Below are 144179 nucleotides of genomic sequence, written 5' to 3'. Positions count from 1 at the left end.
TTAGGGTACATATGATTTTTGGTTGCTCTATATTACACTTTTTGTGCGGCAAGGTAACAAGAAATAGCTTTTTTGGCACCGTTTTTTTTTTTTTGTTATTTACAACATTCATCTGACCGGTTAGATCATGTGGTAATTTTATAGAGCAGGTTGTCACGGACGCGGCGATACCTAATATGTATACAATTTTTTTATTTATGTAAGTTTTACACAATGAATTAATTTTTAAAACAAAAAAAAGTTTTAGTGTCTCCATAGTCTAAGAGCCATAGTTTTTTCAGTTTTTGGGCGATTATCTCAAGTAGGGTCTCATTTTTTGCGGGATGAGATTACGGTTTTATTGGCACTATTTTGGGGTGCATATGACTTTTTTATCGCTTGCTGTTACACTTTTTGTGGTCATCTGAGGGGTTAGGTCATGTAATATTTTTATAGAGCCGGTCGATACGGACGCGGCGATACCTAATATGTATACTTTTTCTTATTTATGTAAGTTTTACACAATGATTTCATTTTTGAAACAAAAAAAATCATGTTTTAGTGTTTCCATAGTCTAAGAGCCATAGTTTTTTCAGTTTTGGGGCGATTATCTTGGGTAGGGTATGATTTTTGCGGGATGAGATGACGGTTTGATTGTTACAATTTTGGAGTACATACAACTTTTTTGATCACTTTTATTAACTTTTTTGGGAAGAAAGGTGGGCAAAATTTCAATTTCATCATAGTTTTTAATTTTTTATTTTTATGGCGTTCACCGTTTGGGTAAAGTAACATGACCGTTTTATAGATCAGGTTGTTACGGACGCGGCGATACCAAACATGTGTAGGGAATTTCATTTTTTTTATTTTTAATCAGTGATAAATGTGTTTTTTGATTTTTACTTTATTTTCACTTTTTTTCACTTTCTTTTTGACCCAGATCCACTTGGTTCTTGAAGATCCAGTGGGTCTGATGTCTGTATAATACAGTACAGTACAATATATAGTACTGTACTGTATTTTACACTTTGTCTGAACAGATCTATGCCTTTCAGCACAGATCTGTTCAGCACCATGGACAGCAGGACGCCTGAGAAGGCGTCCTGTTGCCATGGGAACCGTCCCCGTCTGCTCAGTAGTGGCCAGAACTGCGCAGACGGGGAAGGGTAAGGACGGGGCTTGGGGGGCTGCCTGGGAGCTCTCTCCCTCTCCATTCGGGGGGCTGCAAAGGCACAGCAGCCCCCCGATGGGAGAGGGAGGGAGCTCCCTGAGCTGTTAACCTTTTCCATACCGCGGTCCATACGGACCGCGGTATGGAAAGGGTTAAACGGCTGACATCGCAGCACAGATGTCAGCCGTTTATACCAGGGTGCCAGCAATGTGCTGGCACCCTGGTATACCCACTAGAAACCAACGATTATTCAAGGGGAGGTGGGCGGGGGATCGCGATCCCGCCTGCCGCACCGCCCGCCGCCCGCACCGCCCACAACCCTCCCCCTGCACCTCCCACCGTGCTCAAATAACTCAGGGGTGCACGGGGGAGGGATGCAGGAACATTTTTGGAATCCTAAAGTTTCTGATCCCCGCGGTCAGGGACCGCGGGGATCAGAAACTGCAGAAATCGCAGCAAACCGCAGGTCTGAATTGACCTGCGGTTTGCCGCGATCGCCGACATGGGGGGGTCACGGGACCCCCCCCGCGCATTTAGCCTAGGTGCCTGCTCAATGATTTGAGCAGGCACCGGGTTCCGATCACTGCCAGCTGCACGGCAGTGATCAGAAATACACAGGGCGTACATGTACGCCCTGTGTCCTTAAGTACCAGGGCACAAGGGCGTACCTGTACGCCCTATGTCCTTAAGAGGTTAAGAGAGATATTGGCCTATATGATCCGGGGTCTAGTTGTTCTTTACCCTTTTTTGGAATTAGTGTGATGATTGCCTCTTTCATGGAATCCGGTAGCTCCCCTATTTTTTTTTTAGCCTCGTTCAGTGTTGTTTTAAGTTCTGGTACTAACACCTGAGAAAAGGCCATCACATCCTGGGGCTTTGTCCGATTTTACCTTCCCCAAAACCTCATTTATTTCTACCATTGATATTTCATTTTCTAAATATTCTTTTTGGGCCTGGGATATCTCTCTGAAAGGAACCTGGTCTAAGTATAGGTCCAAATCTTGTTTTGAGTATTGCACCCTGGACATATATAATTCCTGAAAATATTCCAAAAAAACTTCTTTAATTCCTTCCCGTGTACTAATTATTTCACCCTTCTTGTCTTTAATCGCCCCTATCCAGGATTTCCCTCTTTGATTCCTTACTATACTTGCCAGAATTTCACCAACCTTTTCTCCCTCTGAGGCTAACTGGATCCCCTGAAATAACAATTCTTTCCTACTTGTATCCATTTGGTATACCTTTTTCGCTTTTCCTGTTCTTCCTCCCATACTTTCCTATTGTACTCAGTAGGGTACATTATACATGTTGTTCTTGCTTCTTGTACTTTTTTTTCCAATGCATTACCTTTTTCTCTAGTACTTTTTTTTTCCAATAATTCACTTTTATAAACAGCAATCCTCTTATATATGCCTTGGCAGTATCCCAAACAATCAACAACATTTTTTAGAAGGTGTTAAAAGGATTAGAGGGTTTAGTCCTGTAAAAGAGTTTCTTCAGAGGGTTAATCAGAGGATTACTCAAGGTCAAGCAGGGAGTATCAGTAGAAATGTTAGTAAAGCTGCTGCAGTACACTATGGTAGGCCACCAGCCGAATATCTTCACTCCCTCCTGCTTCTCTTTTTTTTAACCTTTCCGCTTCCCTCACTTATTACTTGTTCCAACTATAACAGGACACTCAACCCCTCAATTTTGCGCCACCACCCCCATCCAGGTTACTCCGGACTCTACTTGCCAGCCCCACAATGGTCACTCCTGTTTTCTTTCTTTCCATTCTTCACCCCTCTTAAGGTATCCCTGGCATTTTTTTGTTGACCAGCAGGGGGCAACCTTAACAACCGAGACAACAGGAGCGCTGGACCCGATCCACAGGGAGAGAGGGCAAACCACCTCCACACGGCTTATGCAAAACCTGGGGTCTCCGTCTTACCTCCCCTAGTCCACATGCGCAACTTCATACACTCCAAGTCCTCCAACTTTCAGCGCCCCGGCACCTCTGCTGACGGTCCTCTCCACTCCTCAATACAGCCACAGCATTGACTCACCACCCGACGACTCTCAGCGGCGGCAGACAGACAGGAATCAAGATCCGGGCATCAGTGTCTGGAGTGGGCTCAAGCGGTCCCAGACGCCATCGCACAGCAAGGCAGCTCACGGCAGGCTCAGCGAGCCGGTGTTCCGGGCGGTAATTCGGACGGCCAGAGTGCAGGGGGGGCGGGGGTCGGAGCCTTAGCGTCACACGTCAGACGCTCTCATGCTCCTCACCCCAATCTTTAAAAGAAAACAAATTGAAAGAATTAGTTAGAGGTGCACACCTGCATCCGGAATAACACACAGAGCACTAGCCAATGATACTGCTAGATTATTTATTGCATATAACCCAAAAAATCTAATTGACGGTACCTCTATAAAATAACAATAAAAATGACATAAAATATCACTGTATACATAAATTATTAACTACTAAAATTGATATAACCAAACTAAGAAGCTAAATATGTGCAAAATAGTAATTGCCAACAGTCTTGTAAGTTGCTACTGGACTGTGGCCAATATGTTATTTTGTTAGATCTCCGGTTTTAGTACACTTATGGAGTGCGTGGTTCCCCTAATATCGGTGTTTTTTTGCAGCGACTTTTTTAGTGTAAAAAGTTCCAGTGTAACCAATGCTTTACAAATGAGGATATTTTCCTCTCAATTTGTTAGATGTATATTCGCAGCTATAGCGTATTCATCTGTTACTGTACCATAGTTTGTTCAAGTTATATTACTCACTGTTTGAGGTGATAAGGTTTCCAAATTTTTGTGCCTAGCGTGGCGTCCCACGTGTTGCGGCACGGGAGGTGTTACCTCCGATCTGCTCTTAAGGTGAGTGAGAAAAGCTTTCAAGGTTAGGAACAGTCCGCTAGACGCCGGGGTCTGTAGGTGGTTCGACCCTCTTTCATGATCAGCGTTACCTCGTGTCTATTCGTTTCTAGACACGGCGGGACTCTTGCTCATTCCTATAGAACATTCGGGAGCGCTCCAGAAATTCGCAGATGATCCGCAGGTTGTATGCTGCGTTTTTTTCTTCCTTTGAGACTTGTATACACCAGACGCGTTTCGGAGTTAACACAGACTCCTTCCCCTGTTGTTTGAGATAAATCAACAGTCCAACACCAAACTCCTTCAACGGGGACATTTCATGAGATATGACAGATAGGTCAGTGTTCCAGACAAAAAAAAATACCTAGTAGCCATTGGCTCCTGAACTGAAAAATTTAGGAGCCAAATTAAATTTTTAGTTGTCGTGACAACGCTACACCGAATTTTGATTCGCTTTCGTCACCATAAAAAAAGTATTGCGATACTCAATACCACGCAAAGAAACACCAAAAAAATCCATGTGTATTTCGCATTTTATGAAACGTTCGGCCCATAATAGAACAGTCCTATCCTATTTTTTGGGGTAACAAGGTGACTAAAAATGGCGAATCGCATGGTTTTTATTTATTTATTTCTGTTATGGCACTCACCGCATAGGAGATATTTTTAATTAATTTAATAGTTTGGACTTTTCGGACACAGCGCTATGTAATATGTTTATTTATTTATTGTTTATATATTTTATATGTAAAATTGGGAAAGGGGGGATTTAAACTTAATATTTTAGGGTACTTTCACACTAGCGTGTTTCATTTCAGGCATAGAGTTCCGTCACAGGGGCTCTATACCGGAAAAGAACTGATCAGGCATATCCCCATGCATTCTGAATGGAGAGTAATCCGTTCAGGATGTCTTCAGTTCAGTCAGTTTGACTGATCAGGCAAAAGATAAAACCTTAGCATGCTACGGTTTTATCTCCGGCGAAAAAAACTGAAGACATGCCTGAATGCCGGATCCCCAAGGAATGTATTAGTGCCAGATCCATCCTTCCGGTCTGCACATGCCGTACCATGCGCAGACCGGTAAAAATGTGTAAAAAGATACAAGACGGATCCGTCTGTCCGCATGACAAGTGGAGAGATGGATTCGTTCTTGCAATGCATTTGTGAGATGGATCCGCATCCGGATGCCTTAGTGTTTTGTTTTTTTTACTTACTATTAGCCCCCTTAGGGGCTGGAACCCTTGTCCTATTCACCCTTAGGCCCCTTTCACACGGGCGAGATTTCTGCGTGGACCCATTCACTTCTATCGGGCTGTGCACATGATCGGTGATTTTCACGTGAAAATCGCAGCAGGCTCTATGTTGTGCGTTTTTCACGCAACGCAGGCCCCATAGGAGTTAATAGGGCTTTGTGAAAATCGCAAGCATCCGCAAGCGACAAAATACAATGAGCATTGTCTGTGACGCAATTAACTAACACACTGGCATTGTCTGAGACGCAATCAACAAAATACGATTACCAAACGTAATGGTCTAACTTAATCACTCACAGACAGAACACACATGTTTTTCCCAAAACGCAGAAAACACCTCAAAACCCCACATATCCCCATAATGTATACATCCATGGATAGCTCTGATCTGGGTGAACAACATATCCAAAAATCACCCAGATCTGAGCAGGGGTTCCCGAATGCCATGGAAGTCACATTTGACCGGCCACAAGCATGGCTTTCCTGCCCAAAACAGTTCCACAGATTTAAGCTGTGCGGCCGGCCTGTCTTCTCCTTCAAAGTTAGTATGGGCCATAATCCTGGGGCAAGAGGCTGGCAAACAGGCCCCTCCAAAACCCAGTGGCAAGGTTGGTTTCGCCACAACATGGTTATAAGGGAAAATAATAATAATTCTTTAATACAGAATGCTTAGTAGAAGGTCAATTGAGGGTTAAAAAAAAATAATAATGAACTCGCCTCCTCCAATTGATCGCGTAGCTGCCGATCTCCTGTTCCTTCTCCTCTGCGCTGCTGAGAAGAACATCGGCGGCGGGGCAGAGAACTATCATCTACTGTGCCCCACCGCTGTATTCAACGGCAGAGCTGCGGCGGCAGGTCTAGTCGCAAATGGCGACAAGACTAAAAAGTCTTGTCGCTATTTGTCAATTCTAAGTCGCATTGGCAACCATTTTGGTCGCCATCTGGATCCCTATAGGTCCTCCCATTCATTGGCTGTTTCACAGGTAGGTATGCGATCTCTATCTAGAGATATATCGTCTTTTGTATAAGCTGGAGGTAGATCTAATGTGAAGTTTGAATAAAGTCCTTTAACCCTTTGACTGTTCACTAATGTGTCTCTTCCCGTCATTGTGGTGAGTTTCAGCTTCACTGATTCTGTCGTCACTTGTTATTTCTTGCAGGTTCCTTGATCAATGAAGGTGACGTCACTCTGGGCATCCAGTAGCGCATAGGCGTTTACCTTCTTGTTCCTCCTTTTAGGATTTGAAATGCAAACTGATACAACCATTGATGTGCCGTTGCTTTCTCCTTCCCTCACTCTGCAAGAGAATGCCGATACTTTCTTTTCTTCCTAAGTATCTTTAGGTATTGAGGATTTATCTTTGGAAGTTCTTTATGTAGTGGTGTAGGATAGCATCCTTTGCAAAAGCTGCATATGGCCTTTTTCCTACACTAGTAACATGGCCTTTTCTTAGACATCCAAAACAGTTGGTTATCAAGTACAATTTTTTTTCTTTTCATCTGGGGACTTCTTCTTCAATTGTTGGCACTTGTGTATGGAGTGCTTCTCTCCACAGAACATACACTTCAAGGTAGCCTGAAGATTTGTCGGTTCTGTCTCTCTACTGATCCCAGTATTTTTTTTTTTTTTTTTTTTTATTTTTTTTTCTTGTTTTTTTTTAGCAGCAGTCTCCAATGCATTCTCTGCATGGCTCTGCATAGCAAATGTTTATAAAAATTTAAGGAATTGTCCATCTTATACCAAGTGGTGGTCTATCCTCAAAAGAGGCCACCACTAGCTGATCAGCGGCGAACTGACACCCCGCAGCCACTCCGATCACCTATTCAAGTGTATAGCTTGTGGAAACTTGTCACTGCAGAGTTGTTCCCATTGACTTCAATGGGAACTACGCTGCAGTAACGAGCGCTCTTCATTACAGAGTTGACAGTGCTGAACAGTAGTGGAATTGACCTACACCTGAACAGCTGGGAGGAAGGTGGGTTGTGGGGTCGGTGTCAGTCTAGTGATGGGCCAATAATGAGGCCAGACCAGAATTAGTAAAAGCTGGAAACACCTTTAAGGATGCAGGAGAAATCCATAGATGATTGGGAAAATCTACAGGTTTTGAAAAGCGCATACACATGTAATTTATTAAGACCAGCATTTTAGATGCCGGTCTTTTTTTTTTTTTTTTTTTTATTTATTATTAAATTTTATTTATTGTGATGCAAAAACGTAAATACATATTACATAATTAACATTATAAAATCCATAAGTCCGCCAATTCTAATCTGTGGACGTGGTTAACAATAATTTCATACGAATATACATAATAGTGTCGACATTTGAACCTTCACATTCTACAACTATGGAATAAATGCTGAAAAGCCGGACAGATAGCATTTTCCCCATCTCTTCCCACCAACCCGCCACCCCCCCCCCCCCCACCCTGCAGGGAGAAAAAAAAAAGAAGGGGATCCTAATCCCAGGCGGGATGACGTGAGGGAGCGCGTCTCGATCCTCCCCAGTGCTGGTCTCTCCCCTCCAGGCTAATGCTGACCAGCTGAAGCCAAACAGCTGATGCCAAGACTCGTGCTCTGAGATGCTGAATCTTACCTGGTCTGGCCGCTGATCGCTTCTCCTGTTGCTGCCGTGTGCTGCTGCTGCTTCTCTCGTCCTGCTCTGGGTGTTCTGTCCCTCGGCCGTGCTTCCTTGCCTCCTCGCCTGCCCCGCTCCTCTGCCTGCTGTCTGCCGTTCGGCGCTTCTTGTCTGCCGTCCTCGCTGTGGCTGCTCTGCTTGGGCCCTTGACTGGCTCTGATTGATGGGCTCTGCTGGTGCAGGTGTCGTAAACGACCGCAGGTCTTCTACTGTCTCTACCATATCACTCAAGTTCCCTTTTATACTTTCTTGCTTTAGCTTTTTACAAATGTTTTAATGTATAATTTCCACTTATCATACATTCGGGCAAATTTTTTTCTCTTTTAATACTGCTTCTTGCTTCATATTTTCCAGCATCTGGCATGTGATGAACAACGTCTTAGTTCATTTGTTTGGACTAGATTTGTTTGAGGCAAAACTAATGCTGCATCAGACTCTTCTACAGTGGGATGCGAAAGTTTGGGCAACCTTGTTAATCGTCATGATTTTCCTGTATAAATTGTTGGTTGTTACGATAAAAAATATCAGTTAAATATATCATATAGGAGACACACACAGTGATATTTGAGAAGTGAAATTAAGTTTATTGGATTTACAGAAAGTGTGCTATAATTGTTTAAACAAAATTAGGCAGGTGCATAAATTTGGGCACCACAAAAAAGAAATTAAATCAATATTTAGTAGATCCTCCTTTTGCAGAAATTACAGCATTTAAACGCTTCCTGTAGGTTCCAATGAGAGTCTGGATTCTGGTTGAAGGTATTTTGGACCATTCCTCTTTACAAAACATCTTTAGTTCATTCAGGTTTGATGGCTTCCGAGCATGGACAGCTCTCTTTAAGTCACACCACAGATTTTCAATTATATTCAGGTCTGGGGACTGAGATGGCCATTTCTGAACGTTGTACTTGTTCCTCTGCATAAATGCCTTAGTGGATTTTGAGCAGTGTTTAGGGTCGTTGTATTGTTGAAAGATCCAGCCTCGGTGCAGCTTCAGCTTTGTCATTAGTAACTCAAACATGTTCTCATGCTCTTCACCTTCTATCCTATGTACCTTTTTAACCTCTAACAATGGCATGGTAATACTAGGCTCAGACATTTTTACTTTAAATGCTATAGCAATCAATACGAATATTAAAGTCCTTTCATTTTAAGTGCTATATTGACAAATGCAGAAATAAATTACTTTCAATTTAAATGTAACAGTGATAAATGCAGGCAATAAATGACTTTGACTTTAAATACTTTAGAGTCCGTGTAATACAAACTGTCCTTTGTCTTACTTTAAAGTCTCTTATTTCTGAACACGAAAATGTCTCTTTATGCCAAAACCTATATGCAATGATAAGTAATAAAAGTAAAGCTCTGACCTCAATCTGAAGAGCAGGAACAAATGTCAATCTTATAGGTGACGTGTCTTTTCTTGCTGTGATGCGATGATCTGTGCAGACTTGCGATGCGCTGGCTTGGATATGCTGCTGCAGGCTTTGGGCCTAGTGGCGGGAAACTAGCTGGCTGCAGTACATGGTCTCTCCGTGGATAGCTGTGCAGGCACTCTAGCACTGGACTTTGGCCTCCCACCATGCGTCTCTCTCTCTCTCTAGGGATCGCAGGAGGGTTGGCGCTCTTTATCTGACTATTTTGCCTTTGCCGTTCTGCCACTTTAAGAGTTGGCTGCAATTTGACTAATGCACACGTTCTATAGCCCCTATGGTAGCTCCGCTGAGGTGTCTTTGCTTGCTCACTCAAGGAACAGTTGCTGCGCGGCGGTATATACTGGTGCTCCGCTGCTCTAGTGCGCTCTTTTCTGTGCAAGTTGAGGATCGCTATCGCTTCGCCCTGCCAATAGTTCCACTGTGGCAGGCGCAGCACTGTGAAGTGCCTTTTGCGCTGTGGCATTAGAAAAATGTTGATATCTCTGACTTTTTAGTCTAACCAGACTGTCTATTACTCTGTAATTCCTCTAGCACCGTTCTATGGAAGCAGTAGGTTTAAAGAGCACACCAAATGCTTGAAATAACTTATTTATTAACGTCAACTTTCCTTCATCTATAACACTGCCACCTTCGCAGCAGATAGTTCATGTACAAAACACATGTTGAATAAAGTATCATAAAATGGTGGTATGCATAAGATGGTGGTTCAACTGTTCAGTCTTGTCATTCAACATAAAATGGTGGATATATTTCTCTCTTGAGTATCTGTACTCTCACTTTTAGTTATTTAAGCACTTTATGATCTCTCTGAGAGGTATATCTGAGGTTAACCAATAGTTAACTTGCTCTACTTGGTTTGAAGTTTGCTCTATACAATTGCTTATGATCTGGTATAAGCAGTTTGCATTTGTATGCAATTTGTTTGGATTGTATGGCTTAGCAGTTCGTTTGTATGGTGGAACTGTAAGTAAACATACATATAACCAGTTCAGTATACAGTTCTAATCACTATATCAACAGTAGGAACATTATATAACTGTTTTAAATACCTATTTTGGCCTCTCTGCTTCCATAAAACACAGCTCTTAGTGGAACGAATGTCTGTTCAGCTTCTCTCCTCTGGTTCTCCTCTGATTCTAGCAGCTCCTGCTAGGGGAATTTCCCACACAGGCTGTGTGTGGGGCTGACTGCAATTGGTCAAAACTCCTGCCCAGCAACAACAGTTTAACTCTATGCTTTCTGTTGTTTCTGCTGTGTCATTGAGCTTACCTTACATTATATAATGAATCCTAAAGGCATATTATCTTTTCTGCTTCTGTGAACACAATATATAACAGTTTTATGACATACAAACATGAATTCACTGTAAATGACTCTGCTTTTGTCTTTAACACACAAACATAGGAACTGTATTAAGGTTATTGTTAGGTTTAGCGTATAAACTATATTAGCAACCTAGGACAGGTCTTAGCTGGCCAGCTACACTCCACTCCTCTTCCTCTCTTGTGGGCACCCACGTGACGTCCATCGATACGTCATCATCGTCATCTTCACCATCACTGACATTTGAGATCTCAGAGTAGGCAGAAACAGAGGGGACCACCCTCCTTGAGCTGATCTGGGTACTATCGTCAGACCGCTGGGTGGTGGCCATTGCTACCTCTTCTTCCTCATCCGATGCCAAGAATGGCTGTGCATCGGTAAGGTTTGGGAATTTATGGGAAAATAATTCCTCTGACTCAAGTGGAGGGGCTATAATGGTGGTGGTGGTGGTGTCTTTGGGGGTGCACACAGCAGAGTGAGGAGGATTCAGATACAGAGGATGAGGATGCTGCAGAAGCGGAAGGCTGAGTGAGCCACTCAACCAACTCTGGTGCGTCCTTTGACGTAATTACACGCGCCTTCTCCAACTTTCCACTAAGGCTCCGGCCCGGTGCACCTACCTGACCCCTACCACCCCTGCGGAACGGCCTTCCTCTTCCTCTGCCTGTCATTTTCAAAATAACCCTGTGCCAAAGTCCCTAGAGAAGAGCAATATTTGTGGAAGCAGGTATATCGCAGGCTTCAATCAGTATTTGGTGGAAGCGGGTATATCGCACCCCTCAATCAGTATTTTGAGAAAGCAGGTATATCGCATCCCTCAATCAGTATTTTGTAGAAGCAGGTATCTCGCAGGCTTTAATCAGTATTTGGTGGAAGCAGGTATATAGAACACCTTAAACAGTATTTTGTGAAAGCAGGTGTATCGCAGGCCTCAATCAATATTTGGTGGAAGCAGATATATCGCATCCCTCAATCAGTATTTTGTGGAAGCAGGTATATCAAACCCCTTAATCAGTATTTTGTGGAAGCAGGTATATCAAACCCCTTAATCAATATTTGGTGGAAGCAGGTATATCAAACCCGTTAATAAGTATTTTGTGGAAGCAGGTATATTGCACCCCTCAATCAGATTTTTGGGGGCAATGGGCATATCACACCCGTTGCAAATAGTTGTTCCAATAGCGCTTGTACCTCTATATACCTATGGTATCGCAGCAGAACTGTACACAACTGCTGCACGATAGAAAGTATATAGCGCATTTGTATGTTAGAAAGTATATTATAGGTATATCACACCTCTAAATTAGTTTTTTTTGGGGGGGGGGGGCAACGGGTATATCACACAGTTGCAATTAGTTACTCCAATAGCATTTGTCCCTCTATATACAGTGAGGAACAGAAGTATTTGAACACCCTGAGATTTTGCAAGTTCTCCCACTTAGAAATCATGAAGGGGTCTGAAATTCACATTGTAGGTGCATTCCCACTCTGAGAGCCAGAATTTATTTGTCTTGCACTGCTGAACATAAGTATTTGAACACCTGAGAAACAGCAAGAATTCTGGCTCTCAAAGACCTGTTACTGTGCCTTTTAAAAAGTCCACCTCTACTCCACTCATTAATCTAACTTAGTAGCAACTGTCTGAGTTCTTTAAAGACCCCTGTCCACCCCACAGTCAGTCAGACGCCAGCTACTACCATGGGCAAGACCAAAGAGCTGTCAAAAGACACCATAGACAAAATTGTGGACATCCACAAGGCTGGAAAGGGCTACGGGGCAATTGCAAAACAGCTTGGTGAAAATAAATCAACTGTTGGAGCAATTGTTAGAAAATGGAAGAGGCTAAAGTCAGGTAAAGATAAACAGATATATAAACAATGAGTGGGGGACCGTTGGAGCCACATAGAAGTGGCAAAAATAGCTGAAAATGTATGGAGGCCTTAACTTAAATGTACATTGTGAGTAAACGTGTTTTTTTTTTTTTAAAACATTTGGTCCCGGACAACCCCTTTAAGGAGAGGATGAATGGGGCCATTTATTGTGAGATTTTGAGCAACAACCTCCTTCTTTCAGTCAGAGCATTGAAGATGGGTCCAATATGACAACCACCCGAAGCACACAGCCAGGATAACCAAGGAGTGACTCCGTAAGAAGCATATCAAGGTTATGGAGTTGCCTAGCCAGTCTCCAGACCTAAATCCAATAGAACATCTTTGGAGGGAGCTGAAACTCAGTGTTGCTCAGCGACAGCCCCGAAACCTGACAGATCTAGAGGAGAGCTGTGTGGAAGAGTGGGTCAAAATCCCTGTTGTAGTGTGTGCAAACCTGGTCAATAACTACAGGAAACGTTTGACCTCTGTAACTGCAAACAATGGCTTCTGTACCAAATATTAACACTGATTTTCTCAGGTGTTCAAATGCTTATGTTCAGCAGTGCAAGACAAATACATTCTTAAAAAAATCATACAATGTGATTTCCTGTAGGGAATGCACCTACAATGTGAATTTCAGACCCTTCATGATTTCTAAGTGGGAGAACTTGGTAAATCGCAGGGTGTTCAAATACTTCTGTTCCTCACTGTAGCTGCGGTATCGCAGCAGAACCGCACACAACTGCTGCACAATACAAATGCACTATAATATACTTTCTATGTTAGAAAGTATATTGGAAGTATATCACACCCCTCAGTATATCACACCTATCAATAGCACACCTATGTCAGTCCTTAAAAGGACTTTTGTGGCCCTATTAGCTAGCATTTGGTGTCAGATCAGGTTCTGGTGGGGGTGTGTCCATGTGCTGAAACATCTCAATTGGCTGTCCTGTCCCACCTGATGTGTGTGTCATAGGTCAAAGTTGGGCGTAATGCAAAACAATATGGTGCCGGCTGACATCTCTATATGTTTGCATGTTTGGCGAATCGCAAACGCGCAAAGTTCACAGTGAAACGACCGCTGGGCGAACCGCAAGGCCATCACTAGAAACAGCATTAAAAATGACGTTTTTTTTTTTTAAACGAATTGACTTCGTATATACGATCTGAAGGTCGATTTTCTCATGCCCCTGTTGCAGCTGCAGTTTTTTCTGAGTGATCCTTAGATACTTGTTCAGACTAGAACTGTATTTGACGCTGTTTGCGCGAGGTGCACCTTGTATGCTTGTAGCTGAAAAACACTGAGATCAGTGACCGCCATAACCCACGAAGGTGCAGAGCGGTTCCTTATCAGTGCCTAGTGCAACGCAGTGGTGGTGGAGGGTAGTCATAAATACTTACTGTACTTTCACACAATGGTGTAAATAACAAAATCCGTCCCTAGTAACAGACTCACAAGAGCTAACTGAGATCCTGATCCTGAGAACCTGCTTCTATTCTTTTGAAGATTGTAGGAGACCCCTACCTTTCTTTCATTGTGATTTTTCTCCTCCTTATCTTTTTCTGTGAGCTCCGAAACTGAAAACAAACATAGTGTGGAGTAAGGAAAAGTACAGTGATGGCAGGTTTTACAGATTTAAAACGCCCCCTGCTTCTGAGTGAATTGCATCTAGGTGTGCAGCTGAAAAATGTCTGAAAAAAACATTTGGGAAGCCCCAAAAAGACCTGTTCCTTCACAGTTATGATTGTACAAAGAAGCACAGCGATTATACAAACTTTTCTATGATAACTCAGGTAAATTTTTCAGGTGTTGTCCCATTAAAAATATTCTACATTTTTCAAAGCCGAACCTGGATCTGAATACTTTCATATTGGCATATAATGAAAAATATACAGTATCTGTCTAAGCGCCACCTGCTGTTTGTTTAAGATTGTTGGGACGGCCAGCATCCTTAACTTACTGGGCCTGCACCAAATTCTTAACGGGACAGCGCAGGCGCGAGATTTGTACAGGAGACAGGGCCAGCAAACGGAGACTAACGCTGCCTGGCCCTGTCAAGTGTAGCAGGGCGCGCCCAGAAGTGGGAGAACGGAGCCTCTAGAAGCCCCCTGCTCCTAGAGGCTCCTTTGCATATTATAAAAGTTTATTTTTTCTCAATAACAGCGGCACGCAGTGAGATGGCAATAATATAGTTATGTTCAGCTGACATTAGTACATCACTAATGTCAGCCAGGTTACTAACCATTTTCCTGCTGACAGAAACCCTTTAAAGATAATAAAACTGCAACATCTGTGTGGTCGTGAGGAGCTCTAAAAAAAACTAATTTGCCAACCCAACGTCTGTCTAGATAGTAGTAATAATAATATTAATGTATCGCCGCTATATTCCACAGCGTTTTACAATTACCTGGATAACATAGAACCTGTAGAATCCTCCACTGCTCAAGCTCCTGTGGTCTCCTTCAGTCTGTTTACATCACTGCAACGACAATATTGGTCAGAGCTCCTATGGCAGTATGTATATCACCTGACCATTGAGGTCTATGAAGGTCTATAGTGGTGTCATGCTGTTCATACTGGCATCACTAATGACATCTTCTATTGGCTGTAGGGTCATGTGAAGATGTGACATACCATGAAACTGCCTTGACCTTACACATGTTTCAATCTATATAAAAAGAGAGAACACAACATCTACACTTCATTATCTCCTCCCATGTCTCCTCTTACCTCCAGTAATTGTATTTTACTTGGGATTTTGTAGGATTTTCCATTGTCTAATCATCTTTTCATTCAGGTTCCTACAATATAGGACCCGCTCAGTGGAGATCTTCTATATAGGATCCTTCTCCTGATTGACCCAACAAGAATGGACAGGGACAAGATTGCAGAGAGGATAATTAATCTCACCCTAGAGATCCTCTTCCGGCTTACTGGAGAGGTAAGCGATTCTGATGTCACATTACTTCATCTTATCTATGTTACTAACAGATGAACATGACTGGAGAAGTGAGGGGCCTGGGACATGTATGGAGGTATATGTATTTACTGTGTCTCTCCATAACCAGGACTACACAGTAGTGAAGAAGACCTCTAGTGAGCGCTGTCAGGCTCCTGTGTCTGAAGGATGGGGAAGAACCTTGAGCCCAATCACGGGGCCTCCAGCTCACTCCCTGATACATGAAGAAATCAATAGCGAGAAGATCCTAGAACTCACCAACAAGATGATTGAGCTGCTGACTGGAGAGGTGACACTGCTGGGAATGCTGGAACATTATATAAGAACGCTATGCAGGAATCTAGGTGATGACTGTATCATTGTGTTGTCAGGTTCCTGTAAGGTGTCAGGATGTCACCATCTATTTCTCCATGGAAGAATGGGAGTATTTAGAAGGACACAAAGATCTGTACAAGGACGTCATGATGGGGGAAAACCGGCCTCTCATATCACCAGGTAATAGACATGACTAAATAAACATGTCCTCTCATTATCTGTATGTGAGCAATTCATTGAGTCACTGGATGTCTTTCCTACTTTTGGAAATTGGCAACATAAATCTTTTGAAGCAACTTCTTCCTCAGAAGATTCTTTCGTTTAAGCCTCATTCACATGTCAGTGATTTCCATCAGTGATTGTGAGCCAAAACCAGGATTTGAGCCTCCACACACATAAGGTATGTAACAGCGGCTGCTATCAGCCAATGTTCCCCTGCTTATCGCCGCAAGCTCCGTGTTCAGCGCTGATCTGCTTCCGATGTTTCCACATTCACCGCTGCAGTCCTGGGCTCTGTCCTTACAGGCATCGTCTGTCCTGGGATCCGCTCCGCAGTTTCCTTCCACCCCTGAGCACAGCATGGTTACAGCTTGACGTCTTTAGCACTTCCTTTAGTGCACGTCACTTCCTGTGATTTATGGGTTAGCTCTTTTGACCTTGCTGACAAAACCTAGCCCTCCTGCACATATATAAGTGGCTTAGCCCCCTTCCCAGGTGCCTGAGCGTCAAGGTCCTTGTGTCCTGCAAAGGTTGCTGATATCTCTGCTCCTCTTCCTGTGTATCTGACCCGTGCTTGTATTTCTGGACTCCACCAACTGTTTGATCCCTGCCAGCTTGCCTTGATTCTCCTGTTGCCAATCCGGATTGCCTGACCTATACCTGTGCCACCTGCCCAGACCTATTGCTTGCTTGTTTATACAAAAAGAAGACAAGGGCGGCACTCACCGGTATTTGCAGAAGTGGTTTATTTATTCCATTTTCGATATAAGGTAGGAAGCAGACTACATATGTGCGTGCATCAGACGTTTCGTACCTCGGTGCTTCGTCTGGCCTATAATCAGGTGATAGATTTCACCTGCTCTTAAAAGCCCTGCTGTGACGCTCTTCTCTCTGCGCCGCCTAGGCACGGCGCTCACCTGTGCGTCACAGAGAGAGGATTGCGTCACTGTATGAAAGATACATTACAGTAAAAAAAATACAGATCAGTCTTGCAAACAATACAATATGAGCACAGGCACTTACAAAAAGATATCGATCTTATCGTTGAAGCCTTACGGACCCATTGCGCCTGCGCGTGAAATCCACTTGCTCTCTCTCCTGACTAATTCCTTATGCCTGTCTCCCCCTTGTGGCAGACTGCGTATGAACTCTATTCCTGCAAAGCTAAGTGTCTGATGGCTTCCTTCATGTTCCTGTCTCATGTGTTCCCAGCAAATGCTGCATATATCTCCGCCAAGTACTCCGGTGATGTATTTTCCAAGACAAAGAGACTTACATCGTTAGCACAGTGCCGCTCCATCTATTCTACAGTTCCCATTTATTATTTGAACTTTGCTCACATCTTGTTTGTTTGCGGAGTAGAGCATGCACTCTTTTCTTCCCGTTTTAAATGGAAGTCACCACAGAAGAGGAACGAGCGGGTTTATCCACAGGAAGAGAAGGAGAAGACACATATTTTACTGAGTCCAATCAGAAAGACATCATTGCAACAATGAGCACTAAGGCACTAGAAACCAAAGTGTCACAATTGGCTGAAAAAGAAGTACGCTTGTACTGGACTGTCAGCTCTCTCAAGTCCTACCAAGAAAGTAAACGACTCAGACTGTAAAAAGAAATATCACAATTCCAGGATGATGCGGACCTCACCCAAGAATGGCAGCAAATGCATTTGAATTTCTCCTTAAAGATACTGGAGACGGAAGAAAACGAAAAAGAATACTTAAACATAAGAATAGAACTGGAAAAAGCAAAAACGGAATTACGAACACGTCTAACAATAAAACAGTATTCCACCTTTAACAAACGTCTCGAGTCAAGACTAATCACCATCCAAGGAGACCTAAAAGAAAAAAAGAGGGATACATTTATCTGGGACAAACAGGACTTCGATGGAGACAGAATCTTTCATTGGAACCCATGAAAATGCACGAAGAAACGCAGACAACAATGCAAAAAAAGTGACTACTGGACTACCGATTCGGACCCCAGCGTCTCTGAGGCTATGGCTCAGGGCAGTGTAGAAACTGGTAGTAACCAGTATAGCCCGTCCCCTTTAGGAAACACACTAGAAGGGGGAGGAGCAAATGGAAAACCAAATACAAAACAGGGATACAAAAGGAAACAAGTGTCTTGGAGACGATAGCAGATCAAGCCCATTTAAGCCCCTCACACAATTTGGTCATTAACCTGACAGGCTCCGTGCTACCACCAGACTGTGTGAGTGTCCTCAATAGGGGGCTCAACTACAGTTTGGTGGAGCAGTTTGACCCAGTCGGGTTTGAAATAGATCTGTACAAAGCCATCAGGAAATTGACACTGAATAAGTTATTCAGTAGAGTCCAACCCACAACAGAAGGCGAAATACCCGCACTTATAGGTCCTCTATGGTTTAGTGCAACAGCCAATTTTGATCCTATGGAGATAGCCTGCCTCCAATGGATGACTGAGTCGTCACTTGGTGACTGAGGGATACCGTAAACCCACGGCCACCAACTCACTGCTGCATTATTCTAGCTATCATGCCCCCAGTGTTAAAAGAGCCGTACACTACGGTCGGTTTGTTAGACTCAAACGCATTAATAAACTTGAGGAAGATTATGACAGACAAGCTTTGGACCTAAAAAATAGGCTCTTAGCAAGGGGTTATCCTCTAAAATTACTTAATAAAGCCATGAGAAAAGCTGCACTTATAAGACTCCTAAAAAATCCCAAAGTGACCTTGACTGGTCAGGAAGAAGAAAAAAAGGGGTAAACTAAATCCTAACCCATTTGTTTTCTCTTTCAAGTTTGGACCAATGGCCTCCCATATAAAAAAAAGGTCATTAAAAATAATTGGAACATACTTGAAAGAGATGAATCCCTGACAGGGATAAAAAAAACATTGCACCAATTGTTGCTTTCAGAAAATGCCACACCTTGAAGGACAAATTGGTCCGAAGTAGATTCCAGGAGAATAAACCCGAAACATGGCTCCAAAACTGGGGCCCCAAGGGCAACCGCAGATGCGGTCATTGCTCATGCTGTAAATTAAATCCGCATTGGGATACCCTGGTTTTTGGAGGGATCCAGCATAGGGTTAACACTTTCATTACTTGCAAAAGCAAATATATTGTGTACTTGCTGAAATGTAAATGTGGCAGGTTTTACATAGGGAAAACAATTAGACGCCTCCAAGAAAGGATTAGGCTGGGTTCACACCTGAGCGTTTCTCAAACGCGCGTTTTAGTCGCGCGTTTTTATGCGCGTTTTTTGTAATAGTAAACGCGCGTTTGACGCGCGTTTGTGTGATTGACTGCAGTGTCCTATGGCCACAAACGCCCCAAAGAAGCTCAAGTACTTGATTATGCGTCGGGCGTTTTACAGCGCGATCGTACGCGCTGTAAAACGCCCAGGTGAGAACCATTCCCATAGGGAAGCATTGGTTTTCATGTGTTGAGCGTTTTACAGCGCGTTTGAACGCGCTGTAAAACGCTCAGGTGTGAACCCAGCCTTAGAGAACACATCAACTCACTCACCACTGGCAAGGGCTGCACACCACGCCTGATCGAACACATGAGACAGGAACATGAAGGAAGCCATCAGACATTTAGCTTTGCAGGAATAGAGGTCATACGCAGTCTGCCACAAAGGGGAGACAGGCATAAGGAATTACTCAGGAGAGAGAGCAAGTGGATTTTGAGCACAGGCGCAATGGGTCCGTTAGGCCTTATCGATAAGATCGATATGGGGATCTTTTTGTAAGTGCCTGTGCTCATATTGTATTGTTTGCATGACTGATCCTTTTTTTTTTTTTTTTATGTAATGTATCTTTCATACAGTGACGCGATCCTCTCTCTGTGACGCACAGGTGAGCGCCAGGTGAGCGCCGTGCCTGAGAGGCACAGAGAGAAGAGCGTCACAGCAGGGCTTTTAAGAGCAGGTGAAATCTATCACCCGATTATAGGCCAGACGAAGCACTGAGGTGCGAAACGGCTGTCGCCTTATCCTGCTGATGCACGCACATATGTAGTCTGCTCCCTACCTTATATCGAAAATGGAATAAAGAAACCACTTCTGCAAATACCGGTGAGTGCCACCCTTGTCTTCTTTTTGTACAAACATATCGCAGTAGTAACAACTTAGTTAAATGTTGGGCTGAGCACCACTGTTAGCAGCAAATGCCGCATATATCTCGGCCAAGTACTCCGGTGACGTATTTTCCAAGACAAAGGGACTTACATCAATAGCGCAGTGCCACTCCATCTATTTTACAGTTCCTATTGCTTGTTTGACTTTGCCTCTGCCTCATCCTTTGGTCCTGCACTGTTGCTTATGGTTACGGCTTGGCCTGCCGACTACATCTGTACCTCTGGTACCTTGATCAGGTACCTCTTGGTCCGTCTGGACCAGCTGCCTCGTGTGTCAATCCTTCTCAAGAAGTCGCGACTTGGTGTTCCTCTCGGCAAAGTCACCTAGTTTTGGCTCAAAATCTCGTCTGGAAATCACTGACCGAACACTGACGTGTGAGTGAGGCCTTATTCAGAGACAAGAGCAGCAAGACAGCATTGAAGTCAATGTAAAATTTAGACAGATGATGGCATAAGACGTAAATGGAAGTGAATTACAGCCGTGCTAAAAGGCAGCGCTTTGTTATAAGTCCTGGACACCGTCCTTTATACCTCAGAGAACAAAGGAATAATTAATATTTTAATTAAAGTTTTCCGCAGTGTGTCGCTGTACGTAGACTTCAATTTTTTACACACAAATTACCTCATTCCATCATTATCATACGTAACCATAGATCTACACAAGTTACACCGACAACTTCTAATAGGATATAATTTCCTTATCACAATCTCTTCTTGCATAAATAATTTGTTCCTGGGGCCTTCCATTAGTCCTCTCCAATTCAAGTACCAATCTCCATTTTTCTTTCCAAAGAGCCCCATGGTCCATAAAACCAAGATCGGCTCTTTGATTTATCACCGGTCCAACACCAAGGATCGATCATGATCATAAACATGCAAATGGTTAGTTTTAATAGACAAATACATTTATCTTGGCCAAGGCTTCCACTTCTAGTGCAAATATTATCTGCTTTCTAAGGGTCCATTCACACGTCCGTTTTTTCTTTCCTGATCTGTTCCGTTTTTTGCGGAACAGATCAGGACCAGATCTGGACCCATTCATTTTCAATGGGTCCTGGAAAAAATCGGACAGCACAATGTGTGCTGTCCGTTTCCGTTGTTCCGTTCCGCATGTCCGTTTAAATATAAAACATGTCCTATTCTTGTCCGCAAAATTCGGATCCTGGTACAATACAAAGTCAATGGATCCGCAAAAAACGGAAGACATTCGGATGTCATTCCGTATGTCATCCGTTTTATGCGGAATCCGTTCCTGGAAACACATAACAAATGTTTGTTTGTTTTTTTTGTTGGTTTTTTTTTTCAATTTTTTTTCAAAGAAATCCAAACAACTTTATTTGATTATTGAAATTTATACATGTTTCCGTTTTTTGCGGATCCGCAAAAAACAGATGACATACGGATGACATACGGAAACATTTTCAGGAACAACGGATCCGCAAAAAACGGACCGAAAATCGGGATATAGGAAAATACTGACGTGTGAATGTAGCCTAAAGGTAACCATTCTATCATAACATTTTTGATTACTTAAAGGCCTCTTTTTTTCTCAGCAGAAGTAGTTAGTATTAAAAGTGCTCAGTATTCACTTCAAAATGGTGATTAACTCTTTATCTAAGCTCCTTTTTGAGGTGTAAACACAAGGGTTTTTTACTATTCTGAAATGAGCCTAAATTAAGCGTATTTCAAGGGGCAGATGTCGGTGCAACAGTTAGTAGCGCCGCTATGTACAATTTCGCCCTCATGCCAGGTCTACAATTGTGGGTGTGTCATGGACGGCGAAGGGGACGGGCCTGCTCCTCTTCATAACTTCGGCGGAACCCCCGCCAACTTAAGGCTTTAAGACCAGCATTTAAAACACTGGTCTTAATAAATGTGCCCCAAGATGTATACCTAAGACAAGATGGCTGACCATCCAATCTAATCCTGATTCTGATAAACCTACAGTTAAGGAAGAGAGAACAACACCGGAGAGATGTCCCAGTCCTCTTCTTCCACAGGATAATTCAGAAGAACATCACTATGTCCCACAGGATGATCAGGTAGATGGATATAAGGATATCATGATGGAGGATCACCGGCCCCTCATATCACCAGGTAATAGACATGACTAAATGCACAGGTCCTCTCATTATCTGTATGTAAGGAATAAATTCAGTCACTGGATGTGTTTCCTACAGTTAAGGAAGAGATAAGAACACCAGAGAGATGTCCCAGTCCTCTTCTTCTACAGGATGGTTCAGAAGAACATCACAATGTCCCAAAGGATGATCAGGTAGATAGAGATAAGGTCTCATGAAATGTCCCCTCTGATCTGTAGAAGACTGACCAGAGGGGAAGATCTTGTGTTCAGTCTTGTTTTATCCTTCAGTATTACATGATTTATCCTTGTATTAATGAGAAAGATGGAGATGGCAGGATTGCAGCTGAGTTATGGATGGGGGAAAAAAATGTAGAGGGTTAGTCTAAGTCACCCCACAATAAAATTCAGGTGGAGTCGAAGAGTAACTGGCAGGGCGCCAAAGGATGGAACTAAAGTTAATTGTAATGGGGATTATAGAAACAATGGAAAAGGATAGCTAGAATTGGGCATAGGGTCAAGAGAGGCTGCCGGGGGTGGTCACCTATGTGCGGTAAACCTCTACATCAGGAGTGAATAAACAAAAGGGGTAAGGTGTGTGTGTGTGTGTGTATATATATATATATATATATATATATATATACAGTACAGACCAAAAGTTTGGACACACCTTCTCATTCAAAGAGTTTTCTTTATTTTCATGATTATAAAAATTGTAGATTCACACTGAAGGCATCAAAACTATGAATTAACACATGTGGAATTATATACATAACAAAAAAGTTTGAAACAACTGAAAATATGTCATATTCTAGGTTCTTCAAAGTAGCCACCTTTTGCTTTGATTACTACTTTGCACACTCTTGGCATTCTCTTGATGAGCTTCAAGAGGTAGTCACCTGAAATGGTTTTCACTTCACAGGTGTGCCCTGTCAGGTTTAATAAGTGGGATTTCTTGCCTTATAAATGGGGTTGGGACCATCAGTTGCCTTGTGGAGAAGTCAGGTGGATACACAGCTGATAGTCCTACTGAATAGACTGTTAGAATTTGTATTATGGCAAGAAAAAAGCAGCTAAGTCAAGAAAAACGAGTGGCCATCATTACTTTAAAGGGACACTGACAGGCCCAATTAGCATATTTATGTATATATATATATGTCAGTACAGGTCTTATAAAGTCTATTAAAATCATCTAAGTATCCCCCCTGTCCACCTTATAAATACCGAAATATAAAGTTTTATAACCTGCTTGTCCGGTCACCAATCTGCCCAAGGGGCGGCGTTTCATCTCAAAATGCGCCCAGCCAGCCGCTCCCAACTGCCGTTCTGAAGCCCCGCCCAGCTCATCAATATTCACTTCGCTGGGCGGCAGCTACAACTCTCCCGACTCAAGATCCTGCGCACGGCCCATTCAATCCTCTGGGCACGTCCTCCGTCCAATCTTCAGCGCATGCGCCCGGCCGGGGTCACATCGCGCCTGCGTACAGAGCGCTGCAGCCCCTGCTTTATGCGCATGCGCCGGGCACTTGAGTCGGGAGAGTTGTAGCCGCCGCCCAGCGAAGTGAATATTGATGAGCTGGGCTGGGCTTCAGAACGGCAGTTGGGAGCAGCTGGCTAGGCGCATTTTGAGATGAAACGCCGCCCCTTGGGCAGATTGGTGACCGGACAAGCAGGTTATAAAACTTTATATTTTGGTATTTATAAGGTGGACAGGGGGGATACTTAGATGATTTTAATAGACTGTATAAGACCTGTACTGACATATATATACATAAATATGCTAAGGCCTGTCAGTGTCCCTTTAAGAAATGAAGGTCAGTCAGTCCGAAAAATTGGGAAAACTTTGAAAGTGTCCCCAAGTGCAGTCACAAAAACCATCAAGCGCTACAGAGAAACTGGCTCGCATGCAAACCGCCCCAGGAAAGGAAGACCAAGAGTCACCTCTGCTGCGGAGGATAAGTTCATCCGAGTCACTAGCCTCAGAAATCGCAGGTTAACAGCAGCTCAGATTAGAGACCAGGTCAATGCCACACAGAGTTCTAGCAGCAGACACATCTCTAGAACAACTGTTAAGAGGAGACTGTGTAAATCAGGCCTTCATGGTAGAATATCTGCTAGGAAACCACTGCTAAGGACAGGCAACAAGCAGAAGAGACTTGTTTGGGCTAAAGAACACAAGGAATGGACATTAGACCAGTGGAAATCTGTGCTTTGGTCTGATGAGTCCAAATTTGAGATCTTTGGTTCCAACCACCGCGTCTTTGTGCGACGCAGAAAAGGTGAACGGATGGACTCTACATGCCTGGTTCCCACCGTGAAGCATGGAGGAGGTGTGATGGTGTGGGGGTGCTTTGCTGGTGACACGGTTGGGGATTTATTCAAAATTGAAGGCATACTAAACCAGCATGGCTACCACAGCATCTTGCAGCAGCATGCTATTCCATCCGGTTTGCGTTTAGTTGGACCATTATTTATTTTTCAACAGGACAATGACCCTAAAAACACCTCCAGGCTGTGTAAGGGCTATTTGACCATGGAGGAGAGTGATGGGGTGCTGCGCCAGATAACCTGGCCTCCACAGTCACCGGACCTGAACCCAATCAAGATGGTTTGGGGTGAGCTGGACCGCAGAGTGAAGGCAAAAGGGCCAACAAGTGCTAAGCATCTCTGGGAACTCCTTCAAGACTGTTGGAAGACCATTTCAGGTGACTACCTCTTGAAGCTCATCAAGAGAATGCCAAGAGTGTGCAAAGCAGTAATCAAAGCAAAAGGTGGCTACTTTGAAGAACCTAGAATATTACATATTTTCAGTTGTTTCACACTTTTTTGTTATGTATATAATTCCACATGTGTTAATTCATAGTTTTGATGCCTTCATTGTGAATCTACAATCTTCATAGTCATGAAAATAAAGAAAACTCTTTAAATGAGAAGGTGTGTCCAAACTTTTGGTATGTACTGTATATATATATATATATATATATATATATATGCCTTAGATGGTGACCCCCAACAAAGGCACCAATCGGATATATAGTATTATATTCCAACTATAAACTAGTCGGGGGTGTTTGATGAATCCGAGACAGGGATGAGTTCATGAGTAAGTATCCTATCGTGGTGTCATCAGTACCCTTCAGAGTATCAACACGACAATAGCAGACCGTCGGTCCACAATATTCAACATAGTCTGAATAAAACCATTAAAAACAATGGAAGGTGAAAACGAGGTAGAAATACGTATCTACTCACTTCACTAGGGAGGGGTCCTGTAGGATAAAGCTCAAGACACCCACAGAACTACCTACCTTGCCTGAATCACTTGTAGAATCTCAGGAAGAAACAGCAGCCTTGTAGCAGGTACTTCTTGTTAAATATTTTATTGTAATAAACAGCAGGTGAATCTCAACGCGTTTCGGGTTCATATAGCACCCCCTTCCTTAGGAGCAGTAATAGGCAGTCATACAACAACAGTGAAATATCAGGGTTTTCATACTAGAATCCTAATCAGGGGCCGAGATTTTCAAATGGGCGCCAAAAACAAAGGTAGGTGGCATCACTTCCGGTACCGGAAGTGATGCGTTTCACGGTGGAACGCATACTCTTTTCTTAACCACTTAAGGACCACAGGTTTATACCCCCCTAGTGACCAGGCCCTTTTTTACAAATCGGCACTTCACAACTTTAACAGTTTATTGCTCGGTCATGCAACTTGCCACCCAAATGAATTTTACCTCCTTTTCTTCTCAGAAATACAGGTTTCTTTTGGTGGTATTTGATTGCTGCTGCCATTTTTCGTTTTTCTGATATTAATCAAAATAGACTGCAATTTTCTAAAAAAAAAAAAAGTGTATTTTTAACTTTTTATGGTAAAATTGTTCAAATATAATTACATTTCTATACAATTTTGTGTCAGAATTTATTGTGCTACATGTCTTTGATAAAAAAAGAATCCAATAAGTGTATATTTATTGGTTTGCACAAAAGTTATAGCGTTTACAAACTGTGGTACAAAAATTTGAATTTCCGCATTTTGAAGCAGCTCTGACTTTCTGAGCACCTGTCATGTTTCTTGAGGTGCTAGAATGCCAGGATAGTATAAATACCCCCCAAATGACCCCATTTTAGAAAGAAGACACCCCAAAGTATTCGCGGAGGGGCATGGTGAGTTCATGTATGATTTAATTTTTTTCACAAGTTAGCGGAAAATTACACTTTCTAAGGAAAAATAATAATAATAAAGTTTCCATTTCTGCAAAAAATCTCCCACGGATTCACTATGCCCCTCAGTGAATACCTTGGGGTGTCTACTTTCCGAAATGGGGTCATTTTGTGGGGTGTGTTTACTGTTCTGGCATTTTGGGTTGGGCTAAATTGTGAGCAACCCTGTAAAGCCTAAAGGTACTCGTTGGACTTTCGGCCCCTTTAGGCTACTTTCACACTAGCGTTCGGGCGGATCCGTTCTGAACGGATCCGCTCATAATAATGCCGACGGAGGCTCCGTTCAGAACGGATCCGTCTGCATTATTTTTAGCATAGAACAGCTAAGTGTGAAAATAGCCTAGTACGGATCCGTCCAGACTTTCAATGTAAAGTCAATGGGGGACGGATCCGCTTGAAGATTGAGCCACATTGTGGCATCTTCAAACGGATCCGTCCCCATTGACTTACATTGAAAGTCTGGACGGATCCGCACGGATCCGCACGCCTCCGCACGGCCAGGCGGACACCCGAACGCTGCAAGCAGCGTTCAGCTGTCCGCCTGTCCGTGCGGAGGCGAGCGGAGCGGAGGCTGAACGCCGCCAGACTGATGCAGTCTGAGCGGATCCGCCTCCATTCAGACTGCATCAGGGCTGGACGGCTGCGTTCGGGTCCGCTCGTGAGCTCCTTCAAACGGAGCTCACGAGCGGAAACCCGAACGCTAGTGTGAAAGTAGCCTTACACACCTAGGCTGCAGAAAAGTGTCACACATGTGGTATCGCTGTACTCAGAAGAAGTAGGGGAATGTGTTTTGGGGTATATTTTTACATATACCCATGCTAAGTGAGAGAAATATCTCTGTAAATTGACAACTTTGTATAAAAAAAAAAAAAAAGTTGTCATTTGCAGAGATATTTTTCACACACAGTATGGGTATATGTACAAATACACCCCAAAACACATTGCCCTACTTCTGAGTCCGGCGATACCACATGTGTGACACTTTTTGCAGCCTAGATGCGCAAAGGGGCCCAAATTCCAATGATTACCTTTAGGATTTCACAGGGCATTTTTACGCATTTGGATTTCAAACTACTTCTCACGCTTTAGGGCCCCTAAAATGCCAGGGCAGTATAAATACCCCACAAGTAACCACATTTTGGAAAGAAGACACCCCAAGGTATTCCGTGAGGGGCATGGTGAGTTCATAGAATTTTTTTGGTTTTTTTTTTTGGCACAAGTTAGCGGAAAATATTATTATTATTTTTTTTTTCCTTACAAAGTCTCATATTCCACTAACTTGGACAAAAAATAAAATTTTACATGAACTCGCCATGCCCCTCACAGAATACCTTGGGGTGTCTTCTTTCCAAAATGGGGTCTTTTGTGGGGTATTTATACTGCCCTGGCATTTTAGGGGCCCTAAAGCGTGAGAAGAAGTCTGGAATCCAAATGTCTAAAAATGCCCTCCTAAAAGGTACTCATTGGAATTTGGGCCCCTTTGTGCACCTAGGCTGCAAAAAAGTGTCACACATGTGGTATCGCCGTACTCAGGAGAAGTAGGGCAATGTGTTTTGGGGTGTATTTTTACACATACCCATGCTGGGTGAGAGAAATATCTCTGTAAATGACAACTTTTTCCTTTTTTTTTATACAAAGTTGTCAATTTACAGAGATATTTCTCTCACCCAGCATGGGTATATGTAAAAATACACCCCAAAACACATTGCCCTACTTCTCCTGAGTACGGCGATACCACATGTGTGACACTTTTTTGCAGCCAAGATGCGCAAAGGGGCCCAAATTCCAATGAGTACCTTTAGGATTTCACAGGGCATTTTTACGCATTTGGATACATACCGTGAGGGGTATGGTGAGTTCATGTAAGATTTTCTCTTTTGGCACAAGTTAGTGGAATATGAGACTTTGTAAGAAAAAAAAAATAATAATAATTTCCGCTGACTTGTGGCAAAAAAAAAAAATCTTCGATGAACTCGCCATGCCCCTGAAAAGTGATCTTTATAGCTCCGCAGCGATTTTACAGTGTTTTTGCAGAACGGAATTGCGGACCCATTCATTTCTATGAGGACAGACTTTGTCCCGCTCGGATCCGGAATTGCGGATCTGCACTTCCGGGTCTGCACTTCAGTTCCGCATAAATATAGAACATGTCCTATTCATGTTTGCAATTGCAGACAAGAAAAGGCATTTTCTATAAAGTTCTGGCAATGTGCGGATCCGCAAAATGCGGAAAGCACATTGCCGGTGTCCGTGTTTTGTGGATCCGCGGATCCGCAAAACACATACGGACGTCTGAATGGAGCCTTACAGGGGGGTGATCAATGACAGGGGGGTGATCAGGGAGTCTATATGGGGTGATCAGGGGTTAATAAGGTCTTAATAAGTGACAGGGGGGGGGGTGTAGTGTAGTGTGGTGATTGGTACTACTTACAGAGCTGCCTGTGTCCTCTAGTGGTCGATCCAAGCAAAAGGGACCACCAGAGGACCAGGTAGCAGGTATATTAGACGCTGTTAACAAAACAGCGTCTAATATACCTTTCTAGGGTTAAAAAAATTGCATCTACAGCCTGCCAGCTCAACTTCTTAGCTGCATGTCGCTGTGAACGCCCGCGCGCGCCCGCTTTCACGCTAAATCTCGGCTTTCACGAGATGACGCCAGTAGGTGTCATTGAACCAGAGACTGCCGCCGCCTGGACACTTTTTGGCGTTACGTGTGCGGCTAGTGGTTAAATATCAAATCCCGGCAGATTTCTTTAAATGTGCACACAAGTACACCTCTTATCACTATAGGTCATCAGTCGCCAGTGGTAAAGACTGGGGAGACAAAGAGGGGGCGCTTTTAAGTGAAATATGTAGGCTCCAGGACGGAAGTAAACCTACTTCCAGTCTCTGGAACGCACCGGAATTGGTGCGCATGCGCTTTAGGTCTTAACAGGATCGAGGCTTGATATGCAAATCTGGACCGCTGACCGGCGATCTTATAGGTGTCTCGTCCTAGCTGTTTTAACCCTTTTGCTTGTGGAGTGGGGGCAGTAACTTGAGGGTATTTTAGGATGAACCCCAGGCAAAAGAAAAAGTTCATTGATCATGGGGGCCATATTATTAATCTATGGGGTGGTGGATCGGTTAGATACATTAGATAAACTAAACAAATGGATACATGGAAAATACAAGGTAATTAAGGCTATACCAACCCATGATATGTAATCCGTACACAGATACAAAGTAATACAGAGTGTATAAAAATATATATATGAGTATGTCTTATCATGAGTGGTAAATAATGGGAAACAAAGGATGCATATATATATATGGCACACAGAACATAGGGTATACGTCCATGCGTAACCACATGCCTATATATATATATATATATATATATAAATAAACCTGTATCGACCCACGGTGCACACACCCCACACGTAAAAATTTAAATATGGGGCACGTACACCACCGGTGAGGACATCAAAACTTTGTTGCGGGGAAGGAAAATACTTTATATCCGTAGCCCATATATCTATTAGTAACGCAGCAAAAATTCTAGGGTAGAAGGTCCCCTGTGGGTTTCCCGATAGGACAGTATACATAGCTTGTGTAAAAATAAGAATATCAATTAAAATAAAATGGACATAGAGCTACTGTACTGTAAAATAAAAATAGGTATAAAAATGAAAAGAATATCAACGGTTTCTAAAATGATTATAAACAGTAAATGTCATGGAATCTTAATATATACATAAATATAAATATATAGATATATAAATATATGTATAAAAGGATCGTACTACATCTATAAAAATTGTGTTGTAAATAAAAAAAGTCATGACATATACTGTGTATATATAGAAAACTATTTTTCAGTTGTGAGCTAGGGCCAACCCCAGCTAATAATTAGTATATTCAAGGGTCTCGTTCAGGCTAAAAGGGGACAGCGTGTTTAGACGATATATCCAGTACATCTCCTTCCTGGATAGTTGTTGATAGGAATATGGGACCCATTGAAGTGGAATGACTTTCAGAAGGGTGGAATTGCTCTTGTGATAGTCATGAAAATGTCTTGGAACACTATGTGTCATAATCTTATGGTTAATGTTTGAGGTGCTCATTCATTCGTTCTCTTAATGTTTGTGTGGTTCTCCCCACATATTGCAGTTTACACGGGCATTCCAATAAACATATAACATTTTTAGAAGCACAATTCATTTTATGTCTGAAAGTGAAATTTTCATCGGGTCTCTCTAGCTAAACTTCTTTCCTGTAATGGACTATCATGTCGCAACATTTCCTTGTAGTGAAGAGGTCAGAGGTATCCTGGGAGTTTGTAGATCTTGTTTCAAATTGGGACAAAAAGGGGCAATCAAATTTTTGAGGGTTCGACCTCTCCTGAAGGTGAGGGATGAGGCAAGGGGCAGGTTGCTTTTCAGAATCGGTTCTTTCTGTAAAATATTTCAGTGTTTCATCAGGATTTTTCCTGATTAGGGAATGTTTCACATTATATCTGGTAATTAAGCCAGGAAAGCAATCTTTTTTTGGAGTCTATTTCTTCTGATTTAGCATTTTGAGTGCTCCTATTTGGTCTAACCTAAGGGTTCTTTTCAAAGATTCTTTTATTAGTGTTTTGGGGTAACCCTTTTCTTTGAAGCATCTTTGGAGGACGGCTAGTTGGGTTTTTAAGGTATGGTCACTTTTATCAGTTCCCCCATATTTTTTTCATCTGGCTGAATAGTTTTTTCCAGTTCGCATGATGACCGCTTTTAAAATCCAAATAGCTATTGGCGTCTACTTTTTTTAAAATGTGTTTTTTGTTGATATTTCCTCAAACTTTGAGTTTATATGTACATCTAAAAAGATGGCCTCCTGGGGGTGATGATCAAGGCTAAATGTTAGGCCCCACTCGTGTTGGTTAAGTTTTTGAATGAAATCTAAGAGGTCTTCTGTACTGCTATCCCAGATAAAGATAATGTCGTCTATGTAGCGACGATAGAATTTAATATTTTTGTGGTGGAGGATGCCAGACTGTTCCTCGAATCAGCCCATAAACAGGTTAGCGTTTCAGGGATTCTAGGGTATTTTCAGCCCAGGCACGAGGACACATTATTCCCACCTTTAGGGTCTGAATGTGAGCTTAGAAGTATAGGGAGAGCTGTTAGGGATTTGCTAGGAGGTGACCTTATCCCCAGCTTCTCGCCTAGAAACTTGTTTGTTGGTTTATCTGTGTGTCTGAGTTCCTGTCTGCCGTGACAGTTACATCAAGAGTCACCCAGCAGTAACAATTATTCCATTGGAGGGATTTTAGAAGGTTGATTAGGGAAACCCCCGCCTTTGTCTGCATTTTTGATGACTAGACTTTTAGTATTCTTTAGGTTTTTTAGGGCCCTTTTCTCCATGGGGGTAAAATTTTGGCTTCTACAGGGTTTGGGTTTCCGATTGTTTGCGAACATAGTCTTAAGGTCATCAAGAACCATGTTGTAATAACTTTCTATATGTGGGCCTCAACTCTCCAGTGGATAGAATGTAGATTTATTGCGGAGTTTGAAGGGTATAGAAGTGGGAGTCGGTGTATCAATAACTGTACCGCCCGTTTTCGCTTTGGGGTCGGATGGAGTGGAGTTTGTTACACGGTCTATTGATGGTGACATTGTTAGTCCCGGCATAGGTGGAGTGACGTCCTTGATTCTGAAATGGCGTTTAAGCGTGAGATTACGGATACATTTATTTAGATCTACAAATAGTTCAAAGGGATCGGGTTCACTAGAGGGACAAAAAGATAAACCTTTACTCAGTAATTTGATCTTGTCAGGTTTCAGGGTGTATTTAGAAAGGTTGAAAACTCCCATATCCTTGTCAAGGGAAGTGGGATTGATAGAGTTAGTGTTGTCTGCGTTATTTTCTAATCCACTACCTCTTTGATGGTCTTTGTTTTTTTTCTTTTCTGGGATGTTTGGATACACCTCCTCTGCATCCTCTGACCCATTTTTGGGCCGTTTTCGTAAGGAGGGGAGGGGGGAGAAAAAATGTGTGATCTTGAGGTTTTGCTGGCTGGAGGGGGGGTTTACAGGAGTTCCGCCTGTCGGAGTTAGGAAAGGGCTCAATGGTTGGATACTGGATATAATCTTCCTCATCAGTGGTGTTTGGTAAGGTGGAGAGATGTTTGGGGTGATTCTCCCTAAAAAAGGGACCATAGACGTTGCATGTTGTCAGGATTGTCTGACTATTTTCTCCCTGTAGAGACTTTTTAGATGGCCTACTCTGTCAACTGCTGCAGATCTTTTGTGGTTGCTCAAGGCCGGGACCATGCTCTACTACAAATGGTCAACCAAAGTTGTGCTCGGATTGTCAGCTTGAACATGAACATCAGGAGATAAATGCATCATTATCTTTAAAGGTTTTGTAGTCTAGGGTGCAGTCTCCTGGTGTCTCCTTGATATAAGAATGGCAGTACCAAGATCATACCACGGATTCTATTCTAGCACATGTAGATACAAGTCATCCTTCTTACTTGCATGGAGTATAATATAATATTCAGGGGCGTAGCTAAAGGTTCATGTGCCTTGGTGCAAGAGTTCAGCTTGGGACCCTTCCCTCAGTGCTTTGTGGCCAGGGACAGGGAAGCACATAGCCTTCGTGCTGTCTGAGGCGAACATTGAAACTGTATTCCCTGCTCCATGCCAAATTCTTGACCTTACCCCTTCCCTCCAGCCAGAGATGTAACTTGACCTGCATGACCTTTGTATAGTACCGGTGTTTTCTTATGTGGCACAAGGGTCTTTGGGTCCCCTCAGACTCCTAGGCCCAGTAGTGACTGCAGCCCTTAGAGCAGGGGTGGGGAACCTTTTTGCTGCCGAGGGTTATTTGGATATTTGTAACATCGTTCGGGGGCCAAACAAAATTCTCAATGTAAAAATGTTTTTCCGGCTATATTTGGTCAAAGATATAAGTGACTTAGGGGTAAGTTACAGAAATTGCTCTTCAATTAAAAAAATCTAGAGCGTTATATTTTTGCAGCACAAAATGTACAAATAATACAGGAGCCATTTTGACCACATAAAACAGTCAAATTTTTAAGTTGAGAATGTTATATATTTAGTTCTTATTTGACATTAATGGCAGCCAAACTAAACCCAGAGGGGTCCAAAGAGGGGTTCACCAAGCTTTCCCTCTCCCTGCCACTGTCCCTGCCTCTTTCTTCGCAAATATCCCTGCCTTTGTCCCTTTCTCAGCCTCAGATATGCCCCCCACCTCCATCAGCCTCAAATCACCCTCCTATCAGACCCCCAAGCATACATCAGCCTTAGATCAGACCTCCCAACCTCAGATCAGACCCCCATCAGACTCTCCCGAGCCTCTGATCAGAACCCCAATAGGCCCCCCAGCCTCAGTGCACAGCGTCAGGTCATAGTGCGCATCTACATGTACTACGTCCCGACAGTGTACGTGTCAGAACGCAGCGTGTGGCCGGAAGAAGATCAGGGAAGGTGAGTTCAGCTAGCAATGTGCTGTTCTCACCTTCCTATGCCTCCCACATGCTAATGACCGCTTCTATGATGGAAGCGGTCATTAGCATTTTCACAATATGTTCTGGCAGGGGCCCGGGGACTGCATATGACCCGCGTGCCAGAGGTTCCCCACCCCTGTCTTACAGCTACGCCCCTGATAATATTGGAAGTTGATTATTGGAATAGCTATATAGGATTATTTTCATCAGCACAATTTTCTAGCTGCTCAGATGCATCCATCCATTTTGAACCTTTGATTATGGACACCTGGTCATGTGATCTCTAGTCTGACCTCCAGTCTGAGGCTTGCTGTCTCTCTCCTGTGTGGCCGACATCCTGTGATCTACAAGATTACAGCATCATTGCGTGGTCTGGCTGCCGAGGCGCGCGGATGTAGTGAGCTGCAGCTCCGGAGCTAGCACTGTACTAAGCGACCAAAAAAGCGACGATACCCATGGTGAACACACCTAAACTGAACAAACAGAGCACCGAACCTTCCCTGAGCATGACCGGGAGGAAAAGAAAGGTGCAGAAACATCCGCAATTGACAACGTTCTACTTCACTCGAGAGGCGGGAAGATTCCAAGATGGCGCCGGTGAGGAGAACACAGCGAACAGCGACAAGGAGGAGGAAGCTCAGTCAGCGAACCGCCCAGACTCAGAGGAGGAACTGACTATTTCGAAGTCCCCGAAGCCTGCGCCAGGAACCAGAGACTTACATACCGGGCAAGAAGGAGCCAGCGGCACAGCAGCGGTCGGCCGGTCACATGGGGGAGAAGCGACAACGGAGACAGCGGAATCCCCGCACTCCACTCCTCTGAAAGGCTCTCCTGAGGCAGGAACTGCCAGCGCAGGTACTCTGGGATTTTCGGGAGAAGCAGAATTCTTAGCACTGCCAGTCGCTAATGTAGCCCTAACAGATACTGCCATGAGAGACATGCCTCTGATACAGAGACGCTCTCTTCTGCAGGATATGCGTCTGATAGTGGCTCCCATGCGGAGAGAGATGGAGGAGCTTGGGGCTAGAACTGACCATCTGGAACGCAAATTTGGGGAGTTTGCTGGCTCCCATAACGACCTTATAGATGCTCACTATGCCTTGGAGGCGGAGGTGGAGGCTTTGAAAAGCAAAGTGGCGGATCTGGAAGATCGTAGTAGACGCAACAATATAAAGCTGAGGGGCATTCCAGAGAGTGTGGTGGCTAAAGATATTCCTCTATATGTTAAAGAATTGATCAAATGTGTTCTACCTCACTGCAAAGATGGGGACTTAGAGATTGATCGGGCACATAGAGTCCCGCGTCCTAGGCATATGGATGATTCTGTGCCAAGAGATGTCCTGGCCAGGGTTCACTTTTACACTATAAAGGAGCAGTTGATGTCTTCCGCCAGAAAAAATGGTGGTCTACCTGCACCGTACCACAAAATCTCTCTATATGCTGATCTATCGGCCACCACGCTTAGGCAAAGAAGGGCCCTGATACCCATCACGTCTGCCTTACAAAAAGCCAAAATCCAATATAGGTGGGGGTTTCCAGTACGCCTTCTAATTTCTCATATGGGAGAACTGTGTGCTATCAAAACAGTAGAGGAGGGGAAGAAAGTTCTGCAGAGCTGGGACATCCCTATTGAACCGGTGATGGAGCAGCACCGGTGGTATCCCGAAAAAATCCAGAAAGACTGGGACACTGTCAGTTGAGAAGATTCACCAAAGGGTGGTTTAACCTTCAGTGCTACTGACCGGAGCGGTGATTCGCCGAACAAGCTATTACCGAGGCTTCAGACGGGACTTTGATACCCCAAGTTATTTAGGTTCACGGGGAGCCTGTTGGCTCTCACGGATACACCTACAGGTTATGTTCCTGGTTACATGTTATTATTACTGTTCCCTTTTAGCAGTGATGCGGGAAGATATGTCCATGATTGATGTCAAACCTAGGCCTGTACTAGGCTCCACTTTCTCTGTGTTATGGCTGCAGGCGTGCTGGCTGGGAGGCGCCTTGCACCTTCTTTATAGTTTATTGTGCGACTTTCATGCCTTACGTTTCAGATTGCTTTATTATGGTAATATCCTTTGCAAGTATTAATGCTAATGGTCTGAATAGCCCAATGCGCAGATCGCATCTGTGGAGGGAAGTCAGATCCCTTAATTGTGATGTATTAGGAATACAAGAAACCCATCTATTAGAGAAGGATGCCCATAGATTACAAAATGTTCAGTTCCCCCACATCTTTCAAGCACACTCTAACTCCAAAACGAGGGGAGTGCTGATAGCTATAAAAAATACCTTGGCATTTACGGTGTTAGAACACATAAGTGACTCAGCAGGAAGATATGTAATACTGGTGTGTACTTTGAACAACTCCCCCTTCACTCTGGTATCCTTATACTAGATTTGTGAAGAAGGTTTTAAAATAAGCCAACAAGAAAAAGAAAGGACAACTACTGATATTTGGTGATTTTAATTTGACCATAGATCCTGAAACGGATTCGACATCTTCCTCTTGTAGATCAGTTCAGTCCTTAAGCGATGCTATTTGGAAGGCGGAGTTGTTTGACGTATGGCGTATTAAACATCCTACAGATAGAGAGTTTACGTTCCATTCAGGGGTACATAACGTATATTCTCGTATAGATATGTTCTGGGGGATAGGACGACATTATCTAAAGTGATAGAGGCGGAGATAGGGCAGATTTAATGGTCTGACCATGCTGCTATCACATTGAAAATATCAGAGGACAACAATTACTCACCAAAATATCTTTGGAGGAGCAACCCTATATTGTTGTCTTGTCCACAACATGGTCAGCGCATTGAATCGGACCTGAAAGAATTCTTCCTTCTTAACAAGCTGGACACTACTAACCCTGTGATGCTGTGGAACGCCCACAAGGCGTGTATTAGAGGGTCATTCATACAACAGGGGGCGGTGAGAAAAAGGAAATTAGAGGAGACTATGTCACAGTTGCTCAAAAAATTAAAAATACTGGAAGATAGGAACAAAAATAACCCCTCACCCCCCAATGCAGAAGCACTAAAACAAATCAGGCTAGATTTGAGAAACCATATGCTTGATTCTTATGAAAAGGGTCTTAGGAAAACCAAAGCAAGATATTATTCCCAAGGAAATAAGGCGGGGAAACTTCTAGCAGCTAGCCTGAAGGCAAAAAGTACTAAAAGCAGGATACATTATCTTCTACATCCCAAAACGCTAACCAAATTGTACTCCCCACAGGACATAGCAGAAGGCTTCCAGTCGTACTACCATGACTTATACAACCTGAGGAACTCCGTACCTACTTCTCCAAACTTGAAAGATATAGTGAGTAGATATCTTAGCTCCCTAAATTTACCTAATTTAACTGATACTCAACTCCAAGTCCTTAACACCCCAATAACGGAGGAGGAGATAGTGAGAGTGATTAAATCCTTGCCCCAGGATAAGGCCCCCGGCCCGGATGGCTTTGCAAGCCATTACTATAAACACTTTGCGCATATACTAAGCCCCTTCCTAAAAGATTTTTGTCAACACGCCTTACTCTCTGAGAATTTCCCTAAGGAAAATTTACAAGCAATCATTATTACTTTACCCAAGCCAGGTAAAACTGCAGACAGACCGCAAAATTTCAGGCCCATTTCACTATTAAACCAGGACATAAAAATGTATGCCAAACTCCTGGCTCTTAGGATAGCTACAATACTCCCTTCCATAATCCATAAGGATCAGACAGGTTTTGTTCCGACTCGCCAGTCCTACTTTAACACTAGAAGAATGCTGGGTATATTCCATCAAGTGCTGGCTCTGGACGCCGAGAAGGCATTTGACCGAATTAGGTGGTCGTTTGCCTTCTTGGTGCTTTCAGCTATAGGTTTTAGTGGCCCTATCTTGTCCGCAATTAAGGCCCTATACAGTGACCCTACGGCAAGTGTTTATGTCAATGGAGCCCTGTCACAGACGTTCGAGCTGACCAACGGTACCAGACAGGGCTGCCCATTGTCTCCCCTGATCTTCATTATAGCAATGGAACCACTGGCTCAGGCAATTAGATTAGACCCATTGATTTCGGGGGTTACAATTGGAGGGCAAGAGCATGTAATTTAGCTCTATGCTGATGATGTACTGCTGACATTATCCAGCCCAGAGAAATCGCTAACAGCGGTTATGAATCAAATAGAACTATATGGCAATCTTTCGTATTACCACCTTAATTCTTCTAAGACACAAGCATTGCCGTTACACATCCCGGACACTCTAACTCAGTCCTTTAAGGAAAAATGGGACTTTGATTGGTGCACAGATAGTATACAATATCTAGGTACTAGCATGTCTGCATCAATGTCAAAACTATACGACCTTAACTATGAATCCCTATTGGCAAAAGTAGGTAAAGACAAGGAAGAGTTTCATAAACATGAGACTTCATGGCTAGGAAGGATTGCAGCCTTTAAAATGTTCATACTCCCCCGCTTCTTATATCTATACCGCACGGTCCCAATTTTGCTGCCAAAAAGGTTCTTTAGAAAGGTGCAACAAGTACTCTCTAAATATATCTGGCGACATAAAAGGCCGAGGATATAATTCAGAGACCCCGAGCAATGGGAGGTCTGGCGGTCCCAGACATGGAAAGATATTATATTGCCACGTTAGTATCCATGCTTAGGAGTTGGCACAAAGGAAGAGTTGAGATCCCCTGGGTACAAGTGGAGCAAGCGCAAGCAGCGCCTTTTACCTTGCCAGATTTAGTGTATCTACCTTTCTGGGATATCCAGACCCCAAAAAACTTAAATCCAGTAATATTGGCTTCTGTGATGGCATGGAAACATTTCCACGACATAAACAAAGAGGGACACAAGCCAAAAATATCCTCAATTCCATTCTCTCTTATCAGAGCATTACTTCCACATGCAGATCTTTCAGAATGGGAAACAGAGACCAAAAGCAATATAGAATGGTTATTTGAAAACGGGGTGATGAAATCTTTCCAGGCCCTGCAGGACCAATTGTTAATACCCAAGTCAGACTTTTTTAAATACTTACAAATCCGACACCTGATACAATCACTAACCCCATCGAATGTGCGATGCACTCGGGTGGGGATGTTATACCTTTCGGGGGACTCCAAAGGAATCAGAATGTTGTATGAATCACTACTCCAGCCAACACAATTCAAGAAGTCTCACCCTATGCGTAAATGGGAGAGTTCACTGAACATCACTGTAGCGGAAAAGGACTGGCAAAAAACAATAAAAATGATCCACTCCCACTTACACTGTTCTAGCCATGTGGAATCGGCTTTAAAAACGATACTACATTGGTATTACACCCCTGAAAGATTGCAGCATATGTATGTTGGGGTGTCGGGGGAGTGCTGGAGGGGATGTGGAGAGAGGGGTACACTTCTTCACATTCTTTGGCAGTGCCCTTTGATTTCTAAATACTGGAAAGAATGTGAGGAACTACTGAACAGGCTGCTCAAGGGGAAGCTTGGGTGGTCACCACAACTGGCCCTGCTTTTAATTGGAGTGGCTAATCTCCCGAGGGAGTTCAGGAAATTGGTAGGCGTTTACATGTGTTCTAGCAAAACTAATGATACTGCAAAGGTGGAAGTCCCAGGAATCTCCTAGGTTGATGGATTTGATATCAACTATTAATACCACCTTTGCATATGAAAAAAATCATAGCCTTAGGAAATGGTTCCTTCCCCAAAATTTTGAAACAATGGCAACTATGGATAACCTCTGGTTATTGTACCAAGGACTGAAGTAGATAGTTTATACTTGTTGGGCGATGCCTTCTCAACGATTGGTAGCTGTATAGGTGCGCATTGGGTCACCAATAAACTTATTATACCAGTAAGGAAATATTACCATTAGTTAAATAAGCAAGAAGAATTTGCAAACGCTAATTGGAGAGGTGGATACTTAGTTAATAAAGTTATGAACACAATTGTACAAGGCTTTATTGATGAAATATCATTTAATGGCAGATATTGACACTAGACATGGATGATATCTTTGTTACTTATTGCTTTACTCTGTGATAACTGTTATGCTTTATACAGTTAGTTGTTTTAATGACTCGACTGATGGAGAAGCAGATTGTACTGCGACTTTATTGTAATGTGTATTATTTTAAAAAATTGTCAATAAAAACGATTGATACAAAAAAAAAAAAAAAAGATTACAGCATCATTTATCAGATCCCTCTGGAGAGCTCCCTCCCCACCAGCTGCTCCTCCTTGTCTTCTGTATGTCCCTAAACATCTCATGCTGCTGAAGATCTCATCTCTACATTATCCATTACACTAGAAGAGCAAAGGTTTAGACTCTAAGGCCCCGTTCACACGGGTGAGAATTCCGTGCGGGTGCATTGCGTGAGGTGAACGCATTGCTCCCGCACTGAATCCGGACCCATTCACTTCAATGGGGCTGTTCAGATGAGCGGTGATTTTAACGCATTACTTGTGTGTTACGTGAAAATTGCAGCATGTTCTATATTCTGCGTTTTTCACGCAATGCAGGCCCCCATAGAAATGAATGGGTCTGCGTGAAAATCGCAAGCATCCGCAAACAAGTGCGGAAATCTTCTATCTTCATTCAGCAGGACCTGCGCTGACGTCACCACGCTCACCACGTAGTGAGCGCGATTACGTCATCATAAGTCTTTTGGCAGGTCTTGAAAGAAGAAGATGCCGGCTGCGCTAACAACAGGATAAGGTGAGTTAATTTTTTCTATTTATTTTTTAACCCCCTAAAGCCACATTTTAGTAATCATTCTGTATTAAGAATGCTATTATTTTCCCTTATAACCATGTTATAAGGGAAAATAATAAAATATACAGAACACCTAACCCAAACCCGAACTTCAGTAAAGAAGTCCGGGATCGGGTCTGGGTACCACAGTCAGTTTTTTATCACGCGCAGGCAAAACACATTGCACCCGCATAATAAAAACTGAACATCGGAACACAATCGCAGTCGAAACTGACTGCAATTGCGTACCTACTCGCACGATTTACCCTGATCGCAGACGCAACGCATCCGGACCTAATCCGGACACTCTTGTCTGCAAGGGGCCAAAGAGATGATATCTTCAGCAGCATGATATGTTTAGGGACATACAGAAAGCAAGGAGGAGTAGCTGGTGGGGAGGGAGCTTTGTTTTTGTATGGCAGACCAATTTTTGCAACATTCTTACTGAATCCGATTAGTTTAGAATCAATTTGCTCATCTTTACACTGAAGGTATTCATTTCAGGGACTCATTGACTAAACTTTAGACGAGTCCCTGAAACTACAAACCGGATTCCAAAAAAGTTGGGACACTAAACAAATTGTGAATAAAAACTGAATGCAATGATGTGGAGATGGCAAATGTCAATATTTTATTTGTAATAGAACGTAGATGACAGATCAAACGTTTAATCCGAGTAAATGTATCATTTTAAATGAAAAATACGTTGATTCAAATTTTCACGGTATCAACAAATCCCAAAAAAGTTGGGACAAGTAGCAATAAGAGGCTGGAAAAAGTAAATTTGAGCATAACGAAGAGCTGGAAGACCAATTAACACTAATTAGGTCAATTGGCAACATGATTGGGTATAAAAAGAGCTTCTCAGAGTGGCAGTGTCTCTCAGAAGCCAAGATGGGTAGAGGATCACCAATTCCCACAATGTTGCGCAGAAAGATAGTGGAGCAATATCAGAAAGGTGTTACCCAGCGAAAAATTGCAAAGACTTTGCATCTATCATCATCAACTGTGCATAACATCATCCGAAGATTCAGAGAATCTGGAACAATCTCTGTGCGTAAGGGTCAAGGCCGTAAAACCATACTGGATGCCCGTGATCTCCGGGCCCTTAAACGACACTGCACCACAAACAGGAATGCTGCTGTAAAGGAAATCACAGAATGGGCTCAGGAATACTTCCAGAAACCATTGTCAGTGAACACAATCCACCGTGCCATCCGCCATTGCCAGCTGAAACTCTACAGTGCAAAGAAGAAGCCATTTCTAAGCAAGATCCACAAGCTCAGGCGTTTTCACTGGGCCAGGGATCATTTAAAATGGAGTGTGGCAAAATGGAAGACTGTTCTGTGGTCAGACAAGTCACGATTCGAAGTTCTTTTTGGAAATCTGGGACGCCATGTCATCCGGACCAAAGAGGACAAGGACAACCCAAGTTGTTATCAACGCTCAGTTCAGAAGCCTGCATCTCTGATGGTATGGGGTTGCATGAGAGCGTGTGGCATGGGCAGCTTGCATGTCTGGAAAGGCACCATCAATGCAGAAAAATATATTCAGGTTCTAGAACAACATCTGCTCCCATCCAGACGTCATCTCTTTCAGGGAAGACCCTGCATTTTTCAACAAGATAATGCCAGACCACATTCTGTATCAATCACAACATCATGGCTGCGTAGGAGAAGGATCCGGGTACTGAAATGGCCAGTCTGCAGTCCAGATCTTTCACCTACAGAGAACATTTGGCGCATCATAAAGAGGAAGGTGCAACAAAGAAGGCCCAAGACGATTGAACAGTTAGAGGCCTGTATTAGACAAGAATGGGAGAGCATTCCTATTTCTAAACTTGAGAAACTGGTCTCCTCGTCCCCAGACGTCTGTTGTGTTGTAAGAAGAAGGGGAGATGCCACACAGTGGTGAAAATGGCCTTGTCCCAACTTTTTGGGGATTTGTTGACACCATGAAATTCTGATTCAACATATTTTTCCCTTAAAATGGCACATTTTCTCAGTTTAAACTTTTGTTCCGTGATTTATGTTCTATTCTGAATAAAATATTAGAAGTTGGCACCTCCACATCATTGTATTCAGTTTTTATTCACGATTTGTATAGTGTCCCAACTTTTGGGGAATCCGGTTTGTAATACGTAATTGGTCTGCCATACAAAAACAAAGCTTATGCAATTTCATTTCAGATAAAATCACTTGAAAGCAGTGCCCAGTGTGTTTAATGTTAGTATTAGCAGGGAAAACCATGAAGAAGGTAGAGGACTGTGGATAACATGACGCTGGGAGGAAGTGGGGAGGGGGCAGAGTCTGACAAAGAACGATTATAGACACAAGTCTCTAACATAGTGTGATAGGAACACTACAGAGAGGGAATTCGACTAGGGATAGTATTAAGGGAGTGAGGGGATGCTCAAACTGTGCTTAAAGTGGTTGTCCCACCTCACTTGTACAGCCTGTCTGGCAGCCTGCTCTGCGCTTCATTTTCTGATTTCATGCCTGAAAGGCTGGACCCCCACCCCAGCTTTTCGTGACATCACATCTGCTCTTCATCCATGTATGCTCACTTCTGATGATTGTCTGATTAGGGGGGCGAGGCGGGCTATCATTCAGACAGCCTGAGCCTACCTAGCCTTAAGAGTTGGTAAACCAGTTTTTTTTTGTCTCCTTGATAAGAAGGTGTGGTGGCTCAGTAGGTAGAGCGCATGGGTTTATCTATTCGATTCTACAGTGCAGGCAAGCGTTTTTATTTTTTGAATTTCGGCCCATTTGGGATTTTTTTCCAGCTCCCCACAACATTGTGTGCCATTTTAAATGGTGGAATTGGAAAGCGCAACTTTTCCTACAAAAACAAGCCCTCTTAAGGCTATATGAACAGAAAAATAAAAAAGTTATGGCTCTAGGAAGGCAGGGAATGAAAAATGAAAGCAGAAAGACAAGGTCCTCAAAGGGTTAAACACGTTACATTATAGCATAAACATGTTACAGCAACAACACCAATTTTATATCCATATTACTAAACACATAGTTCAAAGACAATTTACAACAAACGCTGCATTGTTATATTGTGTTAGTGGACATATGAGTACATCAGACTGTGCGTTTCAAAGACATTTTAGTACACAGTTTTCATTGTTTTACCACTGATATTAAAAGCATAGTTTTAAGACATTTCACTGCATTTTTCCCAAAGTAAATTATCAATACCAGTGTGGAGTGTGTTTGTAAAAGTGGAGAGACATTTAATTGTACCACTGTCTTTAAATTACAAAAAACACACTTTCCATTTTGCTTGTACTGTTAAATAATGTGTCTGTACCAAACCCCTGACTTTTCATTTATAGGCCTCATAATAAAATGAGGTCTGAGAAATGGAAAAGTGCAAAGCGAAAGACCCATGTATCTTCCTCCCGGAGTCAGAATGTATGTAGTACCAGCAGTATCAGTACCTGCCAGGAGTCGTAGTAGTTGGCCACAATTCTCCCTGGCTCCTAATATTATTGAGGACACAGAGGATGGAATTGTTGACGGGATGGCTCAGCGTTTAGACTACCATGAGGAGGAGATTCGGGGGAGGAGGGGCACCCCATGCATAGCTGTGTTTGTGGTGGTAGGAGTAGTGGCACCTGTAGCTGCACTGGTGGTGGTAGGGGCAGTGGTAGTGTCACACCCTGCGCCATGACACATTCCCTTGCATGCTGTTTGCCACGGACAACTTCTTGTTGTCGCAGCGTGTATGTGCTTTGCTCCCCTTCTCCTAGTTCCTCCCCTGTCTGTTGCTGGAGGGGTTAACTTCCTGGGTGGGTGTGGCCACTTATTTTTTATCATCTGTGGCTTCCAGGCTGGAGTTTTACTCCAGCCTTTGTTGGTGCTGGAGCTTGCTCCTGTCCTGGGTGTTTTATCTGCCCAGTCCTTGAGGGCCACCTAGTTGGATATTGATGTCTCCCCAATGTTTTTTCTGATGTCATCCCATTGTCTTCCTTCCTCTCACTACCATTGCATATGTTTGGTGATGTTTATGTATGGGTGTTTGTTGTCTTGTCTAGTTGTTCTTGTTATATGTCTGGTCTGTTGGTGTCTGTAGCCCAGCATGTTTTCTAGACATATCCCCTGTGTTGTGTACCTCCAGAAGGGGGTCTCAGGGTTCCCCGGAGGGGGAGCCACAAGTCAGCTCTGCCGGGGGCCGCCATGCATCCTTTTTACATGGGGGTCTGGTTGCCGCTGTTGTCGCGGCAGGTAAGTGAGTGTTGTCTGTTGGCTTTTGCCTGCTGATTTAGTAGCGGTGCACTGGCAGCTAGGCCAGTGAGACTCCTGTTCATCCGTGTCTGGGATGAACAGGTTGTCTCAGCGCCTTTCTCTATTTGAGGGATTATCAGGGCGACTCCAGGTACTAGGCAGGGCTCCAGACTAAAAAAAATATCGAGGAGACATTGGCTCCTAACCTGAAAAATTTAGGAGCCAAATTTAAATTTTTAGTTGCCAAATTTAAAATACATATAATTACGGTATAATAAAAAAAAACACACATGTCTTACCTAGGGTTGTCACGATACCAAAATTTGAACTTAATTTCGATACAATAAAAAAGTATTGCGATACTCAATACCACGTGTCACGATACCAAAATTTGAACTTGATTTCGATACCATAAAAAAGTATTGCGATACTCAATACCACGTGAAAAAAAATAAAACACCAAAAAAGCCGCATGCATTCCACATTTTATGGAACGTCTGGACCATAATAGAACAGTTCGATCCTAATTTTTGTCGGGACAAGGTGACAAAAAAAATGGCAAATTGCATATTTTTTTTCTGTTACGGCATTCACCGCATAGGAGATATTTTTAAATATTTTAATAGTTTGCACTTTTTCGGGCGTGGCGATATGTAATTTTTTTTTGTTTATATATTTTATATGTAAAATTGGGCAAGGGGGTGATTAAACTTAATATTTTGGTGTTTGTTTAACCTTTTTTTTTTTTATACTTTTTATTTAATACCTATTTACCCCCTTAGGGGCTAGAACCTGGGATTTTTCATCCCTTGTCCTATTCACCCTGATAGAGCTCTATCAGGGTGAATAGGACCTCACACTGTCCCTGCTGCTCTGTGCTTTGTGCACACAGCAGCAGGGAGCCAGCCGACTATGGCAGCCAGGGCTTCAATAGCATCCTGGCTGCCATGGTAACCGATCAGAGCCCCAGGCTTACACTGCTGGGGCTCCGATCGGAACTGCCACCAATTATAATACTTGGGGGATGGGGGTTGGGGGGCGCACTGCACCACCAATGATTATAATACTTTGGGGGGGGTTGGGGGCGCACTGCGCCACAAATGATTCAAATTTATAAACTGGGGTTGGGGGGGTGCGGTGCACTGCACCACCAATGAATATAGTTTATGCTTAATACAAACACAGGCTGCGGGTGCCAGCCATATACCATACCCTGCACCCAGCCTCTATGACTGCGCACTGTGATCTGCCGCTATTACCCCTCAGGTGCCGCACCTGAGGGGTTAATAGCGGCGGATCGCAGCGTGCAGACATATAGAGGCTGGGTTCCCGGGTATGGAATATGTCCGGCACCCGCAGCCTGCGTTTGTATTAAGCATAAACAATATTCATTGGTGGTGCAGTGGCCATAGCCCCTCCCCTCCTCCTCCCTGCTATCAGCCCATTGGTGGCAGTGGCAGCAGCGGTGCAGGGTGGAGGGACTGCCTCCTTCTCACAAAGTCTTGTCGCCATTTAGCAATTCTAGGTCGCATTTGCAACCATTTTGGTCACCATCTGGAGCCCTGGTCCTAGGTTTCCTGGGTATGAGCCGTCCTACCATCCAGATCCGCTCATACGGTTAGGAGTTAGGGGCGAGGATTAGGGATGCTATAGGAGGTGACCTGCTCCCTGATCCTGGCATCCAGGCCTAGTTGCTATCCTGTCTGCTCCCCATTGTACGGTGGGCAGTTTCCCTCACTCCCCATCATGACAGGTAGCAGCAGTGGAACTCAAGGCAAGTATAAAGCAGGTAATCTGAAGGGGGCTAGGAAGCCTATGATGACATATCACATTTTTTATGGCAGGGAGGTTGAGAACTATTAGGCCCCTTGCACACAACCATATGGCTTTTTCAGTATTTGACGTCTGTGTGCATTCTGTTTTTTGTGGAACGGAACAGCTGGCACCTGATAGAACAGTACTATCCTTGTCTGTTATGTGGACAATACTAGGACATGTTCTATCTTTGAACGGAACGGAAACGGAAGGCATACGGAGTACCTTCCCTATTTTTTTTTTTTTTGCGGATCCATTGAAATGAATGGTTCCGTAAACGGTTTGGTAAAAAACGGAACGTAAACAGAAAAAAAAAATGTTTGTGTGCAAGAGGCCTTACAATGATTGTGTGTTGGACAGGATCAGGGTGCTGAGAAGAAGATAACATCAGAGGAAGAGGATGGTGGCAGTGGCAGCAATACAGAGTGAAGGCAACATACAGTTAGAACCTCCCAAAACCTGCCAGGGCCAGATCTGCTTCTAGTATTGACAGCTTGGGAACTGGTGATGCTGATGATACTGTAGTCGCAGATTGAAAATGTGCCAGACCTAAAACAAGCTTGAAAAACAAAAAACAAAGTATTAGTGGCTCACCAGTCCTCCTGATGGACGCCCTGTGCTAGAGTGAAACTTAAGATATATATTTAAACAAGCCCGGCTGCAGCTAGCTCTGTGTGGAGTGTGCAAGTATCTCCTGTCTGGCAGTTTTTCTCCACTGTGCTGGGAAACAAAAGCAATGCCCTGTGCAAGATCTGCCAGATTACAATAAGCCATGGGAGTGACAGAGGTGTCTGCCAGCTACCACAACAAGAGATTCCTCCTTCTCCCGGTCTCCTTTGTGGCAGCCAGGCAGCATCCATGTGCAGTACTGTGTCCAAGTCATCATCAGTTACTGCTTCTCCTGCTCAGACTGTCTCATCCTATTCTGTCCCACCATCAGCCATCGATAATGGAATGTGTGGCCAAAAAACAACTCTGCTTGCACAAGTTACTGGTGGTGCAGTGTCTGTGGTACCACTTTGTGGATTCTGTTGCCATTAGGGGGCTAATGGCATGTGCTCAGCCTCAACTAGAAGTTATCTAGCTAGCATTTAAAAAAAAAGCCATCCCTGCTTTGTACTCTGAAGTGGCGGCGAATGTAGGCCACTCCTTGCAATTCTAGCTGTGCAGCAAGGTGCACACAATGAACACCTGGAGCAACGGTTACGGACTGGAACAGTTCATGCCTTTCACAGCCCATTAGATCAATGTTTTTTGCATCGAGGCAGCTCTGTAACAAGAAGGCCAGGTCCTATTGACACCTCCACGTTTGTTCCGACACAAGGCACTTATCAGCCTCCTCCATGGATATCCTCCTGTCCCAAACAGAACAGGGCAGAACATCGCTCCCACTCCCCCTTCTTCCTATCTTGTGAAGCGTTGCCATGCCATTTTAGAGCTGATCTCCCTGGGTGATAGTAGCCACATAGCCAAATACTTTCTAAAGTGCATCAAGCTGCAAACAACCGCGCTGGCTGTGTCCTCACCTAACTCCAACTGAGCAAGGTGGTCAGAGACAATTGCAGGAACATTGTGGCTGCTTTGTGTTTGGGAAAATAACACATGCTCCCTGAATGATGCATGCGATAAGTCTAGTCGTGCAGCGTTTGTTACAAAAAAGTACAGATGGTTTTGGAAGGCACTAATAATAGTAATAAAATACAATCGTAATCAGTTCTCACCTCTCCTGTCCTTATACTATAAACAGTGATAAGCAGGGTGTTCTAGTGGTGATAGATAATCAGTTCTCACTTCTCCTGTCCTTATACTATAGAGAAGGATAATCAGGATGATCTAGTGATGATAATCAGTTCTCACCTCTCCTGTGTTCTCTCCTGTCCTTATACTATATACAGTGATAAGCTGGGTGTTCTAGTGGTGATAGATAATCAGTTCTCACTTCTCCTGTCCTTATACTATAGAGAAGGATAATCAGGATGATCTAGTGATGATAATCAGTTCTCACCTCTCCTGTGTTCTCTCCTGTCCTTATACTATATACAGTGATAAGCTGGGTGTTCTAGTGGTGATAGATAATCAGTTCTCACCTCTCCTGTCCTTATACTATAATTAGTGATAAGCAGGGTGTTCTAGTGGTAATAGATAATCAGTCCTCACCTCTCCTCTGTTCTTCCGTCCCTTATACTAGGTACAGTATCTTCATGCCTGCAATCATCCCAAAACTTCTAGATAGAACAGGGAGACAGCACTAAAGGGTTTGTTCAGGAATAAGTAACTTTTTACATGTGCCTGCAGCCTCTACTATGGAAAGAGTCATATGTACCTGCTACTCTTAGCTCTGGTTATGTGTGCCAGCTCCTGTGTGTCCATCTTCCAGTAAATGTTGTTTTCTCCCTCGCCGGCACAGGCATGGTCACCTGCTTTACTGCTGCCAATGACTGGCTTTAGTGGTGATGTTTTTCTTGTGGACATGTTACCTCTGAATCCAGTCATTGGCTGCAGCAGAGCAGATGATTATGCCCATTCCAAGGAGGTAAATAAGCCACGGACCGAAAGAACTTTGGCTTACCGGCTTCACAGTCCTGGGGCGGCCAGCAAGGGCAACAGGTGCACAAACAATGTAATGTTATATACACACAATGTAATGTTATATACACAATGTAATGTTATATGCACACAATGTAATGTTAGGGATGGAATATAAGGACTACTCTCCCTGCATTGCAAACTGGTTGGAATAATGAAGCGATCAGATTGGATTTATACAGGAGACCTTCAGATATTTGGGTCAGATAACTCCTGATGTCCGGTCATTTTTGGTCATCATTCTAATTACTGATCTTTTCAGGTCATATAAAACCTTCCACACGACTTCTCCATCCGTCTGATGACTTCTACAATATCTCTTTCACAGCTTGTGAATCCGGGTGAAGATCTGAACAATATTAATCCTACAGAGACATATGTGAGGGGCGATGAGCAGAGGACAGAGGACATTCCTACAGATAACCGCCCAGGTGAGTAGTGACCACTAAGTAAAGCAGAGAGGTCTCTAAGATTCTGCTTCTACAAATAAAAAAAAATAGATATATTGTGCAATGTGGAAATAATGATATTGTTATTGATGAGTATATATGAAAGTATAAAGGAACAACAATAAATATCACATACGGAGAGACTTGTACACAATAACAATTACTACTAATTACTAATAATAATAAAGTTACTCCCAAGACCATTTGGTAACTAAACCACAAATTCCTATCCCTCTACAGTACAGTGTAGTTACTATACACAGGTCTTCTCATGTCTCTCCAGTCCCGGTCTTTGCTCTGGCCCCTCCAGGTTTCCTCTTCTGTAGCGCTTTTCTTTTCTCTTCTCCTTCTCTCTTCTGCCTCTTCGCTTCTTCCTTCCTTCCTTCCTAACAGCCAGTCCTAGCATTGTCTAGAATATGGCTTGGACACATCTTTTTGGTTCTTCCTTATGGTTTTCTAGCAATTTCCAGTGAACTCTTGAAGACTGATAGAAGCAGCTGGAATGTTGGGATTTTCCAGCATTTTCCTGCCTCCCCGTAGCCATGTACCCCCTACTGGACAATTGTCAGCCATTCTTTAGATAATTGACAACTACAGTACCTTTGATGCTAATGGCCCGTTGTCCAGATAGACAGTACTCGCTCACACTGGCTTTGAGAGGACAAGTATAGGCACTAATTACTAGGAAGTTGCTGAGAACAGGATACCAATACAACATATGGCTTACGTTATATTCTTAAAAATCTGTATTAATCTGTATTTCTTACACGTGCATAAATAAATTCACCTACACGCCTTGACATGCTATCAATGGGGTAGTGACCAGCCATACGTCTTTTTACAGCGGTCACTAAGGGGCCTTAGGCTAAGCCTCCATTTTTTTACGGCTGCCCAGTCTAATTGCTGCACAGGTCCCCCGTTCAGAGGAGAGCGGGATCCCCGCTCTCACAAGAGAGCCCCGGCCCTGCTCTAACAGCTCGGACTGGCAGTAGTGCCAATCCAGGCTGTTTACCACTTTACATGCCGTGGGCAATGGAGGCTGCCGCATGTAAAGTGCTGACAGAGGGAGCGGACTCCCTCTGTCTCCCATCGGCACCCCGTAAATACCGATGTGTGTGAAGGCTAGCTGGAGTCTCGTGTAGGCCCGAGACTAGGCTTGAGTAATTTCCAGCAGGCTTCGCCTCTCTGGCGCAGCTTGCTAGTCACTGTCAGAATAGCACTGACATTAAAATGCAATGCACTATAGGGATAATGCATTGCATTTTTAAAATCAATCAAAAAGCTGTCTGTTATAGTCCCCTTGTGGGACTATTAAATGGTAAAAAAAATATAAACCATAAATATAAACCATCCCCTACGGTGAACGCTGTAAAAAAAACATTCCCTAATTGACTCTTCTGATTGATTCATCAGAATTACACCGGAAATTTATTTCAAGAAATAGTTCATCTGTAGTGATAGAATTTTCATTATCATTGGATGGTGTTTAAATATGAATCACAGGCACTTAATATTAATCCACGAAGAAAAGGAAGATTTTATGGAGCGCGCCTTCCAGTTTGTTTACTTGAGAGTGACAGAACACTGCTTCCTACTGTCCATTCTACTCTCCTCCCTCCGAGTCCAGCTGCTGTATCTGTCATCCATTATAGCCCAGATCTCATTCCCCAGCCTGCACTCTCCCCAACAGCAGGTGTGATACAGTGATGTCATTGTGATCTTTTTGGCCACCACTGTTTTAGTCAGTTAATTCTTGTATTTTGTGCCATACCTTTATGTGGATTTTTTATACTGAAATGTAATAAAAATGTTTTGTTTTGGGCAGATGACTTTACCAGGAACTTAGAGAAACATCTGGTATCTTTGGATTTTGGAGTAGATGATTGTGGTATCACACGAGATACATTTGAAGAGCATGCCAATATCAAAGATATATCTTCATCCAATCACAGCAACAATGCATCATTTGATTCTTTTAAACAGGTCCAATCTTTTGATTCATCACAGACTGTAACACAGAATACACAGAATACAAGTCACAGAAGAGGTGCTAAACATCCAACAGCACACGCAAATGAGAAGCTATTTTCATGTTCAGAATGTGGTAAAAGTTTTGACCATAAAGTACCTCTTGTTATACATAAGAGAACTCACACAGGGGAGAAGCCATTTTTTTGTTCAGAATGTGGGAAATGTTTTACCAATAATTTGGCTCTTGTTAAGCATCAGAGAATTCACAGAGGAGAGAAGCCATTTTCATGCTCAGAATGTAGTAAGCGTTTTACTCAGAAATCATATCTTGTTGTACATCAGAGAGTTCACACTGGGGAGAAGCCATTTTCATGTTCAGAATGTGGGAAATGTTTCAACCAGAAATCAGCTCTTGTTAGACATCAAGAAACTCACAGAGAAGAGAGGCCATTTTCATGTTCAGAATGTGGAAAATGTTTTAAGCAGAAATCAATTCTTAATAAACATCAAGAAACTCACAGAGAAGAGAGGCCATATTCATGTTCAGAATGTGGAAAATGTTTTAAGCAGAAATCAATTCTTGATAAACATCAAAAAACTCACAGAGAAGAGAGGCCATTTTCATGTTCACAATGTGGAAAATGTTTTAAGCAGAAATCGGCTCTTGTTGTACATCAGAGAAATCACATCGGGGAGAAGCCATTTTCATGTTCAGAATGTGGGAAATGTTTTAACGATAATTCACATCTTGTTGTACATCAGAGAATTCACACAGGAGAGAAGCCATTTTCATGTTCAGAATGTGGGAAATGTTTTAACAATAATTCACATCTTGTTTTACATCAGAGAAATCACACAGGAGAGAAGCCATTTTCATGTTCAGAATGTGGGAAATGTTTTAAGCAGAAATCGGCTCTTGTTGTACATCAGAGAACTCACACAGGTGAGAAGCCATTTTCATGCTCAGAATGTGGGAAATGTTTTAAATGTAAACAAGCTCTTGTTACGCATCTGAGAATTCACACAGGAGAGAAGCCATATCCATGTTCAGACTGCAGTGAATGTTTTAAGCAGCAATCAGCTCTTGTTTTCCATCAGAGAGTTCACACAGGGGAGAAGCCATTTTCATGCTCAGAATGTGGAAAATGTTTTAAGCAGAAATCAGCTCTTGTTACACATCAAAAAACTCACAAAGAAGAGAGACCATTTTCATGTTCAGAATGTGGAAAATGTTTTAAGCAGAAATCAATTCTTGATAAACATCAAGACACTCACAGAGAAGAGAGGCCATTTTCATGTTCAGAATGTGGAAAATGTTTTAAGCAGAAATCAATTCTTGATAAACATAAAAAAACTCACAGAGAAGAGAGGCCATTTTCATGTTCAGAATGTGGAAAATACTTTAAGCAGAAATCAGCTCTTGTTACACATAAAAAAACTCACAGAGAGAAGCCATCTCCATGCTTAGCCCTTTAGTGACCTCCCTTATGAAATGAAAAAACGGGAGGAAAATATACCAAGATTTCTGGAATTATACATTGTTTGAAATAGTCCATCTATATCATGAAGCAACTGATAAAAATGGGTGTCCAGCAATCGGCATATAATAAAATATAATAATAGTATGATAAAGAAAAAACATAAAAAAGGGAGGGAAAGGGAAGGTTAAGTTAGAAGAGCGCCCGAAGTATCTTTTAAAGAGGAGATAATGTACCAGGAGGTATACTGGAATGGTTTGACTATCTCTGAGATTTCAGAGGGGATGAAATGTGTGGTCAGAAAAGTCTTCCTTTTTCGGAAGAATTTAGTAGCAGAGCTCTCTTTGTGCCTTTTTGCCTCGATCTGATCATACCTGAACAGTATATTCAGTTGTGAAATCACTGTTGATACGCCTGGCATTAAGCTGGAGAGCCAGTGATGTAATACTACTCTTTTGGCCACCAGCAATATCGAGTGGAGGAAAAGAGGAACATTTTGAGGGTGAGTAGGTTGGTGTGTTGGAAGGCGAATATAGTGAAACAACAATGTTTGAGGTTTGAGGGGGAGGCTGATCGACCAGTATTTCCTGACATATAATATCAGACTTTCCCAAAATTTTGAGACCTGAGGGCATGACTATATGCCATGCCAAAAATCTGAGGCCGGCTTTTTACATTTGGAGAAAGAGTAAAGAGCGAGGGTAAATCAGATTCTAGAGAATGATTTAGCCGAAAGAAAAGAACTTGAGGTGCTAGTGGAGTAGAAGTGTTAGTGATAGGTATACCACTTGGTACATAGTTACATAGTATATAAGGCCGAAAAAATACATTTGTCCATCCAGTTCGGCCTGTTATCCTGCAAGTTGATCCAGAGGAAGGCAAAATAAAAAAAAACACCTGTGAGGTAGAAGCCAATTTTCCCCACTTAAGAGGAAAATAAAATTCCTTCCCGACTCCAATCAGAATAACTCCCGATCAACGACCCCTCTCTAGTAGCTATAACCTGTAATATTATTACACTCCAAAATACATCCAGGCCCCTCTTTAAATCTTTTAGTAAACTCACCATTACCACCTCCTCAGGCAGAGAGTTCCATAGTCTCACTGCTCTTACCATAAAGAATCCTATTCTATGTTTGTGTACAAACCTTCTTTCCTCCAGACGCAGAGGATGTCCCCTCATCACAGTCACAGTCCTGGGGATAAATAGATGATGGGAGAGATCTCTGTACTGAACCCTGATATATTTATACATCGTTATTAGATCTCCCCTCAGTCGTCTTTTTTCTAAAGTAAATAACCCTAATTTTGATAATCTTTCAGGGTACTGTAGTTGCCCCATTCCAGTTACTACTTTAGATGCCCTCCTCTGACCCCTCTCCAGCTCTGCTATGTCTGCCTTGTTTACAGGAGCCCAGAACTGTACACAGTACTCCATATGTGGTCTGATTTGTAAAGTGGTAGAACTATGCTCTCATCACGGGCATCTATGCCCCTTTTGATGTAACCCATTATCTTATTGGCCTTGGCAGCAGCTGCCTGACACTAGTTTTTACAGCTTAATTTGCTGTTCACTAAAATTCCTAGGTCCTTTTAGCCAAAATAATAGGTGAAATTTGGGACAATGAATGATACGATCTGGGAACCTGGAAGAGGCTGGAAAGTTAAAGCCATATATGGCATTATGCATCATTTCGAAGAAAGATTCCCGCCATCTCTCATTTATGACACAGGAGCGAACTTTTGCGCACCCTTTCAGGATTTTGTCACTGATCTCAGCATCCATCGTTATTTGTTCCCATCTAAAGAAAAGCTTGGATGGTAAAACTTTCGCGAAGTTGCCGGACATGGCTCTGTAAAGGTCCAAATGTGATACTATTTGCAGAGAGCTTCCCACAATATTATCAAAGATGTTTGTGAGTGCTTCTTTGGATAAGTCCCTAACTTTGTGCCTCCAAAATCGTAGCACTTGCATTAGAAAGCAAGAGTCTGGTAGTTGGTATTTTTCCTTCAGTTCCCATGGAGACAACCTTTGTGTCTCCTCCACATGCATCAGATGTACTGCCCTAACTATCCCTCTGGATTTCCAGTCCTCAGATAATCTTACATGTTTCCCTTGAGGAAACTCAGGATGATTCCAAAGCGGCATTTTTTTTAGACTGAGTGGGGAAGTCTGAATGCTTTCCTGATGACTTTCCATGCTACCACTGTATCTCTTATCAGTACTGAGTTCTTGACCTCTGGGGGGAGAGCAGCCAAGTTGGAATGTGGGCAATACACCAGGCCCCAAGGAGCCACTAGGTTTTGTTCCAGATCTTTGTTGGAGATGTGATCTGTCATGAAACCAGTCCATTATCTGTCTGATTAGGCAAGTGATGTATCCCTGTACGTTTGGAAACTTCACTCCTCCCTCAGGCTTCCATAGCATACGTTTTTGTAGCGATATCCGTGGACGCTTCCCCGACCATATGAATTTAGTGACGGCTTTATTAAGGGTGTTTACATCTGTATGTTTTACCAGTATTGGGAGAGTTTGCAGAGGATATAGCAATTTGGAGAAACTCATCATTTTGATCAAATTGCATCTTCCTAGAAATGACGAAGTGTGTACGATTTCTTTAGTTCCGCCACTATTTTCCCTATGAGTGGCGGATAGTTTAAATTGTACAATGAGCTAGAAAGTTTGCCTATTTTTAGTCCCAGGTTATATGATGTTTGACTGATATGGGGGTAATCCCGTTTATCTGCCACAGATGGAGGGGGGTTTTGGATTGTAGTTCAAGAATTTCGCTTTTGGCGGAGTTGATGTTCTAACCCGAGATAGAGCCAAAATGTTGGAGCAAATCCATCAAGGGGCACAGATGTTGTTGAGAATTGGACATAAATATTAATAGGTCATTAGCGTATAATGCCAATTTGACCTCTTTCTTGCCAACCCTGATGCCTGAATACAGATCTGAGTCCTCCAGAAGTCTGGCTGAAGACTTGATATAAAAATTTTATTGGATTTATTAAATTTTTGATAATTTTGTTTCTTATGACTATTTTCATTCCTATCATTGTATGGTGATACAGAGATGATATGTTTTACTTTGAGGATCTCTAATATTCATACTGTTCCATGAGCTCCATGGGCGCAGTTACAGTTCTACATATACTTCTACAAGTAATGACGATACCTCGGATGGAGAGAGGGGGTAGTGATCCTTTACTGTTTCTATGGATAGTTTTGGATGCTGCCCCTTAATATATTCTGTCAGTGATTGCTTGTTTTGTGCACCTAGTGGTTACTACCTTGCCAGGCAGGGCTGTTATGGTGCAGAAGCATGACTTGTCACATTTGGATGCCCCAGTTACAGTGATGTGTAACTGTCCCACCTGCCAAAATATATTTTTAAAATATCAAAATATATAATAAAATACAAGTGAGAATAAAATAGAAAAAAAATGTCTGCATAGTTTCTCTTTTCGCATGAAACCCCCCAAAATTTTTTTTTAGCCATTTACTGTATTTTGCTGTCAATCTGCATATTTAAAGAATAAGGAGCTTGAGTTTGAATTAAAAAGAAAATAAATCTCTGAACAACATAATAAAAAGCCCCATGCGTCATGTAAAAAAAAAGTTGCAAAAATTAGGTAGGCAGCACAATAAGTAAAAATTAAAGGGGTTGTCTGGGGTCAGGGCTGAATCACCCAGGCAGCCCCTCTGAGATGAGCATCAGAGAATTTCTTGTCTTTTGTTTACATTTTTACACTGCTAGGCGGAGGCTTCTCAGTTGTTTTACAGGCTAGGACAGCGCTAAAGCCTGCCCATTAGTGCCGATGACGTCACCTGCAAAGCTGCTAGGCAGAAGCCTCCGCCTAGCAGAAACCCCGTAACAATAATATTGACCAGGCTTTGTGGCCACCTGCCTCCTTAGATGCTGTGGATAGGGTCCCCACCCGTAATAATAGTTATGCAAAAATCACAGCAAAATAATAGTTTTTCTTTGTTCCATGAACAATTTTATTTCTTAGGAAAGAGCAGCAACATGCATGCGCAAACGTTTTCGGCCTTATTAGGCCTTCGTCAGGCACTACAAAAGTAATATTGGCATAAATCAATATGTGTAAACATAATTGTCAACTTATTTGTTTATCATTTCAAACAAGGTACAACAATGGCAAAAAATAGCCGTCTCTTAATATAGATAGTGTCCGCTGGTGGATGTGCTATGACAGTCATATCTGTTAAACAAGTTATAAGGAAAAAATCCACCTTAAATCTTCTTTTTCCGTGTTGCCTACAAACAGCTTAATACATCGAGAAAATGCATCACATGATCACTTAGTATTCTATTCTCATCTTAGGCATTCCTACTATGCATTGTATTTCAATCTTAAGTGAGCCAGAAGGAATAATTAGTATCAATGATAGCAGTTATAATTTCTGTCTTACCTATGTCGCGAGAGGTGAAGAGTGTGAGGACTGGTGAGAGAATGGAGCGCTCCGGCCGCCATACAGTACATCTGTTGCAGTTCCATGCAGGCGAAAGAGAGCGGTGGAACACATAATGCGTTTCAACTGACAGGAAGTAAACATGTGTGCGCTCCATAGACCGGAAATGACGCCCTAGAAGCGCACTGGACAGAGACTAACATAGTAATGGTATTTTCTATAGAAGAAAAGAGAAATTGTGAAAAAGGATACCTCCTGCGGCATGGTCCTAAGGGATCTATCTAGGATACCTGTGGGAATAGTTAAAAGTATAAAATATTAGTATGTGAGGAGATTACTTGGGATATGAACAAACTATAGCAATATGTAGATTCTGACAATATAGGAGTCAACACTTTGCAATATCATTTTTGTTAGAAACACCAGAACATAGTTTTGTCATCCACAATATGCAATAAATGTATACCCATGATATATCTTTGGACGTCACAAACAGGTAGGAAGTCACATAAACGCATATAGTTCGTATTCTCTATTCAATCCTTTAGGAGACAGGGTTTGTAGAGTATGAATCCAGAATGCCTCCCTATGTTTCAGCATCCTGGATCTATCTCCCCCTCTTCTCGGTGGTAGCACATGTTCAATAATTAGAAATTTCAGTTGTGAAATGTTATGATGGGCTTGATCAAAATGATATGGGAGTGGTAATAACAGATTCTGACGACGTATTGTGGACTTGTCTTGACATATTCTGTCTCTGATTGTTTGTGTAGTTTCGCCTACATACATTAGGCCGCAAGGACGTTTAATGGTGTACACTACGTAGTCTATATCACAAGTGAAATAGCCTTGAATTTTGAATGGTTTGCCTGTGTGAGGATGAGAAATAATTGGTCCTTTTTGTACATTACTAAATTGTGCACAGTGCAAACATGGAATAGTGACGGTTTTCTGAGTCTGGAAAAGTAGTTGTCTTGGATGTGTCTTGGAAGGGCCTATGTCTGCTCTAATGAGGAAATCCTTGATGTTTTTTGGTCTGCGATTGCAAGGCAGAATGGGATTCCTAAATTCCTCAATCTCCGGAAAGGCCTTTCGTAAGAGAAGCCAGTGGGACTTGATTATATTAATCTCTTTTCAAGCACTGGGATGGAATTTATGGACAAAGGCAAGACGTTTGTCATCTGTAATACCTTTTGTTTTCCCTTTTGTCGAGATCTGTAAAGTTTGTGAGGGATAACCCCTTTATATACGTTGATACAACACCCTAAAGGCATTTCTGCAGTGCACAAACTACTCCAGGACAACCAGATATACAAAGACATCATCTCACTCAGCATAGACCTTCTGACTCTTGTTCTACATAATAATTTCTTCCTTTTCCAAGATACCTATTACATGCAGATACAAGGTACAGCAATGGGGTCTAATGTGGCCCCCCCCCATATGCAAATAGCTACATGACAGATGTAGAGGAGTCACACATCTATCAAAATCCACTTTTTCAACAATATAGCCGATTATGGAAACGATATATAGATGATGTCTTTTGCATCTGGCTAGGACCCAAGGATACACTCATACAATTTCACCTGTTCCTCAACAACATTTATCCGGAATTACAATTCACTTTACACTACGACAGAACATCCATCAGTTTCCTTGATACAATAGTACACAAGGATTCATCAGGGAAATTATCCACTGATCTTTTTCGCAAACCAACAGATAGAAATAATCTGTTACATTTCACCAGTTTTCACCCTCCCACAACAAAAAAAGCATTACCAGGTTCACAACTCAAAAGAGTACAGGCAATAGTCACCGACCCCTCACTTAGGAAGGAACGAGAAACGTAAATGAAGGACCGGTTTAGAGAAAGGGGTTATCCTTCACAAACTTTACAGATCTCGACAAAAGGGAAAACGGAACATATTACAGATGACAAACGTCTTGCCTTTGTCCATAAATTCCATCCCAGTGCTCGAAAAGTGATTAATATAATCAAGTCCCACTGGCTTCTCTTACGAAAGGCCTTTTCAGAGATTGAGGAATTTAGGAATCCCATTCTGCCTTGCAATCGCAGACCAAAAAACATCAAGGATTTCCTCATTAGAGCAGACATAGGCCCTTCCAAGACACATCCAAGTCAATTACTTTTCCAGACTCAGAAAACCGTCACTATTCCATGTTTGCACTGTGCACAATTTAGTAATGTACAAAAAGGACCAATTATTTCTCATCCTCAGGCAAACCATTCCAATTTCAAGGCTATTTCACTTGTGATATAGACTACGTAGCGTACACCATTAAATGTCCTTGCGGCCTAATGTATGTAGGCGAAACTACACAAACAATCGGAGACAGAATATGTCAAGACAAGTCCACAATACGTCGTCAGAATCTGTTATTACCACTCCCATATCATTTTGATCAAGCCCATCATAACATTTCACAACTGAAATTTCTAATTATTGAACATGTGCTACCACCGAGAAGAGGGGGAGATAGATCCAGGATGCTGAAACATAGGGAGGCATTCTGGATTCATACTCTACAAACCCTGTCTCCTAAAGGATTGAATAGAGAATACGAACTACATGCGTTTATGTGACTTCCTACCTGTTTGTGACGTCCAAAGATATATCATGGGTATACATTTATTGCATATTGTGGATGACAAAACTATGTTCTGGTGTTTCTAACAAAAATTATATTGCAAAGTGTTGACTCCTATATTGTCAGAATCTGCATATTGCCATAGTTTGTTCATATCCCAAGTAATCTCCTCACATACTAATATTTTATACTTTTAACTATTCCCACAGGTATCCTAGATAGACCCCTTAGGACCTTGCCGCAGGAGGTATCCTTTTTCACAATTTCTCTTTTCTTCTATAGAAAATACCATTACTATGTTAGTCTCTGTCCAATGCGCTTCTACGGCGTAATTTCCGGTCTATGGAGCGCACACATGCTTTACTTCCTGACAGTTGGAACGCATTATGCGTTCCACCTCTCTGTTCCGCCTGTATGGAACGCACGCCGGCCGCACTTCCTTCTTTTGATACAGCCGTCCCCACCGGTCCCACGCTCATAATAAAAAGCTGGATTGGATCTGTATATTCACTGCGACAGATGTACTGTATGGCGGCCGGAGCGCTCCATTCTCTCACCAGTCTTCACACTCTTCACCTCTCGCGACATAGGTAAGATAATACAACAGAAATTATAACTGCTATCATTGATACTAATTATTCCTTCTGGCTGACTTAAGATTGAAATACAATGCATAGTAGGAATGCCTAAGATGAGAATAGAATGCTAAGTGATCATGTGATGCATTTTCTCGATGTATTAAGCTGTTTGTAGGCAACAAGGAAAAAGAAGATTTAAGGTGGATTTTTTCCTTATAACTTGTTTAACAGATATGACTGTCATAGCACATCCACCAGCGGACACTATCTATATTAAGAGACGGCTATTTTTTTGTTAATTTTTGCCATTGTTGTACCTTGTTTGAAATGATAAACAAATAAGCTGACAATTATGTTTACACATATTGATTTATGCCAATATTACTTTTGTAGTGCCTGACGAAGACCTAATAAGGCCGAAAACGTTTGCGCATGTATGTTGGCGCTCTTTCCTAAGAAATAAAATACTTCATGGAACAAAGGAAAACAATTATTTTGCTGTGATTTTTGCCTAACTAGAAACCCCGTAACGTCACCGGATTTGCAGAAAAAGCCCTTGTCCTGTGCGATAAATGTCAGATGCTCTCCTCAGAGGGGCCGCCTGGATGAAGAAGGGGATATGTCTGTTTAGCTCTGAACCCAGACAACCCCTTTAAGATTGGTCCATTAAATCACCATATGCTCTAAATAAATGCGTATGTCATTGAAGGGATTTTCTTGATGGCCTATTATCAGGATAGGCCATAACTATCAGATTGGATGATATTGAGGGGTCTGATACCTGGCACTGCAGTAGCGCTGCAACTCTGTGTCCCCCAGACTCCGTTGAAGTGTCTCCATGTGTTGCTGCTCTCCAGAAGGGATGGTAAGATGCACCCCAATGGGAATTTAGTCCATAGAGTCAGGGTCTGCAGTAAACCAGAGTGTTTCTTTACTGGTAGGTGCAAAAAATTACAGGCAAGGCATAGGGCTGTCTTCTCCAGTCTCCTCCCTGACAGAAGGGTTTGAGGGTTTCCTAAGGAAAGACCCGAGCTAGCTGTCCATCTCTCTCAGAAGGCTGGTACCCTGACTAAAGGCTGGAGTCCCAGGGTCTGTGGCCGAGTATCCCGTCTCAGCGTCTTTTTCTGGTCACTCATGCAGTCTGGCAGAGTATCCCGTCTCAGCGTCTTCCCTAACTTCAGAATACTAGGGGCTCTGATTGCTGTCCTCAATACCCACATAATTGATCCGTTTAGGAGTATCGCTTTGCACAGAACTGCTATTTTTTTACATAGTCAGGTGAACATGTAAGGCTACTTTCACACTTGCAGCAGGACGAATCCGACAGGCTGTTCACCCTGTCGGATCCGGCCTTCCGCTATTTCGCTGGACCGCCGCTCCGTCCCCATTGACTATAATGGGGATGGGGCGGAGCTCCGGCGCAGCATGGCGAAAGGCCGCTGGACTAAAAGTCCTGCATGTCCGACTTTTTAGTCCGGCGGCCTCTCACCGCGAACTGCCGTACTGTGTCTGAGCTCCACCCTGTCCCCATTATAGTCAATAGGGACGGAGCGGCGGCACGGCGAAATAGCGGAGGGACGGATCCAACAGGGTGAACAGCCTGTCGGATCTGTCCTGCCGCAAGTGTAAAAGTAGCCTAAATGAAGAGAATGTTTTGATCGTTGTTTTATTTATGAGTGTTTTACATACAGTATATGCATATGTCACAGCTGAGGATGGGGGAAACCCTTAGCCGTGCAATGCCAGAAGATGTTTGGTCGCTGCTCGGCCAGGATGACAGAATTAGGGAGCAGGTCACCTCCTATCGCGTCCCTAATACTGACCCTGACTCCTAACCGTATGAGCCAACCCTGATGGTAGGAGGGCTCATACACCGTAACCTAGGGTCCTTACTAGCCCTCGGGATTGCCCTGGACTAGGAGCAGGGTAAGATGACCTGTTCCTCCTCAGCACGGACGAACAGGAGTCTCACTGGCCAAGCTGCAAGGAGAAGGGGAACATAAACAGACATATGGATATGACAGGTGAACCAAGCAGTTCCACACTAACCTGCAACTGCCTTGCTGACTGGAACCCGTGCTCAGATACGCTGTCTACACAAACACTAACGAGACAACACACACATCTAAACACACAGGTAACCAGGACATCCATAGCTGCAATAAACATAGAAAGGAAAACAACATCAACTTAACATCACATATAAACTTATGACCACAAGGGTGGCCCTCACTGGCAGATGGTATAAGAGACCAGGAGGATGACTCCAGCTTACAAACAAGGCTGGAGTACCCCTCAGCTTCAGGTCTCAGCAGAAGCTATATAGGCCCAAGTAGCCACACAGACACACCCAGTGTACACACACTAAGAAGGGAGTTAACCCTTCCTACACCAGGCAAGGGAAGACAGCCACTTAAAGGGGAAGTGCACAAACAACTATCACACTGCAGCTGTTACTGCCGGCAACGACATGCGTGGCAACCATGTCCTGGGAGCCAGCCAGAAGGTCGAGACACTGCCACCACATGTACACAAACAACACGTTGCCGCAGCCATCCGCAAGTGACGGGAAAATGTCACAGTGCACACACACATATAAACCCTGTGCACACCAAACAGATAAAAGGCACACCTACAAAGACAGGTTGCCAGGTGCAACCACATGCACTTGACAGCAAGCTGCCTACCAACAGCTCAGGCTGCTTTACTGCCAATACAACATGTTGCCAGCGGCAACCACACGTGAGGCAACATACTTTAGCCCTCACCTGTGATTGACAAACAGACCAGACCGCAGGCAACTGCATGCGGTTCCAGAAGTTACGGCCATGACCATGGTCGTGACAGCATATGAGTATTTAAATGATTAAGCAATACTGAAAACAGGCCCATAATAACGAGGAAATGTTATAAGGGCATTTGAGAGGATGTGACATGGTGATAAATATTGCCCATACCCGAAAGTGAAAGTGAAACGCCCCAGACGAAGCAGGAGCGAAACCCAGGTCGGGCCTTATCATATGTTCCATGTGATGTTCAAGATTATGATTTTGCGTGAGAAGCATACCCACTAGCGCTCGTTGGTTCAGAGACTACGAAGCTGTGAAGGAGGAAGGATAAGGAGGAGATTGGGGAAAGCAGCATAAAAATAAACTGATTTTTATTGTGTAAGGCTACTTTCACACCAGCGTTTTTGCTGGATTCGGCAGGGTTTAGCAAAAACTCTTCCGTTACTGATAATACAACCTTCTGCATCTGTTATGAACGGATCCGGTTGCGTTATCTTTAACATTGCCAAGACGTATTCGTCATGAACGCTATTGAAAGTCAATGGAGGGGGGTCATGCCGGATTCCAGGACGGAAAGCACACCGCAGCATGCGGTTTTCTCTCTGGTATGAGAACTTAACGGAATGCATTTTGGAGCGTTCTGTTCAGTTCAGTTTTGTCCCTATTGACAATGGGGCCAAAACTGAAGCGCTTTTTTCCGGTATTGAGCCCCTATGATGGATCTCAATACCGTGAGAACTTAAGCGCTAGTGTGAAAGTACCCTTACCCCTAAGCTTTCCTTTATTGCAGCGCGGACCCTAACCACTTTTTATACGCTTTGGACTGAAAGAAGTGGGGACCTACTTCTACAAAGGGACTGCAGCTAATATCAGCACGCAATCTAATACACAAAACTTTTATATATTCGTGAAAAACTTACTTCGGCTCCTCGAAGCCCATACAGGTGAAACTCCAAAAATTTGAATATCGTGCAAAAGTTAATTTATTTCAGTAATGCTGAACCAGACTGAGAGACAATTTAAAGGCTCAGGAACCCTTTGCAGGGGGTATGGATTAATTAGCTGACTAGAGTGTGACACTTTCAGCCTAGAATATTGAACCTTTTCACAATATTCTAATTGTCTGAGATTGTGAACTTGGGGTTTTCATAAGCTGTAAGCCACAATCATCCAAATTATAACAAATAAAGGCTTGAAGTATCTCGCTTTGCATGTAATGAGTCTGTCTCATATATTAGTTTCACCTTTTAAGTTGCATTACTGAAATAAATTAACTGTTGCACGATATTAAAATTTTTCAATTTTCACCTGTACATTAATTTTTATATATATAATTGTATTTTTATTGAAATACATCTCAAGTAAATTGCAACTAAATGCACCATTGTACAAATCGAAGTGAGCAATGCCCTCTCATTACCGCCTTATGGGCCTCCCACAAGGAACACACATCCCCACCGACCCTTCATTAAGTTCAAAGTAAGATTTAAGATGGTCACGCAGCTCTTCTCGTAGCAGTGGACTCTTAAGGAGGGTTTCATTAAGACGCCAATGACATTGGCAGGTATATACCAAACCAGGATCAATTCCAACCATTACTGGGGCCTGGCCAGACCAGGTTATTTGACCCATACTGTCTCCTTTCACCACACGTAAGGTGGAGATGGTTCTAAAAAAGAAATCAATGTGGGTGTAGGTACCATGTGGAGCAGAGTAGATGGATAATGACCTATCAGTGGGATGGTTAAGTCGCCAAAGGTCGTATAAGGAATATCGCCTAATCATTTTGCGGAAGTCCCTAGTTTATCGCTGCTGTGATGAGTTTAAGGGTCTGCCTGGTAGGGCCAACCTGTCCATACAGTCCGAAAAAATAATGTTAAATCTCCTCCCAACAGGATTAATGGGTCAGGATGTCCAAAAGCCTTTATGGAACACTTTGCTAAGGAAGTGGATTTGAGATGTGTTCGGGGCATATAGATTACAAAGTGTGATTGACTGACCTGTGAGTTTACCTCTCAGAATAATGTAGCTCCCCTGTGGATCTACTATGGTAGAATCTATTCTAATAGGACAATGGGCTGAAATGAAAATTACGACTCCCGCCTTCCTACGAGAGTGGGTGGCCGAGTATGCAGTGGGATATAAGTGAGTGGCGAAATGAGGAATTTTCATCAAAATGGGTTCCTGGAGAAACACTATGTCCGCCTTAAGGGATTTCAACTCCAAAATCAAAAGGCTTCTCTCTGCGTTGGAGTTAAGACCCTTGACATTTAAGGTTACAGACTGCACCATGGTGTTGTATGAGGGAGTGTAGTGCAGGAAAGATACAGCTCACCAATATTCACATGTTGTAGGTCTGCATATTCCTCGATCAAAGGCTGGATAATCTGAGACCTAGTGAACTCTCGTCCAGTATTGGGTTCAGGGTTCGGAATGATGTTGGCCCAAGCATGTGAGGCATCTAAGAAGGAAGATGGAAACAAGAGGGAGGGGTAGACAACACAAGACAAAACTCAAAAACATATACTGTAGATAGAAATGAGTGGCGATTCCCAGGGATGTAAATCCCTGCTAGAGGCAGCAACCAGAGCCTCTTCTGGGGTTGTGGTGTCAGTGGTCAACCAACAGATGCTCTTTACAGAGCACGTACAGACTAATAAGACCTTGGAGGTCACCCAGTGCTCAGGTGGGCCTGCACCGTAAAAGTAAAACCTTAATAACAGTAGATTAGTAGCTGGCTAAATAACTTATATGAATGGCAAAGAAGAACATAGATATACTGGATATCCACACCACAATAGAAAAACTGCTACTCATATGGGTAGTGCAGCTATTGAAGCAGGGTCGTCTCTCTCTTCTGAGGATTGTGGGATCAGTCTGTTGGTCCATGTTCTGATGGAGATAAGGATGGGCCTCCATTTGGTTCTGCTCTTATCTTCCTTGCCACCTGCAACCAGACCCGAGGTGGTGGAGGAACAGCGGGGTTCAATCTCCCATTCCGTCATTTCTGGTACAGGAAGTCCCAACATCTTACAGAAAGGCTGCAGGTCTGGGAAGGAGCGAAGGGTTGCTGTCTTTCCCTGTTGGTGCGCTGACAAGGCAAATGGAAATCCTCAGCAGTATGGTATCTGACGGTCTCGGAGCAGTGTGAGGAGAGGATGTAGTTGTCTCCTTTTTTGCAGGGTAAGCCAGGAGAGGTCAGGAAAAAGCTGCATGAGGGCACAATCAAATTCAAAATTGCGTAGGGTCCGGCCCATCGCCATGATGGACTCTTTAAGGGTGTAGTCATGGACACATCAAATTACATCACAGGGGCAAGCAGCGGTACCCTTGGGTTTGAGTGCTCTTTGGGCTCTGTCCAATTTAATCTTGTGTGAGGGCGGCTCTCCAAGAATCATATTAAAAATAGCCTCCAAGGTGACAGAGGTCTTCTCCAGTTGCCTCCGGTAGAGCCCGGACCCTGATATTATTTCTACGACCCCTATTATCAAGGTCCTCCAGGTGCCGACCCATCTCACTGAGAGACGCCGTTTTGGCTGTAACAGACTTGTGTAGGGTGGAGATATATTGTCTGGTGTCATGTGCATTTTCACGGTCGACAATATGCTTAATATCGGTGCAGACAGCGGACATTTCTGCCCTACAGGCTCCTTTAACTTCAGATATGAGCAGCCTAAAATCCTTCTTTGTAGGGAATTGGCTGAGGTATGTTTACCATGGGTGTGGTGGGTCAGGAGCCGCAGAGGAGGATAATGCAGCCAGCGGGGAGGGCTGGGTGAGCTAGCCCATGTATCTGTATAGAGCGTGGGCCTGCTGCACTTAGTGACAAGTACAGGTGGGGCAGGCCTGGGATCTCCAGAAGGGTCCACATGTGGTCTTCCAGGGGAGCATAAAAAGGCTGGGGTCTGTGGTATGGGTGAGGGCACAGTACCTTCCCTTGCTGCAGGGGAGAGCTCTAAGCCGGTTCTCTGGTATACAGGGTCCCTGAGCGGCTGGGCCACCTCAGTGATGGTGGGTGGTTGATTTCTTCCCTCCCCTGTGATCTCCCGCACGAGCGCTTCCCTATGTTGGGATGGAGGGAGCAATGGTGGGAGGCTCCCTGTTGCGCAGCGCATCTTGCAGGGAAGGCTGGGAGCCTTTGTCAAGCACTCTTCCAGTGTCCTGGGCGGTGAGGAGGATCGAGTTGGAGGAGAAGACCTGCGAGGTGCGGTTTTATTCCCCATATGTCCATTCGTGCGGTTGTCGCTAGCCAAGTAGCGGAGGTGCAGGCAGGAGCCGAGCGCTTAGGCAGCCATTTCAGTTGGCGTCCGGACATGCCCCTCCACCTATACATTCTAATACTGTATGGAGATTAATCTATGTACAGTATTATTCCGAAGTTTTGAACAAAGCGGCTTTGGTTGAAGCATCTGAAACACGCTTCGCTCAATAGTAACTTCTTCATTTAGAAGCCAATGGCCCCTAGGTAATTTTTTTTTATCTGGAGCACTTTTTGTACAAAGTAAACACTGTTTTCAAAATGAATAATATGTGAAATAAATTAATTTTTCACCTGTTGTGAGAAACTTACTTGTCCAGGCTCCAGCGGTGTGACAGCCTCTTTAGTAAAAGGATGCAATGCTCTGTTTCTCCCGCAGCAGGCGTGTGCTGGGGGAGATTAGCAGTGGGCTGATTGCTCAGCTGCTCTATTACTGAGTACTAATGGAGCGCTGAGTCAATGGACCTATTAGGTTCTGATCCTGGGACTCGGTGCTCTATTTAAATCCCTTCCTGGCCATATATCAGTGCCAGTGATAGTCTTTGACTCACTAGCTGTGTTCCTGGTTCTTGTTCCTGTGCTTATTTGGATTGTTCATGCTTCTCGCCCCTTCTTGTCTTCCGACCTCTCTCCTTTACTTGTTTGGTTCTGATCTCGGGTTATCTTCTGATTACTCTTTGCTTCTCGTTTGATACTGCATAGACTGACTAGTACTGACCCATTTACGTACTACCCTGTATTGTGTTTGTCTGTCTTTATTTGTCAGTCTGTCTCTGCACTTATATAGCGTAGGAACTGTCAACCAGTTGCCCTCTAGCTGTCTAGGGCTTGTACTGCAAGTAGGTAGGGAAAGCAGGCTGTGTACTAGACTTATCATGGTGATAGGCAATCAATATCAAAATCCCAGAGAATCAGTTTAATTCCTGCAAAAAACATTGGATCAAAATACTCATGACATGTTTGTACATAGTACCCCTTTACATCGCAATAGAGTTGTAAGCCATTGGAATGCCTATGGAAACGCTTCATTTCGGGCTATTTGAGTTTATCCACATGCATGAGTTCTGGTGCTGGTGAAGAAGGAGCAATCTGAGGTTTCTGAAAAGAAGGTGCCAAATGAAGAAGTCTTCTCTCATGGGCTTCTTCCTTCGCACGTTCCTGGAACTCAAGATCAATACAGGTAACAAGAGAAAGTGAACCCTCTGTCACTGCAATTTAGGAAATGTCCCAAACTAGGGTTGTAAACCTGTCTTGTCTGTGCCATTCAAATTGGTTAATTGTCCTCCCCTGTGACAACGAAAGTTGGCCAGTCTAAGAATCAAAGACTGGATTCTCCGCCAGGCATAGCCTGTGGAACTCTTTTATTAACTGTATCATGGGGGCTCTACTCCCCATCCCCCCTACACACTAATTGCAATAGGTGCCCTAACAGAAAGCCATTCTGTGCTGGGCTGTGGATAAGGTACTTAAGCTGTACTGTGTCTGCCAGTAATATCTTAGGGAGTCAGGGAGAATCAGAAATCAATCAAGATTGTATTCTATTGCCAGGGAGAGTGAAGGGAAAGGCTAAAATCACAAAGAAATAAATGTGTGTGTTGTGTAGAATAGAGAGAAGCAGGGAAGCTGGCAGACAGGGAGAGAGAAGGCCTGTGGGTGACTGTGACCTCAAAAGCCGCTACCTGCAAGCAAATACTTTCATTTTGTTCCATCCCACCCTATTTTGACAAGAGCTCTTTTTTTGGTGGGGTTCAATTTAATTTAGCAGCATATATACTGTACGTGATTACTGCAGCAATACCCAAGGTATAGCAGCATTCTACCTGTGTGCATTACAGTGACATTTAGTGGTAACCACAATCGTCTGTTTACATAGATAACTCACAAAAACTTAGGGATATTTGGCTTGTGGGTGAAATTTCAGGATGAACCTAAAATGCCCCCTATCCTTTATAGGTAATGTGACCTTCTCTAAACTTTTGAATGCATATGTCCAACTGTTCATTGTTTCAGTATTTTTGCACAACTTGCTGTTCTGTAACAGACAGAAGTGGCCACAGAGCTTAGAGTGTCACAGAGTGTCATCAGCAGGTTGTAGCAGAGATAGAAAGAGACTGGAAGGGTCACAGAAAGGCAGAGAAGTGGACGTCCTTTGGCCAAATCCCACACTAATGACCACTTCATTGTGAGCAATTCCCTGCAGAACCAGATGATGAATGACACACAACTCCAGGCACATTTAAGGGAGGTGAGAGGCACTCATGTGTCACGTCAGACCATTCAAAACCATTTACATCAGTGTATAAATGAAGAAGGGTGGTCTGCGTGCTAAACGACCTGCAAGGGTACCTGACCACAGGTGTGATCATCTTGCTTGGGCCAGGGAGCATCTATGCTGGATGAGGGACCAGTGCTGTTCACTGATGAAAGTCGATGCACGCTGAGCAGAAATTATGGCCGCCAACTATGTTGGAGAGCACTATGAATCAGCCAATCTTTGCATTTGGTGGTGGTGGTGTTACAGTGAGGTCAGGTGTGTTTAACCAATACAGAACTGCCCTACACTTTGTGAATAGTACAGTTACAAGCCCATACTACTTGAATAACATCATTAATCCAGTCATCGTGCCTCTGCATGAACAGCACAGGCCTTTCAAGAAGAGTGGGATGCCATGCCTCAGCAATAGTGTTGATTGAGCACCAAAGTGCTTGGGTGCTCTGGCCGAACACATCGGTATGCTCTAGCGAGCATCCGAGCACAATGGAAGTCAATAGGAGAACGCCAAGCACCCCCTGCTCTGAAGAGAAGAGGGTGACAGGTTCACAAAAAAAGGTTAGAAATTGATGGAAACCCCATCAAAATGGTTTGGAAACAACATTAAGAGGATAGCTAGATGCGTCTTGGACTCAATGTTCCACAATGGAAGCGCTCATCTTACTGTGCCCCGCTGCTGCCGCCCCCACTTCTGAGCAGCTCGGGGGGGGGGGGGGCAATTGCCCCGTTGCCCCCCCTCCCCCTGGATCCACCAGTGCTTGGACTCCTATTATCTACGACATACAATAGACAACCACACAAAGGCTATATGCCATGTCGTTGCTAATTTCCCCCCTCATCTACAACATGCAGATCAGCGTCCAGATAGTATATTATGACAAGATATCCACAAATATGATCAATTCAATCAATTTTGGGTCTTGAAATACATTTATCAGAAATACCACAACATAATCCCCATCTAGAGGGAGTAATATTGAAATGTATCTTATTTAGCCCTTTATACGTAAAACCGCATCAATACCGCACGGGTCCCGATGCGTTTTTTATAATAATTGAAAGAATAGTCAAGATTGTTAAACTGTATGTCATGGTTTTGATCTACAGTATAAGCTTTGTCTCTCTTTTATTGTTTTTTACAATTTTCATCATAAAGGCTAACAAGATGTGAATGTATATATTCATTTATTAACATCCAAGGTATCATTTATAGATAATAGATTTGTCATATTGACCTAAATGACTATAAAAGACTGATACTAAAACTACTACCCAGTACCTACAAAAAGATCCAGACCAGAATTTGTATGACACCGTAACCCCTATATAAGAGGGGTGTTCTGGGGGGACTGATAACCACTGAGGAAGGGGTCACTTATTGCCCTGAAACGCGTCTGGTTAAATCCCCCCAAAGGACCACTTTTAATTGTGATGGAGCCATAAGTTTGCATTGAAGTGCCTATCTAAGTACCGTCTGCCGCGCGATAGGTGGCATGAATAAAGTTGCAATAAAGACCGCGTGCATACAAGCCACTGGCGTGGGAATTCAGACGGGAAGAGCTTGCAAGACCCCGGTCTGTTTCACTACAAGACCAGCGTCTAGAGCGACATTTGGGCACAGATTACAATATATGGTAAGATTGTTTAAAAATATATGCCGGCAAGAGAAAATACATTTTGAAAGTACGTAGTGAACTGCGCTTCAGCGGGACGCCGCTGATACTTCACCATAGCGGGACGCCGCTACTATTGGTATTTACGGTGGAGAAGCGATAAGCACAAGTATTCCAACGTACATCTGTTGGAGCGAGTGTATCTATCAACTAGCCCATATTTGAATGAGCGTTTATTTGAATGACTGCACTTTGAAGGACTATGTATTGGAGCAAGTTATTAATCTATTTATTGGAGAAAGAGACATTGTGGTTTTATCAATTTACCCCATACACGGGGCAGGAATAGGTTTTATTTATTGGTTCTAATAAATTCATTGTTGGTTTCATTATCTGAGAGTGCCCAGTTCCTTCTGTTTTAATTGCATTCCTTTTGAGTAGACAGGGTGAGCCTACTCTACTGAGAGGACCTTGCATGGTCTCTTGTTGCTCCAGTGCGCCGCATTACTACTATTCCTATTTTTTTATCACCATTGTGACTGCACGGATCAACCAGGAACATGGATATTTGGGACCAAATTGAATCCAAAAGACAAAAAGTAGAAAATTTATATTTTGAGACTGTTGATACTGATGTTATTGAAGATGAACTCTGTGTAGTTAATGTTTTTAAAGAATTGGAAACACTACTAATTTGTCAATTAAGACTAAGATTAAGACCCTTAAAAGATGTATAGAGATAAATCAGATCCCAAAAGGCTTAAAATTGACCAAAATCCCAGCCCAAGATCTCTGCAATCCCGACTTTAATAAAGAATGGGATGGTTTACTACACGAACAGTCTGTCGCACTAACGAACCTAGTAATTAGAAGACGTTCAGAATTACTTGAGGAAATCACTAAGAAAATTGCTGAAATGAAAACAATAGTTAATAGATTTCCCAAAAATGATGAATTGAATACTCTACAATCTAGATTATGTATCAATTTGGATAAAGCAGAGCCGGAAATAATAGATAAGAAGGTTAAGAAATTTAAATATAATAAGAAGGGGACCAAAGAAAGAAAGGAAGATGGGGAAAATAGAGAGGGATCAAAATGCATCACACCAAATCATGGGGTAGCAAAACTAAGGGCAAATAGCACTAAGGATACAGGCACATATGAGCACACTAATTTCAATATACTTATTCAGAACAGATTTGAAGTTTTAGAAGAGAGGGAGCATTTTTTAGACTGAACTCCACCCCATCACAGGACACGCACAAAACAGAGATCTCCACCAATGAGACCACAGACACTGCACTTGAACACGTCCACAGACCATCACTACAATCTGAGAAACAGATCACAGATTTCAAAACAAGATTTCAGGAAACAAACAATAGGGAGATTGCACAACCAACACAACGACTATCACAATCAGAATTATCGGCCCAGGGCGAGACAACACGAGAAAGAAATGGGGAGACAACACGAGAAAGAAAGGGGATGAAGGAAGAAGGCGGCACTACCACAGATAAATGAATCCCATATAAATAATGACGCTATCATTAATTTAAGTTCTGTCATATTATCAGATACCCAAAGTCAATTACTAAATAAAGGCTTGAAATTTGCTCCCACAGTGCGACTAAATAAATTTGAACCCATGAACCAACTCAGCATGGGTAGCGCCACCCTGGGTTTCTTTGCACACGGTTATTTCAGGTAAGCTCTAGAGTTGAGCGAACACCTGGATGTTCGGGTTCGAGAAGTTCGGCCGAACATCCCGGAAATGTTCGGGTTCGGGATCCGAACCCGATCCGAACTTCGTCCCGAACCCGAACCCCATTGAAGTCAATGGGGACCCGAACTTTTCGGCACTAAAACGGCTGTAAAACAGCCCAGGAAAGGGCTAGAGGGCTGCAAAAGGCAGCAACATGTAGGTAAATCCCCTGCAAACAAATGTGGATAGGGAAATTAATTAAAATAAAAATTAAATAAATAAAAATTAACCAAAATCAATTGGAGAGAGGTTCCATAGCAGAGAATCTGGCTTCCCGTCACCCACCACTGGAACAGTCCATTCTCAGATATTTAGGCCCCGGCACCCAGGCAGAGGAGAGAGGTCCCGTAACAGACAATCTGGCTTCATGTCAGCAGAGAATCAGTCTTCATGTCATAGCAGAGAATCAGGCTTCACGTCACCCACCACTGTAAGAGTCCATTTTCATAAATTTAGGCCCAGCACCCAGGCAGAGGAGAGAGGTCCCGTAACAGACAATCTGGCTTCATGTCAGCAGAGAATCAGTCTTCATATCATAGCAGAGAATCTGGCTTCCCGTTACCCACCACTGGAACAGTCCATTCTCAGATATTTAGGCCCCGGCACCCAGGCAGAGGAGAGAGGTCCCGTAACAGACAATCTGGCTTCATGTCAGCAGAGAATCAGTCTTCATATCATAGCAGAGAATCAGGCTTCACGTCAGCCACCACTGCAACAGTCCATTGTCATAAATTCAGGCCCAGCACCCAGGCAGAGGAGAGAGGTCCCGTAACAGACAATCTGGCTTCATGTCAGCAGAGAATCAGTCTGCATGTCATAGCAGAGAATGAGGCTTCACGTCACCCACCACTGCAACAGTCCATTTTCATAAATTTAGGCCCAGCACCCAGGCAGAGGAGAGAGGTCCCGTAACAGAGGATCTGGCTTCATGTCACCAGAGAATCAGTCTGCATGTCATAGCAGAGAATCAGGCTTCACGTCACCCACCACTGCAACAGTCCATTTTCATAAATTTAGGCCCAGCACCCAGGCAGAGGAGAGAGGTCCCGTAACAGAGGATCTGGCTTCATGTCACCAGAGAATCAGTCTGCATGTCATAGCAGAGAATCAGGCTTCACGTCAGCCACCACTGCAACAATCCATTGGCATATATTTAGGCCTAGCACACAGGCAGAGGAGAGAGGTCCCGTAACAGACAATCTGGCTTCATGTCAGCAGAGAATCAGTCTTCATATCATAGCAGAGAATCAGGCTTCACGTCAGCCACCAATGCAACAGTCCATTGTCAGATATTTAGGCCCAGCACCCAGGCAGAGGAGAGAGGTCCCGTAACAGAGGATCTGGCTTCATGTCAGCAGAGAATCAGTCTTCATGTCATAGCAGAGAATCAGGCTTCACGTCACCCACCACTGTAAGAGTCCATTTTCATAAATTTAGGCCCAGCACCCAGGCAGAGGAGAGAGGTCCCGTAACAGACGATCTGGCTTCATGTCAGCAGAGAATCAGTCTGCATGTCATAGCAGAGAATGAGGCTTCACGTCACCCACCACTGCAACAGTCCATTTTCATAAATTTAGGCCCAGCACCCAGGCAGAGGAGAGAGGTCCCGTAACAGAGGATCTGGCTTCATGTCACCAGAGAATCAGTCTGCATGTCATAGCAGAGAATCAGGCTTCACGTCACCCACCACTGCAACAGTCCATTTTCATAAATTTAGGCCCAGCACCCAGGCAGAGGAGAGAGGTCCCGTAACAGAGGATCTGGCTTCATGTCACCAGAGAATCAGTCTGCATGTCATAGCAGAGAATCAGGCTTCACGTCAGCCACCACTGCAACAATCCATTGGCATATATTTAGGCCTAGCACACAGGCAGAGGAGAGAGGTCCCGTAACAGACAATCTGGCTTCATGTCAGCAGAGAATCAGTCTTCATATCATAGCAGAGAATCAGGCTTCACGTCAGCCACCAATGCAACAGTCCATTGTCAGATATTTAGGCCCAGCACCCAGGCAGAGGAGAGAGGTCCCGTAACAGACAATCTGGCTTCATGTCAGCAGAGAATCAGTCTGCATGTCATAGCAGAGAATGAGGCTTCACGTCACCCACCACTGCAACAGTCCATTTTCATAAATTTAGGCCCAGCACCCAGGCAGAGGAGAGAGGTCCCGTAACAGAGGATCTGGCTTCATGTCACCAGAGAATCAGTCTGCATGTCATAGCAGAGAATCTGGCTTCCCGTCACCCACCACTGGAACAGTCCATTCTCAGATATTTAGGCCCAGCACCCAGGCAGAGGAGAGAGGTCCCGTAACAGAGAATCTGGCTTCATGTCAGCAGAGAATCAGTCTGCATGTCATAGCAGAGAATCAGGCTTCACGTCAGCCACCACTGCAACAGTCCATTGTCATAAATTCAGGCCCAGCACCCAGGCAGAGGAGAGAGGTCCCGTAACAGACAATCTGGCTTCATGTCACCAGAGAATCAGTCTGCATGTCATAGCAGAGAATGAGGCTTCACGTCAGCCACCACTGCAACAATCCATTGGCATATATTTAGGCCTAGCACACAGGCAGAGGAGAGGTTCATTCAACTTTGGGTAGCCTTGCAATATAATGGTAAAATGAAAATAAAAATAGGATTGAATGAGGAAGTGCCCTGGAGTCCAATAATATATGGTTATGGGGAGGTAGTTAATGTCTAATCTGGACAAGGGACGGACAGGTCCTGTGGGATCCATGCCTGGTTCATTTTTATGAACGTCAGCTTGTCCACATTGGCTGTAGACAGGCGGCTGCGTTTGTCTGTAATGACGCCCCCTGCCGTGCTGAATACACGTTCAGACAAAACGCTGGCTGCCGGGCAGGCCAGCACCTCCAAGGCATAAAAGGCTAGCTCTGGCCACGTGGACAATTTAGAGACCCAGAAGTTGAATGGGGCCGAACCATCAGTCAGTACGTGGAGGGGTGTGCACACGTACTGTTCCACCATGTTAGTGAAATGTTGCCTCCTGCTAACACGTTGCGTATCAGGTGGTGGTGCAGTTAGCTGTGGCGTGTTGACAAAAGTTTTCCACATCTCTGCCATGCTAACCCTGCCCTCAGAGGAGCTGGCCGTGACACAGCTGCCTTGGCGACCTCTTGCTCCTCCTCTGCCTTGGCCTTGGGCTTCCACTTGTTCCCCTGTGACATTTGGGAATGCTCTCAGTAGCGCGTCTACCAACGTGCGCTTGGACTCGCGCATCTTCCTATCACGCTCCAGTGCAGGAAGTAAGGTGGGCACATTGTCTTTGTAGCGTGGATCCAGCAGGGTGGCAACCCAGTAGTCCGCACAGGTTAAAATGTGGGCAACTCTGCTGTCGTTGCGCAGGCACTGCAGCATGTAGTCGCTCATGTGTGCCAGGCTGCCCAGGGGTAAGGACAAGCTGTCCTCTGTGGGAGGCGTATCGTCATCGTCCTGCCTTTCCCCCCAGCCACGCACCAGTGATGGACCCGAGCTGCGTTGGGTGCCACCCCGCTGTGACCATGCTTCATCCTCATCCTCCTCCACCTCCTCCTCATCCTCGTCCTCCTCGTCCTCCAGTAGTGGGCCCTGGCTGGCCACATTTGTACCTGGCCTCTGCTGTTGCCAAAAACCTCCCTCTGAGTCACTTCGAAGAGACTGGCCTGAAAGTGCTAAAAATGACCCCTCTTCCTCCTCCTCCTCCTCCTCCTGGGCCACCTCCTCTTCCATCATCGCCCTAAGTGTTTTCTCAAGGAGACATAGAAGTGGTATTGTAACGCTGATAACGGTGTCATCGCCACTGGCCATGTTGGTGGAGTACTCGAAACAGCGCAACAGGGCACACAGGTCTCGCATGGAGGCCCAGTCATTGGTGGTGAAGTGGTGCTGTTCTGTAGTGCGACTGACCCGTGCGTGCTGCAGCTGAAACTCCACTATGGCCTGCTGCTGCTCGCACAGTCTGTCCAGCATGTGCAAGGTGGAGTTCCACCTGGTGGGCACGTCGCATATGAGGCGGTGAGCGGGAAGGCCGAAGTTACGCTGTAGCGCAGACAGGCGAGCAGCAGCAGGATGTGAACGCCGGAAGCGCGAACAGACGGCCCGCACTTTATGCAGCAGCTCTGACATGTCGGGGTAGTTGTGAATGAACTTCTGCACCACCAAATTCAGCACATGCGCCAAGCAAGGGATGTGCGTCAAATTGGCTAGTCCCAGAGCTGCAACGAGATTTCGCCCATTATCACACACCACCAGGCCGGGCTTGAGGCTCACCGGCAGCAACCACTCGTCGGTCTGTTGTTCAATACCCCGCCACAACTCCTGTGCGGTGTGGGGCCTGTCCCCCAAACATATGAGTTTCAGAATGGCCTGCTGACGTTTACCCCGGGCTGTGCTGAAGTTGGTGGTGAAGGTGTGTGGCTGACTGGATGAGCAGGTGGAAGAAGAGGAGGAGGAAGCCGAGAAGGAGGAGGTGGCAACAGGAGGCAAAGAATGTTGCCCTGCGATCCTTGGCGGCGGAAGGACGTGCGCCAAACAGCTCTCCGCCTGGGGCCCAGCTGCCACTACATTTACCCAGTGTGCAGTTAGGGAGATATAGCGTCCCTGGCCGTGCTTACTGGTCCACGTATCTGTGGTTAGGTGGACCTTGCTACAGATGGCGTTGCGCAGTGCACACTTGATTTTATCGGATACTTGGTTGTGCAGGGAAGGCACGGCTCTCTTGGAGAAGTAGTGCCGGCTGGGAACAACATACTGTGGGACAGCAAGCGACATGAGCTGTTTGAAGCTGTCTGTGTCCACCAGCCTAAATGACAGCATTTCATAGGCCAGTAGTTTAGAAATGCTGGCATTCAGGGCCAGGGATCGAGGGTGGCTAGGTGGGAATTTACGCTTTCTATCAAATGTTTGTGAGATGGAGAGCTGAACGCTGGCGTGTGACATGGTTGAGACGCTTGGTGACGGAGGTGGTGGTGGTGGTGTTGGTGGTACATCCCCTGTTTGCTGGGCGGCAGGTGCCAACGTTCCTCCAGAGGCGGAGGAAGAGGCCGAGGCGGCAGCAGCAGAATAGGCCGAGGCGGCAGCAGCAGAAGAGGTAGCAGGGGGAGCCTGAGTGACTTCCTTGGTTTTAAGGTGTTTACTCCACTGCAGTTCATGCTTTGCATGCAGGTGCCTGGTCATGCAGGTTGTGCTCAGGTTCAGAACGTTAATGCCTCGCTTCAGGCTCTGATGGCACAGCGTGCAAACCACTCGGGTCTTGTCGTCAGCACATTGTTTGAAGAAGTGCCATGCCAGGGAACTCCTTGAAGCTGCCTTTGGGGTGCTCGGTCCCAGATGGCGGCGGTCAGTAGCAGGCGGAGTCTCTTGGCGGCGGGTGTTCTGCTTTTGCCCACTGCTCCCTCTTTTGCTACGCTGTTGGCTCGGTCTCACCACTGCCTCTTCCTCCGAACTGTGAAAGTCAGTGGCACGACCTTCATTCCATGTGGGGTCTAGGACCTCATCGTCCCCTGCATCGTCTTCCACCCAGTCTTGATCCCTGACCTCCTGTTCAGTCTGCACACTGCAGAAAGACGCAGCAGTTGGCACCTGTGTTTCGTCATCATCAGAGACATGCTGAGGTGGTATTCCCATGTCCTCATCATCAGGAAACATAAGTGGTTGTGCGTCAGTGCATTCTATGTCTTTCACCGCTGGGGAAGGGCTAGGTGGATGCCCTTGGGAAACCCTGCCAGCGGAGTCTTCAAACAGCATAAGAGACTGCTGCATAACTTGAGGCTGAGACAGTTTCCCTGGTATGCATGGGGGTGATGTGACAGACTGATGGGGTTGGTTTTCAGGCGCCATCTGTGCGCTTTCTGCAGAAGACTGGGTGGGAGATAATGTGAACGTGCTGGATCCACTGTCGGCCACCCAATTGACTAATGCCTGTACCTGCTCAGGCCTTACCATCCTTAGAACGGCATTGGGCCCCACCATATATCGCTGTAAATTCTGGCGGCTACTGGGACCTGAGGTAGTTGGTACACTAGGACGTGTGGATGTGGCAGAACGGCCACGTCCTCTCCCAGCACCAGAGGGTCCACTAACACCACCACGACCATGTCCACGTCCGCGTCCCTTACTAGATGTTTTTCTCATTGTTATGGTTCACCACAACAACAAATATATTATTTGGCCCAATGTATTGTATTCAAATTCAGCGGGATATAAATTTGAGGCCTAGTATTTAGGCGCTGGGTGACCGGTATGGATTTAGTGACAGAATTAGACTTGGAAATGCACAGAAGCGTGTGTGTGAAGTTATTCTGAATGACCCTATGTGCACCTTGAATATTATATACCCTTTTTGGGATAGATTTCAAATAGCTCTGATATAGCAGAAACCACTAAATTATGAAATTGCTAAATTGGGAATTGTATTTCAACCCAGAACAAAAAATGTGCTTTGACGGACACTAAATAACTTTCCCAGCTACAACAGGACAGCGGTAACGAGAGATTTAGCAGGATATAAATTTGAGGCCTAGTATTTAGGCGCTGGGTGACAGGTATGGGTTTAGTGACAGAATTAGACTTGGAAATACACAGTAGCGGGTGTGTGTGAAGTTATTCTGAATGACCCAATGTGCACCTTGAATATTATATACCCTTTTAGGGATAGATTTCAAATAGCTCTGATATAGCAGAAACCACTAAATTATGAAATTGCTAAATTGGGAATTGTACTTCAACCCAGAACAAAAAATGTGCTTTGACGGACACTAAATAACTTTCCCAGCTACAACAGGACAGCGGTAACGAGAGATTTAGCAGGATATAAATTTGAGGCCTAGTATTTAGGCGCTGGGTGACAGGTATGGGTTTAGTGACAGAATTAGACTTGGAAATACACAGTAGCGGGTGTGTGTGAAGTTATTCTGAATGACCCAATGTGCACCTTGAATATTATATACCCTTTTAGGGATAGATTTCAAATAGCTCTGATATAGCAGAAACCACTAAATTATGAAATTGCTAAATTGGGAATTGTATTTCAACCCAGAACAAAAAATGTGCTTTGACGGACACTAAATAACTTTCCCAGCTACAACAGGACAGCGGTAACGAGAGATTTAGCAGGATATAAATTTGAGGCCTAGTATTTAGGCGCTGGGTGACAGGTATGGGTTTAGTGACAGAATTAGACTTGGAAATACACAGTAGCGGGTGTGTGTGAAGTTATTCTGAATGACCCAATGTGCACCTTGAATATTATATACCCTTTTAGGGATAGATTTCAAATAGCTCTGATATAGCAGAAACCACTAAATTATGAAATTGCTAAATTGGGAATTGTACTTCAACCCAGAACAAAAAATGTGCTTTGACGGACACTAAATAACTTTCCCAGCTACAACAGGACAGCGGTAACGAGAGATTTAGCAGGATATAAATTTGAGGCCTAGTATTTAGGCGCTGGGTGACAGGTATGGGTTTAGTGACAGAATTAGACTTGGAAATACACAGTAGCGGGTGTGTGTGAAGTTATTCTGAATGACCCAATGTGCACCTTGAATATTATATACCCTTTTAGGGATAGATTTCAAATAGCTCTGATATAGCAGAAACCACTAAATTATGAAATTGCTAAATTGGGAATTGTACTTCAACCCAGAACAAAAAATGTGCTTTGACGGACACTAAATAACTTTCCCAGCTACAACAGGACAGCGGTAACGAGAGATTTAGCAGGATATAAATTTGAGGCCTAGTATTTAGGCGCTGGGTGACAGGTATGGGTTTAGTGACAGAATTAGACTTGAAAATACACAGTAGCGGGTGTGTGTGAAGTTATTCTGAATGACCCAATGTGCACCTTGAATATTATATACCCTTTTAGGGATAGATTTCAAATAGCTCTGATATAGCAGAAACCACTAAATTATGAAATTGCTAAATTGGGAATTGTACTTCAACCCAGAACAAAAAATGTGCTTTGACGGACACTAAATAACTTTCCCAGCTACAACAGGACAGCGGTAACGAGAGATTTAGCGGGATATAAATTTGAGGCCTAGTATTTAGGCGCTGGGTGACCGGTATGGATTTAGTGACAGAATTAGACTGGGATATGGCCAAAAAATAACCACACTATTGCTGGTTAAATGCACTTGGTGACGGGCGCAGCTTGCCCCTGATGTAGTATATGGCCAAAAAATGAACAGACTATTGCTGGTTAAATGCACTTGGTGTCACAGCTTGACCAACCACACTACTGAGGGTTAAATGCACTTGGTGACGGGCGCAGCTTGCCCCTGATGTAGTATATGGCCAAAAAATAAACAGACTATTGCTGGTTAAATGCACTTGGTGTGACAGCTTCACCCTGATGTAGGCTTTAGCCAGAAAACAACCACACCATTGAGGGTTAAATGCACTTGGTGACAGGCGCAGCTTGCCCCTGATTTTGTATATGGCCAAAAAATGAACAGACTATTGCTGGTTAAATGCACTTGGTGTGACAGCTTCACCCTGATGTAGGCTTTAGCCAAAAAACAACCACACCATTGAGGGTTAAATGCACTTGGTGACAGGCGCAGCTTGCCCCTGATTTTGTATATGGCCAAAAAATGAACAGACTATTGCTGGTTAAATGCACTTGGTGTGACAGCTTCACCCTGATGTAGGCTTTAGCCAAAAAACAACCACACCATTGAGGGTTAAATGCACTTGGTGACAGGCGCAGCTTGCCCCTGATTTTGTATATGGCCAAAAAATGAACAGACTATTGCTGGTTAAATGCACTTGGTGTGACAGCTTCACCCTGATGTAGGCTTTAGCCAAAAAACAACCACACCATTGAGGGTTAAATGCACTTGGTGACAGGCGCAGCTTGCCCCTGATTTTGTATATGGCCAAAAAATGAACAGACTATTGCTGGTTAAATGCACTTGGTGTGACAGCTTCACCCTGATGTAGGCTTTAGCCAAAAAACAACCACACCATTGAGGGTTAAATGCACTTGGTCGCAGCTTGTGCTGGCGCACCACAAGACACAAAATGGCCGCCGATCACCCCAGAAAAATGTGACTGACAAACGGTCTGGGCAGCCTAAAAACAGTGAGCAATTGAGGATCAGCAGCTCAATGATCCACAGCTGCAGATCGATCAGTTAATCAAGTCCTTTGGAGGAGTTAATCTGCCTAATCTCGCCCTACTGTCGCAGCCGCAACCTCTCCCTACGCTAATCAGAGCAGAGTGACGGGCGGCGCTATGTGACTCCAGCTTAAATAGAGGCTGGGTCACATGGTGCTCTGGCCAATCACAGCCATGCCAATAGTAGGCATGGCTGTGATGGCCTCTTGGGGCAAGTAGTATGACCCTTGTTGATTGGCTGCTTTGCAGCCTTTCAAAAAGCGCCAAGAAAGCGTCACAAAAGCGCGAAGAAAGCGACGAACACCGAACCCGAACCCGGACTTTTACGAAAATGTCCGGGTTCGGGTCCGTGTCACGGACACCCCAAAATTCGGTACGAACCCGAACTATACAGTTCGAGTTCGCTCATCCCTAGTAAGCTCTGGTCTCCCTTTGCCCCCCGCTGATTGTGTGGTCAATTTTTGTCCACCGGCACTTCGCCCTGTCTGATACAATTTCCATCTTTACATGTTTGTATCTACTTCTAGTGGGGGTGCATGAGCTGACCGTGCTTTACCTAATATTGTAAGGTTCTATCTCTCCATTTACTTCCTGCATGGACTGGGCACTGTACCCAAGATTGCTTATTTCCATGTCAGATATTATGTATATTATATCTTTTCATTTGTCTCAACCGTGTGCTCCTTCCTCCCAGGGTGGTGCTGTTTTTTCTCCGCTCCCATTACCTTGTTTCACGGCATCTCATGTATTAATTTACTCTTCTCTTTTTTCTGTCATCATTTTTTAACTTATTGTAATAAAATTAATATTTTTGGTAATATGAGCTCTCTTTTCATTTGTTTCTGCTATTTCACTCGGGAGCTTTTACCGAGTTACACTTTAGGTGTATCCAATGTGGCTATTCAGGGTGGGCACTGTCTTTTACCCGCCTTGGGGATACCCTGGGTCATTTTTGTTTGTCCAACTCAGCATGGGGAACAAGCATCTGCTAGTCAGATTCTATGCCTTTGTGGAGAGGGCTCCTGGGTTCTCCGCAGGGAGGACATCTAGTCTATGTATGCAGCTCTGCCTGTGACCGCCATGCATCCGTTCCGCATGGGGTCCAGGCATTTGCTTGTCTGTCGGTGCAGCTCTGCCAGTGACTGCCTTGCATCCGTTCCGCATGGGGTCCAGGTATCTGCTTGTCTGTGCAGCTCTGCCTGTGACCGCCATGCATCTGTTCTGCATGTGTCCAGGCATCTGTCTTGTTTTCTGGTTCCCGTTATGTCCTGTTTGAACAGTGTCATGTGGTTATGTTTGGGTTCCTGTTTGTGTACCTGGGTTTAGTCTGTCTCGTGTTTCTGAACCGCTGGTGCTTGTACCAGCATTAGCCTCTGCAGGTAAGTGGCAAAGTGCATCAGGCCTCCTGGGGCTCTGTGAAGAATGGGGCTCACTGAATATCTGCCCTCTGGGTTTGACCCCAAGTCAAACCGGTGCACTTGGTCCAGTGGTATTACCTGCCACTTTACCCTTACCTGCTAGTCCAGCTTCCTGTCTGAATCTTTGTTAATAAAGTATTTGTTTTGGTTCTTGCCTTGTTGTCTGTGTCACTACCAGAGCTTTGAGACGTTCTCACAGCTCTGTTTCTCCACCCCTGTGATGATGTCACTACTAGAGCTTGGAGGAGTTCCCTCTGCCCTGTTTCTCCGCCCCTGTGATGAGGTCTTTACTTTCGGTTTCCTTCCTCCCAGCTGTCTCTCCTGTGTTTGATTTCGCTGCCTTTAAATCACCCCTCCTCCTTTGTAGAGGTGCGGATTATACTTTTCATTTGAGCTGTAGCTCTCGCTTGAGTAGCTTCACCTGTGTGATATCTTTTCACTGGATCTGTGTTCTGCTGAAGCAAGTACTTCGGATATTGTCTGCTGACTTTGGATCTGTTTTCACTGCAGCCGCAGCTCCGTCAGATAAGTATTCAGACATTGTGTGTTTCTGTTTCTTTGCTGATTGGATCCGAGGTGACCCCAGTTCCGTCCATATACTGAGCAGGGCACCGGTGGCCGTGCCCCTTCCACTATTGTAGGGGTTTGAGCAAGGCTGGATAAAGTTTGCTCCAGTGGAAATGGGAGATTATTGTATACATGTGTTTGTTAGCTGGCTATGTTGTTCTAAATGATGGTGTCTTGTCTTCCTATGTCATCACTTCCTGTATGTCATCACTTCCTGCATCCTTGTGTTGGGCCAGCCCCTTTTACACCTTTTGTTAGTAAATAAAAGGGAACCGACTGAGCAGGGCGGGGGAAGATGCTCAGCAGAATTCAATCAAGATGGTAGCACCTGGGTCTTTCTCTAGCTGCGGCTGATGGAGAATGGATTTACCTTTTTCCTTACACAAACTTTGATGTGAGCTGATTATTAATTATTAATTTTTCTACAACACCCACCTGCAGAGTTACCTGCCTCCCGCCACCATAAGAAACAGAAGCCGCAGTAGCCATTTCCGCCTTCTCAACATTATGGAGCAGTTTTTACATATGCCACACCAGGCTGAGGCCAGTCAGCAAGCTGACATCTCCCGCCTCAATGTCCAGGTTCACACCTACCTAAACTACCGGTATGGCCAGCCTCTGTCTTATGCCCAGTTCCCTGACCCATAGATTTCTTCTAGGCAGGCAGACTGGAACAGTGGCCCGGAATGGCACAGCATGCTCTCTATCTTCTTTCTTGTCCAGCCTAAAGTGTTATCTCAGGGAGGGTCTTCAGCACTGTAGGGCGACATGAAGACACCCCCAAATGGACCAAGTTGTCCTCCGCCGAAGTACAAAACATCACCTTTGTCAAAATGGAGGAACCCTGGACATTAAGGAGGGGTACACATGGCAATACTTGCATTGCCTGCTGACCTTTAGCTGACAGTCACTGGGCTAGAAAGGTTTTCTGCCCAGTGATGGTAAGGCTATTTTTGGCCTGTGATTTTGGAGGGAAAAGTTTTCCCGCTTCTGTCAGGATCACTGGGCAGAAGTTTGATTCTGCCTAGTGATTTCCCTTTAATTGGTCAGATTGATTGACCTATTATGACCCTGGTAACAATAGTCTGATTGGTGGAAAGGGCCGGTTAATAGGCTATAGGTGTCTGTGCTTCGAGGGCCGTGTTGCCTTTCGTCTGCACCTGCCCGTGGAGCTGGATCCTTCGTGCCCCGCCCACCCATATTTTGTTGAATGTTCCCCTAGCGAAACATGCGTGTAGGGACCAGGTAAGCAAGGGCCAAATAGGGCGCACTAATTCCAGGGTGAGGTTCCTGTAGGTGACTGGTGGCGGTCTCCGCCATCCGGTCACATAGGCCATTGTAGGGATCTAGGGCATCACTAGGGCCAGCCAGTACTACAGACCACCCTGCGTTGTACAGTTGTCGCTAGCAACGGTGTGCTCATCAATCAACACCGGCTAGTGAATTGTTGTCTCTGGAGCGCCTCATCGAAGCGGTAGGACCACCTGATTATATTTTTTGGTGCCGCCGAGCATCACTTAATTGCATGATTCCACTCTGTGCACCATCAGATTCTGTGTGGTAAACCGCCGCGCTGCTCCATATTTATATATTGTTATCTAATATCATTATCATGGGACCTATTTTCTAATTTACTTTCATTAAATGTTTAGTTTTAAATTTGACCACTCATTACACAAGTTTCTGTTGAATGTTGGCCATAGTTCTAAGGAGGGTGGTTTTGTATATTCATCCTGTGATGGGATGGACTCTGATGCATGGTTATGGTTTGGTTGAGTCTGAGTTTATGGCTAGGCTCGGGAATGGATGCAGACAGCACACAGTGTGCTGTCCGCATGCGCATTTCAGGGGCGCGGCGCAAACTTCCGGCCGCAGCTATGGAAGAATGTACCGCTTCGGGTATGAAAATACTACAGGAATTAGACTGCCAGAGAGGTTAAGTTGAAATTTTGGTTTTAATAAACAGATAAACAGGCCATGGCCATTTTTACCTCCACTCTCTATTCTGTGTATTTATTTATCTATGTAATGTTATTTATTAATGGTTCGGGTAGATTGGTGTAAGTAATGGGCACATACCCCATGTAATGCCATGAGCCAAGCCTGGACTCAGGAGGATTTTCACATTCTTCTAGCTGTCTCTGATGAATACATCTGGCCTTGCTGGTGGTGCTCCACTGTTATGGGGGTCTAATGTTCTGAATGACTGCTGCTGCCACCCGCATAATGTCACCGCTGACTGTCTATCTTCACATTCTGCCATGTCACTAATGCCACTTTTCCACCATCACATTCTGTACGGCTGCTCCTGCTGCCACCTCAGTTATGCAACTACTGTGACCTGCTGACTAGAGATGAGGAAATTTCTCAAAAATTCAATTCGGCCGGTTTGCAGTATTTTCAGAACAAATTTGCTTTGGTTCAAATTAATTTGTGACGAATCGCGTTAAAAACGGCTATTTACGGGCTGCAGAGAGCCTTGATAGTGGTGTGCTGTGGTAGTGAAATAATACTGTGAGTCCGTATGACATGCAGATGACAGGCGTTGTTCTTAGAATCACTGCGCACTTCACTTATTTAGGCAGTGGTGTCCTTCCGTATCCCCCTCTTGTGACACACTCAGAGAGATCAACTCCTGCTAACTTACTCCCCTGGATTCTAACACCCCAATATTTAACACAGTAACACAGGTTATCTATGTGGGACCTAAAATCCTCTGAAACACTACTGGTAACGTTATTCTCTCCAGACCACAAGGAAGGGACTTATTAATGTTGAAATTTAATACACAATAGTGCAGTGCAATACAAAAAGAAAGTGTCAGATAAAAGATAAAAACTAAATATAAATACAATAACAATGCAGGGAACAGATAAAATAAGGAATATTGGCCTACGGAGATGCAGCAGTTATATTCCGGCTGTGGGGACAGCTGAAGATATGGGCAGTCACTCCAAACCATGTGGATCCCCAAAATGGCTGACAATTACCTGTGCCCAAACACCCATTTTTATCCCCCCTCAGCCGAGGGGTGGGCTGTGAGGGAACCTCCCTCCTTTCGGTCCGGCCTTCTGGGACGTCTGATATTATTCAGGTTTCTGCCCCACCTTCCAAGAAGCCTCTCCCTGACGCGATAACCCATCTGCGTTACCATGCTTACTGCCTTTTTTTTGCTGGATAGTAAAGTCATAGTGTTGCAGGCCCAGACTCCATCTCAGCAGCTTTCCGTTGTCACCTGCCACCCAATGTAACCAACTGAGGGGGTTGTGATCGGTCACCACGGTAAACTTTCGCCCATAAAGGTGTGGCTGCAATTTATGTAAAGCCCATACAATGGCCAGACATTCTTTCTCTATAGTGGCATAGGCCACTTCCCTTGCTAGGAGTTTCCTGCTCAAATACATTATGGGGTGCTCATCATCTTCAGGATTGACTTGGCTGAGCACTGCGCCTAGGCCATATGCACTAGCATCAGTCTGAAACACAAACTTGCGGGTAAAATCTGGGCTTTGCAAGACTGGAGAGCTAGCAAGAGCAGATTTCAACGCTGACAGAGACCTCTCGCAGTCTGCAGTCCAGTTAACTATGTGCGGTAGCTTCTTTGAGCGGTCTGCCAAGGGTTTTGCTAGGGTGCTATAGTTGGGGACAGATTCCCTATAGTACCCCGCTGTCCCTAAGAAGGACATAACCTGCTTCTTAGTCTTAGGGGTAGGCTTTCCAGGCTTGATGGTCAGTCATGCATCCTGGATTCGCTTGAGCACCTGTGACAAGTGGGTCAAGTGATCCTCCCAGGTCTGACTGAACACAGCAATGTCATCCCCTTCAAACTTGTCCAACAGCTTGTACATGGGAATCAGCCAATACCCCCTACTCAAGTCCATAATGGTTATCTACTGGGCACTGGCTAGCTGGTCCAACAGCTTATCTATGCGGGGCATTGGGTACGCATGAAAAACAGTGATGGTATTTAGCTTCCTGTAGTCCACGCAAAAGCGTGTGGTCTTATCTTTTTTGGGGACAAGCACTACAGGTGATCCCCACGCACTTTGGGATTCCTGGATCAAGCCCAGCCCTAACATTTCCTCTACCTCCCTCTTCATGTCCGCTCTCACTTCTATGGAGACTCGACTTACAGAAGAAACTGACACATCCTTCTCCCCCTCTCGGTGCAGGAGGGTGGATGTGGATGTGACACATTTCCTGCCACTAAACTGCTACACAAACCATTATCTTTTGATGAACACATATCACCTTCTACATTACTGTTAGTTATGCAAACTTCACCTAATGCATTGGTTACCACGTTTAGGTTATCACGAGGCACAGTATCATTATGCAATTCTAACACATTGGTAAACACAGAGTTATCACATTTCATAGTAGGCACGGTCTCAATATCACCATATGCGACTGGTGCCAACTCGCATTGGGGTGCACGCCCGCCGGTGTCCTGCTCAATGTCTGAGGGAATATACCTGGAGACTAAACATCCCGGGGGGGGGGGGGGGTCTAGGGTCACACAGCTAAATAGATTTTATTTTTTTACCTACTCTAACCCTAAACTTGGCCTAACTACCCCTACCTACACCTCCCACCACCTGCCTTCCCCTGACTGTCCCTGCCTCCTAAGGTGCCTGATGGCACCAAAAACTCACAATGTCGGTGGGAAGCGCGATCTCCTACTGTTCTCCCCGCTCCACGGAACAGAATGAGCGGGAAGAGCAGCGGCAGAGATTCAAACTTGCCGCGCTCCGCCCACATGCCGCATGGGGACCAATCACAGGTGATCCTGAGAGGTGGCATGATCGCCACCTCACAGGATTGCAGGACTGTGATTGGTGGTGTATAATCACACCACTGATCACAGTCCTTTCCGGGTTATCGGGTCATCAAAGACCCGAATAACTTGGAAATGCAGAAAACCGCAGGTCTGAATTGACCTGCGGTTTTCTGCGATCGCCGACATCGGGGGGTCACAAGACCCCCCTGGGCATTGGCACAGAGTGCCTGCCGAATGAATTCTCAGGACGTACCGGTATGCTTCCTCATGGAGAAAGACAGTGATCTGGATGTTTTCCTCAAAAGTTTTGAAAAGATCTGCAGGCAATTCCAGCTACCCCCTGCCAAATAGGCTAAGTATATGACTCCAGGACTAAGAGGCAAAGTGTTTGCAGCATTGCCCACGACTATGGATCAAGATTATGAGGCTATTAAACAGGTCTTAATCCAACGGTTTAGCCTCACCCCGGAGGTATACCGAAAACAGTTTAGGATTTAGCAGCGCACAGGTACTGACAGCTACTCTGTTGGGCTAAGGAACCATTATAGGCAGTGGACCCAGGGATGGGGTGTTACCAATTTGGAAGACCTGGAGGATCTGATGCTTCTGGACCAGTTCCTCCACACCTGTTCTATGGAAATGAGCCCAGGACCCTGGATAAAGCTGCCCAGTTTGCAGATGTATATGCTGCCAGTCGAGTGCCAGAGTCACGGAAGCCTGCTGTGCCAGGTTGGAAGGGGGGAAAACCCCTGTTAACACCTTTACCCCTACTCACAGATTTCCAGGAGTTACCCCTGCCCAAGTCCCCAGGCCTGCTGTGGATAACCGCAGGTGTTTTGTGTGCAACCAAGTTGGGCATATCAGCACTGCTTGCAGAGAAAAGAGGAAAACCACCCCTTTGCCCAAACCATCTATTTCATCCCCAGCAGTTTTGTTTGTGGGTGGGAAACAGAGGGTATCTTGTGACAATTTACAAGCGGTCACTGTGGGCAACACAATCACAATGGGACTGAGGGACACTGGTGGCGAGGTGACCCTCGTGCACCCAGAGCTTGTCAACTCAGAAGACCTCATCCCCGGAAGAACTCTAACTGTTGCTGGAGTTGGAGGTCTAATCCCTGCTTTACCCATGGCTCCAGTTTACCTGGATTGGGGGGCGGGAAGGGGAATGTGTGAAAGTGGGAGTGACAGATAAGATTCCCACTAATGTGTTACTAGGAACTGATCTGGGATGTTTAGTCTCCAGGTATATTCCCTCAGACATTGAGGAGGACGCCGGCGGGCGTGCAGCCCCATGCGAGTTGGCACCAGTCGCATATGGTAATATTGAGACCGTGCCTACTATGAAATGTGATAACTCTGTGTTTACCAATGTGTTAGAATTGCATAATGATACTGTGCCTAGTGATAACCTGAACGTGGTAACCAATGCATTAGGTGAGGTTTGCATAACTAACAATAATGTAGAAGGTGATATGTGTTCATCAAAAGATAATGGTTTGTGTAGCAGTTTAGTGGCAGGAAATGTGTCACATCCACATCCACATCCACCCTCCTGCACCGAGAGGGGGAGAAGGATGTGTCAGTTTCTTCTGTAAGTCGAGTCTCCATAGAAGTGAGAGCGGACATGAAGAGGGAGGTAGAGGAAATGTTAGGGCTGGGCGTGATCCAGGAATCCCAAAGTGCGTGGGCATCACCTGTAGTGCTTGTCCCCAAAAAAGATAAGACCACACGCTTTTGCGTGGACTACAGGAAGCTAAATACCATCACTATTTTTGATGCGTACCCAATGCCCCGCATAGATGAGCTGTTGGACCAGCTAGCCAGTGCCCAGTACATAACCATTATGGACTTGAGTAGGGGGTATTGGCTGATTCCCATGTACCCTGGGGCCCAGGAGAGATCCGCCTTCATCACTCCTCTGATGAGTTCAAGGTAATGCCCTTTGGCATGAAAAATGCCCCTGCCACATTCCAGCGCTTGGTGAACAAGCTGTTGGACAAGTTTGAAGGGTTTGCCATTGCTTACCTGGATGACATTGCTGTGTTCAGTCAGACCTGGGAGGATCACTTGACCCACTTGTCACAGGTGCTCAAGCAAATCCAGGATGCAGGACTGACCATCAAGCCTGGAAAGTGCCAGATAGGCATGTCTGAGGTGCAGTACCTTGGGCACCAGGTCGGTGGAGGGATGCTTAAACCAGAGCCAGGGAAAGTAGATGCCATCTCCAATTAGCCTACCCCTAAGACTAAGAAGCAGGTTATGTCCTTCTTAGGGACAGTGGGGTACTATAGGGAATTTGTCCCCAACTATAGCACCCTAGCAAAACCCTTGACAGACCGCACAAAGAAGAAGCTACCGCACATAGTTAACTGGACTGCAGACTGCGAGAGGTCTCTGTCAGCGTTGAAATCTGCTCTTGCTAGCTCTCCAGTCTTGCAAAGCCCAGATTTTACCCGCAAGTTTGTGTTTCAGACTGATGCTAGTGCATATGGCCTAGGCGCAGTGCTCAGCCAAGTCAATCCTGAAGATGATGAGCACCCCATAATGTATTTGAGCAGGAAACTCCTAGCAAGGGAAGTGGCCTATGCCACTATAGAGAAAGAATGTCTGGCCATTGTATGGGCTTTACATAAATTGCAGCCACACCTTTATGGGTGAAAGATTACCATGGTGACCGATAACAACCCCCTCAGTTGGTTACATTGGGTGGCAGGTGACAACGGAAAGCTGCTGAGATGGAGTCTGGCCCTGCAACACTCTGACTTTACTATCCAGCAAAAAAATAGGCAGTAAGCATGGTAACGCAGATGGGTTATCGCGTCAGGGAGAGGCTTCTTGGAAGGTGGGGCAGAAACCTGAATAATATCAGATGTCCCAGAAGGCCGGACCGAAAGGAGGGAGGTTCCCTCACAGCCCACTCCTCGGCTGAGGGGGGATAAAAATGGGTGTTTGGGAACAGGTAATTGTCAGCCATTTTGGGGATCCACATGGTTTGGAGTGACTGCCCATATCTTCAGCTGTCCCCACAGCCGGAATATAACTGCTGCATCTCCGTAGGCCAATATTCCTTATTTTATCTGTTCCCTGCATTGTTATTGTATTTATATTTAGTTTTTATCTTTTATCTGACACTTTCTTTTTGTATTGCACTGCACTATTGTGTATTAAATTTCAACATTAATAAGTCCCTTCCTTGTGGTCTGGAGAGAATAACGTTACCAGTGGTGTTTCAGAGGATTTTAGGTCCCACTTAGATAACCTGTGTTACTGTTAAATATTGGGGTGTTAGAATCTAGGGGAGTAAGTTAGCAGGTGGGGATCGTTATCTCTTTATTGAAAGGTGACGCTCAATCCCTCTGATGTGGTGTCTGATAGAGGGACTCAATTTGTTTCCAGATTATGGAAGGCGTTCTGTTCTCGCCTGGGGATTCGTTTGTCCTTCTCTTCGGCTTTTCCCCCTTAGTCGAACGGGCAAACTGAATGCACTAACCAGAATCTGGAGACATATTTGAGGTGTTTTGTCGCTGAGAATCAGGAAGAGTGGTCCTCATTTTTGTCAATGGCTGAATTTGCTTTGAATAACCGTCGTCAGGAGTCCACTGATAAGTCACCATTTTTTGGTGCATATGGGTTTCACCCTCAGTTTGGTACGTTCTCTGGGAATAATTCCTCTGGCATACCTGATGAGAAGAGATTTGCTTCTTTCTTGTCATCTATCTGGCGGAAAATTCAAATCAATTTAAAAGAGATGGTATAAACATATGGCTGACAAGAAATCTGTGTCTGGTCCGGACCTGAATGTGGGTGATTTGGTGAGGTTGTCCACTAAGAACATGGAAGTTAGGTCCAAGATTTGTTGGTCCATACAAGATCTCTGCCATTATTAATCTGGTTTCTTTTCGCCTTGAACTTCCGCAGGCTTGGAAGATCTATAATGTCTTCCATAGATCTTTGTTAAAGAGTTATGTGGAACCTGCTGTACCATCTTCCTTGCCACCTCCACCTGTCATAGTTGACGGGAATCTGGAGTTTCAAATTTCCAGAGTTGTTGACTCTCGTGTACTTCGGGGTTCCCTTCAATACCTCGTTCATTGGAAGGGTTACGGTCCGGAGGAGAGAATGTGGGTCCCGACAACTGATGTGAATGCCATTCGGCTTCTGAGGGCCTTTCACAGAGCCCACTCTGATAAAGTTGGCCCTGGGTACCCAGAGGTCACCCGTAGAAGGGGGGGTACTGTCACCGCCAGCTCTGGGAGAGATCTTAGAAGTTCAGATAGACGGAAGACTCAGGAGTCGATCTGACAGATCTCTATTGTTTTCACTGTTGCTGACAGGTTTCCACCCCTTCGCAGGTGTAGCTCATTATCAGTCAGGTGCCTCTTTATATGTTCCGCCTCTCACTGGTTTCCCTGCGGCTAATAGTTATTCTGAGGAGTGCTCTGCTTGTGTGGTGGTTCTCCTGTTCCAGTTGCTTCTCAAGCTAAGTCCTTTCCCCTTTTCTTGGTGTTTTTTTTTGTGGTCTGTCCTGACTAGGCCTCAGGGAGACACTGGCTCCTTCAGTTTGGAAGGAGCCGGTTGCCTCTTTCCCCTGTTCCCTAAGCTGAGGGTTTGGTGCAGTGTTTCTGCAGTCTCAGGTTCCAGTGCATGTGCATTTCTACCTTTTGAGATTTGCACATGTGGTTAGCAGCTTAGGGAGAGAGTCAGGGTTTGCTAGGAGGTGACCTCTTTATTCCCTAGGCTTGGGGCCTAGTCTGTAGTTGTTTTGTTGTTGTTCCCTTTGGTTGTCTTTCCTTCCCCGTACTACCCGTGACACTTAAGAGTTCCTTACCCCATGTCCTCACACATGTAGCTGCCATTTTAGGCAAAATTGCTCTTTGTTAACACGAAGCGCGAGAAAATTCGGATTTGTTGCTAATCAAATTTTTCCTGAAATTCGGATCGTATTCCACTTCGTCAGCTTCGATTCGCTCATCTCTACTGCTGACCATCATCTCCCGTAAGGCTGCTGCTGATATGGAGAAAAGGGACAGCGTTACCCTAAAAACATCTCCTGAGCACACAGAGCCCCGATACCAGCAGATTACATCGCCGGCTCTGCTACATGGACATGACAGAGACTCAGCTGTAGTCACTGAACATTACACATACACAGCTTTGCTACATGGACATGACAAAGACTCCGCTGTAGTAACTGAACATTACACATACACAGCTCTGCTACATGGACATGACAGAGACTCCGCTGTAGTCACTGAACATTACACATACACAGCTCTGCTACATGGACATGACAAAGACTCAGCTGTAGTCACTGAACATCACACATACACAGCTCTGCTACATGGACATGACAAAGACTCAGCTGTAGTAACTGAACATTACACATACACAGCTCTGCTACATGGACATGACAGAGACTCAGCTGTAGTAACTGAACATTACACATACGCAGCTCTGCTACATGGACATGACAAAGACTCAGCCGTAGTAACTGAACATTACACATACACAGCTCTGCTACATGGACATGACAAAGACTCAGCTGTAGTAACTGAACATTACACATACACAGCTCTGCTACATGGACATGACAAAGACTCAGCTGTAGTAACTGAACATTACACATACACAGCTCTGCTACATGGACATGACAGAGACTCCGCTGTAGTAACTGAACATTACACATACACAGCTCTGCTACATGGACATGACAGAGACTCCCTGTAGTAACTGAACATTACACATACACAGCTCTGCTACATGGACATGACAAAGACTCCGCTGTAGTAACTGAACATTACACATACACAGCTCTGCTGCACACACTGATAGAACTCTTCAGAGGCATATTACACATAAACAGCTTGGTTGTATGCACATACAGCTCAACTACACAGACATTACACGGATACAGCTCATCTACATAAACATTACAGGTTTACAGCTCTGCTACATACAGACTGGGATTACAAGCAGTACGGCAGAGACCTGTGTACAGGGAGCAGATAATCCTCGTCATGTGATCTGCTTGACTCCTCCTACACACGGTCACATGGTCATGACATCATCACAGGTCCTGTACCATCTGCTGCACAGCCTGGAGCCAGACTCCTCCCACACCTGATCACATGGTTATGACATCATTACAGGTCCTCTACCCTCTCCTGCAGCACAGCCTGACTCCTCCCACACATGATCACATGGTTATGACATCACCACAGGTCCTTTACTTCCTCCTTCAGCACAGCCTGGAGCCCGACTACTGCACATGGTGGTAGAAATTACAGCCCAGGAGGCTCCATAGTGAAGGGTTGTCAGAGGAGGACACGCCTGCCCCCAGGTAAGTGGAACACTCATCACATCCACACATATAAGGCTCCACAGCCGGAAGGATCCATAGATCTGTCTGCTGGTAATCAACGAGAACATAAATGAGGAAGTAAGCGCGCAGGCTTCTGGGGCAGGACACCAGCTTAAGACATATCCAGGAGATCTCAGAGACATGGACTGGAGCAGGGGGCGTTATATAGAAGACATATCCAGGAGATCTCAGAGACATGGACTGGAGCAGGGGGCGTTATATAGAAGACATATCCAGGAGATCTCAGAGACGTGGACTGGAGGAGGGGGCGTTATATAGAAGACATATCCAGGAGATCTCAGAGACGTGGACTGTAGCAGGGGGCGTTATATAGAAGATATATCCAGGAGATCTCAGAGACATGGACTGGAGCAGGGGGCGTTATATAGAAGACATATCCAGGAGATCTCAGAGACGTGGACTGGAGCAGGGGGCGTTATATAGAACACATATCCAGGAGATCTCAGAGACATGGACTGGAGCAGGGGACGTTATATAGAAGACATATCCAGGAGATCTCAGAGATGTGGACTGGAGCAGGGGACGTTATATAGAAGACATATCCAGGAGATCTCAGAGATGTGGACTGGAGGAGGGGGCGTTATATAGAAGACATATCCAGGAGATCTCAGAGACGTGGACTGGAGGAGGGGGCGTTATATAATAGACATATCCAGGAGATCTCAGAGACATGGACTGGAGGAGGGGCCGTTATATAAAAGACATATCCAGGAGATCTCAGAGACGTGGACTAGAGGAGAGGGTGTTATATAGAAGACATATCCAGGAGATCTCAGAGACGTGGACTGGAGGAGGGGGCGTTATATAGAAGACATATCCAGGAGATCTTAGAGACGTGGACTGGAGCAGGGGGCGTTATATAGAAGACATATCCAGGAGATCTCAGAGACGTGGACTGGAGGAGGGGATGTTATATAGAAGACATATCCAGGAGATCTCAGAGACGTGGACTGGAGTAGGGGGCATTATATAGAAGACATATCCAGGAAATCTCAGAGATGTGGACTGGAGCATGGGGGGTTATATAGAAGACATATCCAGGAGATCTCAGAGATGTGGACTGGAGCAGGGGGCGTTATATAGAAGACATATCCAGGAGATCTCAGAGACGTGGACTGGAGCAGGGGGCGTTATATAGAAGACATATCCAGGAGATCTCAGAGACCTGGACTGGAGCAGGGGACGTTATATAGAAGACATATCCAGGAGATCTCAGAGATGTTGACTGAAGGAGGGGGCATTATATAGAAGACATATCCAGGAGATCTCAGAGATGTGGACTGGAGCAGGGGACGCTATATAGAAGACATATCCAGGAGATCTCAGAGATGTGGACTGGAGCAGGGGGCGTTATATAGAAGACATTTGCAGGAGTTCTCAGAGACGTGGACTGGAGCAGGGGGTGTTATATAGAAGACATATCCAGGAGATCTCAGAGATGTGGACTGGAGCAGGGGGCGTTATATAGAAGACATATCCAGGAGATCTCAGAGACGTGAACTAAGGGAGGGGGTCTTATATAGAAGACCTATCCAGGAGATCTCAGAGACGTGGACTGGAGCAGGAGACATTATAAAGAAGACATATCCAGGAGATGTCAAAGACTTGGACTTGAGGAGGGGGTCTTATATAGAAGACCTATCCAGGAGATCTCAGAGATGCAAGACGTTTCCCTGTGTGTGTTGTCCCTCCGGAAGGGGGTTGGTTTCCCGGAGGGGTGAACCATAAGTCTGTATGCAGTGCTGCCTGGGGCTGCCGTGCACCTTGCTGTATGGGGCCCAGGCAGTATCAGGAGTGCTGTATACCTGTGTGTGGTGTTGTTTGTTCGGTGTCCTATTTCGTGTGTGGGCGCCTGTACTTATGCATGGGTTCCAGTCGTGGTGGCTGCGGCAGGTAAGTGTGTTTCTGGTGTTCTTACCTGCCGACTCTGTTGCTGTATTTAGTCGTCCACTTTTCCCTGCAGCTAGGCCTGTGGAGACTCTGGTTCATCCGTGTCTTGGAAGAACCTGGTTGTCTCTATTCCCTGTCTCCTAACCTCAGGGATGTCAGGGTTCTGAGGTTCCAGTGTATGGGCCCTCCTATCTTAAGGGTCAGCTCATACAGTTAGGAGAACAGGGCCAGATTTAGGGATACTATAGGAGGTGACCAGCTCCCTATTCTTGGCAGCCTGGTCTAGCTGCTACCCCTATCCCTTTTACATTGTACGGTGGGGTTTTTTCCCCCACTCCCCATCGTGACACCTTGCCATTCTTCTACTTGAAGAGTCGGCTACAGTTTGACTAATGCACACGTTCTGTGGCCTCAATGGTAGCTCCTCTGTGGTGTCTTTGCTTGCTTACTCAGGGAACAGTTGCTGCGCAGCGGTATATGCTGGCGCTCCGCTGCTCTAATGCGCTCTTTTCTGTGCAGGTTGAGGAGCGCTATCTCTTCACCTTTGAGAGTAATAGTTCCACTGTCGCAGGCGCAGCTCTATGAAGTGCCTTTTGCGCTGTGGCATTAGAAGAATTCTGATATCTCTGACTTTTTTAGTCTAACCAGACTGTCTATTACTCTGTAATTCCTCTAGCGCCGTTCTATGGAAACAGTAGGTTTAAAGAGCACACCAAATGCTTGAAATAACTTCTTTATTAACTTCAGCTTTTCTTCATATAACACTGCCGCCCCCGCAGCAGATAGTCCATGTACAAAACACGTGTTGTTATAAAATGGCGGTATGCATAAGATGGTGGTTCAACTGTTCAGTCTTGTCATTCAACATACAATGGTGGACATATTTCTCTCTTGAGTATCTGTACTCTCACTTTAAGTTATTTAAGCACTTTATGATCTCTCGGAGAGGTATATCTGAGGTTAACCAATAGTTCCCTGGCTCTACTTGGTTTGAAGTTTGCTCTATACAGTTGCTTATGATCTGGTATGAGCAGTTCACATTTGTATGCAATTTGTTTGGATTGTATGATTGTATGGCTCAGTAGTGTGTTTGTATGGTGGAACTGTAAGTAAACACACATATAACTGGTTCAGTATACAGTTCTAATCACTATATTAACAGTAGGAACATTATATAACTGTTTTAAATACCTATTTTGGCCTCTCTGCTTCCATAAAACACAGCTCTTAGTGGAGTGAATGTCTGTTCAACTTCTCTCCTCTGGTGTAATGATTATAGCAGCTCCTGCTAGGGAAATTTCACATCCAGGCTGTGTGTGAGGCTGGCTGTGATTGGTCAAGACTCCTGCCCAGCAACAACAGTTTAACTCTATGCTTTCTGTTGCTTCTGCTGTGTCATTGAGCTTACCTTTCATTATATAATGAATCTTAAAGGCATATTATCTTTTCTGCTTCTGTGAACACAACATATACCAGTTTTATGACATCCAAACATGAAGTCACTGTAAATTACTCTGCTTTTGTATTTAACACACAAACATAGGAACTGTATTAGGGTTATTGGCAGGTTTAGCTGTATAAACATATAAGCTATATTAGCAACCTAGGACAGGTCTTAGCTGGCCAGCTACACTCCCCTCCTCTTCCTCTCTTGTGGGCATCCACGTGAAGTCCATCGACACGTCATCATCATCACCTTCACCATCACTGACATCAGAGATCTCAGGGTAGGCAGCAACAGTGGGGACCACCCTCCTTGGGCTGATCTGGGTACTGTGGTCAGGCCACTGGGTGGTGGCCGTTGCTACCTCCTCTTCCTCATTCGATGTAAAGAATGGCTGCGCATCGGTAAGGTCTGGGAATGGATGGGAAAATAATTCCTCTGACTCGAGTGGAGGGGCTATGGTGGTGGTGGTGTCTTTGGGGGTGCACACAGCAGAGTGAGGTGGGTTCAGATACAGATGATGAGGATGCTGCAGAAGTGGAAGGCTGAGTGAGCCACTTAACCAACTCTGGTGCGCCCTTTGACGTAATCGCATGCACCTCCAACTTTCCACTTAGGCTCCGGCCTGGTGCACCTGCCCAACCCCTACCACCCCTGCAGAACGGCCTGCCTCTTCCTCTGTCTGTCATTTTCAAAATGACCCGGTGCCAAAGTCCCTACAGAAGAGCAATATTTGTGGAAGCAGGTATATCGCAGGCCTCAAATATGATTGAGTGGAAAAGTAGTACAAATTATTGAAGCGCAAATGTGGGACAAGTTGTTAAAGTTTAAGCATTGAATGAAAGGAGGTGGCGCGCATCAATTAAAGAAGAATTTTTGAAATTTAATTCCCTGTCACCTATGCAGAGCAGGGGTTTGTATACGGCAAAATTTGTAAAATGTCACCTGACAATGTAACAGACGATTTTTTACAATTTATGTTCCTGTCACCTATGCAGAGCAGGGGTTTAATCACGACAAAAATGGTCAAATGTCACCCAAGAACGTAACAGACAAATTAGTGATTTTTTTTTTACCTTTCTACTAGGTATAGCTGTGATATATCACACCCAAAAATTGGTGAATTTCACCCAAAAATGTAACCGACAAATTAGTGAAATGATATAAAATAAGATAAAATACGTACAAATTTACAAAATGTAACTTGATTTATGAGGGAGAGGTCCATATGGAGCAGGAGTTTGAGTAGTCGTGGACGTAGCGGTGTAGGTGGAAGCGGCGGTGGAGGAGGACGAGGTAGCCAACACTGGCTTTTGTTTTTAATTTAATTTTTTTATTTTATTAGGGTACAGTCCAAAAGAGTCTCAAATATCCAAAATGCAACAATGAGCAATTGCGCTGTATTATAACAATGGCTGGTTAAGGCCGGTATACATGTCTGTACCTTGTGCAGAATAGACAAGTCCTGTGGGATCCATGCCTTGTTCATTTTAGTGAACGTGAGCTTGTCCACATTGGCTGTGGACAGGTGGCTGCGCTTGTCTGTGATAACGCCCCCTGCCGTGCTAAACACACGTTCAGACAATACACTGGCTGCAGGGCAGGCCAGCACCTCCACGGCGTAAAGGGCAAGCTCAGGCCATGTGCCCAATTTGGAGAAACAGAAGTTGAAGGGGGCAGAGCCGTCATTCAGTACGTGTAGGCGTGTGCACACATACTGCTCCACTATGCTGAAATGCTTGCTCCTGCTAAGACGTTCCATATCAGCTGGTGGTGCTGATTTTTGTGGCGTGCTGACAAAGCTTTTCCACATTTCGGCCATGCTAGCCCTGCCTTCTGAGGTGCTGGTGGTGCTCCAGCTGCGTTGGCGATCTCTTCTTCATCCTCTGCCTTCGCCCTTGTGCTTCCACTGTGCCCCCGCTGTCAGGTGTGAATGCCACCAGCAGCGCATCTACCAGCGTGTGCTTGTACTCGCGCATCTTCCGATCACGCTCCAGTGACGGAATTAAGGATGGTACGTTGTCCTTGTAATAGGGATCCAGCAGCGTGGCCACCCAGTAATCAGCACAAGTTAGAATGTGGGCAACTCGGCGGTCGTTGCGGAGACACTGCAGCATGTAATTGTTCATGTGTGCCAGGCTTCCCAGAGGCAACGAAAAGCTGTCCTCTGTGGGAGGTGTATTGTCTGTATACTCTGTATCCCCCCAGCCATGCACCAGTGATGCTCCTGAGCCGGTTTGGGTGCCACCCTGCTGTGAACACGGTTGCTCCTCCTCCATCTCCTCATCCTCCACCTCGTCATCCCCCAGAACTGTGCCCTGGCTGGACAATTGTGTACCTGGCGTTTGTGGGTGCAGGAACCCACCCTCGGAGCCACTTGTGAATGACTGGCCGGAAACGCTATGAAATTATCCCTCTTTCTCCTCCTCCTTCCTGTGCCACATCCTCTTCCATCATCGCCAGCAGCGTTTTTTCAAGGCGGCATAGAAGTGGGATAGTAACGCTAAGGACAGCGTTATCGGCACTGGCCATTTTGGTGGAGTACTCGAAACAGCGCAACAAGGCACACAGGTCTCGCATAGAGGCCCAGTCATTGGTGGTGAAGTGGTGCTGTGCTGCAGCTGAAACTCCACTATCACCTGCTGCTGCTCGCACAGTCTGGCCAGCATGTGTAAGGTAGAGTTCCACCTTGTAGGCACGTTGCATATGAGGCGGTGAGCGGGAAGGCCGAAGTTACGCTGCAGCGCTGACAGGCGAGCAGCAGCAGGGTGAGAACGCCGAAAGCGTGCACAGATGGCCCGCACTTTCTACAGCAGCTCTGACATATCGGGGTAATTTGTAAGGAACCTCTGCACATGCGCCAGGCAAGGGATGTGTGTCAAACCGGCTAGTTCCAGAGCTTCCAGATTTCACCCGTTATCACACACCACCAGGCCGGGCTTGAGCGCGGTGTGGGGTTTGTCCCCCAAACAGATACGTTTTAAAACTGCCTGCTATCGTTTACCCCTGGCTGTGCTGAAGTTCGTGGCGAACATGTTACGCTGACCGGATGAGTTGCCGGTAGAGGATGAGGAAGCGGAGTAGGAGAAGGAAGCAACAGGAGGCAAACTGAAGCGCCCTGCAATCCTCGGTGGTGGAAGGACATGTGCCAAACTGCTGTCCGCCTCAGGGCCAGCCGCCACTGCATTTACCCAGTGTGCTGTCACTCCAGAGGTGGATGAAGAGGCTGATACTGCAGCAGCAGAAGAAGCAGGAGGAGTCAGAGACCTTTCTTGGTTTTTGAGGGGTCTACTCCACTGCAGCTCGTGCGTTGAACTTAGATGCCTGGTCATGCAGGTTGTGCTCAGGTTGAGAACGTTTATGCCTCGCTTCAGGCTCTGATTGCACAGTGTGCAAACCACTCGTGTCTTGTTGTCTGAAGAATTGCCACGCCAGGGAACTCCTTGGAGCTGGCTTTGGTGTGCTCGGTCCCTTGTTGCGGTGGGCAGTAGCAGGCTTACTGTCTAGGGGACGGCCGCTCCGCTTTTGCACCCTGCTCCCTCTTCTGCTGTGCTGGTGGCTCTGTGCGACCACCACCTCTTCCTCCGAACTACACAGGTCACTCGCATGACCTTGATTCCATGTGGGGTCGAGGACCTAATCATCTTCCACCAAGTCTTCACCCCTGCCCTCCTTGTCGTTCTGCACACTTTGAAAGCCCCAGCAGTTGGCACCTGTGTTTCATCATCATCCGAGACTTGCTGCGATGGTCCTCCCATGTACTCATCTTGAAAGATAAGTGGTTGGGCATCGGTGCACTCAATCTCTTCCACTTCTGGAGCAGGGCTAGGTGGATGGCCCTGGGAAACCCTGCTAGCAGAGTCTTCAAAAAGCAGAAGAGACTGCTGCATGACTAGGGACCAGACTGCTTGGTGATTTGAAAGGTGAGGTTAAAGACTGATGACTTCGGCTGCAGGTGCCAACTCTGATCTTTCAGCAGGAGACTGGGTGGGAGACAGTGTAAAGGAACTGGAGGTACTGTCAGCAACCCAATCTACTATCGCCTGTACTTGTTCTGGCCTCACCATTCGTAGAGCTGCATTAGGCCCGACCAAATACCGCTGCAGGTTCTGTCGCCTACTAGCACCTGAAGGTGTTTCACTTGTGCGTATAGCTTGCACAGATCGACTACGTCCTCTCCCTGCAACAGGAGCTCCACCAGCAGCACCACGACCGGGGCCACGTCCCTTATTCATATTTCTCAAATTTAGGATAATTAATGGGGCCATTTATTGTGAGATTTGGAGCAACAACGTCCTACTTTCAGTCAGAGCATTGAAGATGGGTCCAATATGACAACCACCCACAGCACACAGCCAGGATAACCAAGGAGTGACTCCGTAAGAAGCATAACAAGGTTACGGAGTTGCCTAGCCAGTCTCCAGACCTAAATCCAATAGAACATCTTTGAAGGTAGCTGAAACTCTGTGTTGCTCAGCGACAGCCCCGAAACCTGACAGATCTAGAGGAGATCTGTGTGGAGGAGTGGGTCAATATCCCTGTTGTAGTGTGCAAACCTGGTCAATAACTACAGGAAACGTTTGACCTCTGTAATTGCAAACAAAGTCTTCTGTACCAAATACTAACCCAGATTTTCTCAGGTGTTTAAATGCTTATGTTCAGCAGTGCAAGAAAAATTCTTAAAAAATCATACAATGTGATTTCCTGAACTTTTTATTTTTATTTTGTCTGAGTGGGAATGCACCTACAATGTGAGTTTAAGACCCCTCTATGATTTCTAAGTGGGAGAACTAGCAAAATCGCAGGGTGTTCAAATACTTCTGTCCTCACTGTAGCTGCGGTATCGCAGCAGAACCGCACACAACTGCTGCACAATACAAATGCACTATAATATACTTTCTATGTTAGAAAGTGTATTATAAGTATATCACAGCCCTCTGTGTATCGCACCTATCGATAGCACACCTATGCCTGTCCGTATAAGGACTTTTGTGGCCCTATTACCTAGCGTTTGGTGTCCCTAACAGTCTGTCCCTGCTCCACAAAGCAAACTCTCCCTACACTGGCAAAACACAGTGTAAAATTGCTGCCAGATCAGGTTCTGTTATATGGTGGGGGTGTGTCTATGTGCTGAAATGTCTAAATTGGCTGTCCTGTCCCACCTGATGTGTGTGTCATGGGCCAAAGTTGGGCGCAATGCAAAAGAATATGGCACCGGTGGACATCGCAATATGTTCACATGCGAATCGCGAACGCACAAAGTTTGCCGCAAAACGACCACTGGGCGAACCGCAAGGCCATCACTAGAAACAGCATTAAAAACGACTTTTTAAATGAATCGACTGCGGATCTACAATCTGAAGGTCGATTTTCTCATGCCCCTAGTTGCAGCTGCAGTTATTTCTGAGCGATCCTTAGAGACGTGTTCAGACTAGAACTGTATTTGACGCTGTTTGCTGCGCGAGGTGCACATTGTATGCTTGTAGCTGAAAGACGCTGAGATCAGTGACCGCCATAACCCTCGAAGGTGCAGAGCGGTTCCTTATACAGTACCTAGTGCAACGCAGTGGTGGTGGAGGGTAGTCATAAATACTCGCTGTACTTTCACACAATGGTATAAATAACAAATATTTTTATCATTTAATTTTAAAAAAATCTGCCTTCATCCACCTGAAAAAAGCTGTAAAATCATGGACACTAGGTTCTCACTTCCACCTAAGTTGCCGTCCACTGCCTGTTGTCAGACAAGATACATCCCCAGTAACATAGACTCACAAGACCGCAAACAGGAAATAGGGGTGTGTCAGAGCTAGCTGAGATCCTGCTTCTACGCTTTTGAAGATTGTAGGAGACCCCTACCTTTCTGTAATTGTGATTTTTCTCCTCCTTATTTTTTTCTGTGAGCTCCGAAGCTGAAAACAAACATAGTGTGGAGTAAGGAAAAGTACAGTGATGGGAGGTTTTACAGAATTGAAATTCCCCCCGCTTCTGAGTGAATTGCATCTAGGTGTGCAGCTGAAACAGGGAACATGTCTGAAAAAGACATTAGGGAAGCCCCAAAAAGACCTGTTCCTTCACAGTTATGATTGTACAGAAAAGCACATCGATTATACAAACTTTTCTATGATAACTCAGGTACATTTTTCAGGTTTTGTCCCATTAAAAATATTCTACATTTTTCAAACCAGAACCTGGATCTGAATACTTTCATATTGGCATGTAATGAAAAATTTTCAGTATCTGTATAAGCGCCACCTGCTGTTTGTTTAGGGGTGTTGGGATGGCCATCATCCTTCACTTACTACGCCTGCGCTGAATACTGAATGGGACAGCGCAGGCGCAAGATTTCCACAGGAGACCGGGCCGGCAAGCGGAGACCAACGCTGCCTGGCCCTGTCAATGAAGTGTAGCAGGGCGCGGCCAGAGGTGGGAGAACGGAGCCTCTAGGAGCAGGAGCAATGCCCCCCCCCCCCCCCCCCCCCCCCCGCTCCTAGAGGCTCCTTTGCATATTATAAAAGTAATTTTTTTTCTCAATGACGGCGGCACGCAGTGAGATGGCACTAATATAGTTATGTTCAGCTGACATTAGTACATCACTAATGTCAGCCAGGTTACTAACCATTTTCCTGCTGACAGAAACCCTTTAAAGATAAATCTATTAAACAAATCTTCCAACCCAACGTCTGTCTAGATAACAATAATATTCTTATTCTTAGTATCGCCAACATATTCAGCAGCGTTTTACAATTAACATAGAACCTGTAGAATCCTCCACTGCTCCAGCACTGAGGCTCCTGTGGTCTCCTTCAGTCTGTTTACATCACTGCAGGGACAATATTGGTCGGAGCTCCTATGGCAGTATGTATATCACCTGACCATTGAGGTCTATGATGGTCTATACTGGCATCACTAATGACATCTTCTATTGGCTGTAGGGTCATGTGAAGATGTGACATACCATGAAACTGCCTTGACCTCACACATGTTTCAATCCATATAAAAAGAGAGAACACAACATCTACACTTTATTATCTCCTCCCATGTCTCCTCTTATCACCAGTTATTGTATTTTACTTTGGACTTTGTAGGATTTTCCATTCTCTAATCATCTTTCCATTCAGGTTCCTACAATATAGGACCCGCTCAGTGGAGATCTTCTATATAAGATCCTTCTCCTGATTGACCCAACAAGAATGGACAGGGACAAGATTGCGGAGAGTATAATAAATCTCACCCTAGAGATCCTCTTCCGGCTTACTGGAGAGGTGAGAGATGCTGATGATGTCACATTACATCATCTTCTCTATGTTACTAACAGATGAACATGACTGGAGAGGTGAGGGGCCTAGGACATGTATGGAGTGATATTTATTACTGTGTCTCTCCATAACCAGGACTACACAGTAGTGAAGAAGACCTCTAGTGAGCACTGTCAGGCCCCTGTGTCTGAAGGATGGGGAAGAACCCTGAGCCCAATCATGGGGCCTCCACCTCACCCCCTGATCCATGAAGAAATCAATAGAGAGGAGATCCTAGAACTCACCAGCAAGATGATTGAGCTGCTGACTGGAGAGGTGACACTGCTGGGAATGCTGGAACATTATATAAGAACGCTATGCAGGAATTTAGGTGATGACTGTATCATTGTGTTGTCAGGTTCCTATAAGGTGTCAGGATGTCACCGTCTATTTCTCCATGGAGGAGTGGGAGTATTTAGAAGGACACAAAGATCTGTACAAGGACGTCATGATGGATCACTGGCCTCTCATATCACCAGGTAATAGACATGACTAAATACACATGTCCTCTCATTATCTGTATGTGAGCAATTCATTCAGTCACTGGATGTCTTTCCTACTGTTGGAAATTGGCAACATAAACCATTTGAAGCAACTTCTTCCTCAGAAGATTCTTTTGTTTAAGCCTCATTCACACTCATCTCATCTCAGTGATTTCCATCAGTGATTGTGAGCCAAAACCAGGATTTGAGCCTCCACAGACATAAAGTATGTAACAGCGGCTGCTATAAGCCAATGTCCCCTTGCTTATCACAGCGAGCTCTGTGTTCAGCGCTGATCTGCTGCCGGTGTTTCCCCATTCATCACTGCAGTCCTGGGCTCTGTCCTTACAGGCATTGTCTGTCCTGGGATCCACTCCGCAGTTTCCTTCCAGCCCTGAGCACAGCATGGTTACAGCTTGTCGTCTGTAGCAGTTCCTTTAGCGCCGCCGCACGTCACTTCCTGTGATTTATGGGTTAGCTCATATGACCTTGCTGACCAAACCTAGCCCGCCTGCACGTATATAAGTGGCTTAGCCCCCTTCCCAGGTGCCTGAGCGTCAAGGTCCTTGTGTCCTGCAAAGGTTGCTGATATCTCTGCTCGTCTTCCTGTGTATCTGACCCGTGCTTGTGTTTCTGGACTCCGCTACCTGTTTGATCCCTGCCAGCTTGCCTTGATTCTCCTGTTGCCAATTCGGATTGCCTGACTTATACCTGTGCCGCCTGCCCAGACCTATTGCTTGTTTGACTTCGCCTCTGCCTCATCCTTTGGTCTTGCACTGTTGCTCATGGTTATGGCTTGGCCTGCTGACTACGTCTGTACCTCTGGTACCTTGATCAGGTACCTCTTGGTCCGTCTGGACCAGCTGCCTTGTGTGTCAATCCTTCTTAAGAGGTCGCAACTTGGTGTTCCTCTTGGGAAAGTCTATCCCGACCATTAGGGGTACTGTAAAGAACGAGGGGTTTACTTACAGGAGGTAGGACACGTGGCACAGTGGGTTCATGACAAGGTATAGGGGAAAGATCTGTACCTGTTCTGTGTTCAGAGCCTCATCTGGTTTTGGCTCAAAATCTCTGCTAGAAATCACTGACCGAACACTGACGTGTGAATGAGGCCTTATTCAGAGATAATATCAGCAAGACAGCATTGAAGTCAATGTAAAATTTAGGCAGATGATGGCATAAGACGTAAATGGAAGTGAATTACAGCCGTGGTAAAAGGCAGCGCTCTGTTATAAGTCCTGGACACCGTCCTTTATATCTCAGAGAACAAAGGAATAATTAATATTTTAATTCATGTTTTCCGCAGTGTCACTGTACGTAGACTTCAATGTTTTACACACAGATTACCTCATCCCATCATCATTTCCATAAATCTACACAAGTTACACCGACAACAACTTCTAATTGGATAAAAATTTCCTTATCACAATCTCTTCTTGCATAAATAATTTGTTCCTGGTGCCTTCCATTAGTCCTCTCCAATTCAAGTACCAATCTCCATTTTCCAAAGAGCCCCATGGTCTAAAACCAAGATAGGCTCTTTGATTTATCACCGGTCTAACACCAAGGATCAATCATGATCATAAACATGCAAATGGTTAGTTTTAATAGACAAATTCATTTATCTTGGCCAAGGCTTCAACTTCTAGTACAAATATTATCTGCTTTCTAAAGGTCACCATTCCATTATAACATTTTTGATTACTTAAAGGCCTCTTTTTTTCTCAGCAAAAGTAGTTAGTATTAAAAGTGCTCAGTGATTAACTCTTTAGCTAAGCTCCTTTTTGAGGTGTAAACACAAGGGGGGTCCTTTTACTATTCTGAAATAAGCCTAAATTAAGCGTATTTCAAGGGGCAGATGTTGGTGCAACAGTCAGTAGTGCCGCTATCTGCAACTTCGCCCTGCTCATGCCAGGTCTACAATTGTGGGTGTGGCGTGGACGGCGGAACCCCCGCCAGCTTAGAGCTTTAAGACCAGCATTTACAACGCCCGTCTTAATAAATGTGCCCCAAGATGTATACCTAAGACAAGATGGCTGACCATCCAATCTAATCCTGATTCTGAAACGCCTACAGTTAAGGAAGAGAGAGCAACACCCGAGAGATGTCCCAGTCCTCTTCTTCCACAGGATAATTCAGAAGAACATCACTATGTCCCACAGGATTATCAGGTAGATGGATATAAGGATATCATGATGGATGATCACCGGTCCCTCATATCACCAGGTAATAGACATGACTAAATGCACACCTCTCATTATCTGTATGTAAGGAATTAATTCAGTCACTGGATGTGTTTCCTACAGTTAAGGAAGAGATAAGAACACCAGAGAGATGTCCCAGTCCTCTTCTTCTACAGGATGGTTCAGAAGAATCTCACAATGTCCCACAGGATGATCAGGTAGATAGAGATAAGGTCTCATGGAATGTCCCCTCTGATCTGTAGAAGACTGTGAAGATCTTGTGTTCAGTCTCATTTTATCCTTCAGTATTACATGATTTATCCTTGTATTAATGAGAAATATGGAGATGGCAGGATTACAGCTGACCATAGACGTTACATGTTGTCAGGATCTTCTCACTATTTTCTCCCTGTAGAGACTTTTTAGATGGCCTTCTCTGTCAACTGCTGCAGATCTTTTGTGGTTGAACATGGTCGGGACCATGCTCTACTACAAATGGTCAACCAAAGTTGTGCTTGGATTGTCAGCTTGAAACATGAACATCAGGAGATAAATGCATCATTATCTTTTAAAGGTTTTGTAGTCTAGGGTGCAGTCTACTGGTGTCTCCTTGACATAAGAATGGCAGTACCAAGATCATACCACGGATTATATTCTAGCACATGTAGATGCAAGTCATCCTTCTTACTTGCATGGAGTAAAAAAAAATATTTAGGGGCGTAGCTAAAGGCTCATGTGCCTTGGTGCAAGAGTTCAGCTTGGGACCCTTCCCTCAGTGCTTTGTGGCCAGGGACAGGGAAGCACATAGCCTTCGTGCTGTTTGAGGCGAAAATTGAAACTGCATTCCCTGTTCCTGTCACATCTGTGACAGGTCTCAGAAGGTCTGAAAGATTATCTACGCATTAGTGATCTGACAGCCTCTTTTGGTTTCACTTTGTCTGTGTGTTGAGGGTATGTCCACACATCCTGTTCTGGTGTGGATCATGTGACCTTTATTTCGCCCTATTTTGTCTGACTTTTCTATTACTCCTTGCTTGGGATAGCTTAATTTGGTCTTGGAAGAGCTGGAGTGTGGTTCGTGTTGAAGTCCTGTTCATCCTTCATCCTCTGAAGTTAAGTGTTCCGCTTGTTGTGTTTTGTATCCCCCCCCCCGGTTGTTTACTAGGCCTCAGTGAGACGCTAGTTCCTTCACCAGGGAAGTAACGGGTGGTCTCTGCCCTGTCATTATCTTTAGGGCATCTGAGGGTCACCACGGTTTTCCTAGGTTCCTGTGTATGGGTGTCTCTACCATCGAGAGGTGCCCATATGGATAGGAGCAGGGTTTTATAGGTGGTTACCCTTTTCCTTCCCTAGTGGTGAGGCCTAGTGTCTTTCCCCTTCCTTCTTGATTGTCTTTTGGTGTTCTCCCCTACTACATCCATGACATTATCCCAAGCTGATACTGACATTTTTGTTCTGATCTGTGCAGCTATGGATACTATGTCTGCACTGGTCGAACAGCTGCAGAATCTGACTTTGGAGGTAGCAGACCTCCGCGCAACTGTTCCGGTGGTGGACAGGTTTTCCAGGGGTAGTGACAATTTCATCAGAGTCATGTAAATTATACTTTAAGCTACGTCCATACTCTTCTGGGGATGAGTGTCAACGTGTGGGTATGATTATTTCATTGCTTAAAGAGGACGCCCAATCTTGGGCTTTTTCTCTGCCGACCGGATCACCGTCCCTCCGGTCGGTAGATTAATTCTTTAGAGCCTTGGGTCTCATCTACGATGACCCGGATCGGATCTCTCGGGCCGAGACCAAGTTACGGAGTTTGCGGCAGTATAACAAAATAATAGTAAAGAGTTTGCGGCAGGGAGAACGTTCTGCGGAGACCTATTGCTCTGAATTTAGGAGATGGGCTACCGATACTGAGTGGAACGATCCTGCTCTCCATAGCCAATTCTGTCAGGGTCTCTGAGAGACTGCATTACGCGTTGGCTTTTCATGAAAATTCTGTGTCATTGGAGGCAGCTATGTCCCTTGCTCTACGTCTAGATAGACGCCTGAGGGAGAGATCTAGGGGTCCTCACCTTCAGGACGTACTGTCCAATAAGGGTACTGCTTCCTTTGACACCTATGGTGGAGAGACACTGGTAGTTGCGCCTTGTGATGAGCCTATGCAGTTAGGAGGAGCTACTCCTGGCAAAAGCTTGGGTCATGTGAAAGAAGTCTGCTTTTATTGTGGCAAGAAGGGACATTTTGTGAATATTTGTCCTTGTTGCAGTATCAAGGTGTAAACAAAAAGGAAAAAACTTTTAATCCTCAAATTACTATTGGTGGTGTGGATGGGGAGCAAGAAAACCTACTTTTGTCTTTTACTGGTAGTACCCGTTTTCTCCTGTCTGCCGAGGTGGCGCTAGAGTCCAAAACTGTGAAAATCAAAGCATTTATCGACAGTGGGGCAGGAGTTAACTTGATTGATGGAGAGTTTGTACGCATTCATGGGTTGACTACTAATGCATTAGAGAAAAGTTTTTCTGTCTTTGTAATTGACTCAGCACCTCTAACCCAAAAATGCCTGTCGCAGGTAGTGAATTACATTAATTTAAGAGTGGGTGATTTGCATCAGGAATCTATCTCCTGTTATGTATTGGAGGGTCTGCCTGCTCCGTTGGTGTTGGGCTTACCATGGTTAAGCAAACATAACCCTAACATCGACTGGCAAGCGAGACAGATTCTTGATTGGGGTGAATTTTGCATGGACAACTGTCTTAATGCATCATTCTCTATGGTGACCACTAAAACTGTACCCTCGTTCATTTCAGAATTTTCTGATGTTTTCTCTGAGAGTGGTAATCAGGAGTTGCCTCCGCATCGGGACTATGACTGTCCCGTCAAACTTATTCCCGGAGCTAAATTGCCCAAATCTCAGTTATAGGCCATGTGAGAGTATATTACCGAGAGTTTGGCAAAAGGACATATTAGACCATCCAAGTCCCCAGTGGCTGCTGGGTTTTTCTTTGTAAAGAAAAAAGATGGTACCCTGAGACCATGCCTGGACTTCCGTGAGCCCAATCGTATTACCTTCCGTGATCCTTACCCCCTTCCTTTGATTCCGGATTTGTTTAGTCAGATTGTCGGTGCCAAGGTGTTCTCTAAGTTGGATCTGAGGGGGGCATATAATCTGGTAAGGATTAAGGAGGGGGATGAGTGGAAGACCGCATTTAATACCCCTGAGGGTCATTTTGAAAACCTGGTCATGCCCTTTGGGTTAACCAATGCTCCTGCGGTTTTTCAACCCTTTGTCAATTACATCTTTCATCATCTGGTGGGGAGGTTTGTCGTTGTATACCTTGATGACATACTAATTTACTCGCCTAATATGGAGACTCATCAGGATCATGTGAGACAGGTATTACAGATCCTAAGAGAGAAAAAGTTGTATGCTAAGATGGAAAAGTGTGTATTTGCTGTACAGGAAGTGCAATTTCTGGGTTACCTGCTCTCATCCTCAGGTTTTCGTATGGATCCCGAGAAGGTCCGTGCCGTGTTGGACTGGGATCGACTCGAAAATCTGAAAGCGCTTATGCGTTTTTTGGGGTTTACCAACTACTACCGTAAATTTATCTTGAACTATTCATCGGTGGTTAAACCTTTAACAGACGTGACTAGGAAGGGTGCGGATATTTCTGTCTGGTCTGATGCAGCATTACAGGCCTTTTCTGCTGTGAAATAATGTTTTGCTTCGGCCCCTATTCTGATGCAACCGGATGTGAGTCAGCAATTTATTGTTGAGGTTGACGCGTCTAAGGTAGGGGTAGGAGCAATCTTGTTGCAAGGTCCTTCACCTAGTAAATGGCGCCCATGTGCATTTTTTTCTAAAAAAAAACCTCTACTGCTGAAAGGAATTATGATGTGGGGAATAGGGAATTGCTGCCCATTAAGTTGGCGTTCGAGGAATGGCGGCATTGGTTGAAAGGAGCAATTCACCCTATTACGGTAATTACGGATCACAAGAATCTGGCCTACCTGGAGTCCGCTAAGCGACTGAACCCAAGGCAGGCCAGATGGTCATTATTTTTCACCAGATTTAACTTCGTCACTTACTGCCCTGGGGTTAAGAACTTCAAGGCGGACGCTTTGTCGTGTAGCTTTCCTGGGGGGGTGAGTCTAATGACCCTAGTCCCATTTTATCTGAAGGGGTAGTCATATCAGCTCTTTATCCTGATCTTGAGGCCAGGGTGTTGGAGGCACAGGAGGATGCTCCGGACTCTTGTCCTCCAGGAATATTGTTTGTTCCCTCCGAATTACGTCACAAGGTGTTTGAGGAACATCACTGTATGGTGCTTGCTGGGCACCCTGGGAGTAGATCGACTGTCGACCTCATCTCTCGCAGATTTTGGTGGCCGGGGATGCGCAAGTGTGTTGAGAACTATGTGTCAGCCTGTGGTACCTGTGCATGTGCTAAGGTGACACATACTCGGCCTTCCGGATCTCTGCTTCCATTGCCCATCCCGTCCAGACCTTGGACCCATTTGTCCACGGATTTACTGAATTCTTCGGGTAAAAGCTGGGATTCTGGCGGTTGTAGAGCGTTTTAGTAAAATGACACACTTTATTGCATTACCTAGTCTACCCAATGCTAAAACTCTTGCACAGGTGTTTATCGACAATATCGTGAAACTACATGGCATTCCCTCTGATGTGGTGTCCAATAGAGGGACTCAGTTTGTTTCCAGATTCTTGAGACTTACTTGAGAAGTTTTGTTTCAGAGAATCAGGAAGAGTGGTCTTCATTTTTGTCGTTAGCTGAGTTTTTGGGGGCATATGGGTTCCATCCACAGTTTAGTACATTTTCTGGTGCTCAAAATTCCGGCATTCCTGAGGAGGAACGATTTTCCTCTTCTTTGTCTTCTATTTGGCAGAAAATTTTGGCCAAAATAACCTGAAAAAGATGGGCAACAGGTATAAGCGTGTGGCTGACAGGAGACGTATGAGTGCTCCGGACCTGAGAGTGGGTGATTCTGTGTGGTTGTCTACAAGAAACATTAAACTTAAGGTACCTTCTTGGAAGTTGGACCCAAGATTTATTGGTCCATATAAAATCACTGCCATTGTTAACCCTGTAGCCTTCCGTCTTGAACTTCCTCAGGCATTGAAAATCTATAACGTATTTCATAAATCGTTGCTAAAGAAATGTGTCGAACCTGTTGAGCCGTCCTCCTTGCCTCCTGTCATGGTGGACGGCAATTTAGAATTTCAGATCAGCAGGATTATGGACTCCCGAGTTCTTCGGAGATCCCTCCAGTATCTCGTTCATTGGAGAGGGTACGGACCAGAGGAGAGGATGTGGGTTCCAGCGACCGATGTTAATGCTAGTCTGGTGAGAGCATTCCACAGAGCTCATCCTGATAAGGTTGGTCTTGGGTGCCCGGGGTTCACCCGTAGAAGGGGGGGTACTTTCATATCTGTGACAGGTCTCAGAAGGTCTGAAAGATTATCTACGAATTAGTGATCTGACAGCCTCTTTTGGTTTCACTTTGTCTGTGTTGAGGGTATGTCCACACCTCCTGTTCAGGTGTGGATCATGTGACCTTTACCTCGCCCTATTTAGTCTGTCTTTTCCCCTCCCCCACGACAGCACCTTAGAGAGAGATGGCTCCGCCCCAGGACAGGAAACCTGCAGCATAAAAAGGTGGAGCCGCTCTCCCACCTCAGTGAGGTTTCCTGTTCTGGTACGGGAGCCTGCAGTTGTCGTCCTGACCTGGAAGTCCCGGTAGAAGCCGGAGGGTTAGCGGCGGCGCGTGGTACCTGTCCAACCATTCCCCAAAGGCGTGGGGGCGAGATACCTGTCATGGTCTTACCTTCTTGCTGTTCTCCTTCGTTTGACATGTGCTGGCGGCCATCTTGGTTTCTGGGTTTCTTGTAGCCTCCCACCCTGCGGCTTCTCCTTCCCACTGGGAGGAGCTGGATGCCTAGCTCATATATATAGGAGGTCTGTGGCTTCAATTCCTTGCTTGGTCCTCCTGTGTACACATGCTTCTAAGACTGCTGCTGCTTCTGGTTCCTGATCCTGGCTTCGTCTGACTACCCTGCTGGTTCCTGATCCAGGCTTCGTCTGACTACCCTGCTGGTTCCTGATCCAGGCTTAGTCTGACTACCCTTCTGGTTCCTGATCTCTGGCTTCGCAAGACCCTGCTTCGGTTTAGCCATCCGTTTGGACTTTTGCCTTACAGCTTTATTTTCAATAAAGCCTTCTTATTTCCACTCATCTCTTGTTGTACGTCTGGTTCATGGTTCCATGACAATACCGGTGTCGAGATTCCGGATCGCAGGGGCAGAAAGTGTCGGTCCCTCAGGCGAGGAGGACAGCACCAACTGTTGAGGGTGGCCAGAAGGCCCCGGTATTGCTGCAGACTAGCCGGGACGCCACCGGATGTAGACGCTGTTGGAGGCATCCGAACAGGAAGTGGCATGCGTTCCACGGCCATGCGCTTCCGGTCAGGTGACCGGAAGTTCGACATCCCGGCAATTTTAAACCAGCTCCAGGCAGGTATGAGTGTGCTGGGGTGTTTTGGACGCCGGTGTCTGAGATTCAGAGGACCAGAAAGTGGACCAGAAAGTGGACCAGGTGGTTCCAGTGCTATCTTGGCGTGGTGGGTCTGCAGGTAACTGTGTATCTCTCAGGTGAGAGGAATACTTGGTGGCAGTAGATAACTTGTGCAATATTTTTATCAGTGCAGGTTTTTTCCTTCATTATGGATGAAGAGAGGAGGTCTGAAAGTGTGGATATTGAGATCCTGCCACCGGTATTATGAGTCCTATTCTCGGTCCTTAGAGGGTCTAGGCTGTTCCTTAGATTTGGGTGTGTTCCTTTTTTCTTAGACGGTGCCTAAGAAGGTGGCGGCGAAGAAAAAGAACAAGGAATGTCCTCTCTGCAAGTGCCCGCTATCATCTTCTTACGCTAAAAAGCTCTGTCAGCAGTGCATTGAGAAGACGGTGGCTGAGGAGACTCCAAGTCTTTTGAAAGACCTTAAGTCTATTATGTCTGACGTTAAAAATTCCCTGAAAGGTAGGAAGAGAAGAAGAACGGCGAGGCAGGAGTCCGACGTGGAATCAGAAGATAGCGATTCTCTCTCCGGGGATGGGGACTCTAATGATTCCTTTTCTTCTGAAGATGACACAAGAGCAGGAAAGTTCCTATTTCCAGCAGAAGATACGGACAAATTGTTAAAGGTTATCCGATCTACCTTGGAGTTGGAAGATTCCAGAGAGGATAGATCTGTAGAGGATGTCGTGTTTGAGGGACTTAGGGAAAGGAAGCGTAGGTGTTTCCCTGTCCATAGGTCTATTTCAGCGGTGATAGAAAAAGAATGGAAAAAAACGGATAAAAAACGTTCATTTCTAAGACCTTTAAACGGAAGTACCCCTTTGAGGAGGAGGCGTCTACATCTTGGGACAAGGCCCCAAAACTGGATGTAGCCATTTCCAAGATTTCTAAAAGATCCTCGCTGCCCTTTGAGGACATGGGATTCTTAAAGGACCCCTTAGATAAAAGAATAGATTCCTCCCTTAAGAATGCATGGGAATCTTCTGCGGCTGCTTTCAGGCCTAGTACAGCTGTCACTGTAGTTGCGAGGTCTATGTCACTGTGGTTGGAGAGGCTAGAGGGGCAAATTAGGGATAAATGCCCTAGAGAGCAGTTATTAGCTACTATACCGACTTTCCAGAAAGCCGCGGACTTTATTGCGGATGCCGTGGTGGACACGGTGAGGCTGGAAGCAAGAGCCGCATCCCTTTCCAATTCTGCGCGACGTGCTTTGTGGCTTAAGAATTGGAAAGGGGGATATATGCCGTCCAAGCTGAGGTTATGTAGCATCCCCTGTGATGGCCAGTTTCTTTTCGGGTCTGAACTTGACTCCTTACTCGAGAAAGTGGCAGATAGAAAGAAAAAGTTTCCCCAGGAATCTTTTACTCAATTCAAGCAATATAAACAGCCCTTTCGGAACCCGAAAAGATTTCAAAATAAAAAGCAGACGGGGACAGAGAGCAGGGAGCAAGGCCTAGATCAGAAAGTAAGGGCTTTTTGTTTAGATCAGCCACAACTCGTGCGGGAAAACAAGGAAAGCAATGACGCCATGATCCCAGTAGGAGGAAGATTAAAATTCTTTCTTCCTGCTTGGGAAAAGATGGCAGGGAAATGGTTGATGGGTCTTCTGCGGGAGGGTTTAAGGGTTTAAGATTGGAGTTCTTGAGTTACCCCGCAGAAAGATTTGTGATTTCAAGGTTTTCTCTCATCATGCTGCAAGAAATAAAAAAACTGATAAACAAAAAGGTGTTAATTCCTGTCCCAGAGTCAGAGCTAGGGGCCAGCGGTCCAGTGGGCACAGCGACATTCCCGCCAGTTACAGGGAGAGATCTTGGCTGCCACAAGACGGGCAGGGACATCCCTGGAGTCAGTTATAAAATTATCAGACGTGACTCTTTCATCCCTAGATTGGTGGAAGGAAGTGGAGAATCTGAACCAGGGACTTCCCTGGTCCTTTCCGGAACCAGTAGTTGTGACTACGGACGCCAGCCCCTGGGGATGGGAGGCTCACGTGGAGGATCAGATCTTTCAGAGAGAGTGGTCCCAGGGTCAGAGACTGTTTTCGTCAAATCGAAAGGAGCTGAGGGCGGTTTTGATGGCCTTGAGAGCAGTTCTTCCTATGATCCAGAACAGACATGTGAGAGTGATGTCCGACAATCGGACAGTGGTCTCATATCTAAATCATCAGGGAGGAACCAGGTCAGATTCTTTACTGAAAGAGACGAGATGGATTTTCGAGGAGATAGAAGGGAGAGTGCTTCATCTCTCGGCCATTCCTATCAGAGGGGTCGAGAATTCTCGAGCGGACTTCCTGAGTCGCTACAGATTACGTCAGGGAGAGTGGTCTCTGAATCCAGAGATTTTCTCCCAGATAGTAGGATTATGGGGTTTGCCTTCAGTAGACATGTTCGCCACAAGAGAGAACAGAAAGGTACAGAATTTTTTCTCCCTCAGTCCAGAGGAGTGCCCATCTGGGGTGGACGCCTTCCTCCAGAGATGGGACTTTCCGCTAGGTTATGCCTTTCCCCCGCTTCAGTTGATTCCGCTAGTAATAAGGAAGATCAGGTACGAAGGGGCAAGGGTAATTCTGATAGCCCCCTTCTGGCCGAAGAGGGCGTGGTTTTCCCTGTTGAGAGCAATGTCAGTTTCGGATCCGTGGATCCTGCCAGGAATTCCAGACCTATTATCTCAGGGTCCAGTGTTCCACCCGGAAGTAGAGTCTCTACATCTTTCGGCATGGAATTTGAGAGGTCATTTTTAGCTAGTCAGGGATTCTCTAAGGAGGTCATTTCCACTTTGATGAAAAGTAGGAAGGAGGTGACGAATATTATTTATGCGCGAGTATGGAGAAAGTTTCTGTCCTTTATAGGCGCAGAAGGGGTTTCCTGGCCGTTAGAATTTTCAGTAGTTCAGGTGTTGGATTTTTTTACAGAGGGGATTGTCCCTAGGGTTGGCAAAAAGTACACTAAAAGTGCAGGTGTCAGCTTTATCGGTCTTAGGGAGAAGGAGTTTAGCCATGGACCCTTGGGTCGTTAGGTTTTTTAAGGCAGTAGATAGAATTACGCCAGTAACAGGCCCTAGATTTCCTCCCTGGGAACTTAACTTAGTGTTAAATGCCCTTACCAGACATCCCTTTGAACCTCTAGCCTTTTGCTCAGTTAAAGTGCTTTCCCTTAAGCTAGTTTTGCTGGTAGCTTTAACGTCAGCCAGAAGGGTTGGGGAGATTCAGGCCCTCTCCATTAACCCCCCTTTTATGTCCATCAGAGAAGACAGAGTGGTTCTCAGACCAGATCCTGTTTTTTTGCTGAAGGTTCCTTCTAGGATTAATAGGAGCTGCATTAATAGGAGCTGCATTAATAGGAGCTGCATTCTCTTGATGTCAGGAGGTGTATTTTGCAGTACCTGGAGGTGACTAAAGACTGGAGGAAGTCTTCTGCCTTATTTGTTCTGTTCGGTGGGGCAAGAAAAGGTACTGCCTCTAAGGCATCTATTGCCCGGTGGATCAGAGAAGCTATATCCTTGGCGTATTCAGTGTCCGGTGTGTCTCCCCCTGTTTCTGTGAGGGCTCACTCCACGAGGGCGGTGTCCATTTCTTGGGCAGAGAGGGCCAGCGTATCTATTGAACAGATCTGTCGGGCTGCCACCTGGTCTTCTCCGTCCACTTTCTATAAGCACTATAGGCTTCAGCTTGACTCTATTTCTGACCTTCTCTTTGGCACTAAGGTCCTGAGTTCTGTCACCCACCCTGAGGATGATCTCTGAAATCTCTCTCTAAGGTGCTGTCGTGGGGGAGGGGAAAAATGATGATTACACTTACTGGTAATCGGATTTTCCTGACCCCACGACAGCACCTCTTTATTCCCTCCCTTAGTGGTGTAAGTCTGTGTGCTCACGGGTGTTGCAAAAAAAATAAATATATATATAGTATGTTAAAACTAAACTAACGTAAGGGGGAGTCCCTCTCATGCTCTGGAAACTCACTGAGGTGGGGGAGCGGCTCCACCTTTTTTATGCTGCAGGTTTTCTGTCCTGGGGCGGAGCCATCTCTCTCTAAGGTGCTGTCGTGGGGTCAGGAAAATCTGATTACCGGTAAGTGTAATCATCATTTTTCCCATCACTTCTGGGATAGCTTCATTTGGTCTTGGAAGAGCTGGAGTGTGGTTCGTGTTGAAGTCCTTCATCCTCTGAAATTAAGTGTTCCGCTTGTTGTGTTTTGTATCCCCCCCCCCCCCCCCCGGTTGTTTACTAGGCCTCAGTGAGACGCTAGTTCCTTCACCAGGGAAGGAACGGGTGGTCTCTGCCCTGTCATTATCTTTAGAGCATCTGAGGGTCACCAGGGGTTTCTAGGTTCCTGTGTATGGGTATCTCTACCATTGAGTGGTGCCCCTACGGATAGGAGTTAGGGCCAGGAGCAGGGTTTTATAGGTGGTGACCCTTTTCTTTCCCTAGCGGTGAGGCCTAGTGTCTTTCCCCTTCCTTCTTTATTGTCTTTTGGTGTTCTCCCCTACTACATCCGTGACAGCTCCATGCCAAATTCTTGACCTTACCCCTTCCCTCCAGCCAGAGATGTAACTTGACCTGCATGAACTTTAGTACCAGTCACGGATGAACCGTAAGGAACTGCAATTGATTCGGAAATGAAACGCAATCAATCGATTTTCTGATTGTCGCGTTTGGGAATTGCTGAGGCCATTCTCAGGGGTCCAGCAGGTAACAGATTCTATTCCTGTGATTTCAGCTGTTTTCTTTAGCTACATCAAAGGGGCTTCCCATCTGCAGAGATCTTCCAGTTAGGTGTGTAAACTACGACCTGAAAAGAGACCTTTTGCAATGGAGGGCTTGTAACACAGCATGATTGAGACCAGATTGAAAATGAATGTGTTGTATGATTTTTGCCTTTTTTTTAGGAATGCCATACTTAGGATAGGTACGGAAATTATATCATTTTGTTGGTCAGGATCCGCTGAGTATTCTAATATAAAAAATATGCCGCTGGTATAAACAACATACAGGCTATTAAACTTCTCAGTAATCGAATATTATATAATCCTCGTGTCTACTGTCAATGAGATCGATATTTTCTGAGGATTGTAAATTTGTTATTATTATTTGTGTGCGGCGGACGTGCTCTGAAATATGAAAATGTCATATCTTTGGGACTTGAGTTTCCCGCCAAAAAAAAAGCACACCCAAACCGCCCTTAAAGCTGGATCATTCATAAGGCAATGACTGAAATCTGGTAGGAGTCCTCCCTTGTGTAACATCACCTGAACAGAAGCCAGCCAGAGGACCACGTGGTTGGCGGCCAATTTGCCGGACTTTTATTCTGGAACAAAGGACTTTCTTGGATCTTCCACAAAGGACATATTTCTTCTGAAATTAAGTATTCCCTTCCATTGGTTTCCCTTTTACTTTACACTAGGCTATTCTTCCCCATAATTGTTACTTTTAATAATTTTCTGTATATGCTAACTATTTGTATTGCATTTATAATAAATGATGTTAAAGTCATTTCCTTCAGCTTCATACCTGCTCTGAGCCCTGCAGAACGAATTCTAGCCTTCTGAAGAGTTGCTACCCTGAAAGTTGTCTTGTCTAGTCAGAACGGGTTTCCCTTTTTCCCGGTTAAAAGGGATGGTGGCAGTCCGATACCTAAATATTGCTGAAAGGATTGGAAGGCATTGAGCGGTCCAGCCACTAGGGGGCGTGTGACAGTACCGGTGTCTTCCTATGTGACACAAGGGTCTTTGGGCCCACTCAGGCTCCTAGGCCCAGTAGCGACTGCCCCCCCACCTCCATCAGCCTCAAATCACCCTCCTATCAGTCCCTCCAGCCTACATCAGCCTCAGATCAGACCCTCCCTAGCCTCAGATCAGTCCCCATCAGACCGCCCCAGCCTCAGATCAGACCCCCAATAGGCCCCCCAGCCTCAGTGCACAGCGTCAGGTCATAGTGCGCATCTACATGCACTACGTCCTGACAATGTACGTGTCGGAACACAGCGTGGGGCCGGAAGAAGACCGGGGAAGGTGAGTACAGCTAGCAATGCGCTGTTCTCACCTTCCTGTGCCTCCTGCATGGTAATGACCGCTTCTATTATGGAAACGTTTTCACAATATGTTCTGGCAGGGTCCCGGGGGCTGCATGCAGGCCAGAGGTTCCCCACCCCTGTCTTACAGCTACGCCCCTGATAATATTGGAAGTTGATTATTGGAAAAGCTATACAGGATTATTTTCATCAGCACCATTTTCTAGCTACTCAGATGCCTCCATCCATTTTGAACCTTTGATTATGGACACCTGGTCATGTGATCTCTAGTCTGACCTCCAGTCTGAGGCTTGCTGTCTCTCTCCTGTGTGGCCGACATCCTGTGAACTACAAGATTACAGCATCATTTATCAGATCCCTCTGGAGAGCTCCCCCCCCACCAGCTACTCCTCCATGTCTTCTGTATGTCCCTAAACATATGATGCTGCTGAAGATCTCATCTCTACATTATCCATTACACTAGAAGAGCAAAGGTTTAGACTCTAAGGCCCCTTTCACATGGGTGAGAATTCCGTGCGGGTGCATTGCGTGAGGTTAACGCATTGCTCCCGCACTGAATCCGGACCCATTCACTTCAATGGAGCTGTTCAGATGAGCGGTGATTGGGTCTGCGTGAAAATCGCAAGCATCCGCAAACAAGTGCGGAAATCTTCTATCTTCATTCAGCAGGACCTGTGCTGACGTCACTGCGCTCACCACGTAGTGAGCGCGATTACGTCATCATAGGTCTTTTGGCAGGTCCTGAAAGAAGAAGATGCCGGCTGCACTAACAACAGGATAAGGTGAGTAAATTTTTATTTTTATTTTTTTTAACCCCTAGCCACATTTTAGTAAGTATTCTGTATTAAGAATGCTATTATTTTCCCTTATAACCATGTTATAAGGGAAAATAATAAAATATACAGAACACCTAACCCAAACCCGAACTTCAGTGAAGAAGTCCGGGATCGGGTCTGGGTACCACAGTCAATTTTTTATCACGCGCGGGCAAAACGCCATTGCACCCACGTGATGAAAACTGAACATCGGAACGCAATCGCAGTCGAAACTGACTGCAATTGCATACCTTCTCGCACAATATACCCTGATCGCAGACGCAATTATATCTTCTGCAGCATGATATGTTTAGGGACATACAGACAAGACATCTTTGTTTTTGTATGGCAGACCAATTTTTGCAACATTCTTACTGAATCCATTTAGTTTAGAATCAATTTGCTCATATTTACTCTGAAGGTATTAATTTCAGGGACTCATTGTCTAAACTTTAGGTCCTCAAAGGGTTAAACATGTTGCATTATAGCATAAACATGTTACAATTTTATATCCATATTACTAAACACATAGTTCAAAGACAATTTATAACAAACGCTGCATTGTTATATTGTGTTAGTGGACATATTAGTACATCAGACTGTGTTTCAAAGACATTTTAGTACACCGTTTTCATTGTTTTACCACTGATATTAAAAGCATAGTTTCAAGACATTTCACTTCATTCTACCCAAAGTAAATTGTCAATACCAGTGTGGAGTGTGTTTGTAGAAGTGGAGAGACATTTAATTGTGCCACTGTCTTTAAATTACAAAAAACACACTTGCCATTTTGCTTGTACTGTTATAATGTGTCTGTACCAAACCCCTGACTTTTCATTTATAGGCCTCATAATAAAATGTCTGAGAAATGGAAGAGTGCAAAGCGAAAGACCCATGTCTCTTCCTCCCAGAGTCAGAACGTATGTAGTACCAGCAGTATCCGTACCTGCCAGGAGTCATAGTAGCTGGCTCCTAATATTATTGAGGACACAAATGATGGAATTGTGGACTGGATGGCTCAGCGTTTAGACTACCATGAGGAGGAGATTCGGGGGAGGAGGGGCACTCCATGCATAGCTGTGTTTGTGGTGGTAGGAGTAGTGGCACCTACAGCTGCACTGGTGGTGGTAGGGGCAGTGGTAGTGTCACAGCCTCGGTGTTGTGCGCCGTAACACATTCCCGTGCATGCTGGTTGCTACGGGCAACTCCTTGTTGTCGCAGCATGTATGTGCTTTGCTCCCCTTCTCCTAGTTCCTCCCCTGTCTGGTGCTAGAGGGGTTAACTTCCTGGCTGGGTGTGGCCACTTATTTTTTATCATCTGTGGCTTCCAGGCTGGTGTCAGTTGTACTCCAGCCTTTGTTGGTGCTGGAGCTTGCTCCTGTCCTGGGTGTTTTTCCGCTCAGTCCTTGTGGGACATCGATGTCTCCCCGATGTTTTCCTGATGTCATCCCATTGTCTTCCTTCCTCTCACTACCATTGCATATGTTTGGTGATGTTTATGTATGGGTAGTTGTTGTCTTGTCTAGTTGCTCTTGTTATATGTCTGGTCTGTTGGTGTCTATAGACCAGCTTGTTTGCTAGACATATCCCCTGTGTTGTGTACCTCTGGAAGGGGGTCTCAGGGTTCCCCGGAGGGGGAGTCACAAGTCAGTGTGCAACTCTGCTGGGGGCCGCCATGCATGCTGTCTACATGGGGGTCCGGTTGCCATTGTTGTCGCGGCAGGTAAGTGCGTGTTGTCTGTTGGCTCTTGCCTGACGATTTAGTAGAGATGCACTGTCTGTCCCTTCTCTGGCAGCTAGGCCAGTGAGACTCCTGTTCATCCGTGTCTGGGATGATCAGGTTGTCTCAGCCTTTTTCTCTATTTGAGGGATTATCAGGGTGACTCAGGGTCCTAGGTTTCCTGGGTATGAGCCATCTTACCATCCAGGTCCGCTCGTACGGTTAGGAGTTAGGGGGAGGATTAAGGACGCTATAGGAGGTGACCTGCTCCCTGATCCTGGCATCCAGGCCTAGTTGCTATCCTGTCTGCTCCCCATTGTATGGTGGGCAGTTTCCCCCACTCCCCACCCTGACAGGTAGCAGCAGTGGAACTCAAGGCAAGTATAAAGCAGGTAATCTGAAGGGGGCTAGGAAGCCTATGATGACATATCACAGATTTTATGGCAGAGAGGTTGAGAACTATTAGGCCTCTTGCACACGGCCATATGGCTTTTTCAGTATTTTGCGGTCCGCAAAAAAACGGATCCGCAAATAATAGGGATGACGTCCGTGTGCATTCCATTTTTTTGTGGAACGGAACAGCTGGCCCCTGATAGAACAGTACTATCCTTGTCCGTTATGTGGACAATAATAGGACATGTTCTATCTTTAAACGGAAGTACAGAAACGGAAGGCATACGGAGTACCTTCCCTATATATTTTTTGGCGGATCCATTGAAATGAGTGGTTCCGTAAACGGTTTGTAAAAAAACGGAATGTAAACAGAAAAAAAAATGTTTGTGTGCAAGAGGCCTTACAATGATTGTGTGTTGGATTTGGGAGCTAGATCAGGGTGCTGAGAAGAAGGTAACATCAGAGGAAGAGGATGGTGGCAGTGTCAGCAATACAGAGTGAAGGCAACATACAGTTAGAACTTCCCAAAACCTGCCAGGGCCAGATCTGCTTCTAGTATTGTCAGCTTGGGAACTGGTGATGCTGATGATACTGTGGTCGCAGACTGAAAACGGGCCAGACCTAAAACAAGCTCGGCTGCAGCTAGCTCTGTGTGGAGTGTGCAAGTATCTCCTGTCTTGCCCTGTGCAAAGATCTAAGGTAGTGAGCCAAAACAGGGGGACTGGTGGGTAGGAATACCCTCCAAATCTCGCCTATTTTTTAATAACCCTTTTGGGCGCCAGTAGTGGTGGATTTAAAAATGGTGGATTTGTGTTGTGCTGCTTACGTGTGTAATAGGTTTTCATTCGCGTTATATTTGTAGGAGTGGGGATGGTATAGTGATGTGTATAGGGATATCAAATGTATAGGAAAAAAATGTGTGTATGTGTGTGTATATATATATATATATATATATATATATATATATATATACACATACATACAAAAAAGGGAAAGTCCAATGGGAGCACCAACCTGAGAATGGGTGCAAAGTCCAAAAGGGGGTGACGGCAATCCCCAATAGTATAAAAGAGAAAAAAGAGGACTGCACTCCAAATTGTGATGAAAATCCAAGCTGTTTTATTCACCCATAGTATGGCAAATCTTGCGACGTTTCAGCTCATACGAGTCTTCCTCAAGCATGCTTGAGGAAGGCTCGTATGAGCTGAAACGTCGCAAGATTTGCCATACTATGGGTGAATAAAACAGCTTGGATTTTCATCACAATTTGGAGTGCAGTCCTCTTTTTTTCTCTTTTATATATACATACATGTATGTAAAAAATCTGCATAAAAAGAGCAAGTGGTACACATATATAAATTCTGCAGAGAGAATAAAAAGATTGTACATAAAAGTGGGATCACTGCATACAGTCTCGAGTGCCTAAGAGGCCGTGTTCTGCGGTGTCGTACACAGTATAATGTGGTACAGTTAGACAGAATAATGGGTAAAAAAGTTTTTTGTGTTTTAAAAATATATAGACTTATATATTAAAATATTGTGGTATCATAGGTAAGTTTACTCACTTCACGAGGGGGGCGGTTTACCAGGATAAGCATAATACACCTGTAAACCGAGTACCCCCCCAGCCTGGATCGCTTCTAGAGTTTTAACGGATGAAGGCAGCCAATCACACGGGTGCTTCTCTTCAAAGGTCTTTATTAATTGTACATATAAATCCGGCTCAACGTGTTTCGGGACAGGCACGTCCCTTCATCAGGAGCAATAATGTCATGTTTCCCGAGTCCTTAAGGACACATGACGTACCGGTACGTCATGTGTTGTTCCGATCACTGCCGTGCGGCCGGCTGTGATCGGCTGTGATCGGAACAAGGTGCCTGCTCAAATCATTGAGCAGGCACCTCGGCTAAATGCACGGGGGGTCCCGTGACCCCACCATGTCCGCGATCGCAACAAACCGCAGGTCAATTCAGACCTGCGGTTTGTTGCGCTTTCTGCAGTTTCTGATCGCTGCGGTCCCCCCCCCCCCCCCCCCCCGCACCTCTGAATGATTTTAGCCCGGTGGGAGGTGCAGGGGGGGTTGTTGCGGGCGGTGCGGGAGGCGGGCGGTGCGGCAGGCGAGATCGCGATCCCCGCCCGCCTCCCATTGCTTAATCGTTGGTGTAGAGTGGGTATACCAGGGTGCCAGCACATTGCTGGCACCCTGGTATAAACGGCTGACATCGGTGATGCGATGTCAGCCGTTTAACCCTTTCCATACAGCGGTCCGTACGGACCGCTGTATGGAAAAAGTTAACAGTAAGAGGGAGCTCCCTCCCTCTCCGATCGGGGGGCTGCAGTGCCTTTGCAGCCCCCCGATGGAGAGGGAGAGAGCCCCCAGACAGCCCCCCGCAGCCCCGTCCTTACCCTTCCCCGTCTGCGCAGTTCTGACCACTACTGAGCAGACGGGGAAGGTTCCCATGGCAACAGGACGCCTGATCAGGCGTCCTGCTGTCCATGGTGCTGAACAGATCTGTGCTGAAAGCATAGATCTGTTCAGTGTAAGTAAAATACAGTACAGAGCCCTATATAGAGTACAGTACTGTATTATACAGACATCAGACCCACTGGATCTTCAAGAACCAAGTGGGTCTGGGTCAAAAAGAAAGTGAAAAGAAGGTAAAAATCAAAAAACACATTTATCACTGATTAAAAATTAAAAAAATAAAATTCCCTACACATGTTTGGTATCGCCGCGTCCGTAACGACCTGATCTATAAAACGGTCATGTTACTTTCCCCGCACGGTGAACGCCATAAAAATAAAAAACTATGATGAAATTGAAATTTTGTCCACCTTACTTCCCAAAAAAAGGTAATAAAAGTGATCAAAAAGTCGCATGTACGCCAAAATTGTAACAATCAAACCGTCATCTCATCCCGCAAAAAATGAGACCCTACTTAAGATAATCGCCCAAAAACTGAAAAAACTATGGCTCTTAGACTATGGAAACACTAAAACATCATTTTTTTTGTTTCAAAAATGAAATCATTGTGTAAAACTTACATAAATAAAAAAAAAGTATACATATTAGGTATCGCCGCGTCAGTATCGACCGGCTCTATAAAAATATCACATGACCTAACCCCTCAGGTGACCACCGTAAAAAAAGCCATTTTTTGTCATCTTACGTCACAAAAAGTGTAATAGCAAGCGATCAAAAAGTCATATGCACCCCAAAATAGTGCAAATCAAACCGTCATCTCATCCCGCAAAAAATGAGACCCTACTTAAGATAATCGCCCAAAAACTGAAAAAACAATGGCTCTTAGACTATGGAGACACTAAAACATTTTTTTTGTTTTAAAAATGAAATCATTGTGTAAAACGTACATAAATAAAAAAAATTGTATACATATTAGGTATCGCCGCGTCCGTGACAACCTGCTCTATAAAATTACCACATGATCTAACCTGTCAGATGAATGTTGTAAATAACAAAAAAAAAACGCTGCCAAAAAAGCTATTTCTTGTTACCTTGCCGCACAAAAAGTGTAATATAGAGCAACCAAAAATCATATGTACCCTAAACTAGTACCAACAAAACTGCCACCCTATCCCGTAGTTTCTAAAATGGGGTCACTTTTTTGGAGTTTCTACTCTAGGGGTGCATCGGGGGGCTTCAAATGGGACATGGTGTCAAAAAACCAGTCCAGCAAAATCTGCCTTCCAAAAACCGTATGGCATTCCTTTCCTTCTGCTCCCTGCCGTGTGCCCGTACAGCGGTTTACGACCACATATGGGGTGTTTCTGTAAACTACCGAATCAGGGCCATAAATAATGAGTTTTGTTTGGCTGTTAACCCTTGCTTTGTAACTGGAAAAAAAAAAAATATGGAAAATCTGCCAAAAAAGTGAAATTTTGAAATTGTATCTCTATTTTCCATTAAATCTTGTGCAACACCTAAAGGGTTAACAAAGTTTGTAAAATCAGTTTTGAATACCTTGAGGGGTGTAGTTTCTTAGATGGGGTCACTTTTATGGAGTTTATAATCTGGGGGTGCATCAGGGGGGCTTCAAATGGGACTTGGTGTCAAAAAACCGGTCCATAAAAATCTGCCCTCCAAAAAACAAACGGCGCACCTTTCCCTCTACGCCCCGCTGTGTGGCCGTACAGTAGTTTACGACCACATATGGGGTGTTTCTGTAAACAGCAGAGTCAGGGCAATAAAGATACAGTCTTGTTTGGCTGTTAACCCTTGCTTTGTTAGTGGAAAAAATGGGTTAAAATGGAAAATTAGGCAAAAAAATGAAATTCTCAAATTTCATCGCCATTTGCCAATAACTCTTGCGCAACACCTAAAGGGTTAATGACGTATGTAAAATCAGTTTTGAATACCTTGAGGGGTGTAGTTTCTTAGATGGGGTCACTTTTAGGGAGTTTCTCCTCTAGGGGTGCATCAGGGGGCTTCAAATGGGACATGGTGTAAATAAACCAGTCCATAAAAATCAGCCTTCCAAAAACCAAACGGCGCACCTTTCACTCTACGCCCCGCTGTGTGGCCGTACAGTAGTTTACGGCCACATATTGGGTATTTCTGTAAACGGCAGAGTCAGGGCAATAAAGATACAGTCTTGTTTGGCTGTTAACCCTTGCTTTGTTAGTGGAAAAAATGGGTTAAAATGAAAAATTAGACAAAAAAATTAAATTCTCAAATTTCCTCCCCATTTGCCAATAACTCTTGTGCAACACCTAAAGGGTTAACAACATATTCAAAATCAGTTTTGAATACCTTGAGGGGTGTAGTTTCTTAGATGGGGTCATTTTTGGGTGGTTTCTATTATGTAAGCCTCGCAAAGTGACTTGAGACCTGAGCTGGTCCCTAAAAATTGAGTTCTTGTAAATTTCTGAAAAATTTCAAGATTTGCTTCTAAACTTCTAAGCCTTATAACATTCCCAAAATAATTCAAACATGAAGTAGACATATGGAGAATGTAAAGTCATCACAATTTTTGGGGGTATTACTATGTATTACAGAAGTAGAGAAACTGGAACTTTGAAATTTGCAAATTTTTCCAAATTTTTGTTAAATTAGGTTTTTTTTGGTGCAAAAAAAAAAATTTTTTTGACTTCATTTTACCAGTGTCATGAAGTACAATATGTGATGAAAAAACTATCTCAGAATGGCCTGGATAAGTCAAAGCGTTTTAAAGTTATCAGCACTTAAAGTGACACTGGTCAGATTTGCAAAAAATGGCCTGGTCCTAAGGTGTAAAAAGGCTGTGTCCTTAAGGGGTTAAGATAACATTCTGAGTTTACACGTTTTATAGCCTTAGCTGAATGACAGCAGTTTTTCCAATGGTTTACAGCTTCAGTCTTGAACTATTGACCCTCCATTCCCTTCACTTATACAAGTGTCTCTAGTCCTGCAAAACACATATTTACTTAATCCCTTATCAGTGAGAGGCGAGGTAAACCATGGGCATTGTGTTTCCTGTAACATCAGAACACAACACAATGGAAAGTATATGTATTGCCACTCCTTAACTGTGCATGGCGTGCCATATAGTGAAGCATATGAAAAGCTTCTTCACATCACTGAACGCGTTTGTTTTGCGGTTACGTGAGGCACTGCATGCATTGGCCTTTATTCTTACAGTAGAGAAGTCATTAATTATAACTGTTTATGAATTCGGACATTTAAACTTGCTTTTTTTATTTTTTTATTCCAATTTAAATTTAGTAGGAGTCGGAGTCGGTTCATTTTTTGCCGACTCCGACTCCAGGTACCCAAAATTGACTCCGACTCCACAGCCCTGGTTTTATCAGGAAGTTAGACGCTGCATTCCAAGCTGGAATGCACGTGGTGCTTCCGGTTTATCGATGTTCCCTTTAGCTGTATGGGCTGTGTGGTCTGGCTAGAAGATTAAGGGGAAGTAGTGTGTCGTGGGATGAAATATATGGACTGGGCTTTTTGGTGTAATGAGGATAGATATATTGGAAGATCTTCTCCATGGCACAGGTGTGGTATGTCATAGAAGAGGTTAAAAATATAAAATAATAATATGGAATAAAAAAAAATGGAATATAGAGAATATAAAAATGTTTAAAAAAAATGGTGAAAAGTAGGAAAAGAATATTAAAAAAAAAATAATAATAATATAGGAAAAAAATAGTAATAATAATAAAAATAGTATAGAGATGTTCTAATGGTGGGGTTTAGTAAAAAGAGGCATATGTATTAAAATGTATAAAAATGTGGTTTCGATATAATCGATATTTTAATAAATAAATAAATGAATAAATAGATGTGAAATCGGTTTCCTCTATTTGTCTTATTCTTTCGTTGATTCCTCTCTATATATGTAAATATGGGCAGATAAAAGTGTGTACTTTCTCTTCAGATATAGTCTGCTTACATCGCTCTTTGTTGCACCTTTTTCTTTTTTTGTGTTTCCATACTCTGTTTCGTTTTTTTTTTTTTTTTTTTTATTTAGGATTTTTTTTGTATATGTATAATACTTCAGTGTTTCGATCTAGCAGTTTTTTTTATTATTACGTGGGAGATATGTTGGTTGGGCTATCTGGGGTGGTGGCGGGGTTATTTTTGTTGTGGGTGATGTTATGGGGTCTGGCTATTAAGGTCAATTTTTGGTTAGTAGTAATTATTGATTAATAGTTGGCGTGTTCCAGTGTTTCGTTTAGGCCAGGCATGTCCAAACTGCGTCCCTCCAGCTGTTGCAAAACTACAACTCCCAGCATGCCTGGATAGCTTACAGCTATTAAGAAATGCTGGGAGTTGTAGTTTTGCAACAGCTGGAGGGGCGCAGTTTGGACATGCCTGGTTTAAGCCAAATGGAGTGAGGGTGTTTAATTTAAAGATCCAGAACATTTCCTTCCTACAGAGTTGTTGGTAGGAAGGGGTTTGTTCTAGGGGGATAACCTTTAGATCTAGGGGGTTGCCTTCGTGCGCTAGTGTGAAGTGGCGCGAGACGCTGTGTGTTGTAATTTTTCTTTTTATGTTTGATCTGTGTTCATTCATTCGCTCTCTCAGGGTTTGTGTCGTGCGGCCAACATAATAGATGTTGCAGGGGCATTGAAGTAAGTAGATAACATTTCTACTGGCACAGGTCATTTGGTGTAGGAGTGGGATTTTGCCTATGGGGTGTGGGATGTCTATCTCTCTGTTTGCTGCTTTGATCATCCGGCAGCATTTAAATTTTTTTATGCCGCATTTAGAGGATCCCTTAAATTCTGGTGGGTGTTTGTTAATTTTAGTCTGTCGTCGTTTTTAGGGGTATCTTTGTTTGGGAGTTTCTTTGGTTGTTTTTATTTTTGGTTGAAGGCTTTCCTTCTTGTGAGATTTTCTTTTTTGAATTTTTAATGAGTTGTGGGGGGTAATTTTTTGTAGGAATCTTTGGCTCAGGGTTTCTATTTGTGTTTTCATGGTGTTCGTGTTGGTGCAGTTGCGTCTTATTATTTTCATCTGGCTGAATGGTATGTTTGTTTTCCATTTACGGTGACAACTGTTGAAATCAAGGAAGCTATTGGCGTCAACGTTTTTGAAGTGTGTGCTAGTGGAGATAATGTTGTTTTCACTGTTGAGGTGGAGGTCTAGGAAAACTGCGTTAGTCGGGTCTGATTCTAGTGTGAGTTTGATGTTCCAATAATTTTGATTTGAGGGTCTGTACGAATGTTTTTAGGTCATTGTTGTTTCCTTGCCAGATGAAGATGTTGTCGTCTATGTATCTCTTGTAAAATTTGATGTTGGGGTGCTCTAGTAGACCATGTTGGTCTTCAAAAGCCCCCATGAATAAGTTCGCATATGAGGGAGCAAATTTAGTGCCCATGGCTGTTCCTTTTGGTTTGAATGTAGAAGTTGTCTTTGTATGTAAAATAGTTGTGGTCTAGTATGAATTCTATGGATCTTAGGATGAATTATTTTTGGGTTGGTGTCATGACTGTGTCGTTGGTTAAGTATCTATTTGTGGCATTGAGGCCTACTGAGTGTATGATGTTGCTTTATAGGGATGTTACGTCTAGTGTGGCCCAGATTAAATCGTTTTGCCATGTGACTGCCTCTAAGTTCTGGATGAGGTGTGCTGAGTCTTTGAGATAGCATGGTAGTGTGATGACGTATCTCTGGAGGATACCGTCGATGTATTCTGACAGGTTTGAGGTGAGGGAATCTATGCCTGAGATAATGGGTCTACCGGGGGGTTGGGACAGGGATTTGTGGATTTTGGGGAGCAAGTAAAATCTGGCTATGGCTGGGTGGGACACTTTGAGGTATTTGTGTTCTTTTTTGTCTAGTATTCCCTGTGATGTTCCGTGTTCAATAAGGTCGTGAAGTTGGGTTTTATTTTCTTTAGTAGGATCTTCAGTGATCGGTTTGTAGTAATTAGTGTCTGATAGTATTCTTAGGGCCTCTCTCTCGTACTGGTCCCTGCTAAGGATGACTATTCCCCCTCCATTATCTGCATTTTTTTTATAATGTTGGGGTTGTCTTTCAGATTTTTCAGAGCTTTTTTCTGGTTTTTGCTGAGGTTGTCTGGTTTTATCGTTGTGGGCATGGTGGTGCCTGGTCGTCTGCAAACTTTGCTGGGTGAGAATGCGCTTTTTAGGTCATCTAGGACCATGTTATAGGAACTTTCCAGGTGTGGGCCTCGGCTTTCTAGGGGATAGTAGTTGGATTCGTTTTGAGGGGGGGTTTAATGGTAATAGTCTGTTCTGGTGTTTGTGTCTCGTTGTATATTGTCTTTGGTGTTGTTGAGGTGGAGGCTATTACCTCGTTTTTACTGTCGTTGAGTGGGCATTTATTTGTGTTGACTGTGAGATTTTTGATACTGAAATTACGTTGTAGGGTAAGTCTTCTAATGAATTGGTTAAGGTCTACGAAAAGTTCAAAGAGGTCCGGTTTGTTCGTGGGGCAAAAAGATAGGCCTTTGCTTAAAAGTTCTATTTCAGTTTCGTTAAGGTTGTATCCGGAGAGGTTAAAGATACCTTTTTCTTTAAGTGTGTCGGACACTGAATTTATCGTGACTGGGTTTTTGGTCTGTGTTTTTTGTTTAGTGGATTGTTTCCTACCACCTCTACATACTCTTTCAGATCTAGTGGAAACCCATTCCAAGAGATCTGTCTGACCCTCATTCTCTCTCTCTCTCTTTCTCTTTCTCTTTCTCTCTTTCTCTTTCTTTCTCTTTCTCTCTCTTTCTCTTTCTCTCTCTTTCTCTTTCTCTCTCTTTCTCTCTCTTTCTCTTTCTCTCTCTTTCTCTTTCTCTCTCTTTCTCTTTCTCTCTCTTTCTCTTTCTCTTTCTCTCTCTTTCTTTCTCTCTCTTTCTTTCTCTCTCTTTCTTTCTCTCTCTCATACTGTGCAAGATCTGCCAGATTACAATAAGCCATGGGAGTGACAGAGGTGTCTACCAGCTACCACAACAAGAAGCAGGGCAGAACATCGCTCCCACTCCCCCTTCTTCCTATCATGTGAAGCGTTGCCATGCCGTTTTAGAGCTGATCTCCCTGGGTGATAGTAGCCACATAGCCAAATACTTTCTAAAGTGCATCAAGCAGCAATCAACCGAGCTGGCTGTTCCTCACCTAACTCTAACTGGGCAAGGAGGTCAGAGACAATTGCAGGAACATTGTGGCTGCTTTGGAGAAATAACACATGCTCCCTGAATGATGCATGCGATAAATCTAATCGTGCAGCTTTTGTTAAAAAAACTACAGAGGCTTTTGGAAGGTACTAATAGTAGTAAAAATAATCATATAATATAATCGTGATCTGTTTACACCTCTCCTGTCCTTTTACTATAAGCAGTGATAAGCAGGGTGTTCTAGTGGTGATAGATAATCAGTTCTCACTTCTCCTGTGTTCGCTCCTGTCCCTTATACTATAAGCAGTGATAAGCAGGGTTTTATAGTGGTGATGGATAATTAGTTCTCTCCTGTCCCTTATACTACAGACAGTGATAAGCAGGGTGTTCTAGGGTGATAGATAATCAGTTCTCACCTTTCCTGTGTTCTCCCGTCCCTTATACTAGGTACAGTATCTTCATGCCTGCAGTCATCCCAAAACTTCTAGGCAGATAGCATTAAAGGGTTTGTTCAGGAATAAGTAACTTCTTACATGTGCCCGCAGCCTCTACTATGGAAAGAGTCATACTTACCTGCTACCCTTAGCTCTGGTTATGTGTGCCAGCTCCTATTTGCCCATATTACAGTAAATGTTGTTTGCTCCCTCGCTGGCACAGGCATGGTCACCTGCTTTACTGCAGCCAATGACTGGCTTTGGTGGTGATGTGTCTCTTGTGGACATCTTACCCCTGAATCCAGTCATTGGCTGCAGCAGAGCAGATGATTATGCCCATTCCGAGGAGGTAAATAAGCCACGGACCGAAAGAACTTTGGCTTACCGGCTTCACAGCCCTGGGGTGGCCAGCAAGGGCAACAAGTGCACACACAATGTAATGTTATATACACAATGTAATGTTAGGGATGGAATATAAGGGCTACTCTCCCTGCATTTCAAACTGGTTGGAATAATGAAGCAATCAGATTGGATTTATACAGGAGACCTGCAGATATTTGGGCCAGATGACTCCTGCTGTCCGGTCGTTTTTGGTCATCATTCTAATTACTGATCTTTTCAGGTCATATAAAACCTTCCACACGACTTCTCCAACCGTCTGATGACTTCTACAATATTTCTTTCACAGCTTGTGAATCCGGGTGAAGATCTGAACAATATTAATCCTACAGAGACATATGTGAGGGGTGAGGAGCAGAGTACAGAGGACATTCCTGCAGATAACCGCCCAGGTGAGTAGTGACCACTAAGTAAAGCAGAGAGGTCTCTAAGATTCTGCTTCTACAAATAAAAAAAATAGATATATTGTGTAATGTGGGAATAATGGTATTATTATTATTATTATTATTGAGTATATATGAGAGTATAAAGGAACAAACATAAATCTCACATACGGAGAGACTTGTACACAATAACAATTACTAATAATTACTAATAATAATAAAGTTACTCCCAAGACCATTTGGTAACTAAAGCACAAATTCCTATCCCTCTACAGTACAGTGTAGTTTCTCTTCTCCTTCCCTCCCACCTCCCTTCCTTCCTTCCTAACAGCCAGTCCTAGCATTGTCTAGAATATGGCTTGGACACATCTTTTTGGTTCTTTCTTATGGTTTTCTAGCAATTTCCAGTGAACTCTTGAAGACTGATAGAAGCAGCTGGAATGTTGGGATTTTCCTGCCCCACTAGCCATGTACCACCTACTGGACAATTGTCAGCCATTCTTTAGATCAGTGATGCCCACACTAGACATGGTATAAATTTCATATAACTCCTATAATAAAACACAACGTAGCGCTACCCGAGTACAACAATATATATCATTTTTATTAGTTCAAGTAATTAAAAACTGGTAGATAACGGTGGCCATATACAGCCAAATAACACACAGTCAGCAAGTACATATCATAAACTACTGGGATGAAAGTAATAATGGTAGTAATAGTTATACCCCAGACCTAAAGTGTCTCATACAGTAGGATAATACGCCAAATGGTGCATGAGATCAGAAGAAAATAGCACAATAATAAAATAATCCAAAGTTCCAGTACAGCGTAACAAAGAATTAATACCGACCAGTGCTCATATACCGCGACGCGCGTTTCGCATCTTGCTTCTTCAAGCGATCGCCACCGTTATCTACCAGTTTTTAATTACTTAAACTAATAAAAATCCTATATATTTTTATACAATAATAAATACATAATACTTTGGCCTTCAAATCTGCGTTTGGAGCCTCTGTTACAGATTGTGTTGAAAGATCAGACAAAAAACCTTGTGTGCAGCACTTTTGTGTCCGGTGAAAAGACAGGATCCCAAACTGAACGGATCCCATCGTAGTCGGTGCAGTCTGTTCAGCTTCTTCCCTGTGGGGTGACAGGAGGGGGGGAGCAGGGTCACTAGTGGGGTGACAGGAGGGGGGGAGCAGGGTCACTAGTGGGGTGACAGGAGGAGGGGGGAGCAGGGTCACTAGTGGGGTGACAGGAGGAGGGGGAGCAGGGTCACTAGTGGGGTGACAGGAGGAGGGGGAGCAGGGTCACTAGTGGGGTGACAGGAGGAGGGGGAGCAGGGTCACTAGTGGGGTGACAGGAGGGGGGGGAGCAGGGTCACTAGTGGGGTGACAGGAGGAGGGGGAGCAGGGTCACTAGTGAGGTGACAGGAGGGAGGGGGAGCAGGGTCACTAGTGGGGTGACAGGAGGAGGGGGAGCAGGGTCACTAGTGGGGTGACAGGAGGAGGGGGGGAGGCAGGGTCACTAGTGGGGTGACAGGAGGAGGGGGGAGGCAGGGTCACTAGTGGGGTGACAGGAGGAGGGGTAGCAGGGTCACTAGTGGGGTGACAGGAGGAGGGGAAAGCAGGGTCACTAGTGGGGTGACAGGAGGAGGGGAAAGCAGGGTCACTAGTGGGGTGACAGGAGGAGGGGGGAGGCAGGGTCATTAGTGGGGTGACAGGAGGAGGGGGAGCAGGGTCACTAGTGAGGTGACAGGAGGGAGGGGGAGCAGGGTCACTAGTGGGGTGACAGGAGGGGGGGAGCAGGGTCACTAGTGGGGGTGACAGGAGGGGGGGGAGGCAGGGTTACTAGTGGGGTGACAGGAGGGGGGAGGCAGGGTTACTAGTGGGGTGACAGGAGGAGGGAGAGCAGGGTCACTAGTGGGGTGACAGGAGGGGGGGGAAGCAGGGTCACTAGTGGGGTGACAGGAGGAGGGGGAAGCAAGGTCACTAGTGGGGTGACAGGAGGAGGGGAAGCAGGGTCACTAGTGGGGTGACAGGAGGAGGGGGAAGCAAGGTCACTAGTGGGGTGACAGGAGGAGGGAGAGCAGGGGCACTAGTGGGGTGACAGGAGGAGGGAGAGCAGGGTCACTAGTTGGGTGACAGGAGGAGGGGGAAGCAGGGTCTCTAGTGGGGTGACAGGAGGAGGGGAAGCAGGGTCACTAGTGGGGTTACAGGAGGAGGGGGAAGCAGGGTCACTAGTGGGGTGACAGGAGGAGGGGAAGCAGGGTCACTAGTGGGGTGATAGGAGGAGGGGGAGCAGGGTCATTAGTGGGGTGACAGGAGGAGGGGGGAGCAGGGTCACTAGTGGGTGACAGGAGGAGGGGAAGCAGGGTCACTAGTGGGGTGACAGGAGGAGGGGGAAGCAGGGTCACTAGTGGGGTGATAGGAGGAGGGGGAGCAGGGTCACCGGGGAGCCAGTCTCTTGAATCCACGGCTCCTTATCTCTCCAGCGGCCCTGTCATGTTTCCCAAGGTCCTCAGGCAGCGCGCCCCGCTCTCCTTACAACAACCACCCCTGGAGCCGCCCCTCCTCCCGCCGGCTTCCCCTGCTGTAGGACCTGTATCGCTTCGGCGCCTGCCTATACCAACCAATAACAAAGCTCCTTGCTGTAAGGAGCTTTGCTATTGATTATTTAGGTGCAGGCAGCATCGCTGCGCTGCATGTGCCGTTCACAGCGCTCACTGCGCTGATGAATGTGGGGGTATTGGTACGCCTTAGACTTTTTCCAGGGAGTCACACGGGCCGCACGACACAGTTTCGCGGGCCGGATTTGGCCCGCACGCCGTAGGTTGGGCATCACTGGTTTAGATAATTGACAACTACAGTACCTATGATGCTAATGGCCCGTTGTCCAGATAGACAGTACTCGCTCACACTGGCTTTGAGAGGACAAGTATAGGCACTAATTACCAGGAAGTTGCTGAGAACAGGATACCAATACAACATATGGCTTACATCATTTTCCTAAAGATTCTTAAAAATCTGTATTTCCTACACGTGCATATATAAATTCACCTACACGCCTTGACATGTTATCAATGGGGTTATTAACCCCTTAGTGACCACCCATATGCCTTTTTACAGCGATCACTAAGGGGCCTTAGGCTAAGCCGCCGTTTTTTTACGGCTGCCCAGTCTAATTGCTGCACGGGTCCCCCATTCAGAGGGGAGGGGGGTTCCCGCTCTCACAAGAGAGCCCCGGCCCTGCTCTAACAGCCGGGACTGGCAGTAGTGCTAATCCAGGCTGTTTAACACTTTACATGCCGTGGGCAATGGCGCCTACCGCATGTAAAGTGCTGACAGAGGGAGCGGACTCCCTCTGTCTCCCCTGCCGATGTGTGTGAAGGCTGGCTGGGGTCTTGTGTAGGCCCCAGACTAGGCTTAAGTAATTTCCAGCAGGCTGCTCCTCTCTGGCGCAGCTTGCTGGTCAATGTCAGAATAGCACTGACATTAAAATGCAGTGCACTGTCCAATGGTTAAGCCTTTTTGAGTTGAAGTTTTTTCCCTGATTTCCCAGCTTTCTGTTTCAAAATCAACTCTGAGCTCTCCATCCCCCTCCCTAGCATTATTGATGATTGGTATCATGGATATTCCCAATTCACACAGGGGTATAGTGTGTCATATCCTCCTCTCAGCCAAGTTGGCTATCACTTCAAAGTGGAAATCTCTTCATCCGCCCACTATTCTTGAAGTAACCCAAAGGGTTAATAAAACCTGTCTCTATGAACAAATTATGGCCTCTGCATCCAATAATACAACCTCTAACACAAAGAAATATGAAAAGACGTGGGGTCTGTGGAAGTCCTCTACATACATGTCCTCCTCCTGATCTTTCCCGATACAACAAGATGATAGCTTCTTTCACTCAATTCTTCCCTTCCTTCCTTCCCCCTATTGGTACACATTGAGGAATTGTTGTTGTTTTTTCTTTTCTTTAAACTTCTATTATTTATGTACTATTTGTGAACCTATTTTCTGACATGTTCCTTCATTCCCTTTGTATGGAATTTATTTGCTCATTTATGACTGTGCTCACCTGCGCGTGTAACACAGTTAGAACAGTTTGAGCTGTATGCTTTATTTTATTAATATACTTTAATAAAAATATTTTGACTTTAAAATGCAGTGCACTATAGGGATAATGCATTGCATTTTAAAATCATTTAAAATGCTCTGTTACAGTCCCCTTGTGGGACTATTAAATGGTAAAAAAATAGTAAAAAAAATAATAATCTCCTCCATATGTTTGGTATTTCCGTGTCCATAACGACCCATACTACATAAATATTACATAAGTTATCCCCTACGATGAACGCTGTGAAAAAAAAACATTCCCTAATTGACTCTTCTGAAATTAATTTCAAGAAATAGTTAATCTGTAGTGATAGAATTCTTCATTATCATTGGATGGTGTTTATATATGAATCGCAGGCCCTTAATATTAATCCACGAAGGAAAGGAAGATTTTATGGAGCGTGCCATCCAGTTTGTTTACTTGAGAGTGACAGGACTGTGCTTCATACTGTCCATTCTACTCTCCTCCCTCCGAGTCCAGCTGCTGTATCTGTCATCCATTATAGCCCAGGTCTCATTCCCCGGCCTGCACTCTCCCCAGCAGCAGGTGTGATACAGTGATGTCATTGTACCTGCTGGGCTGAGAGGGAGAGCGCACAGACCTGAGATAATCCCCCGGCCTGTGCGCTCTCCTCAGCTCAGCAGGAGAGATGACGTCATTGCATCACGTCTGCTGCTGGGAAGAGCATGATGTGCTCGGTATTACTTTTTAACTTTTTTCAAAGTACAAGAACCTCACTGATGTAAAGGGTACACTAAGGGACAGCACTACTGCAGGAGGTGCACAAAGGGGGCATAGCTGTCAGGCCACTAAGGAGAAGCATTATTGTAAGGGGCATAACTATTGTGTGGGGGCAGTAAGGGGGCATAAGTACTGTTTGGAGACATCAAGGGGGCATTCTTCTGAGTACACTAAATGGGAATGCTACTGTAAGGCTGGGTTCAGACCTGAGCGTTTTACAGCGCGTTCCTACGCGCTGTAAAACGCTCAACAAAGAGAAACCAATGCTTCCCTATCGGCATGGTTCTCACTTGGGCGTTTTACAGCGCGTATGATCGTGCTGTAAAACGCCCGACGCCCCAAGAAGTTCAGGAGCTTCTTTGGGGCGTCTTGTCGCGCGTTCCCGTACATAGACTTCCGGGAACGCGTGACAATGGGCGTTCGCATACTACCGGAGCCGCGTATGTGAGACGCCGGAGAATCGCACATACACAGCGCTCAGGTCTGAACCCAGCCTTAAAGGGACTCTTAGGGTAGATAACTATGGTGTGGGAAACTAAGGGGACATTCAGCGCCTCTTGTCCAGTGCTAGGAAATGTTTTATTTCTATGTATTTAAAATGACTGAGTAGAGGTTGCAGGGAATTTTCTCGAGGTGGGGGCCAACCTGGCCTAGTTATGCCCCTCGGTCTACTATTAGATTATGATCTTTTTGGCCACCACTGTTTTAGTCAGTTAATTCTTGTATTTTGTGCCATACCTTTATGTGGATTTTTTATACTGAAATGTAATAAAATTTCAATTTAAATATTTTGGTATATTATTCATCAATAATAAAATGTATTTTGTTCTTGTCAGATGACTGTACCGGGAACTTAGAGAAACATCTGGTATCTTTGGATTTTGAAGTAGATGATTGTGGTATCACACGAGATACATTTGACGAGCATGCCAGTATCAAAGATATATCTTCATCCAATCACAGCAACAATGCATCATTTGATTCTTTTAAACAGGTCCGATCTTCTAAATCATCACAGACTGTAACAAAGAATACAAGTCACAGAAGAGGTGCTAAACATCCAGCAGCACACGTAAATGAGAAGCCATTTTCATGTTCAGAATGTGGTAAAAGTTTCAACCATAAATCACCTCTTGTTATACACGAGAGAACTCACACAGGGGAGAAGCCATTTTCATGTTCAGAATGTGGGAAATATTTTAACCAGAAATCAGCTCTTGTTGTACATCAGAGAATTCACAGAGGAGAGAAGCCATTTTCATGTTCAGAATGTAGTAAGTGTTTTACTCAGAAATCATATCTTCTTGTACATCAGAGAGTTCACACCGGGGAGAAGCCATTTTCATGTTCAGAATGTGGGAAATGTTTTAACCAGAAATCAGCTCTTGTTACACATCAAAAAACTCACAGAGAAGAGAGACCATTTTCATGTTCAGAATGTGGAAAATGTTTTAAGCAGAAATCAATTCTGGATAAACATAAAAAAACTCACAGAGAAGAGAGGCCATTTTCATGTTCAGAATGTGGAAAATGTTTTAAGCAGAAATCGGTTCTTGTTGTACATCAGAGAAATCACACTGGGGAGAAGCCATTTTCATGTTCAGAATGTGGGAAATGTTTTAACGATAATTCACATCTTGTTGTACATCAGAGAAATCACACAGGAGAGAAGCCATTTTCATGTTCAGAATGTGGAAAATGTTTTAACGATAATTCATATCTTGTTGTACATCAGAGAAGTCACACAGACGAGAAGCCATTTTCATGTTCAGAATGTGGGAAATGTTTTAAGCAGAAATCGGCTCTTGTTGTACATCAGAGAACTCACACAGGAGAGAAGACATTTTCATGCTCAGAATGTGGGAAATGTTTTAAGTATAAACGTTCTCTTGTTACGCATCAGAGAATTCACACAGGAGAGAAGCCATATCCATGTTCAGAATGCAGTGAATGTTTTAAGCAGCAATCGGATCTTGTTTTCCATCAGAGAGTTCACACAGGGGAGAAGCCATTTTCATGTTCCGAATGTGGAAAATGTTTTAAGCAGAAATCAGCTCTTGTTACACATCAAAAAACTCACAGAGAGAAGCCATCTCCATCGTTAGCCCTTTAGTGACCTCCCTTATGAAATTAAAAAAGGGGAGGGAAATATACCAAGATTTCTGGAATTATACATTGTTTGAAATAGTCCATCTATTTCATGAAGCAACTGATAAAAATAGGTTTCCAGCAATCTGCATATTAGAAAATATGATAAAGAAAAAACATAAAAAGGGGAGGGAAGGTTAAGTTTGAAGAGCGCCCAAAGTACCTTTTAAAGAGGAGATAATGTACCAGGAGGTATACTGGAATGGTTTGACTATCTCTGAGATTTCAGAGGGGATGAAATGTGTGGTCAGAAAAGTCTTCCATTTTCGGAAGAATTTAGTAGCAGAGCTCTCTTTGTGCCTTTTTGCCTTGATCTGATCATACCTGAACAGTATCTTCAGTTGTGAAATCACTGTTGATACGTCTGGCATTAAGCTGGAGAGCCAGTGATGTAATACTACTCTCTTGGCCACCAGCAATATTGAATGGAGGAAGAGAGGAACATTTTGAGGGAGAGTAGGTTGGTGTGTTGGAAGGCGAATATAGTGAAACAACAATGTTTGAGGTTTGGGGGGGGGGTTGATCGACCAGTATGTCCTGACATATACTATCAGAGTTTCCCAAAATTTTGAGACCTGAGGGCATGACCATATGCCATGTTAAAAATCTGAGGCCGGCTTTTTACATTTGGAGAAAGAGTAAAGAACAAGGGTAAATCAGATCCTAGAGAATGGTTGATTTGTCTGAAAGAAAAGAACTTGAGGTGCTAGTGGAGTAGAAGTGTTAGTGATGGGTATACCACTTGGTACATAGTTACATAGTATATAAGGTCAACAAAATACATTTGTCCATCCAGTTCAGCCTGTTATCCTGCAAGTTGATCCAGAGGAAGGCAAAAAACAAAACACCTGTGAGGTAGAAAACAATTTTCCCCACTTAAGTGGAAAAAAAATTCTTCCTGACTCCAATCCAATCCTTCCTGATTCCAATCAGAATAATTCCCGATCAACGACCCATCTCTAGTAGCTATAGCCTGTAATATGATTACACTCCAGAAATACATCCAGGCCCCTCTTGAACTATTTTAGTGAACTCGCCATAACCACCTCCTCAGGCAGAGAGTTCCATAGTCTCACTGCTCTTACCGTAAAGAATCCTCTTGGATTGTAATTCAAGAATTTTGCTTTTGGCTGAGTTGATGTTATAACCCGAGAGAGAGACAAAATGTTGGAGCAAATCCATCAAGGGGCGCAGATGTTGTTGAGAATTGGACATAAATATTAATAGGTCATTAGCGTATAATGCCAATTTGACCTCTTTCTTGCCAACCCTGATGCCTGAATACAGATCTGAGTCCTCCTGAAGTCTGGCTGAAGACTTGATATAACCTTTTTATTGGATATATTTAATTTTAGATCATTTTGTTTTGACTATTTTCATTCCCATTATTGTATGGTAATACTGAGATGATATGTTTTACTTTGAGGATCTCTAATATTCAGACTGTTCCATGAGCTCCATGGGCGCAGTTACTGTTCTACATATACTTCTACAAGTAATGACGATACCTTTGGATGGAGAGAGAGTGGGGGTAGTGATCCTTTACTGTTTCTATGGATAGTTTTGGACGCTGCCCCTTAATATATTCTGTCAGTGATTGCTTGTTTTGTGCACATAGTGGTTACTACCTTGCCAGGCAGGGCTGTTATGGTGCAGAAGCGTGACTTGTCAC

At 44.6% G+C, this 144179-nt stretch overlaps 1 protein-coding gene and 2 long non-coding RNA genes across 3 annotated transcripts; all 3 read left to right on the top strand.

Annotated features, from left to right (window-relative positions):
- Positions 1 to 46695: 46695 nt before the first annotated feature.
- On the top strand, positions 46696 to 143372 carry LOC122941911 (oocyte zinc finger protein XlCOF6-like). The gene is made up of 4 exons (XM_044299409.1): positions 46696 to 46738; positions 49728 to 49781; positions 51625 to 52827; positions 141460 to 143372. The coding sequence occupies exons 1-4, from the start codon at positions 46696 to 46698 to the stop codon at positions 142470 to 142472; spliced, it is 2313 nt and encodes a 770-aa protein (XP_044155344.1). The 3' UTR covers positions 142473 to 143372.
- LOC122942522 lies at positions 95703 to 106784 on the top strand. Its single transcript, XR_006390571.1, has 3 exons — positions 95703 to 95818; positions 106316 to 106459; positions 106589 to 106784. It is a non-coding gene; the product is annotated as an uncharacterized LOC122942522 (long non-coding RNA).
- LOC122942535 lies at positions 106946 to 109338 on the top strand. The gene is made up of 3 exons (XR_006390586.1): positions 106946 to 106971; positions 109051 to 109200; positions 109281 to 109338. It is a non-coding gene; the product is annotated as an uncharacterized LOC122942535 (long non-coding RNA).
- Positions 143373 to 144179: the final 807 nt, after the last annotated feature.

This window comes from Bufo gargarizans, chromosome 6 (assembly GCF_014858855.1).
Source record: "Bufo gargarizans isolate SCDJY-AF-19 chromosome 6, ASM1485885v1, whole genome shotgun sequence".
In the NCBI taxonomy this organism is placed as follows: Eukaryota; Metazoa; Chordata; class Amphibia; order Anura; family Bufonidae; genus Bufo; species Bufo gargarizans.
Note: the sequence above shows the minus strand (reverse complement) of the source record. Positions and strands in the feature narration are given on the sequence as shown.

What these genes read in the sequence shown, in the direction of transcription:
- LOC122941911 (XM_044299409.1), top strand. Translation starts at nt 46,696, where the DNA reads ATGACAGGTAGCAGCAGTGGAACTCAAGGCAAGTATAAAGCAG. An exon ending in TCAAGGCAAGTATAAAGCAG is followed by an intron (nt 46,739 to 49,727) that starts GTAATCTGAAGG and finishes CTACAGAGACAT; the next exon opens with ATGTGAGGGGCGATGAGCAG. An exon ending in TCCTACAGATAACCGCCCAG is followed by an intron (nt 49,782 to 51,624) that starts GTGAGTAGTGAC and finishes TGTTTTGGGCAG; the next exon opens with ATGACTTTACCAGGAACTTA.